General features: G+C 33.7%; 1 protein-coding gene across 1 annotated transcript; it reads right to left on the minus strand.

The window, feature by feature from the left end:
* Positions 1-18,280: 18,280 nt before the first annotated feature.
* Positions 18,281-78,156, minus strand: KLHL1 (kelch like family member 1). The gene is made up of 5 exons (XM_072976629.1): positions 77,991-78,156; positions 49,241-49,403; positions 36,321-36,533; positions 26,976-27,147; positions 18,281-18,348 (listed from the first exon to the last, which is right to left on the minus strand). Exons 1-5 carry the CDS (start codon positions 78,154-78,156, stop codon positions 18,289-18,291), a joined length of 774 nt encoding a protein of 257 aa, XP_072832730.1. The 3' UTR covers positions 18,281-18,288.
* Between the last annotated feature and the right edge of the window lie 66,023 nt (positions 78,157-144,179).

Here is a 144,179-nt window from a genome sequence, read left to right on the forward strand (position 1 = left end):
TGAATTTAATTTGCTTGGTAATTAACAGTAATTAACAAGTGAATATTAGAGATGGACTTTCACTGATCAAATTCAATATTTTTCAATTTTTTGAATGTTTGAGGAGGTAATCAAGAGGACAGGACATGACATCTGGTCGTCCCTTGAGCTGGACACAAGCAATCATAGGCTCCTTAGCCACTCCCTATTGTTCGAATGTACAATCTGCAACTTTCCCACGGTGGGAGCTGTTCCAAAAACATAGTCTTGAGAGAGTAAGATGTTGAGACTATCTGGACTAATTACTTGACTGAACTCATTTAAAGCCTCTGTATAAACTTTTAAGATTTGGTGAGTGGGTGTGGAGACTTGCTCTTCTTGCAACTGCCCAAGACAAGCCTCAAAAGTAAGTTCCCTTGCTTACTAAAACTGATTTCTACCAATCTGGAATGGTCTGCCTCCTTCTTTGGTCTCTCCCTGCCTTCTGGACAAGGGAGCTAGTTTGCAAAACCACAGTGGATTAGCTAAAATATTTTAGAAAGAATGCCCATCCTTGCAGAAGAAACAGCTAAGAGCCTATGAAGACTATAGCTAAAGATACTAAACGAGGTTTGATTTTTATGATCCAGTGTTCATTCATTGGTATAGAGACAGTTCTGGTTTCTCAGTACAAACTATAAATGGACTGCATTTCTGCCTCTGGAAGCTTGTCTTTCATCTATTCCACTTAACCTTTTATTCAAGAGAGTGATCATACTCACTAAAAAGACAGATCATTTGAGCCTACTGTTAAAAACAAGACAGCAGGCCCCAGGTGGAGTCACTTATGATAAGCCCCCTATCATCAAGCTGAAGGCTTCACTTAATTCACTTTAAGTTTAATGACAATACATTCCTGGCTCTCCCAGGAATGGAATCTTAAGCCAGTCAATAGTTGCCAAAACCAACCCACTTTTTGCCAAGCATAACTTCCTGGCCCACTTCCTTCTGCCTATAAATGTCTTCCATTTTGTACAGCTCCTGGGAGCTCCTTTAAATTTGCTAGTTTGGAAACTGCCCAATTCAAATGGATTTTTGCTCAAGTAAACTCTTAAAAGTTTTAATGTGCCTCAGTTTATCTTTTAATACTACATAAAACATTGGATGCATTATTTTGTGTGTAAGTGCATGTAAATATTCACTTAAGAAAATTTTACTGTATGGCAGAATACATTTTTAAACTTACTTCTTTTATAATAAAATTATGTAAAATTATGTCTGACTAAGTAATAGTCACCTAAATCAGATTTTCATCATCTACCCCAAAAAACTCCTGAAGTATTATGCATCATCAAATTAACATAAGGTAGTTCCCAAAATTTTAATTTAAAAGTTTTACTTGGTTTTTGATTTATAGATTTAACTAGAACACTATGAGAACTTACTAAGTACAGGAACAGCATTGAAATGTTTAAGAGAACTCGCCTTATCATATTTTACCATTTTTATCCCAGCCCTTTACAATTCAGGACTAACTAGAGAAAGCAAAATATGCTCCCCAAACATAATGTGCCTCACTTCTAGTTAGCCCACTTCTAACTCCCTTACCCATACCCACAAACCCACAAACTTCAATCAGAGCACACCTGAAGTCACCCCTCCCTTTTTTTTTTTTTTTAAACTATAAAGATTTCCCACTCCCTGGCCTGGCTTTGAGTTCTCTAAACTCAAGTGTTGATGGCTGACTCCACTGTTCTAAGAAGCTCTGAATAAACAGCCTTTGCTCACCCTTGTCTGGTCTTCATTTATGACACGTACAATAAGAGTCCATTCGCTGTCTTGTCAGGACATGATTAGAAAGACTGGTATGTAATCATGGCCCAGAATATCATTTAAACTGAGCCCCCCTAAAACCGAGTCCCCCTGCTCAGTTTCTGATTAACTTCTCTATTCAAAGCTTTATTCCCTTTCTTGTCCCCTCTGACTTTAATCCTGTGCTAACTAAACACTAACCAACAAGAGTCAGGTGGCCCAAATTCCTGTTGCTGGTAACATCATTAACTAGACTCAGGTTGTTTCTCCAGGGTAAGATGAGCTAGCAGACCCCAGGGCCATGGACCACTAGATCAGAGTCTTCTTAAACTATAAGCATCCTGACTTCCAAGTCTATTCTGAAGAAATGTTACAAGATGATGATTAATGCCAGCATCTTTGTTCTTCTCCCTTTAAACCATCCTAACTCAAAGACCATGATGGAGAGGTTCTGAGGCTTGTCTCCCACTCCTTTGCAATAAACCTTTATTCTGCTGCAAATGCCTATGGTCAGAGTTTGGCTTTTTGCACCATCGGTGCACTAGCTCATTGCTTGGTTTCATCATATTTGAAGATAATGCTCAGAGTCAGGTATGACAAGACACTTTTAATAAATTAAGGCTGCCTTTATGGAACCAAAGCTTACACAGTTTTCTGGGAAAAACTGGACTGGTATCTGTGATACAGTGTCCCCACCCTTACGTGTGATTAAGGAAATAGGCCCAGGAACATTAAGATGTTTTGGGGACTTTGAAAAAACAGGAATTTACCCAAATTAATAGATACTACAAAATAAATCTGATGCCAAATGACTGGTTTGACTTTCACTTTCTAGCCTCAAGAAGATTTTAAAAATCCAAACTGATTCTGTGCAACCTGAGATTCCAGCAAATCACATTTTAAATGGCCCATATGGTAAATTATCATAGTTACAGTGCCTGTGAAAGTAATCAGGCCAAACTTAATGACACCAGCTTTATTTTATAATCAAGAATAACCTTTCTTTAAAATTACTTTTTATCAAAAGGTAGAGGGGAGACTAGGGAGAAAATTTTTATGTTTAAATGGAAAACAGTCTTTCCAGGTTGCCAGTCTCCATCAGTTCACTGTCTTCAGCTATTTTGCACCACTTTGTAAATTTCAGATAACTGACGGATTTTCAAAGAAGATCTTTTCACCTTGTGAAAACCCAGTCTGTACATCTACTTTAAAATCTGAGTGGATCTTGTTAACTTGCTTAAGATCTTAGTTCTTCAAGTTTCTTCAATATCTGGCTAAAACCATCCAACTTATTCACTAAGAATTAAAACCTGAGTTCCCATATCCTTATCAGAATTTTAGATTTTCTTGCTGCTGGCCCTTTGCCCCAGGATATGAAACCCTGTGAGCTAAACCCTGACAATGTGATAAAATCTATGTAAGACTTACCATTACAGCAGACTTTGAATGGACCAGATTTCTCCCTGGACAAGCCTCTGATGAACCACTAAGGAAGTCTGGCAAAATGTTTGGGTCATGTATGCATGTCCTTGTAGAAGAGGTAATAAAGATTGTGTAACATTACCAAGAAAGCACCAACATCCTAGCTCTAGAGCGTCAAGAAACTCAAAGAACTGTGCCGAACAACCAGCTGATTCTGACCTCCAGAGAGGGTCCGTCCATGTACAGTGGTCAGAAACGACTGCTGTAGATTTCCTTCCTAAAACTTGTCTGACATCACTGTGGTCAAAAATAACATTTGAAATGCCAGTGAAGAAATTCTGATTGTCTACAGTTTAAGATGTTCCTACAGCAACATCTTAGAATCCACTGGATTGGTGACCCTTGGGGTTCAATTGCTGATTCTTTAGTACAAGTTGAACTGCATATGTGTGCACGTGCACACACACATATTCTTTTCAGACGTTTCTCTTTTAAGATGCCTGATATATAGTGCCTAAAACAACTGACCTATGCCACCACCTCTGAACAGAGGGTTCAATGTCAACAAGAATCTTCAAAAAGCTTTTCTTAGATCCCAATCCACTCTACTCAGCAGGTTTTAGATCATTCAGCATCAGATGATAATTTTGAGCAAACACAGGACTAACCATGTTGAATTTTTCTGAGCCTGTTCTTCCTGGAAAGCAGGTTGAAAAACACTCTCCTCCTCTCTTGTGTTCTAAAAAATGGCTAACTACAAAGGATCATCCTTCCCTGGCATATTTCAAGAGCTAAGCACCTCTGTCCTTCAGGTAAGACCCCTTGTCACCCTTCACGACTCCCTTGTTTGCCTGAATCTGTGAACCTTACTTTTCCTCCCTAGTCTTACAACATCTTTAAGGAAGGTTTCTCCTATTACAATAGACTGCATAAAATCATCTTGGTAATTGTTTGGTGAATTTTGTCTTTTACAAGTGAATGGAATTTGGTAAATTGTTGGATATTAGGTAGGATTTGAGTAGGACAGGAATAGATCATTTTTATGTATTTATAACTGTATTTTAACTTTTGACAGTTCACTTTTACTCTTTTTCATTAGAAAGTTTTCCTTTTCTCAATCATCAAACATTAACTTTTCCCTGACTCTGCCATAAACAAGATTGCTTTCACAAGTTATATTACTTCATGATCTAGTTATTTGCTTAGCTTATATCACAGTTTTTTTTCTTTTTTCATGATTCAGACCTAGTACTAATTCTAATCTTGGCTCTGTTAATAGGCATATGTTTCTCAGAAAAAAAAAGAAAGAAATTTATGAAAAATGTATTTGTATAGTTGTCTCTTAAAATGATGGTCTAGTAATAAATAATCTCTTAAATTGTGACATTTTTTGCAATTCTCTGTGAAAAATTACCATGCATAGCTGTTATCACAGTTCAAGGAGATTTTTATTTGTTTTGTTTTCTTTATTAACTTTTAACAAGGAGTTGCTCAAGGCTAGGCTCTGCTCTAAGTGGTTTAAATAATTTTGACATTTAATCCCCTGCAATATACTTATAGTGAGGAAATTCAGGAATAAGAGGTTAAGTAATTTACCTTAGTCACATATCTGGAAAAAGGTAGAGCCTGGATACAAGACTGTGTTATCTGAACTCAAATTATAGCCACTTAACAACTAAAAATACTTCCCAAATGTATAAAACATTGTTTTGTATGTTGCAACCTATACTAGCTCCTGGGGGCTAAAGGATTCTTGGCTTGATTCATCTCTGTATTTGTTTCCAAAGCAGTTGGTATTTGATGGAGGTGTTTCGCAACTGTGCTTTAAGAGATAGGCAGTGGTCAGTCTTCCTGAACCGGCTCTGAACTGATCACAGGAATTTGCCTGTGCAGATTAAGAACTGAAGGTGTCTGAATGTTACCTTTGCTTCATTACCATGCTAAGATCTCTGCCCAAGGAGACACAATTCATACCCTGTGCAAAGAGTGGAAGACTGCCAGTGCCTCTGCTGACTCTGGAATTCTCCACTCCTTTCCTAGAGCCCTGATCACTTGCCTGCCTCCTACTACTTACAATTCCTTTACTCCTTCCCCTCAGGAGGTGGTGTTTTTAGAGAAAAAGCTCTTCCTTTTCCATTACTTGATCAATGAATAAAATTTCCACTCTGCTATACTGAATCTGGTTTCCTTTGATTGGCATTTGCAACTCTGGGCAAAGGAAATATTGAGGGATCACCCACCCATTGGGAATTGGTAAAACATATTTTCAATTGCTACAAATGTCAGATAAAGAAATACATACCTGAAGTAAACTAGTAAATGGAAGTTCATTTAGTACTTCTTGCCACTTGGATTTTCATGTATAATTTATATTTAAAGAAAAGTAGATTGATAAATACATATCATCTTATTTTTGAGATCTTATAAAAGAGAGGTATCCTATAATTTTTGAAATCAGAGCTACTTAGCACTGTTAACATAAGAATTCAAGGACATTCATTTGTCTACATTTCCTAAGGATTTATCAGAACTTCATTTGAGATTTATTTCTGGGCATCTAAAGAAAGAACCTAACAGAAATACCTCCCTCTTACAAGGATTTAGCAGTGGTAGTGTCACTGGAGAGTAGGTTCTTGTTTCATCACAGGAAGAATTCAGAGATGAGACATGGAGATCAAGAAGGGAAAGTGAGGATTTATTAAGAAAGAGTACACTTTCAGGGGCGAGTGGGCAGACTCAGGTAAGAAGCTGCAGTGTCTACTGCAAGTGGGATCTATGGGCTGTAAAAATAAATGGGTGAAATATTCATTGGGAAGGAAGGGCTCTGAGGTTGTATTTCCTGATTTTCATTCCAGCTCCACCTTCCTGAGGGAAAGAGGTATTTTTTTCTTCATTTAATATTGCCTTTTTTTTTTTTAATGGAGTTACTGGGGATTGAACCTAGGACTTCCTACATATTAAGCATGTACTCTACCACTGAGCTATAACTTCCTCCCTCATTATTTAGTCTTGATTGGAAGTGTCATGAAGTCAATGCACAATGGGTACTTCTTATCTGCAAGGCTAATTTTATTATAATGAGGGCATAATGAGCAAAAGGTTACATTCTGACTCCAGAGATGCTCCCCTTTTCCCACCTTTCTTTGTCTGCCTCAAGGACCATTTTTGCCCCAAAATGTGTGGTTTTCTGTCATTTGGGAGATTCCTGCTTTTCTTTGTCCCTAGGACCTCTGTTGTTCACAAGATGTATAGTTTCCTGCCACCTGGCCCATCCCATCTCCCCCTTTCTCTGTTCATATCTAGCTATTGATCTGCTCTAACACTAGCTATGTGGGAGAATTAGGAGGTGGTTAGAGAAAGAAGAACATAATTTCTTTCTACATCTTACTTCAAATATACTTCAAATCCCTTCTCCAGAATTTTCTATCCTCATAAATAAGAATTTGATTGTAAAATCCGTCTTTTACCTCTGGCACTTAAATCTACCCAAACACTTATTTAGGGTACAGGAGTTATTTGCTTATAAGTAAGATTCTTCTCACTGTTCTGGATATAAAGAATCACTTGTTTAAAATTATGCCTCCAATGTAGGTTTCAAGCATTAAAAAAGTATTCAGTAAATATTTGACAGATGAATATGTTGCCTTATAAATATACTGAATTTATCTTTGTCCTAAAAATTATAGATAATTATTTATTGTTTTATTATGAATCTATAATTTCCATATGCTTACATAATGTGAAGCCAATTGAAAAAGATTTTTATGCAAATTTCTGAATTGTTATGATAGGTGTTCTCTTCAAATTAATAGCATTAGTAAAAAAAAATTAAAATAATATTTTATGGTCATAGATCTGATTTATTCTAGTGAATATATATCTAAGAATGTGATGTGTTTATTAAAGAAATGTTCTTACATGTGTTAAACTACTTGAAAAGAAAAAACACATAGCAAACTGGAGACTAGCCATCAAAACATAAACATTTTGTTCACTGGTTAATTTACTTTTCTGTTCCTACTCCTCCTAATTGAGGTAGATGCTGTTGATTTCCTAGGATCTAGAAAACTTAATGTAGCATATTTACATGTCAAAATAAGACACCTCTTTGACTCTGAAATCACCTTAGCTTCCCTTTTATTATATTCTTTGGTATTACTTTGCTAGTTCAATTCCTCTAGCCAAGCTTTTAGTCTCCATGGTTACTTTTGCAAATGTTATTTGGTGAGATCAGAGTAAAAATCAATCAAGGCAGTGGTTGGACATGCAATTTAGCTATTCTCCTTAATGTGTACACTTTATGGTCTATTTTCTTGAGTCCTGTAGGAATTCTTTTATTTATTTATTTATTTATTTTACTAACATCAAACTAGCTTTAATCTATTTCCCCTTTTCAAAAGATTTAAAGTAAAAATAAATTCTCTGTAAGCATTTTCTCTATTAGTTAATATCTAAATGTGTTAATTGTATTAGCGAATTATTGCATATCATTTATATCTGATAATAGAAGTGATGGAAAGGAAGAGGATATTCAAAACTACATAAAAAAAAAAACTACATAGACATTCAAATATATATTATTTTAAAAAGGATTTCAACATTTTTGGGCATGAGGAGGGCAAGGGATATAACAATTGTGGATTTCCAAATAGTCATAATCTCAAAGTATCTCAACTTTTTCTGAATTATTACTTTGTAGAAATAGGCTTATTTGAAATTACCTTCAAATATCTTAACAGAAATGATCTGTCCTACGGTGGGGGAAAATGAGGTAGAACAAAAATACATTTATATTAAGTAAAGATGTCAAGGTATAATGACTATAACATTATCTAAATACAATAAAACACTTTATATTATCTACTGGAAGTAATCTAGATCCATAACTTAGTTTAATTTTTGAGCCAATATAAAGCATTTTCTCACAATTTTATATTTAATTTAGCATATTTAATAAAATGGATTGTTAGATCTAGATCATGAAGTTTTATTTTTAGTTCATGATAGAGTATAACTGAAGAAATTTATTTTGAATATGGAGGTAATGATGAATTAATAATAGATGTGAAAGTACTTAATAAATGTTAATATTTTTCATTTTTGCATGAGTGCATTTTATGTTGAAGACTATTATCAGTTATTTTCTTCATACAATAAAAATCAACTTTTCAAACTAGTTAAATTGACAAACATATTTCCCTTAAGTTTCAAAATTGAACTTTCAAAGTATTGTTATTTTAGTTATAAATCTATGAAATATTAATCATCCTTTTTAACAGGCCCCTTGATTAATATGTACTCATATAAATTAAAGCACATTAAATTTCCTTAAACAATCAATCTCATTTATAGCTTATTTATACTCCCTCCAACATTTTAATCTACATTCATAAATATAACATGCCTGTGTTTTAAGCTTGTGAAGCACTTATCCTAAGACATAAAACCTTTCAAAACTTTAGTTAACTCTAATAAACATAAAATTAAATTTATAAAGCCAATGGTTCAGTTTTTTTATATTCAAATGTTGTTTATAATCCTTGTCACATTTCTCTTACCCTTCCAAATAATTTTTTAATCTAAAACCTAAAATTAATATTACTCAGTAAATTAGAATCTTCAGTCAATTACAGTTGAGCTTCTAATACATCAAAATTTGTTAATATTGTTAAATTAATTAAACAAGGAGGCCATTAGATGGAGGTGGCTTTAATGAGGGCAGACTATGAAAGCAAACCAAAATCTAACCTGTAAATGCCACAAGGTTACAAAATCAAAGCACTAGGAACAGCCAATCACAGCTAATTCAGCTTTAAGTGACAGCCAATCAAGTAATCTCCTTTCTTCGCTTTGCACCTTCTCTTTGTGTCCTTCTCCTAGCTCCTATTAGCACAGAGCTCTTAACGACTTCTAGTCTGGGGCTGCTTGATTGGAATCAATTTTTGTTCAAATAATCTCTTAAAAATTTTAATATGCCTCAGTTTATCTTTTAACAATACAGCCATCTTAATTGTATCCTTCAGTTTAATACAAAAGGCATTGCTGCTATGACTTTGATTTTCTCCATCATTTATATACCAGTTCTAACTGGTTTTGAAAATACGAATTTCTCAGTAAGCAGGGAAAGAGGTTTGCCCTTCCAAGTGTTGAAAAGAAAATCATGGGCCTCAAATGGTGTCACTTGTGCCAAAACCCATGGTACCAAAGCTAGATTTAATACTTAACCTAATTGGCATTTTGACCTTCTTCAGAGACATAATCTTAATCAACCAGTTTGAAATTTTCTGATCATTGCCAATGAGGTAATTTGTCAAATGGGTCTTCTCCATTATTCCCCAGGAGAGGAAGAGGCAATCTGCCTATTAAAATTCATGTGCAAAAAGATGCCCTGACCTAAAAATAATCCTTTCCTTTCTTTTTCTCATACTTCCCTGGACCCACCTTCATCCCATAAGTACTTTCCATTTTGTATAGCCTCTTCTGAGCTCCCATCTGGTTGCTAGAAGTTTGCTGCTAAATTCATGAGTCATTAAACAAAGACAATTAGATGTTCAGATTTACTTGGTTGAATTTTGTTTTTTAATATAAGCAAGCAGGGTGTTACTTCCCAAGCAAACTTAAACTTAGCATTCATCTCAAGAGAATCGAGATTAGTAAGAATCACTGATGGATTGTAAGCCAGAAATTTGGCTACTTGAGACCAGGGATTAATTTCTGTCCTCTCCAGTCTCAGTAATACTGAAATAGATTATAAGACAATGGGCAGAGTATGAGTGTATGATCTACTTTCTCTTGCATCTTCCTTTTTAAAACTTATAGCTTTTTGTGATTGAAACTCTGCTTATTACATACCCATTTCACCCAGCTATTTCTCTGCTGGGGCTACAGGGAAATCCAATAAATAGCACTCTTCTCCCCTTCTAGTTTCTGAACTGATTAAAAAAAATTAGACAAAGTGAAAGCAGATGAGAACTAAAACACTCCTTTTATTCCTATTAAACTTTATTCTGTAGACTCGGGTTAAATATGAGAAGTAGACAGGATTGCTAACTCCCTACTTGATATCCTCATTGAAAAAACAGAGAGGGAAATCGAGTTTGCAGAGACATAATGACTGATATTGGTATTTCTCAAAGTTTAACAAGTCACATTTGGTATTTTGTTAAAAGAAGGAAAAAAAAAAAACAGGAGCTCATAAAAAAGCAGCACTAAATTTAGTTTTTCTAAGAAGCTCCTAAGTGATAATAAAGTTGCATATCCAGGGACTATATTAAATCTTTTCCAATTAGATATAAAAACAACTAGGGGAAAATACACTAATATCAATCCTAAGGACAAATATAATGAAAACTAAGAGGCTTAATTCTTCTTGTTGAAGTGAGACAGGAAGGAAGCAATAACTAAGTGTGTAACTAATGAGGGAATGACACTGCCATTGAGGACAAACTGGTTAGAACCAAGATGGTGGAAGATTAGACTTCCAGTGGACCTTGACCCTCATGGCACACACACAGGTGCCATGACAGTTCCTAGGCTGACCATAAAAGGTCAAAAGGTGAACGGGGGCCCGATTTCTGGAAATCTCTGTCCCTTCCCCAAAGTAGTTGGAATAATCCTTCTACTCATTAGCATATGAAATTACTAAGCCCATAAAAACTAATAACTCTGTACCTCACACTCACTCTCTCTCTTGCCTTCTGAGAAAGCCTGCTTCTGTCTTTGGAGTGTGTACCTACTTTTACCTTAGGCTAAATGCCCCACATCTCTTGAATTCTCTCCCTCTTGTCTTTTGAGATGTCCACATTCTGCGTATGGAGTGTATATCTCCTAAACTGCTTTCTCTTCTGAGTGAGATGGACCAAACTCTGACTGTGGAGTGTGTATATCTCTAAATAACCTTGCTTTCACTTTACTATGCCTTGCTCTTGAATTTTTTCCTCTGTGAGGCAAGAACCTATTCTCTGGCAACAGAAGTAAGGGAAGAGATTGTCCTCCCTTCCTCTTTCTCAGAGCATTTACTTTAGAAAACTTTTAATTCTGAGTATTTTCTCCTCTCTTTGTAATGTTTATATATACTTTTAAAAACTAGATAGGACTTTTTTCATCTTTATGACCTAGGAATGTCTTTCTCAAGGACTTGGAAGCCTCCTCATTGAAATGTAATCCTCAAGGAAGACAGCAACTCCCAACTCTCATGTCATAGAGTTTTAAGGAATGTGTGTGTGTGTGTGTGTGTGTGTGTGTTTCCTCTAGATAAAGCTAATCAGCTAACACAGATGGTCATTCCAACTACTGGGCAAAGTTAGAATGAACTATGTATGACAAGTGGTTCTTTCCAGTCCACTTACTTAAGAACTAGATATTACGTATCTTGAAAATATGTGTATGCTGGGTTGTATCTGCTTGGCCACGTAAAAGGGTGAGATTTCTTTTTATCTTTGCAGTCTATTAGCAGGTTGCCTGTGATGTGCATTACATTCTAGTGTCAGGCTTATTCAGTAATAAGTTTTTTCTACTACTTTTGTAGAGAGGCTTTCTGCATTGGAGAATCTGGTTCATTTTACTTGTTTTTAATTTGTTTTCCCAACACTGTCACACATCTACCCCCATACTTTTTGTTCACTACCATTTAGAGGCATAATGGATGGTGAAAAAGACTAGGAATGTCTAAGGAAAAAAAGTATTTCTTCATGTACCAATGACATAAGAAATAAGCATTATTTTAACATCGTCCTTAAGGATTCACATATCATACCTACAAAATAAAGTCAGATGGTCATCAAATGTTTCCCATAGCATCCCAGGAAATATTTTCCAATATGATTAGAGTGTGTTCAGTGTTTTAGTAGTTTGTCTTCTTTCACATCTATGAGCTACTTGGGGGCAGATAATGTAGGCTGAGCCTAATGTCTGATACATGTAGGGTTTTAATACCAAAAAAAAAAAAAGGAACACAAGAGTATGGCTGTGTCCCAGGTCTCAGTTGAGTCCCTGGGATGTGCACTGCCAAGCAAGGGCCCTTCACTTCATGCTAGAAAGAATTCAAAACCAAGTCATAGTTGAGTAAAAGTAGATTTATTCAGAGAGATGCATGCTTTGTAGACTTAGTGTTGGCCATCTCAGAAGACCGTATATGCCATGAAGCAGGAGAGGGTGGGTGTTAAAGTAAAAGTAAATACACACTCCATAGACAGAGTGCAAGCCATCTCAGAAGGCAAGAGAGAGAGCAGCTACAAGGTGTGGGATTGTTAGTTTTTGTGGGCTTGAAAATTTTATATGATAATGAGTAGGACGATTACTCTAACTACTTTGGGGAAGGGAGCAGGTGAATACCTCCTCTTATTTGACCTTTTATGGCCAGCCTTGGAAATTTGGTACCTGCGGGAGTGTCATTTCCCATGCCAAAATATTATGATGTATATAATGAAGCTCAAGGTCTACTGGAGATCAAATCTCCTGCCTTGGAACTCAAGGTCTATTGGGAGTTGACTTTTCTGCCATCTTGGTGCTAATTACTGTGTCATTCCTTTAATGACTGTGTCCTGTCCCCTTCCTGTCTCAGTTTGATACCTGATCATGGAAATAATAAGCAAATAAAATAAAATAAGTGATTTTATTTTCGTGATGTGTTTTTTATATATTCTGAATATTTTTGTGTGTAATAGCTTGTGTTAATTTTCATTTATTTTCAAGCATAAGAAACTTAAATGTCAATAAATTTTAAATTACCAGAAGCAACAAATTAATCTAAAAATGATAAGTTAAAAATGTTCCAATTATATCCAGATGTATGATATATACATATGCACATAAAATGCTGAATTAGGATCTGTGTATATATGAAGGATCTATTTACTCTTAGTATCTAATTATAGAAACTTAAAGCAAATACAGTATACAACATTTATATAGTAAAAAATATTAATTTTGCAGATGAGGCAACTACAGTTCATGAGATGATACAATGTTAGGCCATTGGAAATTATCTAGCTTTGAAACTGAGCAGGACCCTGTGGGATTCCTGGATACAAACTCTTTCAGTGTATCCCATTCCTTGTTTGTTGGAAATAGGCTTCATTCAGCCTCCCAGACCTTCCTGAACACCAAAAAAGAGATTCAAATAGTTGTTAATCAGGGAACTAAGGGAATGCAGAATCAAAGGAGGAGAAATCAAGAAACAATAGTTGCAGAGATTAAAGTAGAATCCTGGTTTCTGCTCAAAGGATAAGCATAACAATATTCTTGAGTTCTTCTGCAGGAACTAAGGCCCCACTCAGGTGGAAAATGGCAACTTCAGGCTGAGCACAAGATTCCTGGAACATCACCCTGTTACCTTACCACCAACTAATCAGAAGAAAGTCATACACTCTCCAGTCCTCACCCAAAGTTTTGCCTGTAAAAACTTCTCCCCCAAAACCATCAGGGAGTTCGGGTTTTTTATTTTTTCTTTTTAGCATAAGCTACCTGTTTTCCTTGTTTGGTCCTGCAGTAAACCTTTCTCTGCTCCAAACTTCAATGTTTTGTTTTGCTTGGCCTCACTGAGCCTTGAGCATGTAAACTTGCATTAGATAACAGTAAGGTAATAGTGGAATATTTATAAGAAAAAGTATTGTTAAACTTTTGTAGGAAACAGATGAACAAAGTAGCCTGTGTGAAAGGAAAAGTAATTGTCCCTTTACCATTTCAGATTCTCAGCTGAGGCCCCCCTTTAATAAAATACAGGTTAACAGGAGAAAAACAAACAGAAGTTTAGTAATGTGTGTACCTCCTATATACATGGGGGATACCCAGGAAAACTGAGTAACTCTCTGAAATGGCCCAAGTCACCACCTTAACTAACATCTTAAGCTAAAGATAAAAGAAAATATTGGGATGTGAAGGAGCCAGTTATGGGAAAGTATCAGTGAAAGGACAGTAAACAATGGTTAAGTGGTTATGCAGATTTAGGTCTTTGTCTTCTCCATTGTCAAGAGTCTCTAGAGATTTAGTCCTACTTCTCTTCCTGTTGCAGAGAAGGGACACTTTTACAAATGGAGATTTCCCATATAAATGGAAATGTCCCTAACAAAATATCTACTCAGTTTTCTGAGCTTTTCCTGTGTCTGCTCATTCTTAAAAAATAATCAGCTCAAGATAATCCTTATGTCAAAGAGGCATATTTTGGGGTTGCAAATTCTGTTCCCTTTCATGCCTAAAAGATTCATTTAAGTTCTTATTTCTCTTATTATTTGTATTGCAATTTTTATCTCTTTTAAAACACTAAAACCAAATGCACAGTTTTAACAAGTAACATGGATATGTTTAAAAGAATTCTCAAAAGCTAAAAACCCTTAAATTTTTATAGTAACTTTCCAATCTAAAAATATAAGACTATAGATATTTCAATATTATGTTTTAGCCTATATTTAAATATTAATTTTTTAGTTAATATTTTATCCCAGTTTCTAGTGGATTAGTCTATTTCTAAATAGACCTTATGATTTCTTCAAATTATACATGATGTAATTAATAATCTAAACTCCTTAGACTTCTCTCAAGAGATTTCATTAATGTTTTTATCCTTATTCAGTCTATTGTTCCAGTATCTATCCTGGAGAAGCTTATAAATATTATTTTTTAAATTTTATTCAAATTGTAAGATTGATTGTGTTTTATTGGCTTTTAATATGAAACCAAAAAAAAAAGAAATCCAGTACTACTGTTATAGGAGGGTGAGGGGAAAATGTGATACCTTGGTTCTTTGTCACCTGAAAAAAATGAATTTTTAACAAGAGACAGAAAGTGTGATATGAACAGAAGATTTTATTAGTAAAGTAAAAAGATAATAAAATATAGTTACCCCTGAGAAATGGGGGTGGGCCAACCCAAGAGAGGAAAATAATGGCTCTGCTCTTTTGTTTCTCTTATTTTATATCCTGGCTTAGGGGGCACTTTCATGATCAATTGATTGATTGATGGCTCATGTTCTTTAGGTGTTCAGGCTGATAGATTGATTGATTGATTTACTGCTCATGTTCCTTGTGCCCAGGCATGCCCATCTCATTTGCACATGATCTTACTCATGATGCACACAGAGAAACCTATGGGGGGGGGCTCAAATTGCAATGTTAATTACATTATAATGAGAACAGGGTCAAGTTAAGCCAGGTCTTTCTCTCTACTGCGCAGCCGCAGCATTAAATTCTAACCAGCTTCTTTGCTGGCCTTCATTTAGAGAAAGTAAAATTTTTGGAGCCCCTTATCCTGAGCACAGGGGTACTATTATTTTCTGATTTGCTCCCTTCCGCTTCCTCTCCCCTTGCCTGGTGCTCATTTCATCTAACTGCCTAACACTACTGTGTATGGAGATTTGGACATGATTGCATACTTTATAAATAATTTTGAACTGCAGTTGATCCTTGAACAACATAGGTTTGGAGTGCATGAGTCCACTTATATATAGTTTTTTTTGATAAATACAGTACTATACAATCTCAGGTTGGTGGAACCCACTGATGTGGAGGACTGACTCTGGGACTTCAGCATCCTCAGATTTTAGTATCCAGGGAAAGTTCTGGAACCAATCCCCTGTGGGCATGGATATTCCTATTATAATTAATAGTCATCATTAATATTTAATATTTACAAAATATTCCAAGATTACACAGTGCTATTTATAAAATTGTTACAGTCCATTGATATAACTGTAATAAAAAATTGAACAGTATCTTTAAAAAAGCCTAGTCTCAGTGATACTTTCTATACTTCCTTTATTTAGATATGCCTTATTAATTAAACAGCCAAATAGTGAGTCCTGTCTTTAGTAGAAATTTCACCCTGGAGGGATATCCTTACCAGTGCTGAATTACCAGTTCACAGAGTAAGTTTCAAGAATCCTGGGTTGGAATCATGGCAGGGTAGATGGTAAATCCTGGATTTCATTTAGCATGTGACACTGGTGGAAAATATAATTTTCAGTAAATGGCACAATGATATCCATTCTCCCTATCTCACATGGGCTTAGAATTCATTATCCAAACTGCTCTTCAAGGTCTGCATATGGCAAATTGGGTATACATGCTCATGGTAGGAAATACAAGCAGTAATAGGCTAATATGATCTACATATGGAAAATAGCTGGTTGTCTGCAGCAAATTTGTTTGGGTAAAATTCCCCCTCAGGAAAAAAAAAATTGTTTATTTGCAAAAATGTTGATAGATTTCTTAACCAAGTTTTAAAATATGACCACTACAAGGCTTTACTGGTTAAAAAATAGTCGTACATCACTTTATCTTCCCCTCTATTCTTTACATTTTAAAAATAAGTTGTCCACTCTGGTCAGCTAATATTATCTGTATGTTCTATGTATTGGAGAAAGTATGTGGGAAAAGAAATTGAATCTACTTAACAATATTACACTGTCTGTATAGTTCAAAATGTTTAAGATGATAAATCTCGTGCTCTGCATCTTTTAACTACAATTAAAAATAATTGATACTTACTTAACATTTTATATTTATAATTACATCATTTTTTCTGAAATACAATGGGACTACTGAATTTGATCACGTGTACATATTGGGAAACCAGATTTCCTAATATTTCCTTGACACAAACTATCAATATTTTCCTTGGTTATTAGATTTCATTCATGCTTCCACCACCTAACAATAAAACTCAATTCCATGCTTTACAATGACTCAGAAAGAAGAACTTTCTTGTGTTTTCTAGTTCCTGCACAGTTATCAGCATTCACTATGGGACTGGGATTTGCATTTTCTAAGTACTATTGCTAACTGTCTCAAGTGAGTGAATACAAAAGGAAACAACAATTAAAGATTGCATTTGGTTGTCACCATATTATTTAGGAAGAAATAAGCAAATTTTTTGATGGAAATATACACTTTTTGATTTTTGAAAAGTCAAGCAATAAAACTTGCTTATTTCTCCAGTATATCTTGTTAATTTTTTACTCAGATTTGAACTAAAATTTATTGAAAAAAGATACACTGATAAAAGCAAATGTTCTATTATTTATTCACTGTATTTAAAATTTACATGAATCTATTAAGGGCACTGTGTAATGTTTCCACTTTATGCTTTAAACAGTTACAAACATTTGGCATAAAATAATGTGCATATCAATGTAACAAGTTTGAAATGTGGGGAATGAGTACCTGAAGCCTACCTTCCTTCTAACAATGATCATTAACACTCCACATGAATGGGTCATAGATTTCTCTCTCAGAATTCTAAGATTTTTTTCAAGAACAAAATTCTAAAGGACTTCAACATGCAATGGATATATATTTAACATTCAGAATAGCTAGCTCCCATGCTTACACTGAACTCATATGGCAAAAGCCTGTAATTGTACTGATTCTTTGGTTCAGTGTGTTCAAAAGCAAAGCAATGTGGCAAACCTAATGAAAACCATCCTTTGTGTTTGCTAGCTTCAAATTGCTAATACAGTTGCATTAAAATTCAACCATCCTCTCGGAAGATATATGCAGCTTTGATAAGCAGGACAGTTTGTTTTCTGAATGCAAGAGACAAGCATGAATCTGTTTCTCTAATTGTCCTGGTAGTTAAGGAAAATGAGGAGGAAGCATGTTTATTTTAATAAAATGTCATTCTGCCTCCTGGTATGACCACATCTGATTAGGAAAATAGTAAATCAGTCAGATTCTGTCAGGTGAAACATCATGTCTTCTATTCTTGGCAACCTCTTGGCTATTGCCACAGACTGTTAAACAATTGAATGTGTTGTAGTCATGAAATTATCCATGTCACAAATCTCGGGCTCTCCTTTTAATTACTCAAGACAAACTAAGACTTTGGTAACTCTAGTCACTGTATGCTACAATACCAAACAAATTACCAATAATCAACCATCCCTGAACTAACTAATGCATGGCCAGATAATGTTCCCACAGCAGTTTGATGTTTTCTTGTTTTCCATAATTCCATTTAACCTTCTACCTCTTTTGACATCAGTGGGTAAATCTGCCAAAATCCTTGTTCTTCAAGAGTTTTCATCTCAGGAAGCTCTCATTCTTGCCCTCTGATATAAAAATAACCACTCCAGCAATTAAAATCTCTTCAAATAAAAATAAGTCAAGGTTGCTTGATGACTACCACACAGGCACCTGCCCTTCCGATATTCAAGGATGCCATCTGTCGAAAAGATGAAACACAGTTTGAGAAAAATTTTATTATCATAGAAAAATACACAAATTAGAGTATATTTGAAACACTCATATGCACAAAACTCATCTATAAAAGTGCTTATCTTTTCCCAATTTAGGTGCAAGTAGTACAATAAAAATGGAAACCATGAAAACGGCATTTACAAAAACAACAATAATTTGTACATATACTAAAAATTTTAAAACCCGCAATCATTTATGGAATTTTTAATAAAAGTAATAAATTCTTTAATGATTTTTAGTGAAATGAAGGCTACTATAGAAAAGTTTCCAGCAAAGATTTATTCTGGAGCTTAAATGGGTGCATTGGTGGCATTTCACAGTGAGAGCCTGGAATGTGTTTTAGATGAAATAGCTATCACACTCACTGAAGTCACTGTGAAGTTATTTCCCCAGACATTATACTGAATTAAACGTGTCATTCATTCACTGTAAACAGAGACATACAATGATGCAACTTCAATATTTTGTCATTAATAGGCTATAATTATAATTGCTACAGGGCCTATTTTAAAAAATTCCACATTATGACTGTCATTGAAATGAGAACAGAGATATTTTTAATAATCCTGAATATGAAATTGGCTAGAAATATATTAAAAACAATAATTTTACAGAGTTTGTAATGAAAATTTATTCCACGGAGGTAAGCCAAGATTTTAATAATTTGAGCTTTTTGATATCAATGATTTTTATTACAGTTTTCTAAGACTAATTTATGCACAGAAAAATATCAGGGTAGACTAGAAATTATGAGATATTATTTCAAACTGTAAAGAAAGTGAATAAAATGTAAGAAACAAAATAGCTAAAAGCAAAATAACTTCAGATCACATGCATTATCTTACTGATTGAGAAAAGACATGGCCTCACTCTCCAAATATGAAAATTACCACCATTATCTCATTATCTGTTAGTTCTTTTAAGTGTGCTTATTGTTACCTGCCATCCCTTTGCAAGTTAAAAAAACCCATATGATTTTGTTTTTATTCCTTTCATTTAATATATTATTTTTTTAAATAGCTGATTTACTGTAACATCTCCTGTCTTTCTCATAGAAAACTGCTTAAAATGACAGGTGGAAAGGGGCATGTGATATACTGGTAGCATATAGTGTTTAAGAATAATTTTCATAGATCACCACAGTCACTTTCATAATCCCATATATATGACAGGTGTGTGAATGGAGTGTCAAGAGACAATATGTCAATCTGATAACATCAATGTCTACAAACTGAAATATTTCTGACTCCAAAATGCACATACTTTCCATTGTCTCTATTTTAGTTTCCAATGATTTTGAAGCATTGTTTCACATCAGAGTTATCTAAGGAACTTTTACAAAGTATATGTGTTCAAGCCTGACCATTCAATAGAAATTGGATGAATCTTGGGTAGTTGCATTTTTGAAATACTTCCCCAAAACACTGATGTTCATTCAATACTGAAAAATACTACGCATTGTTTCTAGATGAAATATAGTGTGAATACTTTCACTTTATATCTCCATCTGCATCTATATCTCTATAAATGCTTATATGTGTGTTTAAAAAAGAATCTCTGCTCTTTTTTCCAAAAATATACTATTCCTTTCGTATTTCTGGGTTTTTTTTCAGTTGAAATATAGTTGATTTATGATACTGTGTTAGTTTCAGGTGTATAACAAAGCAATTCAGTTATATAGATGTATATATACTTCTTTTTTCAATTATTTTTCGTTACAGGTTATTACAAGATATTGAATATAGTTTCCTGGGATCCACAGTAAATCCTTGTTGTTTATCTATTTTATGCATGGTGATGTGTATCTGTTAATCTCATACTCTTAATTTATCTCTCCACTTCCTCCTTCTTGGTAATTATACATTTGTTTTCTGTGTCTGTGAGTCTTAATCTGTTTTGTAAATAAGTATATTTATATTATTTTTTAGATTCCACACATTAAGTTACATCATATAATATTTGTCTTTCTTTTTTTGACTTGCTTCACATTGTATGGTAATCTCCAGGTCCATCCATGTTGCTGCAATTAGTATTATTTCATTCTTTTTATGGCTTAGTAATATTCCGTAGTGCATGTGTGTGTGTGTGTGTGTGTGTGTGTGTGTGTATTTTTTTCAGTGAATGACACCACTTCCTACCCAGTTACTCAAGACAGAAAACTACAGCACATCCATGATCCTTAGCTCTACTTCCCTCAACTGGGCATCTGAATGATTATCAAGTCCTATAAGTATCTCTCCAACTAACTTAATTACACCCATTCCTACTGTCTTCAATCTTGTTCAGGCTAGAGTTCTACCTTGAGTGTGAAGAGGAGCAGAATATGCCACTCTAAGACATGCTATTTTGGCATATTGATTATTTTGAATTAAAGGTACTCAGGAGACACGGGATGCAGGAGAGACACACTGACCCTCCTTTGACCACTTAGAGCAGGAGATAAATCTCCCATGTGAAATGATGCCCTCCTCTCTCCACCAGAGGGTGGAAAGCATCCTGACCACAAGAGACAGGGAATTTAAGGCCAAGAAGGCTGTGCAAACTTTGTTACTTTTTCACCAATTTACTACCTCAAGTCCAAACCACTGTGTCTTGTCTATTCTTCCTGGATTTCTTGTTTGTTTATTTATTTATTTGTTTATTTATTTACAGTTTACTCTCTCTTTTTTTTTAAACTTTTTTTTTATTGAGTTATAGTCATTTTACAATGTTGTGTCAAATTCCAGTGTAGAGCACAATTTTTCAGTTATACATGAACATACATATATTCATTGTCACATTTTTTTTCACTGTGAGCTACAAGATCTTGTATATATTTCCCTGTGCTATACAGTATAATCTTGTTTATTCTGCATATGCCTGTAATTATCTACAAATTTTGAAATCCCAGTCTGTCCCTTCCCACCCCCATCCTCCTTGGCAACCACAAATTTGTATTCTATATCTATGAGTCTATTTCTGTTTTGTATTTATGTTCTTTTATTTCTTTTTTTAGATTCCACATATGAGCGATCTCATATGGTACTTTTTGTCTTTCTGGCTTACTTCACTTAGAATGACATTCTCCAGGGACATCCATGTTGCTGCAAATGGTGTTATGTTGTCATTTTTTTAATGGCTGAATAGAATTCCATTGAATAAATATACCACTTCTTTATCCAGTCATCTGTTGATGGACGTTTAGGCTATTTCCATGTCTTGGCTATTGTAAATAGTGCTGCTATGAACACTGGGGTGCAGATGTCTTTTTGAAGTAGGGTTCCTTCTGGATATATGCTCAGAAGTGGGATTCCTGGGTCATATGGTAAGTCTATTCCTAGTCTTTTGAGGAATCTCCATACTGTTTTCCACAGTGGCTGCACCAAACTGCATTCCCACCAAAAGTGAAGGAGGGTTCCCTTTTCTCCACAGCCTCTCCAGCATTTGTCATTTGTGGATTTTTGAATGATGGCCATTCTGGCTGGTGTGAGGTCATACCTCATTGTAGTTTTGATTTGCATTTCTCTGATAATTAGCATTTTTATTGTGAGCCTATTGATCATTTGTATTTCTTCCTTGGAGAATTGCTTGTTTAGGTCTTCTGCCCATTTTTGGATTGCTTTTTTTTTTCTTATTATGTTGTATGAGCTGTATATACATTCTGGAGATCAAGCCTTTGTCAGTTTCATCATTTGCAAAAATTTTCTCCCATTCTGTAGGTTGTCATTCTGTTTTACTTATGGTTTCCTTTGCTATGCAGAAGCTTGTAAGTTTAATTAGGTCTCATTTGTTTATTCTTGCTTTTATTTCTATTGCTTGGGTAGACTGCCCTAGGAGAACATTTTTGAGATGTATGTCAGATAATGTTTTACTTATGTTTTCTTCTAGGAGGTTTATTGTATCTTGTCTTATGTTTAAGTCTTTGATCTATTTTCAGTTTATTTTTGTGTATGGTGTAAGGGAGTGTTCTAGCTTCATTTATTTACATGCTCCTGTCCAGTTTTCCCAATAACATTTGCTGAAGAGACTGTCTTGATTCCATTGTATATTCTTGCCCCCTACACTTGATCTTAGCCAAAAGGCAGAGAAGTAATATATTCTTGCCTCCTTTGTCAAAGATTAGTTGACCAAAAGTTTGTGGGTTCATTTCTGGGCTCTCTATACTGTTCCATTGGTCTATATGTCTATTTTTGTACCAATACCATGCTGTCTTGATTATGGTAGCTCTATTGTCTGAAGGCTGGGAGAATTATTCCTCCAGCTTCTTTCTTTTTCTTCAGTAATGCTTTGGCAATTCTAGGTCCTTTGTGGTTCCATATACATTTTATTATGATTTGTTCTAGTTCTGTGAAATATGTCCTGGGTAATTTGACAGGGATTGCATTCAATCCATAGATTGCCTTAGGCAGTATGACCTTTTTAACAATATTGATTCTTCCAATCCAGGAGCACGGGATATCTTTCCATTTTTTTAAGACTTTTTTAATTTCCTTCATCAGTGGTTTATAGTTTTCCATGTATAAGTCTTTCACACCCTTGATTAGATTTATTCCTACATATTTTATTTTTTTGGATGCTATTTTAAAGGGGATTGTTTCTTTATTTTCTTTTTCTGTTGATTCCTCATTAGTGTAAAGTAATGTAAATGATTTTTGGACGTTAATCTTGTAAAATGCTACCTTGCTGAATTCTTTGATTAGTTCTAGTAGTTTTGTGTGGACCTTTTAGGGTTTTCTATATACAGTATCATGTCATCTGCATATAGTAACATTTTTACTCTTCTTTTCCAGTTTGGATCCCTTTTATTTCTTTTTATAGCCTGATTGCTGTGGCTAGGACTTCCAAGACTATATTGAATAGGAGTGGTGATAGTGGGCATCCTTGTCTTGTCCCATATTTTAGTGGGAAGCTTTTGAGTTTTTCACCATTGAGTATTATGCTGGCTGTAGGTTCGCCTTTCTTTAAAAATATAAATGCTTTCTGCTTTGGTCACTTCTTCGAGTCTCACATATTTATGAGATTTCCATACATACAAAATTAAATTTGTTTTTCTCCTGTGAATCTGTTTTATGTCAATTTAATTATTAGATCAGCTAAAGAAGCTAGAAGGGAAAAAGGAAAAATTTTCCACCCCTAAACTGGATTAGTAAAATATGTTCTAATAAACTTCCGACTCTGATCTTGTTTTCTCCTAATCTTTTTTCACATCCCATCAAGTGCAACCATTTTAAAACACAATTCTGGTTATTTACTTACCCAGCTTAAAATCCTTCATTAATTCTCCTGTAGGTTTATAGTAAAGCCAAGATTTTATAACATGGTTTCTGGCTCTGTATTATATAGACCTGATTTATCTCTTCAAGCTCATTGCTCACCACTTTATTTCTTGCCCAATGAAACATCACATCTGTTATCCTTTCTACAGCTCTTTAAAACTTCTTTTCCTTAAACCAAACCGCTCCACACATTTTTGTCTGTTTAACTCCTACCCATTTGCCATGTCTTATTCTACACATCAGTTCCTGATGGAAGATTTCTCAACCCAACGTAAGTTCTATCACGTGTTAAGTATTTCTCTCCCCAGAATTTATCATTCTATTTTAAGCATTTGATATAGTCTACATTTTAAATATTTTAGAAGGCTTTTCCCCTTTGGTCTTACTTTACCTTATTTAATATATATATTTTAATAATCTGCCCTATTCTCTCTCCAGGGTTATACCTTTCAGCCTGAGTATGACAACCTAGAAAAGTTGGCCATGAAATCAATTAGAAAAAAGCAACTGAGGATGTAGCTATCTTGCCAGGCTTCCCTGGAACTCATGCTAAGTATTTTATGTATATCTATTATGTGCAAATACATTAAACCCATGCACAACAGAGTAAACTGAGTTGCAACAGTAATTCAAAGTTTATCTAGGAAGCATTCCTATATCTCCCACCCCAGGCCAGCAACTATGTCAGTCTTTGGAGATGTGACAGTCAATGACACACTATCTTTGTTTCTTCGCTACTGCAGGTGGACACAGCGTGGCGGCACCCTGACAACGTGCAAAGAAGGACACATGAAAAGGGGATTTTGCCCAGGCTAGGGGAAAGGAAATAAAACTTTCCTTTTTATGTCCTGAAGCACACATATTATTTTTTCAAATAAAATTCAAGAAGTAAACCCTATGTAAAATGACAGTCAAATTTATTTAAAACACAAATACACACACACACACACACACTACAAACATGCTTGCACACAAGCAGGTGTGTGTTATCCATAAAATCATGTAAAACGTGAATCTGGCAAATGCTCCCTAATCTATTTCCAGGATTTCCAATTCTAGCTAGCTTGGGGTGTTCTCCAAATATACATCATTGGATATTTTAGCATAGTTTGCTTGTTTATTATAATGCTTGGCCCTTTGGGCATGCCAATGATAAATGGAATAACCAGCTGATTTTGCCCATTTATGTGGTAAATGGAGGGAAAGGGCAGGCGTTATCTAGCAAATACAGGAATTTTCTCTAGGGCCTGGAATCCTGAAAATCTTCAAAGGGATTCTGCGTGGGTTTGCTGATGGTCCCTTGAGAGTCTTAATAATATAAATAATGAAAAGATATGGATGTAAAATATTAAAGTAATTTAAGAGCTTTAAAATTAACGTTTATTGTACTAAAATAAAGTTGTTATAAAACATTTTAAATACCACTTTGCTGTTTGTAAAATACTACGTGACCCAAAAGAGTGTAATGAAATACAGAGGAGGGAAAATGGTTTTTAGGAGGCTTTTACCTGTAATTACTACATACATTATTTTGATTTCAATTTTAAAGGAATGATAAGTATAATGGCTCATTACTATAAATATGTAATGAATATATTATATATCATTTATGTGCCCATAAACTTCTTTTATTTAATGTTCATTTGTAAAAGTAGTACATTTAATATATATATATCATTGAACTCATACATTTCTTTAGCAAATCGATAATCATTAATTCGTGCTGTGTTTCCTTTGTAAACACTAGAGACTCAGAAAGGTAAGAAGTTAAACTATATCCTCTAAAATTTCAATGCAATAATTATAGCTTATTTTATATTTGCTGCTCTTTGGATAAGGAATGATTCTCTCACAGTTAAAGTAAAACATGGAAAATCACAAGACTTAGTTCTGAACATACTTCTTGTTTTTTCCTCCATTCTACCTTTTTTCTTCCTCCTTAGCCAAATTCATTTATCTTCATTGGAATCAAAGAACTTTCCCTTAGGGAAGAGTAAGATTTGTAAGGCAGGTACCTTAGCCTGGACATTAGGAATTTGGTTTCATACTTTAAAGTCAATCTATTTAATATAGTGGCTGAACACATTTCATCAAACCCATCACAATCAAAGAAGTTATGTCTATTTAAAAGTAAGAAATGAGGGAGAGTATAGCTCAGTGGTAGAGTGCCTGCCTGTCAACAAAATTTTAAAAATAAATGAATAAAAATAAATTTTAAAAATAGTAGTAAAATAAAATAAAAGTAAGAATCTTTAAAAGGAATTTGCTTCAATCAATGTTCATGTGCCTCAGATAAATTTTAGTCAATTTCTATGACTAAAACTAGAGCCCTCTCCACACAAAGGAGTATGTGGAAGTGGGGGTATTATTCTGCTTCAACCAAATTAGACTTGGAAATTTAACTACATCTGTTGATGGAAAGGGTTTGTTTGTTTGTTTAAACAATATCTTTCTTTTAAGTTTCTGATAAAATAGAGAAATAAGGAATATTGAGAGATTTGGAAAAAAAAGAAGGAAACCAGGGAGAAATTGACTATAAGGACACAAATCTGAAAATATATTCATTCCCTTCATTAAGAGCAAGGTATAGTAGCTAAACAGCGTATGATGTTTTCCACCATAATTAAGCTGCCCCACCCGCGTCTTTCCCCAGCACTCACACACATCCCAACACAAATCCTCTGGTTTTGTGACCAGATTGGGAGCTGCTCTACTCCGGCAGGATGTGAGTCTCTAACTGCACTATATATTCTAGGAATAATTTAAGATCAGCCAATTATTTCACTCTATCTTCATGGCCAGAGTGTTTGTACAGGAGTGAACGCTTTATACAAGGGACCAGTCATAGCCCTTTTTTTTTTTTTTTGGACTCAAAGTACCAATAGACCTAACAAAGATAGTCAAGCAAAAATGGAAGGCAGAAAGTGGATTTCTTCAGTCTTCTATCCTCTTATTTCTGCTATCTTTAAAGCCAAATATTTTTAAGTCAGGGTTTTGTGAATGAACATATGCTACTTTTATTTTTTATTTCAGCTAATTAAAATTTGGTTCTTGTCCCTTGTTATTACTTATGATAAAGTGGAAATCCCACTAAAGCAAAAATGCTACTTTTTAATACAAATTTTATTAAAATATAGGATACATAAGAGAAAAGTACACAAAAACATGGGATTTAATGAACTTTTTACAAAATGAACATGAAAATGGACAAAATCAATCAGCTTGAGTTCAGAGTAATTTGACTAGATAGATAGCTATATATACCCCTCTCTTCTAAAAAAAAATAAATGAAATAAATTCTTATATGTAAAGGAAGTTCTGCTGGCATCAGTCTTACCTGTGTCCATTCATTAGTCTGTGGATCATAGGATTCCATAGTGTTGAGGTATGTCTGTCCATCGTACCCACCAACGGCATATAATCTGTCACCAAGAAGACAGACTCCAACAGCATCTCTGGGCATACTCAAAGGAGCCACCATGGTCCATGTGTCTGTTTTGGGATCATATCTAAAATGTAAGGATAAGAGGACATAATATATTCTAATCACATTCAACTTTTACTGTATGAATGATGCTCTTTCAAAGCAAGCCATGAAAAAGAAAACAAGCTTTTTTTCCAAAAATTCAATCACTTGAGGGGGTGAGTATAGCTCAGTGGTAGAGCACATACTTATCAATCAAGAGGTCCTGGGTTCAATCCCCAGCACCTCCGCTAAAAACAAAGAAACAAACTTCAATTTTTCAAGCAGGTGTTCAAGAGGCAATATCCAAATGTCTGGCTTTCTATAGATTAAGGTACTTAAAAAATATACCTAGACTCTTAATAAGATGGAGGCAGAGTCATTTGACAAAAATGAATACCATGGTTTCTTTCCACAAGAAAGTCAAATATGTAAATAACTATTTTCCACAGTAGAATGGGGTTCTTTAAAACAGATACAAGCAAAGTGCTATAGTAATACAGCAGAAGTAATGGTTAAAAACCTGGGAGAATTGTGGAATACTTCAGTCTCCTTTAGATCAGGTTTGAAAGTCTGTCTTAAATTTGTTAGAGAGAAATGAGAAATTTCTACAAAAGGACACAAGTATTAATGAAAATACACTGCCAGCTTTTAGGAAAGCAGGTGAGCAGTGTGGTTGATTTCAAGAGTATAAGAAGGAATAGTGCCTAAAATGGTGGATTTTGATCAAATTACAGATTGCTTGATGCCCAGAGTAAGAAGGTATTTTGTGCTTATTCAATATGAAAATAGGGAGCCTTTGAAACTTGGGGAAATAACTACAACATGAACAGAACTGTATTTCAGTGACAGTTACTCAGGACTCACAGCAAGGGAGAGATTGGTAAATCAAGACATGGAAGGGGTTGGGGGAAGGGATAAATTAGGAGTTCAGGATTAACAGATACATACCACTATACATAAAATAGATAAACAATAAGGACGTACTTTATAGCACAGGGAACTAGATTCAATTTCTTGTAGTGACATATAATGGAAAAGAATCTGAAAACATCTATATAATACACATATGCACACACACATATAAAACTGAATCACTTTGCTGTACACCTGAAACAAACATTGTAAATCAAATACACTTCATTGAAAAAATAGATTGAAGCAGAATTATTATTATTGAATTTTAACTAAAATAATTAAATTTTCAGAAAGTCTGATTACCATACATTATATACAGATATTTTACATGTTGCATGGCAAAAATTCAAAGAATTCCTTGGTGAATGTGCTTTACTTCAGCTAAGAATGAATGATTAAACAACCCCTTTGCTTTTAATTTGCAACTGCAGGTTTGGATACAAAAACGAGACATCTAGTAAGAACCCAGTCAAGTAAATATAAAAGAAGACTGGATAAAACTTTTTATTTTTTTCACAAGCACAGCAAATATATTCTGAGTTTTTTTACTCTATGTTTATTTCTCACCAAGTGAAACGTTTAACCCACAGACTCCTAAAACCAAGAAAGAAACAAACATAAACAAGCCAAAGAACCCATCTATACTTTATCGAAAATGAAGATTGTTACAAAATAAATGACTAGAGGGACCCCAGAGATCTGGAATTTATATTTCACACATAATATTTTACCCAAGACGTTACATGCATTTATAGATCATGACTGAAGGAGTTTTGACAGCCCAGATGATATATGTGAAATGAGAGATTGGTTGAATGCCTGCAAAACCAGGACCACCTTAAAGCATAGGCTGCCAAGCAAATAAAAAAGTAACTTTACATGGTGTAATTAACAAATGTGAAACGTCACAATAGACACAGGTGTACATAGACACAAACACAAACACACAAAATATGCCACCCAAGTCTTCTTTAAAATATTTAAATTTCCACCATGAACATTTTGAAATATGTAAACATATAAAAAAAAAGGACAAAAAAGGAAAGAGGAGAAAAGAATGACACCACAAGGAATCAAATAGCAACATAAAAACAAAAATAAAACCAGGAATAACAAATGAATAGCTAAGAAGAAGTAGCTGTTCTAAATTAAATGTGACTTAAAAATATAACAAAATAAAGAGAGCAGAACTTACTTGGACCCCAATTCATAAACCACTATTGAAAGATGTTTAAGACATTTTGGAAATTTTGATTCTGGGGATCAGATTTTAATAAGAAACTACTGAAATTTTTATTAGTTGTAAGAATGACATTCTGATTACCTTGAAAAAGTAAAATCTTGTTCATTTTTCATTTTTTGTTTCTGGGGTGAATTCAGAAATATTTTGACCTAAAATGACGTGTTTAAGAATTTCTTTAAAGTATTTCAGAGGAAAAAAAGGCGGAGAAGGAGAATGAATGTAGCAAAGAATACAATCTGATGTTGGCTGCTGGATAACATGTACAGGGGAGTTTTTGAATTTGTTTACTTTTTCCTCAGGAAACTTTAAAAGGAATAATATGTAAGACACCTTAATTTCAGTGAAAAGTGAATATTCCTAATTCGCTCTTCAGTAGAAACCAGTCTGCCTTTTGTCACAATCACTTCACTTAAATAGCTTTTGCTGAAGTCATTTTTCAGTCCCCATTTAATTGTTCAGCTCTATACAATTTTTTCAACTACTGTCTACAAAGCAGACTTTGTTTATCATTGCAAAAAAGGCAAAGGAACTGAGAAAACAGCCAACACTAGTGCACTAGGCAAAATAAATGCATTTCTGAAACCTGAAATTTTAAGTGAAATTCAGATAATGAAGAAATTCTCATACATTCATATTCTAGGGGAAAATAAGAAAATGCTACTATGTCCTGTATTTAGGCACACCTTTAGAAATAATATCCTACATTTAGAAACAGAGATCATTCTCTTCATATTTTACAAAATTCCTGAAGAGAATTTTAAAAAATCTAGTGCATTCTCCTAGAAAATCCAAATCTTTGAAATAGGCATACCTGTTTTCAGCAGCAGGGAACATATTTCATGTGCTTAATAACAATCTTTCAATTCATACCTGGCAATGGTGATAATATATAAATGTATATACTATGAGAAAAGAAAACCCAAACAAAACAAAATAAACCAAAACTGAGTCCAAATCCCACCCCATTCCCCAACACACACACTCTCCCAGATATTCAGGAAGTATCCAGAGAAATTAAAAATTATCCAGTAATATTTATCTTTGTTTGGACATTAATGAATGAATGTAAGTTGGTTTTTCTGTATTTAGAACTCCATGGATTCACATCTCGGCCTGGGGATACACATAATTGTTACCCCCTCCAATGAAATAAACAGCCTTTGTTCGGCTGACGAGAGGAGCCACAGATGTATAAGCATTTTCCAAACAATTACTACCAGGGAACTCTATCACTGTCAGTTCACATTTTGAGAAAATTTTGTTCTAAGCATTATTTTTTGCCTCAGGTTGCCAGTTTATTAAAAAAAGAAGAAGAAGAAGACGAAGAAAAAGCAGATGGGGAGGTGTTGTCTTTTCGTATTTAGGCTGTCTGCCTTTCCTACACCTCACCTTGGCCTTCATGGTCAGAATGTGAGCTCTGTATCAGGGACTCTATTAAAGTTTATAGCTTTCAGGCAAGAGACACGCCAAGATATAGTGGCTAAAATTGGCTGTAAAATGAAAACTTGCTAAAGGCATACGATAGTCACAGAAAAGTTAGTTTCTGACTGAAAATCCTCATTGAAGTTTTGGAGGTACCATTCATTTTTCAAGCATTGTTATTTCTGTAATTTGCAGATCAAAATGTATCTTAAAATATTTAAAGGGAAATATAACTAGATTTCTGCTCCCCTTTTCAATATTCTTTGCTTTTTTAATACAGGAATGTTTTAAAAAGTTAATTTGTTTTCCACTTTTTGACGAAGGTGGATGGAAAATTCCATTTTGACTTAGGTTGTGCTCTCTTCTACCTACTCTTCAAGGTTGAAGGGAGGAGAAAAGAGTTGTTAACAGAACCAGAGAAAGTTAGGAACAGCTAAGCAAGTCTGTGACTCCTCTCAAATGTAATTTCCTCATCAGAGCTTTGAAAACTATTTAAGCCATTGTCAACCAACAGAACATGGAGCATACCCAGAAGATCTGAATGCTAAATTCAGATCTAAATTCACTTTTAAAATAAATACCTCTAAACAGTTCAAAACTAAGGAGAAATAGATTCTTTATGTCATCACTTTCTCTATAACACTTTTTCTATAACAGAAACTACTCCTAGTGCTGTGAGCCCAGATTGTGTCTCAGTGAATTAAAGAGAAAGAAAAATGCCATATGGTATCACTTATATATGGAACCAAAAAAAAGGGGACACAAATTATCTTACTACAAAACAGAAACAGACTCACAGACATAAAGAACAAACCTATGGTTACCAGGAGATAAAGGGGGTGGGAAAGGATAAATTGAGAGTTTGAAAATTGCACCTCTTGGGGAGTGATGGAAATGTTAGCTATCATGATTGTGGTGGTGGTTTCATGGGTGCATATATCTATCAAAATTCATCAAATTGGATACCTGTAATATGTGTAGTTTATTGTACTGGATTCATACTACAATAAAGGTGTTAAAAAAACTGTGTCTTTTCAAATAGCTCTCTCATCATGAAAATGAATTTTAACAGGGTTGATATTCTTCCACCTACATAAGACATCATAGGTTTCATCTTTTCATCTACATCTACCTTCCACAGAATTGGTTTCCTTTGTTCAAAGCATGCAGATGAATTACCATGATGCCAGCCTTCCAGACAGAATATCCGAGAACAATAGATTATTCTCTCATTCTGTGTGTCCAGCTGACCACCTCAAAGACAACACTTGACTCATTAGCCATTGAGGAAGATACCGAATGGCAAATATAGGCTATTATGACTATCATATCAGTCAGCAGTCATTGCATCTACGTATAAAACATGGCCCCTATCTACATAGGCTGCCATAGAATCTCTGTCTTTTGTATATATGTCTACCAGAAACTTGAACACAATGTATTATCAAGTACATAACAGATTATGCATGCACAAAAATAGAAAAACAGTGACAACAAGCTGGTTAGTCTTTTCCTGCTACATTTGTTTGGTTGGTTCTAACAATGAGATCTTTAAAAGAAGAAAAATATGATATCTTACTAGAAAATGCAAAAGCTCCTTATCTAACATTTTAATTTTAAACAATTCAAGCAATTATATTTTTGTAGAAAATTTAGGATCTCACATATATCAAAAACATGAATTAATGTAGGGATAGACTACATAAAGCCAAAGAGAAGCATCCATAGTTTAAATAAAAAGTCAGTCTCTCCCTTATCATCTCCTTCAGTGTTTAGAAATTCTTGGATTATGTCTAAACCACAGGGGTGAAATGAGAAATTAAGAGAAATGAAAGAATCTAAAATTCCATTTTTGCCTTATATATTAATCTTTATGATAATTTAAAAATATTTAAGTGAAAAATGTATTTATCCCTGTGTCTGACAGCAAATCTTCACTTAAATGATTTCATTTTTAACAAAGATCTAAAGATGATAAAAATAGAGTCATATCTTGATAGTAGTAGGTTAAACACTATTATTAGTATTTAACTAACTATTATTTTAGATGATTTTTTCTGTTATGAATGGGGTAGATTTTGGTAGACTTTGAATAAAAGTTGCCTATTGTTCTATTATAAGTAGTATATGAAAAATTATGATAGTTGTTAATAGAGTTTGGGTAATGAGATATAGTAAAAGAATTTTTAACTAATATATGAATAGTTGCTTAATACTTAAGGCTTCACCAAAAATTTTCTGTCTTGAAAATTAAATATATGCCTACAATCTACATAAATCAGTAATACTCAGTCTATGATGCAAATAGAGAAATAACAAATCAAAATTTATCTATCTTTCCATTAGTCCATCCAAATATTCACCCATCCTTTTTAAAAATCTGTCTATCTATCTATCTATCTATCTATCATCATCAATCCATCTATCTCGCTCCATATATATCTGACTACCTATTCACAGTATACGTCACGATGTTTTTTGTTGTGAGAAAGTTGAGGCCTGTTTTCCTTAGTGTCTGGCTGATTCAATTAATGCTTGTTGAGCACTTACTCGGTGCCAGGAATTGTGCCAAATGGAGGAATACAGGCATATGCAAGATAATTTTGGCAAGCACATTGAACCTAGTTTAGTGGAAAAATTGATGTAAGACAAATAATTTTTTATTATAATGTTAATGATTAGTACAAAGGAAAACTCCATTGTTCAAATCTGCATTATGAAAAGAATCCTCTGGGTACTACAGAGGGAAAGCAAGAGCGGATATCACAAAAGCAGACTTAGGGGATTCTTATTATCTTGACACCCCTTTCCTATCAGATCTCATTACTGGGTTGCAGATTCAAGGACAAAGATAGTCCTGATCTCTTATGAGCTACCAGTGGTACTGATGCCTTTGAGCATATTTGCTGATTCATTGCCTAGTTTCCAGCTATGTTTATAATCTTAAATTCTAATTATGTATTTATCTCTTTTTTTCTAATACATTTTAAACTATATTTAATATCATGAAAAATACACACAATATAATGTTTATTGAATGAGTAAATAGATGGATGAAAGTGATTTTTCAAATTGTACCTTCTGGACCTAAATTTTGCTAGAATTTACTGCATTTTTGGACACTGATTTTTGTCCACTAAAGACACTGTCACTAGAGTGAGACTTGGCTACCAAATTAGTTTTCACTGTTCCATCAACTCTTCTAAACTTCCTATTCTTACTCAGTCCCTGCTTTCTTATCTGCTCTGAGTTGAGGTACTAATGTTCCTTGCATTTAAGGAAGCCTAACTCTACAATTCTGGATAGATGTTATATAACTGTACTTAACACTACCATTTACAATATCTTTATACTTCCTTAGGAAGTCATCGTCCTATAATAGCATTTGCCTATCAACTTGTTTATCTATCTATCTAGAAAACATAGCATTGCACACTATTTGCTATTCCTAATGATTTGTTTGCCTATATACTAGAAACACTCCTTGCATTATATGTGCAAAGTAACTCTACAAGGGTACCATTATGTACCTTGATTCATTGATGATTTACATGTGAAATCATCAATATAGAATTTATCTTATAGAAAGCACAGAAATGCTTTTAATCTGACACTTGGTATGAGCTCGGATAAGAATCATGAAGATGCTGTGTGAGTCTGCATTACTTAAGCTGTTCATACCCACTGCACTCCCATAACTTTAAATAGCTATGCTTCTTTAAATATAACTTTCTATCCTAAATGTATTCCTAGACTGAATTATGTATGCCTCTGTTCACAAACAATATTTGAATACATTAGACAACAAGAAAATATGTGCATGAAATGTCATTTTATTAGTGGTGGTTATATACGATATTTGCTGTGAAAGTAGCAGCCTCATCATATTCATCTTGTCATTTTTCCCAAGAATTTAGGAGAGGAAGATGTGAATAACCTGCCAGTCTATTAGCAGTATTTATTAAATAAACGGTTGCACATTTGTGTATATAACAGTATACATCTATGAATTTGGACTCTGACCTCTGTCTTCACTGTGACACCTGTAGTTCTTAATTTCACTGGACAAGAGAATGTTGAAGTGAAATTGGGGTGAACTTAATGCCAAGCTCTCTGTATACACAACCATTAAGTCCACAGCCCATTACATGGAGTAGCAATGTCACTAAATATGTATTTTACCCAAGAAGTGGCTCAGAGTTCAAACAGGCCCTGTTCACCAAAAGCTATTTCTTTCCAGTGGCCTTATTCTCACTAAAAATACTCAGATAACCAAAGAAAAATATCTTAAATGAGAGAGCACTTTTCACCCACTAACTATTCCACTAACAATCATGAATATAAAGGATTTAGTTTTCTTAATTAAAAGGAAGGTTGTCATTGTCCTCAGTGTGATCCACCAAATACTTCTTGTCCTTCTCCCAGGTCCATGTTCAGACACGGTCATCTCACCCTTAAGAAGTCTTGTGTGGTCATGTGACTGAGCTGTCATCAAAGCTCAGGCAAAGGATAATTGAATAACTTGAAAGTTGAATCTTCAATAATGCATGAACAGTATAGTGTACTGCTCTCTGGCTTTTCCCTCCTGACATGGAGACCATCAGTGCTCATATTTTAGCTTAAATGTCATTCTGGGCACCATAATAACAGTATCATGGAGCTGGCATGGACATGTAGCATGAATGAAAAAAAGAGCATTATGGTGTTAAACCACTGAACATTCTGAAATTATTCATTACAGTAGAATTAGTTATCCTATCCTAGCTGATAAAAAAATTAACCTCAATATTCCTTAATTTCACTTCCTTACATATCAGCATGTATCTTTATGTAATAGGCAATATCACCCTAAGTTTCTCTAACTTTCTAATCCTTCCTGCACCTAATACAGTGATGTACAGCCATTAAAGAGAACTCAGCTATAACCATGCCAGGAAGTGTCTGGGATTTTGGACAGAGTCTGAATCCAAGGTGCCCTTTCACTCCAACCTCTGTGCACCTGCCATTTTTAGGAAAAGCTAAAAGAGGATCTATATTTCTTTTATACACCAGGATTACAGGCAATATAGTTCAAATAAGTCACTTACATTAAGAAAGGTACGATGTAAAACAAAGTTGATAATTCACCTTTAAGAATTTGAAGAGAGTGGCAGAACCAACAAGACGGGATGAATAGAACAGATAAATAAAATATTCAATTTTTTTTAAATTAATGAACATTCATCAATTTTAAAAATTAATTAAAGCTATTCTAATAGATCTTTTGAAGCATATTAATGAAGAATTTAAATATTATTTTAGGATCATTGGAAAAATTGTAGAACTTTATTTTTTTAATATATAAAATTACTTATTTAGAACTTTAAATAAATATTAGTTGAAAAGAAAGGAAGGGATGGAGGATGGAAGGAAGGAGAGAGGGAGAGGGAGGGAGAAAAAAATAAGAGAAGAAAGAAAATAGTTTGTATGTGTGTGTGTGTGCATGTGTGAGCAAGTGAGAGAGTGAGAGAGACTACAAAAGCAGCTCTAGAAGCTGGATTTACTTTCCTATATTATGCAGATTTTATAAGTACTTGCATTAGGTATCCATGTTATCACATTGTCTCTTTCACTATAACTGTGCCTTGAAGTCTTACCTTTCTACGTAATCCAGTAGCCGAGAACAGTGGTTTGAAGCAGGGGCATCGTGACCTCCTACTGCATAAAGAAAACCGTCACACGTGGCCACTCCAACACCCCCTCTCCTCTTACACATGGGAGCACACATGTTCCACTTATTTGTATGAGGATCGTAGTATTCCATTGAACTCAAACAGGAACTTCCATCACGACCGCCAACTGAATACAACCTGAAAACACAATTGGAAAAACATGATTTCACACCAGCGTCATGACAATGTTAAAAAGGAAAAGTCCTTGGAAAATAAATTTTCAATCACAGCATGAGCCTCAAATGTGTCAAAAACACAGTGCGTCACATGAAAATTTCTGTTAGAGGTTCTCTGTAAGTAATTTTATATGACTGGAATTCCCATAATTCTAGTATGACCTATATTCGATGAAATTAAAACAACTGTAATTTTCTAATAGCTATTATTTCTAGAATGTTAGATAGACAAAATGCTTTTTGCATTAAAAATTAAGTCATTTAAGTATATTAATAAACATTGAGGAATATCTATTTTTAAAAAGAATAAAATACATTTGTCTTCAATTTTTTTAAAAAATGTCCATAATCAGAAGAAAACTGATTATCATACTTGTTGATCAGTAATTGATTAGCCAGTATGTAAATCATGCCTACTTCTTGTGTTCTGTACTCACAGCTTGGAACACTAAATAGATGGAATAATCTAAACACGTATTGTGAAAACCCCAGCTTTCTTATTGGATGCTTATGCTATAGCTAGTGAGTTACCTGGATGGACAAGACTTAAAGGAAAAAAGGGCACAATGATATTAGCCGACTGAATGTTGCTGAAACCTATTTGATACACTTATTTTGCTATTTCATTAAGAAGTCTGGCAAGAATTCAGGAAAATAAATACTGCAACATGAATTGTACTTAAAAAAGAAATACATTATCTATTCCTAATAAAATAGTTCTTGCCTGTTTGATCAGTCATGAAGATTGCATCACAATAAGGTATAGAGTTGAATTTACTCACTTATTCAACACATATATTTGAATGCTTTGTATATGTCACACACTATGTAAAGTTTTGTGAATATATCCATGAACAAAGCAGGAAAAAAAATTCCCTACCCTCAGTTCTACCAGGGAAAGCTACAGACATAATTTATGCAGTAAACACATGCATTATATACTATTAAGGGCCGTAGACATAGACAGAGCTGGGAAGTGGGGTCAGGAATGCAGCTGGTGGGAGTGGGAATTGTGTTTACAATTTAAAATACACCATCAGGAAAAGTCTAGCTGAGAAGATGATGTTTGCTGAAAACCTTGAAGAAGGTAGTAGTGGTTGGAAGTGAGTTCAGAAATATCTGGGGGAAGAAAATTCAAGGTAAAGTGAACAGGTGAGTACAATGTTCCAGGGGCAGCAAGGATGCCAAAGCGGCAGGAACAGAACAGTGGTGGGTGGGGTCGGGGGCAGATGAGGTGATGTGTGGGGACCGCCCCAGGATGGACCTCATGAAGGTGTTTACACATTCATCTAATATCTAAAGCAAATATAGACACTTACCTTAAGTGGAACAGGAAGCCATGAGAAGAGTGTAAGGAGAGGAGTGGTAAGATTTGCCTATGTTTTAATAAGATCAGATGTTGTGAAATTTTTATTAGTGGACATAATAGATCGGTAAACAGACTTAATCTTATAATTTTCAGCTTCTAAGTAAATGCACAGAGAGACATTATTACTTAGCATGTAAAATAGTTTAGGTCCCAGATTTTAAAATTCATCCTCTAATAGCCTTTAATAAGTCTTAATTATGATGTTTAAGTTGATTTCAAATCCCGGAGATTTTTTTTTAGACTGTTTATGTTTTTCTTAATGCCTGCCATGATAAAATGTTTCTGATTGTCCAAGTGTTCCCTTTTTGGATGCGATGCCTCTTTGCTTGATTACTCATGAGTTTGTCTGCTGGCTCTCAATCTTGCAAGATGTTGAAATTAACCAATAGGAGTGATTAAAAGTATTGGACAATTTAGCTTGGAAAAGCACCCAGAAGTGAAATGATTATTCACTCAGAAGTTTTTATCATCCTAAATAATTCATGAAATTTGAAATTTATTTATTTCTGTTTCATTTAAATTGGAGATTTAATTCAAAAGAAGTATGTTATAATATTGGGGTATTATTAATTAAAACCTAACTAAATTTATTTTTTGTAGAGATTTTACTTATTGGGTAAATATCTTCATGCAGGGCACCTAATACAGTCTCTGGTATGTAATTTGTATATAAGAGAAGTACCACCCTCATTTTTTCTATTGTTTTAAATGATTGACTTCAAGCTGCTCTATTTATAGGGACAAATTACACTATTGATTTATCTGAATCCAGCATTGCTGATACTAAAATATTTCTGTGCAATAATTGGTCACATTTTTTTGAAAGTATTAAAGAATGTTAACATATACAAATATATAGCTAAATGTGTTTTAAAAGTAATGATAATTAAGGAAACATATCACCCACATTATAGAAATCAAATATTGAGCTTATTACTATAGCTTTTTATTTGGAAATAAACTGTTCCTGTAAAGTTCACAAGTTACAACATCATTGACTTCTTAATATAATTATATATACTATAAACCACAATCCATTCAGTCTCTTTTGTGTGAACCCTCCCTTAATAAAACTCAGTAACACAAGAGTTTATACAAAAGAAACGTATTTAATAAGTTGATTACAATGACAAAGTACCCAACAGTTTCTTTTGTAAAATAAACGCTTGATATATGGTAGCTATTATTTTATTTTAAATTAGGTTATCAGTGTTTTATTTCATTTGATAGATATCCCTTTTAATGTTCTTCATAGGATTATATAATCAATAGATTAACAATAAAATTACTACATTTTCGATAGCATAATATACATTATTAACACTTGGGCAAAATTAGTTGGAAAGAGTAAATACATTACATTTTTCCTCAAAAAAAAAAAAAGCTTTGAAAAAGAAATGAGAAAGTTGTATCTGTGTAAAGGAGATAATAGTGTCCTTTTGAACTTTTTTATGGAGCCATTATTCTAACCAACAAATATATTTCGATACTTGCAAAGATTTTGCAGTTAGAATAAATGCTACCACATACACACAAAACACCATGGACAATTATCCGAGGACAGTTATTCAGATGTCCCCTCACAATCTATCTACTCATAGCTTAGACTGGCTTCCTGCTTTGCTTTGCTGCAAAGACAGATTAGATGTTGAGATTCTGAAGAGCAGAGGAGAATCTAATGTTAGAAGTAAATGCACTGATAACATAAGAAGTGACAGCTGACAGTTTCATTGAGAGAAAGGAAACATGACATTTTCACTTAGAGTTGAAAGATGAGTAGGAATTTGTAAGATAAAGAAATAGGGGAAAGCATTACATACAGGGAAAGTGTTATGTGTGAAGACAAGGGGCGTGAAAGGTCACAACAGGTGACAAATAGAGAGTGGCAGGTATGTCAATGTGATGGAATGGGTGGTGGTGAAGGAGGGAAAAGAAGATAAATAGCTCGTAGGATGAAAAGGTTGGACTGAAAATGAAAGGGATTGTATGCCACGCTATGAAGTTGGGATTTCATTCAGAGGCAATGAGAAGAGGACAGAAAAATACAATTCTTAGGAGACATCAGTGTCAAAGGTCAGTTTCCTGTGAACATTGACCAGTATATATATTCCAGACATGCGAAAAACTGGCAAGAGATCAGAGATGCCCCTGACTTAAGTAAACTCTTCTAAAATTTTGCTGAGAATGAATTTGAGTCTTCCCTCCCACTTTCTCTAACTTACATGTTTATTCAGCTTATAGACAAATTTTACTTAAAAAGTTCAGCAACCAGGTCTTCGTGTTTTGAGATGGAGATGCCAGGTGCCCAGCTAAGTTAGCATCACATAGTTTATATTCTAGTGCAGGTCCCATACCTCATTTAATTTATGCATGAATTTATGCATTTATTGCATTTTAGTGTGCTTCACCTTATTGCATTTTGCAGATATTGCTTTTTTTTTTAACAGATTGAAGGTTGTGGTAAACCTGCATTGCCAGAGGATGGTTAGCATTTTTTAGCAATAAAGTATTTTTTAATTAAGGTATGTAGATTGTTTCTTTAGACATAATGCTATTGCACACAATAAACTGCAGTATAGTGTAAAAATTACTTTTATATGGACTGGGAAATCAAAAAAATGTGTGTGTGTGATTTCCTTTATTGCAATATACGCTTTATTGTGCAACATACACTTTATTGTGGTGGTCTGGAATCAAACCTGCAATGTCTTTGAGGTATGCCTGTAGATACAATATAGGAATTGGAGGAAACAAATTCTGTATTAGTTAAGGTATGGCTGAAGTAAAGTAGCTTTGTGGGTAGACCCAGGCTGCTTCCCACTTTTGACCTATCATCTGTTGGGCAAGACCCTTTATCAAGAACTGCGAAGAGCCTGAAATTGTACCTTAACTGAAAGCTAACAAACAAGCCTGTCACAGTCTCATAGACGCTGGTAGAAGACACAAGACTCCTGAATTAGAGAGAAATGACTTTCTTATGGCACACTCGGCGCAATGAGCGCCACATTCACGTTGGTTCTCCTTGTTCCCCAAGTCCCGGAGTTTAGGAACTGCTAACCCTTAAAGGGACTGCCAGCAAATCTGCCCAATCATTGCTCTGAAGGAAGATACTATGTCTACTATTCCAATCAACGTATAGAGCTGCTCTCTGCCCCAAAGAAACACACTATCTCTATCTTCCAAAGCTGTTCGATTTACAAATATCCTTGAAAAGATAGTGTGGAAAAAAAAAGTGGCCAATACTTTTCACTTGGAAAATGTGTGGTAATGTGAAACCCCATGGAGAATTATCTACAAACTCTCCTGTCCTGATGGTGAAACCCCAGCTATGACAACCACAGCTCAAACAGAAGGAGGGAGGAAAAGTGGAAGAAGGAGCACATCCTTTCCCTTTAAGAATCCATCTTTTAACTCACATCTCATGTCCCACTGGCCAGAACTTAATTACATGGTGATACCTAGGTGATAAGATGCTGGAAATTGTTGTCTTTATTCCACTTGCCTAGCTAACAACTAGTGTTTATATTGTCATTAAAAAAGGAGTGAATGAGTATTAAGAGGGAATTAGACATTTCTGCCACAAGACTAGGTCTTTTCCGGCCCTGTGTACCATTTTGCATTCTGTTCTAGCCACCCTGTTATGACGTAGGCTGGGTTACTTCTCATTGATCTCCCATTAAGTCAGGTGTGTCTCTACTAGAAAATCTTTTATGATCCCAAGTTGTCCTTCCCCCAGAAATGTAATGTTATTTATCATCTTTATCCTAGTTAAATGTGTGGCATGCTTTATCAGTAGTCTATAACTTAAGGAGAGCTAAAGAAAGTGCAGTATGACATCCTTGAAGCAACTCTCTAGACCCAGAATGCTGATCCTTTGTTTCCCAATTGATGGAGAATTCTTTAATCTGATCCGATGATGAGTCTTGTTGATCCTACTGTCTGAATACTCCTGCATGTGCCTCTCAGTGAGTCTTTCCATGAGAGGTACTTGTTGAATTCCTGACAGCACAATGAGCTGGGTTTCAGTAAGCCCACCCAACAGGCTCCTGCTTACTAAGAAATGTTGGCACATGTGGTAAACGCAGTCTGAGACTTTGTACTGAATTGTTTTGATGTGATTTCAAATTTGCTTGTTAATGACAAAAAAATGTTGTTTCTAGAAGTAAAGCTGCTTTGACACAAAAATAGAGTGAGTTTGTCAGGATGTTATCATCTCATCTGCTGTACACTGTTAAGCACTTGGTAGCCCAGCTGCTGAGGGGCCCCAGGTGGGGGCTTATCAATAAAAACATGCTGAGAAGCAACTATGGCTAAGGGGACTTTTAGGCTATAAGTACAGCGTTTGTGAGGGCTACCCCAGAATTTCATCTGTACAAACCTACCCTTTGCTGATCTATCTCTCCAAAGACTGTGGGACATCAGTTTCTGCCATGGTAAAGATGACTCCTTTTTCAGTAGCTGTGACAAACTGTGTCATTGAGCCCGTGAAGATTATTAGCCTGCCTGTCGACACCAGCACCATCACTCCCTAGCAACGTGCTTTAGCAACAGGGACTTTTATTTTTGCCCTGGCAGCTGAGCATCAGTTCTTGGTTGGCAAAACCACCTCGTCCAGAAAACAAAACTTGTAGGAAAGGTACACTTCAATTAAATTTGTACTTTATTTCTATCTTCTCTCCTTTCCTGGAACAATAGTATATTTAATCTATCATGGGTTTGGAGCATGTAATTTCCTTATTGACTTATTAAAGAGACATGACCCTATATGTTATTGGTTTGTGAAATTCCTACAGTGAATCTATGTTTAAACTATTGGCAAAGACAACCTCAGTCTCAGAATATTTTGCTCCCCCGAACAAAACATACTTTGCTGTCATTATAACATATGGCTGATAGACCCTACTTGCCTTTATTTATTAGAAAGTTCCTATATTTCCTAAATAAAAAAATCCCTGACAATTATAATTTAAATAACACAGGTTAACATAGGTCAACGAACCACATACCAAAACTTGGTAGAATTCACTAATTCACAAAATCAGGTAGAAATGGTCACTTTAATCTTAATCCTTCCATTTTTCCTTGCCAATTCCCATCCTATACCTATTACAATTCTGCATTTCTATCTTTGCTATGTCTTATTTATCTATTAACATCATATAAGCTCTCTGAAGGCAGAATGTATACATATATATACGTATATACATAATTGAATCACTATGCTATACACCAGAAATTAACACAGCATTGTAAATCGACTATACCCCAAATGATATCATGAGTAATCTAAACTCAAGAGGGCTTTTCACTGGCTTTTATCAGTCTTAATTGGGAACATGATTCAAAATAATATTCAGAGAAGCAACAGTCAGGTTAGAATGACAAGTTAGTGAGATGTGAAAATAAAACAAGAGGAAAAAGAGTCATGTCAGTTAAGGTGAGGAGAAAAATAAATAACTGTCAAAGGGTGATGTTGGAACAATTTTCTGATATGAGTTTGAAGTGAAAGGTCACTTTCTAGTGATGATGTTTCTCTGAGTAAAACAGGAAAAGCAATCAGACATTAATAGACAGTCATTAAAGCACAGAATTTTGAGGAGATTAAATCACACTCAGTGGAATTAAGAAACAGCCCAAATGAGACCTGTACTATTTTGATTTAAAGGAGAAAGATTATTTGAAGTAAAAACAGTATCAGTTGAAACATTTTCATAAAATGCAATTAAAAATTTAGGAACATGTACTTAATTAAAATGTAAAAATTTTCAAGAATAAAATCTTTAAATAATCTCACTCTGATATTTGATATGAAGAATGGTATTAGAGTAAAACAGAATTTTTTTAGATAGTAAATATCCTAGCTGACCAGAAAATACAAGGACAACAAAAAAACACAAATAATGAATTCCATGTATAGCCAATTTAAGAAGGAAGAAATTGAGATTGTTAGAATTCAGTTATAACAACATGAAAATTTGCTACAACATTGTGTAGTGTTTTATTTATTAAGTTTTTATTCCATTTTTTATTAAGTTTGGAGATTTATAACAAAATACACACATATAAAGATATTTCACAGTAAAGTATTAAGGAAGGATCACAAAGCTATAATCAAAACTACAGAAAAAACCTAGAGTAAGTAACATATTGAAACTTTAAAATAACATGTGTGTGTTTTGCATGTGTGTTCACATTACAGAAAAATGTAACAATTGAACACGATAATGAAGGGGTAAGGATATTTCTCATCCCTGCTGAGCAAATTTGCTATACCAATGAGATACCCATTTTCTAAAGGGTACAAGAGGTGAATCTATTAGCATCAGTGTAAGCAGTAAGAAAAAGTCACTAAACAAATAGATGGACTGTTACATGTATAAATATTAGAAAAAGTAAAGAGGCAAAAATGGCTATGCTTCTGTGTATAGGAAATATGAATATTAACATTCAAGAGAAATAGTAATTGTATTATTGTAATTTTACTATCCACAAATAAATATGCCTGCAGACAGATTTTTTTTAATATTCAATGTAGAAGAATGTGAAATTTTACTATTAGTTTCCAGATTAAGTGATTGCTCAGAAAAATATTGTAATACCTAAGGAAAATGGCCCCTCTTTCAAGAGAAAAGATAAATATGGGTAGAAAAATTATATTAATAATCATATATTCTCTAGTGAGTAAAGTGGCAATATTAACACAAATGAACATTTTTTTCTATGATCGCTATTAAAAAGTGCAATGGAATAAAGATTTGTATTAAGAGAGAAATGGGGAATGGAATATACCTAATTCAGATAGAAACAATTCTAAGAGGTTTTCTTTTAGATAACTTGCAGATAAGATCAAAATGAAAATTAGTAATAAGCTTCAATTCTCTCTTCTGATAATTCTCAGTATAACTAGGAAATTACTGGAAGAACACCCTTAACCATTTTTTATGTAGCACCTCATCACTATGGGACCTATAGGGTTATATAACTGTAACTCCTTTTCACACTTACACATTGATTTTTCAAAGTAGCCATGATAGTAGGATTCTGATTTTTCTCAACAGCTATAGCCAAAAGGAGTCTAGCAGGAATGTCAACAAATATTATTTGATACGGAAATTGGTGCTAGTGGAAAGGTTAACAATGAATAAAGTATGCTGGCAGAAAAGCAGCTTTCCCAAACACAAACAGGAAACTGAATTAAGAGGGAGCAATTTGCTTTGGCTTTCCATACTTTGGCTCCAACTTTCTCATCTAGCAGATTTTTGAAACAATGATAGATACTGACATTAATTAAACTTTTAGCAGATAATTTCAGAGTAGCATCTTGAAAAAAGTGAAGAGACATAAATGCTCTGTGACAGGACAAATCACAAGATGTACACAGGGAAACAAAACAAAGCACAGTAAAGCGTGGATAAGAGTCTTTCATAATATAAGAAAAACTTACTGTTCAAGCAAAGAAAGCATCTACTTTATAGCTTGTATTTTATGGAGAAAAATAAATTGTGCTCTCAGAAGCAATTTAAGAAAATATACATTTAGTGACACAAAGAATTTTTAAAATAAGACAATAAGACATAATTGACATAAAATAAATACAAGACAAATAAGAAAAAGAGGTAGGTGTCCAATAAAGATATCATGTAAGGAAAATTAAAATTAAAAGCATTATGTCTGCACTGGAAGCAGTAAAATGCATAAACAAAATGATAATGATTAAATATAAAATATAGAAGAAAAACTTTCCCAAGTGGAAAAGAAATAAAATTATTGAGGAGAAAGAGAGTTTATGGAAAAGAAATCAGTGCTCAAATATACAGAGAATCATTAACATAAACACATACTAAAATGTATATCACCAAACCAAAGGACTAAAATAATGGAAAAGAAATCAAACAAGTAAATAAAAACAAATTCTCAGTAGATAAAAACTTTCCTAAGTAAAAGAAAGACATGATTGAGGTTTTTAAAATGCATCTCCAAATATTAAGTTAAAAGAATGAAAAGTAGCTATCAGATGATACCCTGGGAAACATTCTGAAATTGGAGAAGAACTTGCCAGTTACTAAGCTATTTTCCAAGCCCCACAGTCTCTGTTCTGTGTTCTGCTTCTTGATGCAGGACCTGTAACTCTGCAAATCACTTTTCTACTTTGCCGCCTGATTCCCTGTTGTGAGATGTGATGTTAATGGGTGCTAGCGGGAGACTGAAAGACTGGTGGAGGAAGTATCTTGCTCCTTTTGGTTCATTTCCTGTTCCTGTGAGTTTCACCCCATCTTTACTTCTTGAATCAGGTTACATCCAATTGGTGTTTTGCAAAACTCTCAAAATCGGCCTTATTGAGGTCACTCAGAGCCATCAGCAAGTAGAATGGCACCATCTCCTCACAACTCTGGGTCTCAGGCCAAGGGACCCCTCTTTCTTGTCAGAGACACCAGCTTCAGCTAAGCAGGGATCCAATCCCAAATGTCTGGATTTCAACTAGCTTCTAAATCTTAGTAATTATAATATCTTCTTTTGTTCACCAACACTGCAGGTGGTAGCTGCTGCCTTTAGCTGAAACATTTATGATATACTGCTCTCTGGTTGACTTTTTGGTTAACTAATTTTATATATATGTAACAAATCTTCGTATTAGATTATTGTTTTTGAGAATAACTGATAAATGGCTGGTGTGATTTCTGTCTCTTGACTGTACCCTAACTGATAGAAATATAGTCAAAATATCTATAAGAATTAAGGTTTGAGTTTGGAAAACATTAAAGATGAAAACTTACTGAATTTACACACCTTCTTGAAAAATATGATAGAAGATAAAAACTAAGAAATATGTGCTTAGCTTTAACAATACAAGACTGTGACATTAAACTGCTCAAACCAATTTAAAACAAATGTGTGAAGACACAGGAATGTTCCTTTTAGACATAAAGTCAATAAATTATGTAATCAATATACCCTTCCTGGAAAATAATAGTAGTAGTAATAGCAATATAATACTAATAAAGAAAGATATATTTATCTAGAAATAATTTCTAGAGCATATAAAGAACTCCAAGAAGCAAAATGAAAAAGGCAGAAAATTCAATAGAGAATGGAAAAAGACTTGAACATATACTTCAACAAAAGGATATACAAATGGTTAATAAATATATAAAAACATGGTCAATCTCATTAGTCATTCACTGAATGTGATAGCACTAGTCACCAGAATAAATAAAAACCATGAAAGATGACATTATCAAGTCAGTAGGAAGTGGAGTATCTAGAATTCTAATACACTGTTAATGTGTACATAAAGTAGGAAAATCCCTTTCAGAATCTTCTGGGCAGTACCTACTAAAGCTGAACACAAGAATACTGTATAACCTAGCAATTTCAGTTCCAGGTCTACATCCAGCTAAAATGTGTACACATGTTTACAATGGACATATGTAAAGATGTTCACAGCAACACTGTTCTTAATAACTAAGAAGTGGAAAATATTAAAATGCACATTTATAAGAGAATGACTAAATAAAATTTTGATATGTTAAAGAAGAATAAACTAGAAAGACAATTATTAATACTATCTTTTGTTAAATTCTGAATTTCAAGACATAATAAATACAGCTAAGTCAAGCACAAATTAATGAGGGAAACCAAGCATGACTCCACTATATGCACACATCTGATTAAAAACAGAAACAAAACCAAATGGCATTCACAAAATGTAAGAAGAGACAAAATTAGTAATAATGCTAACACATAAAAATACCAAATTTTGAGGATAATAATAGTAACAAAGGAAGATGTAATAATACAAAATGAATTATTAATAGTCATAGAATTAGAAGTAGTGTACAACTGCCTTCTACTAAATTTTACAAGCTCAGTAAAATATAACTTTTAAAGATAATATATATGGTACCATATATATAATTTCTTCTATCATTTCTCATGAAATAAGTGTCTAGAAACATAAGAAGTATATATTTAAGTGAGAAAGACAGTTTATATTTTAAATAATAACTTTATAAATTCACACATATATTTAGAAAAAATTTAGATTGTTAAAGGTTATTAAGAGTAACTAAATTGGATACAGTGTTTCTTTCAAAGTTTACTCAGGAGAAATAATGAATGCATATTATGCCCAGGGATATAATAATGAATGTTGCAGATAAAATCTCAACGTTTATTGAACATGTATGTTAGTGAAAAGAGATAGAAAATACTAACAGTTTGGGAGAGTGTGCAGGGTGGTCTATTTTAAATAGGATGAATAGTAAATAACTCTCTGTGTGGACACATTTTTAAGATGAAAATCTGAACAATGAGAAAGACCCAGGCACATGAGGATTAGTAGGAAGAGCATCTCAGACTAAGAAAAGAGCACATTGGAAGGAACTGAGTTGGGTTAGAGCTTGCCACATCTAAAGCATAAAGAAAAGGCATTTGGCTGATGTATAGAGAAAAAATGTAGAATAAGGAGAAACAAGATCCAGTGGGTCCCTGTAAGTAAAGATATGCCTTGTATTCTAAGCACAAAGGGAACTGATATATTACTTGCGTTTATAGGGCAATGCTGACTGGTTAAGCAAGTGGACTGTAGTGGAAAGAGAAGTAAAGAGACTGGAAGCTTTTGCAGCTGTCCCAGCCAGAGGCGTTATTAGTTTTGTTCAGGGCAGAACCTCTCACGGGAGTACGAGGGAGTGTATTTTGACCCTAGAGAGGATATTAAGCAATGTCTGGAGACCTTTTTGCTTATCACATTGGGCAGGGGGATATAGCTGGCATCTAGGGGATGGAAGCCTGTATGCTGCTAAACACCGTACAAGGCACAGGACAGAGTCCCACCTGTAATAAAGAATTACCTGATTCAAAATATCAACAGTGTTGAGTTGGAAAATTCCTGATTTAGGGTGATAGAAATGGAAAAGGGAGAAAGTGGAGAGACTGATACAATCATGCAAAATATATATATTAAGTACCAAACTTTTAGTAGCCCTTTGAAGGCAACTCAAGACTATTTTACAAGAAAGGATATAAATATGCAGAAATTCAGTTCATATAGTCCTCATGAAATATACTGGATACTTTTTAACAAGCAATTAATGTGAAGAAGCTTTGATTTCTATTTTATAAGAAGAGACAACCAGAATAATATGCAGGCTCGATCTGTCAAGTCTCCATAACGCCTAAATTTCAAGAAACCTCAAAAACAAAAAATTTAAAAAGACTTTTGTATCAAAGCAGTTTACTAAAAATTATATTACAAAGAATATTCACTGAAAAACTTAGAGAAAAAGAAAAAGTCTACTCACTTGCCGTTCAATGCTGCCACACCAACTGTGCTGCGGGCAATCGACATACTGGCTACAAACGTCCACTGCTGACTCTGAGGGTCCCACCTCTCCACTGTGTTCAGGTAGCTCCAGCCGTCGTGACCTCCCACGGCATAAATAGGGCCTTCCAGTACTGTCACACCTAAAGCATGGGGGCAGTGACAACTGAATGGATGTATTCCACACTGAGGTTTAAAATCAAATTAACAGTAAGAACTATGACACCATTCAGAATAAGCTCTAGTGGTGAAGAAACAATTCCAATGAGGTAGACACTGTTCACTACTAACTGAATCATTTCATTCAAATGAAAAAAATGAAAAGAGAACCAAAGCTAAATATTACTGTTAGGTAGTTAGATAAGTGGAGGCACCAGGCAGACAAGGCAGGGGAGAGATTGTCCAGAAGATGGTGGATGCCCACCTCCAGCATAAAGAGGCTTTGCTTCCTCTCAATGAGTGCCAGCAAGAAACTGGTTAGAACTCGACATCCATGACTGCTTGATAGTGGACCTAACTGGACATGACCCGATGCTCAATGTAGGACCTAACTGGACATGACCCGATGCTCACTGTAATATAATTAGCATTGCGATTTAGGTCCTACCATGGGTTTTTCTGTGTGCATCATGGGCAAGGATATGCACAAAAGGGGACAGGTATGACTAAGCACTCCAGGGGCAAGAGCCGTCAATCAGTCGAGAAACCACCTCTAAGTGAGGGTGTAAGAGAAGGGACGAAGACCAGGGCTGCCGTCCTCTTCTGGATCTGCCCACCTCCCGTTCTTAGAGGTATTGTTTCCCTTTGCTAAATACAACTTTTAAAATCTTTCGCTGTTACACAATTCTTCTGTCTCCCATTTGAATTCTTATCTTTTGGTTAAGGAAAGAATTGGGGTCTCTTCCCTTTCCCTTTTTGGGGTAACATCATGACCTAGATGCTGTATGAAAGAAAAGAAATTTCCTTTGTCTATGTCCATATGAAGAGGCAAAATCTCAAAATCAGAGATGATGCATCTTGTGTCTCCACTTTTGAAGAATAGTCCTACACTGCAGTTTAAAGTACTTTATTACTTTAAGCAATGATGCATTAAGCAATGTAATATCAGTTTGAATTTCAAGTTAGGGTCCTCTATGTTTTGACCTCCCAATCACTTCATAATAAACTTATCTAGAGCTTAGAAAATATGATGACTTTTATTTCATAAACAGAAATCGTTAAACAAACAATTAAAATAAATTAATAGTGAATCATCGATGGGAAGATATATACAACTTTTATACAGTGTTTTTCTAGTAAATTAATTTCTTCATTCGATGGATTTTCTAACACGTTAAAAACTGCTAAATATTTCAATATTATGTTGATATTCACTGAAGTTACTTCATTATCATAGAGAAATTCCAGTGAATTTTCCCTCAAAGTTCAAAATTCAATGTCTGATTGTTAAGAACTCTGAAGCATCTGTGATTTTACCATACTTGCCAGCTGACAAGTTAAACTGCCACCTATGCATACATACTGAGAGAAGACACAAGACTCCTGGGGCAAAGAGGAAAGGTAGTTATTACTCCTAGCAACAGCAATAGTCAGAGTATTCCTATTTTTTTTGACAGGGTCTCCAAGCCCCAGTTCCTACAGGATGATGCAAAGAGGGCTTCAGCACATCCCTCAGCCTCTGGGAAACTCAAACTTTGGACAGGATTTTCCTGCCTGTAAGGTTCTGACCTCATTTTCCTTAGAGCATTTACACCAAAAAACTTGTAATTGCAAATTACAAATTCTCTGACCTTTTGAGATGTAAGTCTTTTAAAAAGCCTCTTGCCAGTGTTAAAACCCAGGGCTCTCTTTCTCAAGGACCTGGGAGCCACCTACTTGAAATCTAATATCCAAGAAAGACAGCATCTTTATCTCCCAGTCTCTGTGGTAAAATAGGAGCTTAGCTTTCTCACCTGGCTTCAAGTTGTAAGTCTACCTGGTCTGGAAGATAGAAAGTTTACTTCACCTTTAGGGAAGGCAATTTAGAAACAGATTGTCTATGATTTCCCTTCACTCACTCCTGCTCTTAAAAGCGCTCCCACCCTTGTTTCAGTGGAGTTGAGTTCAGCCTCAGTTCTGGCCTCTCTTCCTTTTGCAATAGCCTTGAATAAAGTATTCCTTGTCTGTTTGTCTGATACAATTTTTACTTTGGCAAAAGCCAGGTGGAATTTGCACATGCAGTGGCTTGTACTACAAGAAAGTAAGTGAATTTATGATGTGCAATGAACTCGCATGCCCATTACTCCTGAAGGAGACACTGTCTTCATACTTTTATCTATGCCTTCTTTTCACTTGGGAGATAGGAATTATCTATCTTCCTAGTCTTTCTGTTATAATAATTTGGGGGAGGGGCTGCTCAAAAGTTGTGCAAAAATGCAAGAGGCCTATGGAAAACTGTCTTTCAACACTGATGTGAAAGTAAAATGACACTTTTTTATTCACTCATTCATTTATTCATTCAACTACTATTCACTGAATATCCATGTGTGAACACAGGTGAACAAGGTGAAGTCCCTGCCCTCATTGAGTTTATACATATCAGACAATGAATATTTAGCAAAACGGAAATAAGGATTTTATTCACAGTAAGCAAGGTCTTACTTGGAGTGACTCTAATCTCAATTACAAGATAAAAGAACAAATGAGACAAAGAAGAAATGACCAGATGGGTGAGAGGGTTTTCCAGAGGCTTCTGGTATTTGGAAACTAAAAATGAAGAGTGTTTCTAGGAGGATGTGTCAAACATTTACCTGCATATCTCTGACCAAGTACAAATTTCTATTGGATTTGGGAAGACAGAGCATTTTATTGACTTTGAAAATTAGTTCTTGAGCATCACTGCACAAGTTTTAATCAATTTTGGTAATTATTTATTGAGTTATATACTCCACAAAAAGTTTTAACTCATGATATTTAAAAAAAACATTTAGGTTACTTGATTTTATGAAAATGTTTTACTCACAAAGGACAGCTTATATAAAATACAAAATTCATAAGATTTTTCACATGAATAATACTATGTGCCCATCACCTACATTCTTTCCACTCTGGATTACCCAGTGTGCAACTTCCCGGTCACTAACCTAGATAGTCCTATAAGCATATAAAAACGCTTGAGATAAGTGGTAATCAGAATAATCAGGATATAAAAATTAAACATCTTTGAGAGAAAATTTTTGACAACCATACTTAAATTTTTTTTTTTACTTTAAAAGTTTTTTTTTTTTTATATCAGATGTTGTTAAGAACACGGGGAACTGCCATCATTCAAAAGTCCGTGAACAGTAAATGCTGGAGAGGGTGTAGAGAAAAGGGAACCTCCTTATACTACTGGTGGGAATGTAGTTTGGTGCAGCAATTATGGAAAACAGTATGGAGATTCCTCAAAAAACTAAAAATAGACTTACCATATGATCCAACATTTCCACTCCTGGGCATATATCCAGAGGGAACTCTAATGCAAAAAGATACGTGCACCCTAATGTTCATAGCAGCACTATTTACATGGAAACAACCTAAATGTCCAACAACAGATGACTGGACAAAGATGTGGTATATTTACACAATGGAATATTATTTAGCCATAAAAACAACAATGTAACACCATTTGCAGCAACATGCATACTCCTGGAGAATGTCATTCTAAGTGAAGTAAGCTAGAAAGAGAAAGAAAAACACCGTATGAGATCGCTCATGTGTGGAATGTAAAAAAAACAAAAACAAAAAAAAACATAAATACAAAACAGAGACAGACTCATAGACATAGAATACAAATTTGTGGTTGCCAAGGGTGTAGGGGGTGGGAAGGAACAGATGGGATTTCAAAATGTAGAACAGATAAACAAGATTATACTGTATGGCACAGGGAAATATATACAAGATCTTGTGATAACTCACAGAGAAAAAAATGTGACAATGAATATATGTATGTTCATGTATAACTGAAAAATTGTGCTCTACACTGGAATTTGACACAACACTGTAACATGACTACAACTCAATAAAAAATGTTAAAAACAAAGAAGTTGTGGTATATTTATATAATGGAATATCACTCATCCTTCTCTATCCTTGTTAAAGTTATCCATTAAGTGATGCTAAATTTATTCCAAACTCTAAATCCATCCAAGTTAAAGAGATTAGGTGTTTTTATTGTGAAAAATAATGAAAATTTAAAGCTGATTTTTAATACTGTGTTACTGTTTACATATTTACCATTAATTGCATAATTTAAAAATCATAAGCTGTGGAAAAGAGATTCCTTTTTGCCTAGGTAGAGAATGTTTATTTTTAAATGAATAATAATGCATTTAAATTTCTTTTGACTTAATTGTTATGTTAAATAAATTACTACAATATTGATGATTACTTTATGGAAGTCACAAAATATATCTAAATCACCAATGGCTTCATAATATGCATATGACTTTCTAGGCATTACTTGTTTTTGATTTTCTTTTCTAAACCATTTTTAAAAATTATCATCAAGGTTATAGTAGCAGCTAGTAAATATTTATAACTAATGATTAGGATGTCTTAATTCCACTGCCATCATATAGTTTTACTTCAGAAGCAATTAATCACTAAATAATATTTCATAAAAATGAACATTTTTACAGTTGTTCTGTGCAAAGAATTTAACAAAAATAACTTGCATAATAGGGAATGGGGAAATAGATAAGTAAAATTATATATATTCTGTAGACATTGCTTTATAAAATGTTCCCAATGACTGTATAGCACAGGGAAATATACACAAAATGTTATGATAAATCACAGAGAAAAAAATGTGACAATGAGTGTGTATATGTCCATGAATGACTGAAAAATTGTGCTGAACACTGGAATTTTACACAACATTGTAAAATGATTATAAATCAATAAAAAATGTTAAAAAAATGTTCCCAATGATATTAAATACATACATTATGTGTATACATTTATATATATGTGTGTGTTTGTGTATATATACATTACACAGACATATAATGTGTGTATGTATAGGTGGAGAGAGAGAGAGAGAAAGACTTTGTGAAAATTTCCCCAATATTATAAAGGCATATAATATGTAATATATGCAATCCCTCTATATAAATCTCTCCCTATAGAATTATGATGTAAAATACAAGTAGATTAATACAAATATAATTTTAAAATGTTGATCACAGGTAGAACAAAATGGGCTATGTTACTGGGGATATTTTTCATGCAGTCCTATAAAATCATCTAGGCTTAAAATATATATATTTTTGTTTGCTCCACAAACAAAGAGTAAAAGCATAATTTGTATGTGTGTATTTCCCTCTTTCCTTGACTGAGATAGTGATTGCCAATTTGACTACCCAATAAAGTAATTTAGGAACCTCTGAAAAAATACTGTTGTCTGAATTACCAAAAATTCTGATTGAATTAGACTGGGCTAAGGCCTAATATAGAAATGTTTAAAAATTCCCTTGGGTGATTCTTATGTGCAGTTAAGATTAAGAATAACTGCCACAGTGGAAAATGGCAATTGTGCTAGAACCATGGTGGATGTCTCCTACCAATAATGTGTCTACCTTGCAAGTCTCTAAGATCTTCCATTCATGTTCTCTGTGTGTATGTGTGTGTGTTATGTGTGGTGTATGAAACTGAGGCTGTCATAGAAGTTTAGCAGTCAGCTAACATCAGTTTTATTATTATCCAATTTCCATTGCATAGATTCATTCATTATCCATCCAGCTTTCCAATAATTACAGTGTACCTTCTATGATCTCATATCCTCACAAAGTGTACAGTGGGTGGGGAAGGAAGAAATGTACATCAGATAGATGCTACCTTAGTACCTTCTACATGACAAAAGGAATGTTTTTTGTCTAAAGTGAACAAGTGATGGCTGAGCTAAGATCTAGGGGAAGAACAGAATTTAATGAGGGGGAGGAATTCTTGGCAGAAGGAACATGGTGTAAAGTCCTGTGGCAGGAAGAATAGAGTGTGTCTGAAGAGCTGCAAGAAGGCTAATGAGACAAGAAAACTGGGAAGTTGAGGAACAGGCAGTACAGTGTACAATAAGGCTGAAAGTTATGTATCACACAATGTGGGGCCTTTTTATGTGCCAGCACAGTGTTTTTATTTAATCCTAAGAGAAATGTGAGATGTTTTAAGCAGGGACATAATACAACTGTATTTATTTTTAAAAACAATATATCACACTGGATGTGGTGTGGAGAAATGAAAATGGATGTGTCTCTGCCAATAGTGTGTGTGAGAGATGACAGTGTCTTGTAATGATGTGGTGGAAGTTGATATAAGAAAAAAGGAAGGACTCAGGAAAAACTTTCAAATATAGAAGATGTATTTATAAATTCCTTTCCTTATATGCCTCCTTCAATCATTCCATCAATACATTCTGTCTATTAAAAAATATATGCCAGCTACACGAATTTGGAAGTGTTACTTAACCTCTTGTGCCTCAGTTTCCTGATCTGTACAATTGAGTTAGTCGTGGTACCTAACATACAGGGCAGTATCAGGGATTGAATGAAATAATACATGCAAAACACTTCAAAAAGTGCCTGGCACATCTATAACATTATATAAGTGTTCAACATGATGAGGATTGAGAGCCAAATAACAGGGCCCTAGGTCTTCTAATCAAACTTCAGTCTGTAGTATTGCAGGCAATATGGGGAGAGTCTTCTGAAGGGACCAGCTAAAGGTTTAAATACACTCCAGGATGCCGCGTTGCCTCTATTTCTGAGGGCTCCAACTATGTGTGGTTCATTTAGACAACTTAAAATACCGATACAGAACCTTCCACAAAAAGTGTCCTCTCTAAATATTTTGCTAAATCAACACATGGTTGTCTTGTCTTATGAAAAGCCCACGAATGATTTCATGTAATACTGAGTCATTGTTTTAAAGTAAGAATGTTGTACAGTAGTCCCCCCCTTATCTATGGTTTCCCTTTCCATGGTTTTAGTTAAATATTAAATATTAAATGGAGATTTCCAGAAATAAACCATTCATAAGTTTTAAAGTGTGTGCCATTTTGAAAAGCATGATGAAATCCCATGCTGTCCCACTCTGTCCTTCCTGGGGTCCCCGATTCTCAACACTGCCTGAACCTGAGATCCAACTGTCAACATCCTCATGACTCAATGATCCAGGATGACTCAAAGCAGAGGATCTGCCATCTTCTGATGTATTGTCAGAAGGTCAGTAGTAGCCTAACAGTACAGTACAATGCATACATCATTCACCCCTCTTCATCTCAGCACATAGGCATTTTATCAACTTATATCATCACAAGAAGAAGGATGAGTACAGTACAATAAGACAGTTTGCGAGCAAGAAATAGAGACAGCATATTCACATGTTACAATATGTTATTAAGATTATTCTATTTTATTCTTAGTTATTGTTGTTAATCTCTTGTGCTTAATTTTAAAAGTAAACTTTATCATAGGTATTAACATATAGGAATAAATACAGTATCAATAGAGTTTGGTACCATTCACAGTTTCAGGCATCCACTAGGGGTCTTGGAATATCTCCCCTGTGGATAAGTGAGGACTACTCTACACATGTGAAAATTAAAAAACAAATTGCAATTGTAATGGATTTTGAAGTGCTGCTCTTCTAAATGCCAGCTTTCCTGTAGCCACTCATTGGTTTAAGAAAGCAAAAATTACAACTGAGAAAAATTTTTTAAAGTCAATGTCTTTAATAGCCTATAGTGAAAAACAATATGAAAGGAATATATACACATATATTCACATCTTTATACATATTCATATATATTATATATACATATATATAATATATACATATATATATAGAAAACTGAATCACCATGCTGTATACCAGAAATTAATACAGCATTGTAAACTGATTATACTTCAATAAACTTTTTTTTTTAAATTACAATTGAGGTAAAACAGAAAAGTATTGGCAGAGGCCATGGGTTGTAATTGAGTGATCAAGAGAATATACCACAGAAGATGAGGCAAGTGAGCTGGGGTGTAAACGTTGACTAGAATATTGACAAACACAGATGCAAGACATTGTAAGTGAAGGGAACCACTTGAGAAAAACAGGAACAGAACAGGCTAATTATGGCAAAGAGTGAATACTCACTTTTAGTGGTTAAGCAACCATAAAAATGTTCCACTCATAACTGACTACTGCCTGTCTGTATCCACCATGGAATTTGCACCAAGACCACACTTCTCACCGACCACTCTCAGGCAGTGATTGCACAGGGTGGAGGTGACAGTGCAGCCCATTCCTGCAGCACATGGGGCTCCTTAAACTGGAGATTTGCCTCTAGGATTCCCTATGGGCCCGGCTAGAATTTTAAAATTATATCTACCACCAATACATACAGAAATTATTCAAATCAGTAAAAAGCAATAATTACTGTTCATATATATTCCATGTATCCTATCTTTCATGACAATTCTTATGTTGTACTTTATACTATAATAGATTGTCCCTGTGGTAGCAAATCAAAATTTTACCCATCATTTAAATCTCCACCCAAGACTCCAGAGACAAAATGTTCTCTTCCTTACCAAGCTGCAAAGAATGCAACTAAAGCCTGAAAGTTTTTAAATAAAACTTGTATTTATTTCTAGGTTATATTAAGTTAATATAGGATGGGTATCTAACAAACTAAAATCTCTGTGAAAGAAAAACTTATTTTCTGATTATTACATTTCACAAAGCATCTACAACTGTGATTTGGACCTAATGGACACTCAATAAATGAGTAAATGAGCCATGGAGAAATAAAGAAAGAAGGGAAGAATGGATTAATTAGGCAACCTAAGGCACAGACTAACAAATTAATCTTCTTCAGTGGCTTGAAGTGCAGTATATGACATGAAATGCCCAAAGATGTAAAAAGGGTTATATAGTAGTTTGAAAGAGAATTAAAAGATAAAGCTTTAAGAAAATTTCCTTTATGAGAATATATACTGGTTCTGTATCAAATTTAAATTTTAAGCTAGTTTTTAGCATATTGTTGAATTAGTATTCATTACTTAATAAATGCTTATAGAATAAACTTCCAAAATATTCTGTCAAATCACAATAAATAAGAAATTCAATGTTTTATTTAAGATACCATTGTGAATAGTAAAAGGAAACAATTTTGGTTTTAAAATTTAAAATATTTCTATTTTCTCAGTATTTCCTATAGGGCAATATGAATTTTTAATTATGAAAGAAATAATTGTCCACATCATAAGCCAAAAAGTAGTTAGAATATCAATTTTTCTGAGTCAACATATTTTGGATTATACTTGAATTATAGGACTTTTTCTGGGTCATTTTTTTGAATCTTTTTTTAACTAAAGAATTAAACAGTTTTCATTTCCTAAGAAAACTTTCTAACAGAACAGCAGATGAAAAGGAAATTGTGCTGTTATCTCAAATAAAGCAAGTGTCAAAGGTTTAAAGGAATTATTTTATCAAAGTCAAAGGTCAAAACTATCATATCCAGTGATTTACAGCCATCAGACACATTTCAGAGTTAATATTGTTTTCTATTTGCTCTCTCAGAGATTAATTTCCCCCACATTGGAGCACAGTTTATGTTTCTGTTACATACTGACCTTAAAGTGCTATGAGTAAAGATCTAGTAATTATTAATACCTTCATTAGTTAAGACCCTGTTTATATTTTGATAATTATTAATTATTTGTTGATTGAACTGAGATTTTTGAGTTTCTTCTAGGTTCTATTGACTAAAAGAAAAAAAGTATATTGGAACTTCAAGTATATATAGAAATTAGACGTGTGTGTGTTATCTTAACAGGGAGCTTTTTTGTTTAAATGGGTTTATTAATGATTTTCTGCAGTCGACGACAGTGTCTTCCATTCATTTAACCACATTCTAATATGAACTAGCAACATTTTAGGCACTTGTAGGCAGTTGAATAAAAATGAGTATGACATAATTTTATCCTAGAAGCCAATGGACTATGTATGATAATTAAATGAATATGATCCACAAGCATAGGTGATATGATACACTCACTATGTACCCAGAATGCAGAGGAGAGGACAGCTAGTTTTGCAGAGGGTGATAAAGGAAGAAGTTACATAGGAAATGACATTAGACCCAAATATTATGAGATGAATAAGAATTGACTGGAAGGGAAATAGAAGGGTCAGTCTGGGTGGGGGCAACAGCTTGTGCAAAGTCGGCTATAAAACAGCTTTGTGGGTTTCCAGCTTGGTAAGACTGCAGTGTGGTAGATCTTAGAGTGTAGAGCAGAGGGAAGTAGCATAGTTTAAGACAGCATCAGGCAAAGGCTAAATACTGATGAGCTGTGAATGTCATGTTAAAGAATTTGTTCTTTCTAGCCAGGTAAATAGCCAATCATAATTGTGTTTCAGAAAGTTAATTTTGGTATTAGGGGAAATTCATTGAAGAAGAGAGACTAAGGTAATAAAATATCTCTCTTATTCAATAAAACAACAATGGGACAGACTTATTTTATTTATTACTAATGGATCCTAGACCAAGTTTTTGTATATGTATTGCAAGTATAATGGCATAGGCAAATGGAAAACAAATATATGATCTTCAGGGTGTTCTTTGGGAAGCTGTGAATTGGCTTATCTCACTTCTGTAAATCTGGTCATCAAAACAATGTCGATCAGGTGTCTTACGTGCTTCCTGGCTTTGCCAGCCTGTTCTTCTCTGCCCCTTAACCCTCTGCATCAAGACTCCTCTGTTAATCCACACAGTCTGCAAATTAATCTCCTCTAAATCCTTGTCCTATTCCATGCCCTGCAGTCTCTTGTTTTGTGTTGCATGTTTCATTATTCCAGCCTTTTCTCTCTGTCTAAGCTGTTATCTAATGTTGTGTGACAGTAGCAGCATTCAAAGATAAGAGAAAGCAAACAAAAAGGATCCTTATGCTTCAGTATCTTGTAAGATTGGCAACATTTTTATTCGTTGTCTTCAAGATTGTCTTAAGCAATGAGAATCAACTCTTCCAGTTCAATTTTAATGAACTATTTATATTTGCTTCTCCATGTTGAATCTTTTAGGGGAATACAGATAGATTAATTACCTTCTGTAAAATTCTAGGTGTAATGGCCAAGGTTAGAGATCCTACTATAAACTTTTTCACTAATGGTCCTTGTCTGTCATTTCATCCTTACTTATATTCTAGCAGCAATTGACTTTTGTTAACACAGACTCACATTAGCTACTTGTAGTCAAAAGCAGGTATCAATGTCTAAAATGAGGATCAAGTACACTTTCTTTGCCAAGAGGGACTACCAGTGAAGGTATTTGGGTACACAGCTTTAGATCTCAGGGCTTCCTAAATGCTAGAATTAAGGGATCATATATTATGAAATAATTTTGAGTGAATTTTATTTAAAAATGATAATGCTGTAACATGTTTCTTTCACTCCTCAATAAAATGATCACACTAGGGAAGCATGTGAATCAAAATGTGGAGATGCAATTTAAATAGGAAATTTTACTAAGCTTTTTTTCTTACTTATATTATTTTCAGTATTGCAAAATTTATAAATGAATGTGTAAAGGAGACAAAATAATTGCATTAAGACTAGCTTTCCAGGAATCCATCATTTTATTGTGGTAGACTTGTATAGATTTTAGCTGATTCTAGAAAATGGTATTTGAGGAGGCAGCAAAAAAAGCATGTTGATTTCCTCCTAACCCCAGTTCTGCTATACCTATGCAGCTGTATTTAATTTAATGGAAACAAATAAAAATAAATGTAAATAAAAGAAGCAACTGCAGAAGTTGAAAATGACTGCTCACAAGTCCCTAAATGTCTTATCTCATTGATACCTATTTTCATTCCAGCAGGATACACATCAGTCCATTAGAAAGTCTTAGGAATTGACCCATTCCCTGGGATTACAGTCGGCCCTCTATATTTGCAGGGGATTGGTTCCAGGACTATCCCCTCCCATACCAAAATCAGAGGATGCTCAAGTCCCTTGTATAACATGACATACTATTTTCGTATAATGTATGCACATCATCCCATATACTTTAAATCGTCTCTAGATTACTTGTAATACCTAACACAATGTAAATGACATGTAAATAGCTGTAAATACCATGTAAATAGCCATCTGCTCATGGCAAATTCAACTTTGCATTTTGGAACTTTCTGGAATTTTTTTCCCAAATGTTTTCAGTCTGTGGTTGGTTGAATTTGTTGCTGCAGAACCTGTGGGTACCAAGGGCCTAGTGTAGTTGGTTGACATGAAGGTGTTTTCCAATCTAGAACCTGAGCAGAATATTAATAAAAAGTAACTGGACCATGGAATTAGATGCAAAAACTTGAGTATCTTTGTAACTGAAAGTCAATTGCTCCAACTTTTTGAATTTCAGTTTTCTAATCTATAAAGTAATGATAATAATAATATTCATCTCCAGGAGCTGTTGTGGGAATTAAGTGAAAAAATGTACTTAAAAGATCTTGGGAGAGATTTTAGAACTTAGCCTTTTTTATTAAAAAGTAACTCTTAGTTTAATGTGATTTCATATACTGAAGGTCAAAAACATGGTCAAGGTCAAAGTGCTGTCTACTAAGAAACAGAGAAATGGTCTTTATTTACACCAGTCCAATTGTTTTTTGCACCCTTTTTCTTATAATTCTCTTCTTATTCTTTTTAGTTATAAATTCTACCTATAATACTAACATTTTACATTATTTCTGATGTTCAGTAATTATTGAAATTCAGCATCAAGTTACTGCTTGAAGATGTTGAATAATCAGTCTGGGTTTATTCATACTGATTTATGGAATATGCAACTATTTATATTTGTCATGATCAAAAAGGTAAAATTGATCTCAGTATTTATTTTGATGGCACTTTATATAACTAACATAGTCTTAACAAAATATAATACTTTATACTATAGATAAAACAAAATGATAGGCAAAGGGAGGGTATAGCTCAGTGGTAGAGTGCGTACTTAGTATGCATGAAGTCTTGGGTTCAATCCTCAGTCCTTCCATCAAAAATAAACAAACAAACAAACAAACTTAATTACCCCCCCATGATAGGCTGTATTTTAGGAAAAAATGATGGGATTATTGTTTAAAAAAAGCTAAAAACCCTAAAGAAAAAAAACAAAAATTATAGACAGAGCATTTGTCTTTTTATTAACAAATAGTGTGAGAATCTATACATTTGACATGAGATGATGTACTAGGAACAATTTAAAGTTGTTTTACTCATAAAAATCTTAAAGTTCTAATTCCTCTATTGTCTCTATGGTAGAATACATCAACATATTGAGTACAATGTATTTTTTTTTGCTTCAATCTTTATTGAGACCCATTAATTAATATTTGAATTATCCTTATCTGAAATGAGTCAGGGAAGGGGTGGCAAAGAAGACTGATCAGTTAGCATTTAAACAACTCTAATCAGAAATTCAGATTCGTGTGTGGATTATTACAAATATATCATTTATTTTAATCCTATACTGTTTTTTTGTATAATTAATAATAGAAATTTTCTATCCCTTAGTAAAATGAATGGTCTTTAAGATATATGGACTAAGGAGAAATATTTTACAAACACCTCTGCCCTTATATCAACATTTACATGAATATAGAAAAAGATTATAAAATTATAATTACATTAGGTTGTTCAATATCCTGTTCAAAGTCAAAGGCATTTTTGGGTCTGGTCAAATATGGTATTCAATTGCTTAATTTAAACAGTAATTTTCACTGTGTTTCACTACAAAGAGCAGCACTTTGTTTAGCTTACAAATCAAGTGTGTCGAGTTTTGCTTCCGCCTGATTTACAAATAAATATTTTACATGTGCATCAGAATTTGATCCAATGCTTTATTCTCCATTGACACAGTAAGTCTGTGGTGACAAAAATTACATTCCACAGCTACTTACAGCTCCTGAAGCCTACAGATATTAACCAAAGGCCCTCCAATATTTATATTCCTAAGTTAGGATATTTATAGAAACCCATTTATACTTTATATATATAATATATACTTTTTATCTTATATATTAATATATTATATTACCATAACTGATTTGTATCCCCCAGAAGACATCCATTACTTTGTGTCATTAGCTTGCACACATACTATTTAACACAGTTTTAATATTGTCAGCGTATTACTTCTTTTTAAATTTGATAGTATAAAAAATAAATGTCTCTCATAGGAAAGTTTTAAAAACATCAATAATGTGGCATGTCTATTATAAATAATGTACACATTTTATTTATAAGTACAGTATTTCCCTTATTTGAGTAAACCCAAAGAGATATTGTCCTCGGATCTAAGGTCAACAGCTACTAGATAAATGGTTACCTTGCTAAACCCACTGGTGCCTAAAGATTGATATGTTCAGCCCTATGGCACTGCCCTGTTACCTCACCATCAACCAGTCAGAGAACTGTGCACAGGCTGATCATATACCTCAAGACCTACCTCCCTTACCTTGCCTTTAAAAATGCTTTGCTGAAACCCTTTGGGAAGTTTGGGGTGTTTTAGCACTAGCTGTCCCAGACTACTTGCCTGATGTCTTGTAATAAATGCTGCACTTTCCTTCACTACAACCCAGTGCCAATAGACTTGGCTCTACTTTTTGCAGGCGAGCAGACCCAAGTTTGGTTTGGTAACAACAGTACATTAAACTATCAATTATTCTGCATTTTGGCATCCTCTAAGAATGTAAAAATAGTACAGTCTGGCAAAATAATGAAAATAATTTTTGGCTTATTTGCTTCCTCCTCCCAAGCATAGAATGTAATTTGAGTTAATTTTTGCATTGCTCTTTCTTTTTATCCCAAAGTTTAAAGTGCAATATGAATCTAACTGATTAAATATATATATATCAATAGCCTATTTCATTCTGTTCAATTGTAACCTATGAATGCTATAATATTTTCTCATATGTTAACTTTTCAGAACCCTATTCTCTCAGGAATCATTTAACTGAGGGCCGGTGAATTATCTTTCATTGTAAAAGCCATCTTATCATTAAAGCCACTTCTAAATTCTATTTGAATTTCTACATTTAAAACTACCTTTTAACTGAAACAATCAGAGGAGGAAAAGTTGCTAGGAAATCATTTTTCACTTTTATTGTTTCTTGAGCAGAGGTTTCATGTCTTGAGAAAAGGTAAAATGTTTTTGGAAAGAACTTTTGTCTGTATTAAATCTGACAATCTAATCTCTTTCATAAGTAAAGGAAAAAAATGAACAATGTATTTTTGTTCAGATCTTTTCCTGGTAGTGCTGAATTATGAAATAATCTCTTGAAACTAATAGATGTCACTACTAAAGGCACAGCTAGCTCCCTATACTTGGCCTGGCTAATACACTCAAGCTTTAGTATTTGGTGTCTTAAAATGTTTGCTGTGTTACACAGATGACATCAGAAGAGGCAGAGTGAGTCTACACTATTGGTCCACTGCCAAAAAAAGGTACTAGTGATTCAAAAGTCTAAACATTTGGAAAAAAGATACATATGTCTTGTGAAATAAACATCTATTATAATAAGAGTCACAGAAATAATTGGTATCAATAGCAATATCTTCAATGTTACAGGGTATACCTTTTGAATTAAAATATTATTTTATTCAAAAATACTTGGTTTTCTTTATGTGCTGGGTGCTTAAGACATCAGCCTGCAAAAAGCAACTATGTCCTCTTGGGGCTTACATTCTAAAAAAGGTGATTGAGTAAAGACATAAGGTTGATTTGAGTTCACCTAAAAATAAAATAGCTTGTCTTTTCTTTTACTTTCATAAAGAGATTGGAGGGAGGGTGGTAATTTAAAAGGAAATGTCTTTTTCTGGGTGCTTAAAGGATTAGAGGACAAAAATTCAAACATTCCCTTTATACAATAGTAAATTAGATCATTTTCTTAGTATCAGAACATGGGCCATGATAAAGAGTTTTATAAATATCTGATCTCATGGTAGCTACAAGTAATTTATAAATCTCTAGACTTATATGAATAGGGGTTCTAATGATTTAGAAATATTTTGTCCAATCGGACACTCTGACAAACATCATATGTGTGCATATTGGCAGAATTTAAATTGGATATGTATGTATTAATTTAAAATATTTTAAGCCTTAATAAATCTATGGCTGAAATGTATAGATCACTATGCTTGTAGCTTGTCTATATTACATGCAAAAAGAAAATAATTTTTATAAAATTAGAAACTGAGATACTCTTGAATATGATATGAATTTATACATAATATAATAATTCCATTAGTAATCTTAATAAAATTTGCATTTCTTTCTTTTCTTTAATGGAAGTATAGCCAGTTACAATGTGTCAATTTCTGGTGTACAACACAATGTCCAAGTCATGCATATACATACATTTATTTTCATATTCTTTTTAATTAAAGGTTATTATAGTATATTGATTATAGTTCCCCGTGCTATACAGAAGAATATGTTTTAATCTTTTTTGGTATGTAGTGGCTAACATTTGCAAATATCTCAAACTCCCAAGTTTATCCATTCCCAATCACTTCCCCCTAGTAACCATAAGATTGTTTACTATGTCTGCAAGTCTGTTTCTGTTTTGTAGATGAGTTCATTAGTGTTCTTTTTTATTTTTTTAATTCCACAAATGAGTGATATCATATGGCTTTTTTCTTTCTCTTTCTAGCTTATTTCACTTAGAATGACAATCTCTAGATTCATCCATGTTGCTGGAAATTTATGGACTTACCCTATAACCCAGCAATCCCACTCCAGAGTATATATCCAGAGGGAACTCTAATTCAAAACGATACATGCAATAGTCATAGTAGCTGTGTTTACAGTAGGAAACCACCTAAACGTCCATTGACAGATGACTGGATAAAGAAGTTGTGGTATGTTTATACAATGGAATACTATTTGGCCATAAAAAAGAATAAAATAATGCCATATGCATTTGTCTTAAGGAAAGTCTTCTCTTTAAGCCACACAAAACCTGGCTCACCCCTAGACTCCTTATATATACTATGAAAAATAAACTTTTATTCTAGAGATAGTGATACAAAAATAATCAGAATGAGGGAGAAAATAGACGCAGAAAGCAAAGCAAAACAAAACAAAACAAACTTCAAGTCTGTAGAGAATTCCAAATCAATCTTTGCCAGTAATAAGCTGAATGAACTTCAGCAAACTCCTTAATCTTTCTGGTCTTCAATTTTCTCACTTGTAAAATTAATATTATTCTGGAGTAAGATTTCTCTTAGCTACTCTGTGGTGTCTGTTAGTCTACATAATCTTTTGTTTTGTTTCCTTTAGCATTGCATTACCACCTGCACATTGAGATGGAAATTATTGCAACTGAAGAAAATTTTTTTATTATTAAATGTAATTTTAACATGCATCTTAAATTGGAATATGGAAGATTCACCTGATCATTCCAGTTAAAGACATCTATGAAAAAAGTTAAAATATAAGGTAAAATCATCTCTATAGATAAACTTACAAAAGCAAGTAATAAATTAGCAGTCATAACCAGAATAACAGAAACTGAAGTAGTAAGCATTCTGTAGTTGATTTAATATTTTTCTTCTTTGTTCATAGTTCTTTCTGTGTGATTCACCTGAGTGACCAAGTTGCCCTCACATTTTCTAAAATTACAATTTCATTTACTTTCCATTCAAGAAAGGGATATCATGTGAATTCATTCCTTTATTATTTGAAATTTGTGCTAAATTCAAATATGCAAAGCCAATTATGGGCAAGAACTTATCTCAAAATAAATATTTCATTATTAAACTAAAAATTCCAATTAATTATCATTGTAGGGTGGAATTATAAGAAGTCATATTATGTGTTATACACCTCTTGTACTGCATATTAAACATGAAAAAAGATATTTGTTATGTTTGAAAATATATTGAAGAGATAAGCCAACATCATTGAAACTAATTTGTCTTTAAATAACCTTGTGGTTTGCTACTCAAATATTCTAGGATTCCTTTTCTTATCTGTGTTTTTATACATTTTGCTTTGTTGATGGAAACATTTTTTCTTCTTTTTCAATTTGCCTGTTAATACTTATGGTACAATTTCAGCATCACTTCTCTTTAGAATCCTTTCCTAACTATCCATTCTGACTTAAAAGAATATGATCATAACACTGTTGCTTATTGTACTTAGAACATTTCATTTTAATTGTCTTTTAACCTTTTTAGTCTTCCTATTCAGGCATAAGATCCTTGAGTACAATATTTTATTAATCTTTTAATTCTAACATGAATATTGTAGTATGTAGTAGTACAATTTTAATGCTTCTTGAATAATGAAATAATTTAACAAATAAACATTCTTACAAAAATCTTCCTTGTATTTAACCTGACTAATTCTGCTAGCCTTATCTTTAACTTAATACCTCATTTTATTATTGAAAAATTAAGGTGCTTCCAAAATATATAAAATAGAGATGGATATATTTTATTAAACTAGGTGCTAAAGAAGATAGCAAAGCAATCAAAGAAAGATAAGGTAGAGCCAAATGCGAGGTTGCTACAAAGAAATGTATGCATGTTTGTTACTATTAGACAGCATATTTAAGTGTATAAATTCTACAATATTTAATTCACAGAAGAAAACCCAGGTAGTTACATTATCTGCAACATTCAAACTGATCAATTGCTCAAGAAGAGAAAATTAATACTGTGACTCCTAGATCAAACAGATGTATTCTCAAGGTTTCTCATAAACAGGAAACTTACTATTCAGGTTCAAGTTTGAAGGGTCAGTGTTCTAGAAGATCTATTAGCCTTCAGCGTTTTATCAAAGTACAGTATAGTAAAGAGAATTCTTTCCACTCACTACACAAATTCTTGACACTACTGCCAAATAAAATACTATATAGAAGGATAATATGCAATTCTTGACTACTTAAGAGACAGGGTATCCATAGATCACAGAGAAATCATGTTGTGAATGAGTCACACACTTTGTGATATGGAATTTTACTTCTGGAAATGTGTAATAGATTAAATGAAAGATTATTACATAACAAAGCACAGAATCTCTGTGCCTGGATAAATAGTTTTTATTTGTGAAGGATCATTTGCAACCAGTATGGATAACTACTGTGTATAATATTGAAGGTGGGTCTTCTTTGTTATTCTTCTCTTTTTCCTCAACACCAATGGGACTCTTAGTACCGAAAAGGTCTCCAATAAATGTTTATTTGAACAAATACATAATTCATTGGAAATACCTGGGAATATCTATGCTTAGACAGAAGACTAAATATATAATAAGGATTTCACTGATCTTTAGAGTTTAGAAGTCACAGTATATTAGATCACATTCTAATGAGAAGGGTCTTAGAGTTGTTTCTTTTTTCTTCCTTCATCCTTCCTTCTTTCTCCCCTTCCTTCTTCTATTTTTGGCTGGCATTACCAATGTTATATATATGATATTTCCAAGAGGAACTAATAAAACGAAAGTAAGAGAATAAAAGTTCTAAAATATTCTTTAAAACTGTATACACGTCTGTGTCTATATCACATCTGCCTAGGTAATAAGAAAGGTGACCTGATGATTTTCTGTTCACTCAAATATTAAAGTTTTGAATTAAAATGGTTATCTGCTCTAAAAACTTCTTTTTGTGTCTCATATCCTCCTCAGAATTTTCCCTATCTTATCAATCAGACATGCATATATATTGAAAATGGTGAGTCTGTGTATGTATTTGTGTATGTGTATATGAGTATTACTATCAAAAGAGTTAAATGTTTTACTTGTGTTCCCAACTTACTCCATTTTCTTTTTTCTTTTCATGATTTTTTTAAAATCTGATACAGAAAACTGAGTAGGTAGACTTGAATTTTGTTTACTTGTGAAAATTGCAAAATTTTTAAAGAAACCCAGGCCCTCTTGGTCTTGTGAGAAATGTTTGTTTGTTTGTTTTTTCTTAATAAAGGAGGTATGATGAGAGCAAACGTATCCTGATATAGTTAAAGAAATAGGCTAAGCTGAAGCAAGTGTTCCTCTTAAGACAATGGACACTGACAGTTTAAAATGAGATTTTTCTAGTCTAATGGGTTATATGACAAACAAATGCAAGATTTTATTAGCTTGATATTTTCTTCAGGCTATTCATTACTTGTTGCTATAAGTATAGTTTCAAAAAGCCAGAGAAAAGACTGATAATAAATGTTACTTTGGGTTTTCTTTCTTCATATACACATTCAGGAATTTTATTCATTTAAATACTTGATATCATTTAGAAAATGTTCCTTAATATTTTCATTTGAGCATCACATTTCCCCCAGTTGCTTCATGAAACCTCATTTGCTTTGTTCCCCCCACATGTGAGCATTTCTGGATGCAGATAATCAGATCCCCACCTTCTCACTCTATCCTCAGTTCTGAGAGCAGCATACTCAGATTGCTTTAGTAATTTTCCTTTAGTCAAGGATAACAGCCCAGACGTGGAATCAGGTTTCTTTTAAGCAACCAGAAGGAAGACAATTCAGTGCTCGAAACTTTGCAAGTGGGAAAAAGTCCTGTGTTTGCTTTTCGCAGAGACCATCTAATAACCTATTACTCCCAGAGGCCAAGAACTCTGTGAATGTACAACTGCTTATCCTCTGTCTTTCCTGACAGTGAAGGAGATCTTCAAAGCCTAACAATAGAATATTAATTCTCTTAAGATGCTCCTTTCTTTTTTCAATCTCAAGTTTGTGTGACCGGACTTTGAGGTTCAGATACTTGCTGAAATCAGTACAATCAAAATGTCTGAAGGTGCCTGTTATTTCTCCCTTTACATTTGAGTAATAGTTTGACTTGATGTAAATACGTTGAAAACCTTTGCCCATCAGAAGCTCGAAGAATGCTTCTATTATTTGCTATCATAGGATTGATACTAAAAAACCTGACACCAATCTGATTACCCTTCCTTTGTTGTGGGTTTGGGTATTTCATTGCAGGTATTTTAGTGTTGTTTATTCATAGTTACTCTTCTCACTAGCTTGTTTTTTCCCGCTTTGGGAGGCATGTAATCATCTCTTTATCTCTGATACTGTGAAATTTCATACAGACAGACTGAATTTGCTCTTCACTCATTTTTCTGGTTGCTTTCTGGACTACTCATTTTAGAAATGTAGAAAAAAATAATAATAACAAACAAAAACCTCAATTTGATGGAGTTGAGAGACCAGCAAGGGGCGCACTCACGCCTGATGACAAGAGCTGAGCCCAACAGGAAGAAGAAAGATTTCTTTTCTTTCCTGACGACAAGTTGCCAATGAAAAGCCATGACTCCCTTGCTGTGTGGGAACTTGTACGTGGATTGTCATTGCAATTCTGTGCCGATCTGGGATAAACCCATATTTGCCAGAGAAATATCTGGCAGTCTATTTATTTCAGGTCAACAGAGGCCATGTGTTACACTTCAGAGAAATTCTCTCAGATTCTTCCTTGTTTTTCTTTCTCACTTTCTCAGTACTCTTTCTAAAACTACCACGGATAGAATATCCTACTTTCTGATAATTGGTTTTTGTCTCATATGTTTTTACCATAATTTTAATGTATTTCCTCACATTAATTTTTTAAGAAATGATGCCAGTTTTATTTTTTCCAAAAGTTTCACTTAATATTTAATTTCAGCAAACATCTTAAATTTTAAAAATATCTCTTATACTTTTCTCTATTTTTTTAGATAACTGATTTCAAGGAAGAATATTTTATGGCATGTATTAAAAGATAACAAAGATATGCTCTTTTTATGTTATAAGGTTTTTTATTGGAAGCTGAACTATGTCTGGGTTTTCAGAGAATGTTGCATATAAACATATCTTTTTCTTTCCCTTTTAATCTTTAAACTATTCTGGGAATGTTGATGGCTTGTACATCTATAATAGAAGGCTTTCCTATTAGGAAGACTGGATGGAAGATAACTTATAAGATAGGTAATCCTTAAGTGACAGATTATAGAGACCTTTTTGTCCTGATTTATTAGTTCAAAATGTATCATTTTAATGGTATCAAAATTACTGATATGAAAATAACAAACATAATTCTATCATTATTTCCCCCTTTTTCACTCTCAGTGGAATTGAGGAATATATACGAGCAATGAATTAGCACAGACCTTTATCTATCTATCTACCTGTCTATCTATCGACCTACCTATCTACTTAATCACCTTTCTATATCTAAATCTACATTTATCCTTCAAATCTTAAATACTTTGGTTGAATCATTTCTCAAAATCACTCTCCAGGAATTTTTGCAATCAATCATTCAGACACTCAGGTATTGAACTGATATTTTTGTGTGTATGTCTTTTATTTTGGATAGCTAAAATGATAGAATGAGTCTCAATTGATAAATTAAAATTTAAAAAAGCATAAGAAATATATTTATAAGAAATGGAATGCATTTAGTATTAATAACAGTAGTAGTATTAACTTATTGGCAACAGTATGTTATATCAAAAAGAATATGACTTTGGAGTCAAAGAAGCTTAGTTTAAAATTTCAAGTCTTTCTTGTAAGATGATGTGGCATTGAGAAAGTGAAATGATTGACTAGTTCATGATTTTTTAAATCTTAAAATTTAAAAATAAAAATATTTATATTATGAGGTGGTTGTACTTAATCAGTTAGCAAATGTACAGTAGATACTGGCCATTTTTTCTACTTTGACTCAGCATCTGAATGCCCTTCTTATTTTGTGAATATTCACACAGGGTTGCTTTCCACTATAGATGCCAATAATCTGATTAACTTGTTTTTCCTAACTCTGAAGAACTAAGGTCTGTACTTACAAACTAAGCTTGGCTGGTAAGGTGCTCCCAACAGGAACTTTAAAACTGGAATGCGCAAAACAAAGAAGGCAAGCAAGATCTTGTTTTGTTTTTGTGTTTGACTGGCAAAGGTTGCAGCAATATCTAGCTTGCAGGGCAATGTGGCTCAGAGCTATCGCACAGATCTAGAGTAGATGGAAGCAGAGATGCCAGCAGAGGCATCCAGCATCTTAAATACAATAAACTATTGAGCAACACATTTAGCAAAGAAAGTTCAAGAAAGTAGACCTAAATAAATAGAATGTAATACTCATTGATTGGAAGAAGACTTAATGTTGTTAAAGTGGCAAAACTCACAAATTCATCTATAGATTCAATGCAAAGCAATATTTGAATCCCAGATATTTTTTTGCAGAAATTGAGAAGCTGATTCTAAAATTTGTGTGGAAATGCAAGAGACTCAGAATTGCCTACAATTCTTGAAAAAGAAGAATAAAATCAGAGAGCTACTCTATCCAATTATAAAACTTAAGACAAGCTACAGTAATCAAGGCAGTGTGGTACTGCCATAGGATAGCATGTTTCTTAATGGACGAGAACTGAGTATAAATAAACCCTTGTATTTATGGCCAATTGATTTTTGATGATGGTGCCAATATAATTCAATGAATATTTTCAATAAAGAAAGATTTTTTCAACAAATAACTCCGGAACAACATGCAAAAGAATGATGTGCTTCCTCACACCATATTAAAAAATACAAAATTGATCATGTTTTTGAAATAAGACCTGATAAATGTAAAATTTCTGAAACATAACTTAAAGATCATTGATTAGACAATTTTTTTTGTTATATTGCACCAAAAGCACAAGCAACAAAAGAAAAAAAAATAAATTGGTCTTTATCAAGTTAATAGATTTGTGCTTCAAAATACACTATCAAGAAAGTTAAATTAGAACCCACAAAATGGGAGAAGATATTTGCAAATGTTGTATCTGACAGAGGACTCATATGTAGAAAATACAATGAATTCAGAAATAAAAAGAAAAATAACCCAAGGAAAAACCAGCCAAAATATTTGAATATAAATTCATCCAAAGGAGATACATAAATGGCCAATAAGCATGTGAAAGTTGCTCATAATGATTTGTTAGAGAAATGCCTATAAAACCATGAGCTACCACTTCATATACTCTAAGATCATTATAATAAAACAAGAACAGATAGTAACAAGTGTTGTCAAGAATATGGAGAAATTGGCAACTTTATATATTGCTGAAAGAGATAGAAAATGGAGCAAGCATTCTGGAAAAGAGCTTGGCAGTTCCTCCAAAATTTAAAGATGAAGTTACCATATGATTCAACAATTTTACTCCTACGTATATGTCTAACAGAATTAAAAATGTATGTTCGCACAAAAATGCACACCTAAATGTTCATAGCAGTTTTATTTATAACCAAAAAGTGGAAAAAGTCCAAACACCCATCTACTGATGATGTATAAAGAAAATGTGGTACACTCTAACAGTGGAATAGTATTTAACCATAAAAGGAATGAAGTACTGATACATGCTAGGAAATGGATGAACCTTGAAAACATTAGTTGTGTGAGAGAAGCCATACATGAAAAGCTGCAAATTATAAGATTCTGTTTATATGAAATGTCCAAAACTGGCAATTCCATAGGGACAGAAAGTAGATTAATTGTTGCAAAAAGCCAGGGAGATGGGGCAATGACAAGTGACTGCTATTGGGTACAGGGATTATTTTTAGAATGATGAAAGTATTTTGGAGTTTTATAGTGATGGTGGCTACTCGACTCTGTGAATACATCCAAAAGCATTCAGTTTTACAGTTAAATATTTAATTTTATCTCAACTGAAAACTAAACAGACAAAACCAAAAACAACCCCTACCATATATTTAACATACAACATGGTGAATGGCATGCAGAAAATCCCTAATAAACAGTAGCTATATTACTCAGAAGATAAAAATCATTTTTTTCTAAAATGACTTAATTGCAAACAGTGTATGGTAGTAATGTCTTAATCAGTGTTATGCAATATAAAATGTGGCGAGAAAGAAGACCTGATATCTGGAATTATGTGTTTCAAAGACATAAATGCTAAAATAAAAACTCAGCATATTGAGAGAACTGTGCTCTTAATTAGTTTAATTCTCTAGACAGATGCATGAATCCCTTGATGTCATGGACTTAATGTGAACACAACTTCATATGCTGTATTATCCAGCAGAAGGGAAATTCTCTCTTTATTGATAGCTTTGAAACATTCTTGACCACATATTCATCTTTAGTAACCAAAGAACTCATGTGACTTTCTCATATTATCATGTAAGGATTATTTTTTTCAAACAAATCAAGGTAGGGGAAAGACATATAGGTCAGGGAAAACACATTAAATTTTTATTTTATATTTTAAAATTTAAGCTAGCTCCTTGTCACTTGAGTGTATAATACGGGATACATAGTCAATTTTGTAATCTCACTGCATACCACAGGGTAGGTACTGATTAACTACAGCAAATAAAATGAGACATTCTAGTTTCAAACTAGTGCAGATGGCTATTAGTTTACACTCAGACTCTATATTGGTGATTACACTAAAGGGAGAGTCATGATTTGTGTTTAAAAAATTAACATTAAGACTGTAAAGTTGATTTGAGAAACAGTCAGTTTTGACCTCCTGAGTGAAACAAAAATTCATGGCATTGCCTTGAGGGAAGATCTTGGAGGGAAATCTGATTTGTGCTCTTTTTCCTATGCCATATTGTTCTCTTCAAAAGGGCTGCTGCATCTTCCATACTGCCAGGCAGTGAAACAGCAGTGCCCAGGCAGAGCTTGCCATCATTCGTTGGATAACATCAGAATGTCATCAAAGCCCAGCTTGCACAAGAAACTGCTAATAGCCAAAGCAAACAGATTTGCTGGTTCAGAACAACCCCTTCCCATCCAGGCTCCCAGCCCTATAGTTAAGGCATCACTGATAATGAAGAAAGGCTCAAGGATATGTGCAAATGAAGGTAAGTAGAGGTATCCTTGAAGTCTACATGTTAGGAGTAAATGAAAACAGGTTGTATGAAGTCAGCTTTCAAGGGCAGGACCTCATGCCTGGTGCAATTTCCCCACCCACTCCTAAATGTTTTGGGAGGACACAAAGAATGGCATAGCCTTTATAACATTAGCCAAAGTATCTGATATGCCCCATGAGCGCACAAAACACACGTATTTCAGTGGTTACAACTCCTGTTAAACAGGATTAAAAGAGAAGGAGAAAGAAGAAATGGAAAGAGACAGGGAAGAGGAAGAAGAAGAGAAAAAAAGAAAATGAAGAGAACAGGAGGGAGAGAAGGAGGGAAAGGATGACTAATAGGAGAAAGAGAAAAGTAAGGGGAGAGAGCTAAAAGAAGAGGTAGAGGAAGATGATTACTTGTAACAAATAAAAAAGAATTAATTGAAGAGACAGATAGTATTTGGAAATAGGCATAATAAGTAAACTCTCAGAAATAAGGAGGGATATTAATACCATTAAGAAAAAGAAAGCAATTATAATGAATTACCAAGTAGGAAAACTGAGAATGTAAAAAATAAATTCATTAAGATTCAGACACTAATACATGGGATAAATATCATGATGCACACAGGTCAAGAACAATTTGGAGGGCTGCATAATGAAATTATCCATCAAAAAGGGACCAAGGGAAACTATAAAATTAAAATTTAAAAGATGTGAAGGATTAAATAAGAAATATCAACATCTGTGTAATAGAAGTCCCTGGAAGAAAGGAGAAGGTAAATCACAGATTGATACATTATATTGAAAGAACAGGATCTTAGGCCAAGAATATTTATTGCATTTGTATATGATAAGTAATGCTGAACTTCCTGAGATTCAATTGATCATTAGAAATGTGATTGATCATAAAGGAAGCACTCTACCTTATCAGAGAACACACATGTTTTGTGTTGCTGTCAATCTGGCTTCAACTAGTTGGATCTGGAATTGGATCCAAGTCAAAGGCAGTTTTCTATGTACTGGGCTTTGCTAGCAATCTATGAGGCACACTGAGATGAGAACTGACCCCAGAATTGATGCCCTGTGCCATGATTTTCCCTACTAACTCAATCAGGTCTGATCTTGGGGAGGACTGTGGTGGAGAATAATCAAAAAACTGGCAGCAAGCAATAACCCCTAGGAAGTAAATCACAGAGGAAGCCATTGGCATGAGAAATGGAGGAGAGGTGATCGACTTGATAATGGAAGTGAAGCAGAACAAAAACCACAAACAAGGAGAGGCTTAGGCTTGAAAACAGGGGACTACTAGAGTTGGTCCTGGGTGAACACGACTTGTGAGAAATGCTGTATTACATATCAGATATCTTTGATACTTGGCTTATTTAATTTTCTATGCAGCCTTCTTTCCCCAGTGGATCCTTTAACGGATAAAACAAGCTAAAAGACAGTATCTAAGATTACCATCCAGATTAGCACTGGTGCCTAAAAGGTCAGCAGTCTATGTGGTAGGATTTGAGGCAAACCGTTACCTTGTACACTTTAAATGTCTAAAATTGTACCACTTATGGTGTGTTCTTGGTAAAGATTTTTCACGTATGTTCTCTTGATATGCCAATATCATAACTAACTGAATTTCAGCATACTTTAATAGAAAGTAACTGAATTGTCTAAAAAAGGAAGAAAGACATTAAATTGAAAAAATTCCAATCCAGAGTGTTTATTCTCTGTATTTATCCCAAATAGGAACATAGGTAGGTAGCTAACTAGCTAATAGAAACAATACACAGAGATCTTAAAGGGATACCTCCTAAGCTGCTCTCCCTTCTGAGCGAGACAGACCACATACTGTCTATGAAATGTGTATCTCTCTAAGTGAACTTGCTTTCACTGTACTATGCCTCACTCTTGAAATTTTTCCTGTGCAAGACAAGAGCCTATTCTCTGGTAACAAATCAATGGATTTGCAATTAAACCCCAATATCTCTCTAAGTGGACTTCTAAATACAGGAAAGGTAGTCGACTATCTGATTTACTTCAGGTCTTCAAAAAAAAAGTAATTTGCATTTCTTATAATCCACATGATAAAAAAATGCCAATTCAGGAACTTTTTAAATTAAATTCCTTTTTCAAATATTTGTGTAGGACTTTACAATTTACAAGTGATTTCATATTCATTACCATCATCTGATTTTTACCTAATCAACAACCTTGAATTGGTGGCAAATCAGGAAACTGAGGCTCATAGTTAAGTGCCAAATCATGCCAATATCAAATGGTAGATTCAAAACTCACACCCAGATCTTCTGAATCCAAATAGAGTTCTCCCCATTTCTAGGTCACTCCATAATAAAGATCATTTGAATCCTATCATGTTGACCCCTGGTGCCAGTTGATGTGTCACTTTTTTTCTAAACCTGTGTTGCCCTCTCCCCGTGGACTTTTCAAGATGGAATCAATTAAGTACAAAACTATAGCTAGACTTGTCTATTTGGTAATGTGGGTGTGAGCCAACTTAATTTTTTCCTCAATTCACTTAACTTTTCCTTCTCTAGGCTGTGTTACTCTGGCCTCTCCATGATAGCTCTGCATTTTTTTTCCTTCACATTGAATTTTACATGTTGTATAAATGTCAGATTGTAAATCTTTGAGAGCAGCTTGAGGTCTACTCATTTTGGTATCTGTAACATCACTATCAACAATTTAATTCACATTGATTAACACAGAAAAATATCAAGAGCTTAAAAAAATGTGTTCCAAAGCAGCCCACAATTTACCTAAAGTTAATGGTAACTAGTGGAAGGGATGATATATTTTAGTATACATTTCCATTATCAATAAAAAAATTTGTTCTAAAAGTAATATCAATAAAGTAAGAGATCTTACCTAGACCATGTCTATGTGTTGACATTGGTGGTAAGACAGTCCATGTCTTGGTTTTGGGGTTGTAACATTCAACAGTGTTCAATGTCTTTAAGCCATCTCGACCTCCAATTACAAAGAGTTTGTCATCAATGACAGCCACACCAAACTGCAATCTCCTGCCATTCATTATCCCTGCTTGGATCCACAAATTTGTTCTGAGGTCATATTTCTCTATGGTTGTAGCCCCTGATAAAACATAAAATCAAATAGTCACTATTTACTACTAATCCAACAATCTGCCCAAGGCACTGTATAAATTAAGACATGAAAATATTCTTGTCACATTCATTTTTCTTAAAGAAAACAAATGGTGGAGAAACAAAAGGAGTAGTAATTTAAGTATTTTATTTTCTCTTCTTGGCAGACACTAATGATTAGACACAAATGTTCAGCTTGCTTGAATTACATAATGGTCTCATGACAAACTATTGAGTCAATAAACTCAGTTTGGGGCATGACACAGTTATGTGAGTAGATTTTACAACTTCCTTCTATCACTGTTTGTCATAACAAAGTGTAACATAATCCTAGCCTGGAAAGAAATTAGTTAAAGCCCTTTGAAAAACTAAGTTGAGTATGTTATCTGTTTAATTTCTGAAAGTTAAAAGAAGTTAATTTAATAAATTCTTTACCAAGTTCCTCTTTAAATTTGTTTTATGCTTTAAACAACAGAAGGTTTTAAAAGTCAACTTTAAGATATGTAAACAAATGCCAGTTATAGACATAAAATGATCTTCTATCCTTATCAATTATGTTATAATCTCTAAATAAAATAGCTTATCATTCCTAAAAGCTTTTTATATACAAATTTGAGAAATGCAATAAATCTAATAAGATAGAAATTGAAAGAATACATTTAATTGCTGATGGGGTGTGTTTTAATGGATTCAGTTAAACATTCCACAGTAAAAACACCTACCTTGAACAAATATGTATATGATAAATATACACTGACAAACACTGATCTTGTTCAGTGTTTAATCTTAACGTTTAGACTCACATTCACCAATGTTTCATCTTCACTGATTAAATATCTCTACAAAGAGAGTCAGCATTCTTGTGTACTTTTACTTATGCATTAAAGATCCTTTTACTTGTAATGTATTACAAGGTTGCAAACTAGGGAAAACATTCCTCAGGGGACTCATTTACTCTTTAGAACATAACCAACAATGAACTAAACAAATGTAAACAACTTGGCAGGAAAAGTTTTACTAATTGAAATAAAAATGATAGAATTTATGCTCAATTTTTATTCAGAAGTAAAGCAGTAATAATATAAATATTGTGTTGGATGAATTAAGTCTGCTTTTTGATGTTATTAAATGCATGAGCTAATTTTCATACAACTAAATATAAAGTACTATAAGACTACTATTATTTTTAGAATAAAAATAAACTGTAATATTCATAAAAGTCATTTGATATTGTTTAGTTATATGAAATATTATTTAAACAAATGTGCTTCTTTTATGCTTAAATGTATTTATAATGTTTTATATTGAATATTTTATTCAAATATGTACAAATTGAAATTCCAAGGTGAACTAAATTGTTAAATCACTTCAAGGTGATCTGAGTTTTCAAAGCTTGATAACATTGAGATTTCATGGATGCCTAACTAAAAATTAAGAACTGTATGCAAATACCCCTCTCTTAAGACTAAGTCTTGACAAATCATTGCAGAAGAAATAGTGTAACCTAAGCCCAATTAACGAAATTCTATGAGACCCATATTTTGCAAGTATGGATATACAAGAAAGTATCTAAACAACTATTTTCCTTAATCTCTAAAACTTTGGTCAAAATTTTTGCAGGGAATTTAAGATACGGTCAACCTTCTAAGAGAAAATCATTGAGAATATGTGAAGTTAATGGCTTCTGAGCAACCAAAGGTATCATTCAAAGCGGAAAGTGAGGACTTAGATTTAAGTTTCAAAGTCTCATTCAAACAAGCTAGTTATATCTTAAATCTCAACATATGGCAGGATTTTTTTTTAATTTTTACAGTATTTTTCCTCTAACTGCAGTCTTCACAGGTGACCGATACGTTTCATCCTAAAGTGGCTACATCAGAAATAGGAGTGTATTTTTATATATTTTTTATTTTAGAGGTTACGTTAATTTACTCGGCTGCTGTGAAAAGTTATCTCAAATTTAGCAGCTTAAAAAATCACATTTATTATCCTATAGTTCTGAAGGTCAGAAGATCAAAACAGGGCTTATTGTGCTAAAATCAGGGTGTTGGCAAAGCTTTCTTCCATTTAGGGGGCTCCAAGGGAGAAGTGGTTTTCTTGGCCACTTGCATTCTTTATAACCCTTTCTTCCATCTTCAAAGCCAGCAACATTGTATCTCTCTGACATTGAGTCTTGTGATTACATTGGGCTTGCTCCAATTTAACCTGAGTTAATGTAGAATAATCTGATTTAATGTAGAATAATATGATTAAGATCAGCTAATTAGCAGCCTTAATTGCCTTCACAATGACCCCCTCCCCTCATTTGGTATGTAAACTAACATATTCATTGATCATTGGGATTAGAAGGCAGACATTTTTGGAGAGCATTCTTCTGCCTACCCCAAAAGCCAAGCTCTATTTTCACTCCACTCTTCAATTTTGCTTAGTTACAAGTTGAGTAATACAAAACAAAGATTTCTTGATTTGTAGAGCTTACTTATAGTAGTCAAAAAATTGGTCATTCTCCTATTCAGTCAGCATATAATATAAATATTTTATCTAGTTTTTAATGATCATGAAGTTAAAAATATACCTCATCTTTTTCCAATGAAAGTTATTAATAAGAATATTCCTTAAAAAATTTTCTCACCAGTATACTTTGCTAGTTGTCTATATAACTGGTCAATTCTGTTATATTTTATGTTTATCAATTTATATACAATTTATGTTTATCAATGTATATAACTCTACTGACTACTAAGGGCAAAATAGTGCTATTATTAGACTAAATTTTGAAGAATTTAACTTATAATTTTAACCCAGATCCATCTTCAGAAGAGACACCAGGAATAGATAACAACCAACATAGCCGCTAAGTTTTGTGTCTTTCTAGTGACGGTGAGGCTACGAAAGGAAACTTCACAGACAGGTGATGCACTTTTCACCAGAAAGAGCCTTCCCTCACTCTTCAGTACTGAACATAGCTTCTAGGAACTGAAAGTGGTCTGTTTGCAGACTCATTGGGAAAGATGTAAACAGCCAGAATTTAACATGGGAGCCTCTTTCTTAATTCTAAGGATGGTTAAAGAAACAGATACTGCAACTTTATTTAGTGAATCTTCCCCTGAGACCCTTGGGGAAGTATGGTTCTCCCCTTAAATATCTCTTAGCAGCCCAGTAAATTGACACCTATTCCAGAAGACAATTTTTTGTGTCTGAAAAACAAACTGAGCTTAGGCTGACGTGATGTTATTCATGATTTTGAGTTGTTTCTACAGCTCGGTGCAAACTGATGACCTTGAACTGGAAAGTGCCAATGATATACTTCAAGTTCAAAGAAAATGTACTGAAGTGGAACCAAAGTGACTGAATGGAGTTACTGAGGCAGACATCAAGAAGGGCAGTCCTCAAAAGGGCAGAGATGAAAGAATAAGCCTTCTTTTGTTATATTGCTTTTCTTCAGAATAAGTCATATGGTATTTCAAAGTTATTTCCCCCACCTAGTTGCAAATGCTCGGTTTCCTCTGATAGAGAATTGTGAGTGAATCACTTTCTTGAAGCCGTATGAAGACTATTGAGTTAAATGCTTCGGAAATTATCCAGTTATAGAATGGTAGCATGAAAAGCTGTTCTTTAAAAGTTCTTGATAATGCAGTCAGTCCAGTTCAAGCCCAGGAAGTAAAAATCAGGTCAAGATGGTTAATTCCACCCACCTATCTATTTCAATTTCCATTTTCACTTTTCAACAATGCTAACAATGATGTAAAATGAGAAGAGACAAATTCAGAATAAAATGATCTGCCCAAGTCTGGTCAACAGAAAGAAAAAAAAAAAACCTGTTTCTCCCTACAGTTAGATAACTTTAAAATTTTGTATATATGAAAATCCAAGGTACCCATTAAATATTCAAATACTATAATATATCCTCCATCATAAAATTATTCAATAAAAAAACCTCAAGGAAATTAAGTTTTTATTTCATAGTTAAGAATTAATGCGATTTCTCCTTTTATGTCTTTTTTTCTCCACCAAGACTCTTATTATTATTGGCTATATTAAGAAAATTTGCTCTGAGTTCACATAAAAGATATCAGGCTGTCTGATCAGACGTCTGGTTGTTAATGAAAATAAGAAACTGACCTGTGGCCGCAACGAGGCCGTCAACAAGGAGGCAATGCAAATATGTAGAATAAAGGATGGTTTTAATTCTTTCTCCTGTGCATTCAGTCAATCGACTTCTAAGGGAAGAGTCATCACTACTGTGGTCTTGACGTGTCATCAGTATACCTGATCTGTCTCTAACTAGGCTCCATTTAGTGTTCACAGCTATCATGCATAAGATGATCAACAGAACAATGTAATAACACAATTTTCCTCTTATTTTCTCTCTTTTATTTTCAAAATATATCAATTTGAAAGATTCTCAGCTTTTATCTCTGTGCTTACTCTTTTTTAGGAACTAAATGGTCTCATAAATGGCTTATTCTGAGCCAAAAGACCCTCTGCTTGCCCATTAGTACAATGTGGCTTCCTTGTGTGAAGGACAGAAAAGGCCTCTCAAAATCTTGATTCCTATCAACCAAAGCAAAGGAGGGCTGCATCTTCATAAGCCTCTGCCTGTCAGTCTCATATCCTAACAATCTGTCCTTTTATCTCTGCAGGATGATTCTGCAAAGTCTCCTCAAATACAGACAGTCCTTGCTTTGCTTGGTTCTGATATGAATGAATTTCAGTTACCATGGTTGAGTTAAATAAAACCAGTCCACACCTCCAGATTTTAATTACCACAGGGTATCAACTGTGAATAATTGAGTAAAATACAAACTTTGCTCCTAGCTCTTCAGTCCACAAATCACTACTTAAATAATAGATGTGCATCATGATCAGTAACCAATTACCTCACTTCTATCAAAGTCTGCAGGTGATTTGTCATTGCACTTCTGTTACTGAGTTCATGCACAGCACCTAGTGCTAATATTTTTTGTCTCCTATGATAAACCCACTGCCTTTCTATAAAGGAAGGAAGGAAGAAAGAAAAATAAAAAAGAAAGGATAACTCAAGAGAGAATTTGCCAACAAAGATGTAAGTGGAGCATATAAAGAAACAAGTGACAACACTGGAAGGGAAATTACGATAGAATCACATCCTTCCATACCCAGTTGGCTGAAGACTGTTCCTAGAGCTTTACTGGCACATCTGGGCTTCCTGTGTAAGGGTCATGCAGTCTGAGCTTGCTCTCAGTAGCTCAATGCTCTTACACGGATAAGCAGGTAGACCAGGAGGCTGCTTGTGGTAGGACGTTGTAAACACACACAGAAACTGCCCACTCCAACTACCAATAAATTAGAGTTGGGTCAAAGGAATGTGATATTTGGCACCACAAGTTTCCTAGAAATACGATACAGAGGTTTATTTTCTTCTAAAGCAGAGTTTGGAAACCTTTCTTCCATGAGGGGCCAGATGATAAACAGCGTAGTCTTTGTGGGTCATCTTATGGGTCTCTGTTGCAATGACGTAGGCATTACAGAGTGAAAGCAGCCATAAACAATAAGTAAACAAATGAGCGAGTCTCAATTAAACTTTATGGACATTGAAATCTGAATTTCACAAAATACAAATATTCACTAAATTCACCTTGAAATATTACTCTTTGGTTATTTTCAATGATTCTAATGTAAAAATCTAAGCCATACAAAACAATTGGTGGGTTAGTTTTGGTCTAGTATCCACAGTTTGCTTGCCCTTGCTCTTAAAATACCAATAAAATATAAATACTCAGAGAAAATGGTGCCAAATAAATTTTTATTGATCATAATAAATCAAAGAAGTCTTCCTTTTCGAAAGAAAAATTTGGTTGAACTTCCAGATAGCAGTTCATATATCAGATTTAAGTTTTCAGGGTAGCTTTCCTCAGCCAACCCTCACAGAACAGCAGCACTGTCCCCTCATTCTGTGCTCCCCACTCCCCTTTCTTTACTTTATATTTTTCTGTAACTAGTCATCACATAAGCTTAACTAATTTGTATGTTTGTTTTTAGCTTCCTGAATATAATTTAAACAGCAGGTCAGGAGCTCCTGCTGTTTGGTTTACCAGCAAAGAGAAAAGTGACTGGAAATTAGTAGATACTCAATGAATATTTATAGCGAATTAAATAATCCACAAAGGGTGAATTGATAATCTGGAGCCTAAGAAATGCTGAGGAACTGGCAGTAGAAGGGATAGAATTGTAACTCAATTTCATAATTAATTCTTTCCAATTATTGGGACACAGATTTAAAAAAAAATCTATTTTTCCTAATTTGGGGGAAAAACCAATATTAAAGAATTATCAGAAAGTCACGTTTTCTACTCAACATGTGAGCACCTACAAAAAATGATTTTTATATAATTATTATGAGACTTCCAAGCATATGAAATTGTTATTATTCATGCCTGTGCTTCAAAGTTGGGCATTGACAGTGATCACCCTTATAGGTTCCTGTAAAGAAGCCACTTAAAAGGAAATTGTAATTATGTATAACAGAAATGTCTCCAGCTAGAATCTTATGACAATAGACCAAACAAAGATTAAGTGAACATAATTTATTGCATGATTGCTATAAAACATACTTATTTTATTATAGTAAAGAATAATCACTGTTATAAAATCCTATCTGATAAAGATTAAGTTGATACTGACCTTGCAATTTTGATACATATAAAATTTAGGAAACAATGGCTAAAATACAGATTTAAAAAATATCTACGTACAAATCAGATGTGCAGAAGGACACCTATATATTTCTATAAGTGCACTTTTGTCGTTCATAAACTTCCTTTCAAAAAGAATTTTGTCTACAAGTCAAAAGCTTACTAAGGAGACTCTTCTTGGTTAGGTTTGTTCCATGAACTGTAAAGGCTTTAATCCTAAAGACTAGCGGTTTAAGTGTGACTGAAAAAGTGCCAACAATGAAGGAGGAGAGTATAGCTCAGTGGCAGAGTGCATCCCTAGCATGTACAAGGTCCTGGGTTCAACCCCCAGTACTGCCATCAAAAATAAATAAAAACCTAAATAATACCCTCCCCCCCCAAAAAAACTGCCAGCAATTAATAGTATTAAACATTTCAAGTAATTACTTCCACTGTCATTTATTAAATCAGCATTCAGCTCAGTTTTTTACATGTGTCTTTGTCTTGATATTTCTCACAGTGTTTCAAAGAAATATGCAATATTATTTCCATCACGTATATGAGGAACACCAACATTTGGAATAATTATCATGCTAAAGAATACACAGCTCGCACAACTCTAATTGTTTTGATTTTACTAAAATAAGTAAATGTCATGCACCAAGAGGTTCTTTGGGTTGTTGATGAGGAATAAGGCTTTAAAGTCTGTAAGTCAGCCAAAAGGTGTAAAATAACTGAAATTGTTTTCTTAAAATTCCCTTACATTTTTACTAAATGCAATTTAATATGGACTAGGATAAATATACAGACAAATATATAGCTATATTTTTAAAAGTTTAGATTAAATATGGAAACCTACTTTTTGTTGGATATTTCATTGTTGTTGATACAAAATAAAATACTTTTTTTTTTTTGGTATAACTTGCTCTTATATAAAATGGAAAGTAAGTAATTAGATGTACAACTCTACTCCCTGCACAACACAGATACTGGAACTTTCTGAGGCATCAGCATTTTCACTTCTCCCAGAAGTGCTTACTCCAGAGAAATTGAGGTTGACATCACCCTCACCATTGAAACCATCATCTTCCTCTCAGCAGATATGGTTGGTTTCCTTGGGTAATATGTATAGCTAATATGACTCAAGTGTAATATAGTAAATTAAACATACTTATTCCCCTTGGTATTTAGTCATGAATTTTGTTCCTGGCATTAAACCATCTTTTGATGGGTATATCATTATATGTATAGTTCATTATCTACAAGTTTACATTAGTATTTCTGAACCACATTACTGCTGCATGATCTTAAAAGTATTCTTTTAAGTCAGGCATCAAAACTATCTGAGTGTGAAACAGAAATAATATACAATTCTTCAAAAGCTTTGACATAAAATAAAAATACATCCTATAATTCTGGTATATCAAAGACTATTTCACATGCATAAAAAAAATCCTCAAAGCCCAGGTTGTTTTCTAACACATGGAATATTATTATCAGTAGAACAAGAACTATGAAAATGTAAATAGGTTTAGTAATGTCTAAGCACAGCGAAAACAACACTCTTTTGTGATTTAATTAGTCATACATTTATATGGTTTTCAAGAAGCAAGGAGATATTTTTGTGATGTTTTCCACACATATTTCATTTGTAAGTCATGTGTCTTATAACATCGGTTTATGCATCTCATACATGAAAGTGTAGTTATCACAAAAAATATATGTGCATGGCACTCACAGCAGTTTTATTTATAATAGTTAAAACTGGAAGTCCCCCAGGTGTTCATCAGGAGGAAACTGGATAAACAGATGACTATTAAGCAATTCAAAGAAAACATGAACTATTGATATACACAATACCATGGATGAATCACCAAAATATGCTAAATAACAGAAAGTTTAGATAAAGAAATAGGGAATGTGTGATTGCATTCATATGAAGTTTAAGAATAAAGAAATTTACAAAAGTGGTTGTCTTGGAGGTGTGGAAGCTGGGGAGTGACTAGGAAGGAATCTGAGGGAAATTTCTGGAGTAATGGTAATGTTTTCTATCTTATTGGGACTTTGAATTACATATGTATATGTCTTTGTCAAAATTCATGTAAAGGTGCACTTAAGATTTGTGCATTTCACTGTATGTTAATATTGCACAAAAACTCTAAAAATTTTTGACATCTAGTTAATAGTAATCTTGGTGGTATGTCCAGTCTGAAGTGTATTTATGTCTACAGTTTTGAAATACACTAAAAAATATATGAGGGATGAGTAGAGGAATAATAATTGGATAAATATATGATAAAGTAAGTGTAACATAATTTTAACTGTAAAATTTAGCTGAGTATATGGAAGTTCACTGTATGATTCGTCTAACTTTTTAATGTATCCAAAATTTTTGTGTTATTTTGGAAAAGTGAAAATGATTAAAAACAGATATATTCAATATAACTGGACTGGTGTAATAAAAGTGGCAAGCACATAATATTAAGATATTACAGAATAGAGACAAGTAAGGCTAGCAGAGAAGCCATGGGTGGGAGAATTTTACAGTGAGGTTAGACAACAAAGAAAATGGGGTAAAAGGAAAAAGTGTGGGTGGTGCACTGACCGGTGTGGTGCTTCAAATTTGAGGTGAAGTGAGTGGTGAAATTTGATAAAGATTAAAAGTATCATTTCAAGATATCTGTGATGGAGAGAGAGTGGGAAGAAACTACTGGGTAAATTTGGAATGATAATGGTGAAGGATAAATGTTTCACTGGTTAAGAAAATTGGGCTTGATCTGGGGCATGGAGAACTAATAAAAGTTTTTCTTTTATGATTTTACTTATATTTTTGTGTTTTAAAGAGTATGTTAAAAGTTATGATAAATCAATTGGCAGTGATGAGCTGGATGAGTGGAACTAGAGAGAGACTGGAGGTAGGGAGAGCTTTATTGCTTATTAATGTGTTGTCAGAAAAAAAGTAAGTCCACTTGATAAATCCATACATTATCCGAGGTCTGTGGGCAGAAGATGATAAAGCTTCAACCAAAGTAGTAGAACTCCTGGTGTAAATCAGACCATCCCTGAGAACTGATTAACTATGTGGGGCATAGCAATTTTAATGACTCTAGTTGGAAGCCAAGACAGATGCAAGCATCGCTAATAGGACATATTCTAGATAGGATATCAATAGTGGTTTTTAATAGTAGGAAATGTAATGACCTGGTGTTGAATTATAGAACTTTTATTTAATAGTTATACCATGTATTTCATCATAGAAATATTTAATCCCAGAAAAACAGGATTTTTTTTATATTTCATATCTTAAAGTCTTTTAATATGGATAATTTGTAATTTGAGGAAATAATATGCACAGGAAAGTTAAATCTAAAAATGAGTGTTTTAGTGGGAGGGTATAGCTCTGTGGTAGAAGCTTGTCATGCACAAGGTCCTGGGTTCAATCCCCAGTACCTCCACTGAAAAATAAATAAATAGACCTAATTACCCTTCCCCCAAAAACAACAAAAATAATATTAAAAAATGAGTGTTTTAGAATATTTGTAATAAGACTTATTTTAAAAAAGAATATGCTGAATGTGAGTTTTATGTGTATTTATCTGCATAAATTTTCTGGATATTTAAGTATAGACATTTCTTAGACACTTGAGAATATGAATTTAATAGTTCTTCATACCTATCCTAAGAATAAACTTTTAAAATGCATGCTGAATTTTAAAGTAATGTCTACTACACTGAGTTTTGAAGATACGTTATAAAAAGGTAAAGCTCATGAGACATTGATCAAATAGAAACTTTCAAATTAGGAGAAATTGTTAAAATATTTATAATTTTACACGCATAAAACTAATTTACAAAACATGAAAGAGAAATAAATATAATAGAGCATATTTAATTTTTTCAGTTGCCTACTTTCTTATATTCCTAATGTGTCTCTTTAAATCATAAAATAAGTTTTAATCTTATGGCCTGGGATTTTTTTGTTCACCCACTATACTGGATAACTAGTTCCAAACTGCTGTTAAGTTGTAAATAAAAATCACATATTAAGAATTAAAAATATGTCAGGATATTATGCTGATATTTTAAAAAGTCACTCTGAACATAGCTCATCACTAATAGATTAGGTTAAAAGTGGAGGGGGGAGAGTAGAAGAAAGAATATCAATTTTGAAATTACACAGATCCCTAGATTTAAAATCTACCTTAACTACTTAACTAAACGGTAGAAATTAAGAACATTTCTTAGCCTCTGTCAAAGTCAAAATGATCAAGGATATACTCTCAGGATAGTTTTTTTGTACAAAGTAAATGAAATTTTGTGTGTGATAGTGCTTGGAAGTTGCTACTTAAAATATATGTCATGTTGGGGCAGGGGGCAAGATGGAAGAATAGAAAGATCCAGGGCTCCCCTCCTCTTATACACACACCAAAATTACAACTACATATAGAACAATAGTCTCTGAGAATAACCTAAAGGCTAGCAGAAAAGACTTTCACAACTAAGGATAAAAACAAAAAGTCACCACTGAGACAGGGAGGTGGGGTTCAGATGCATCCACAGCCCCCACACTGCGAATCAGGGCTGGGGTGGGTATCACAGCTGTGGTGGTCCTCCCGCAGGAGCAAAGGCTCCGACCCCCACATGACTCTCCTCAGTCTGGGTATTTATGTCAATTCCAGACTCACAGATACAGGGAGTAGATGGCTGGCTGCCAAAGGGGAGAGAGGTGGAGAGTTGGACAAAATAGGTGAAGGGAATTAAAAGGAACAAACTTCCAGTTATAACACACGTAAGTCCCAGGGATATAATACACAGCATATGGAATTTAGCCAACAGCACTGTAATAATTTTATATGGTTATACACGGTGACCAGACTTAAAGGGGTCAACAATTCAAAATGTTTTTAAACAAAAAAATCACTGTTGTACACTTGAAACTAACATAATATTGTACATAAACTATACTTTAATAAAAAAAGTCATTGATGAGATAATTTTATCATTCTCAAATGATTGCTTACTGGGAACAAATAACACAGATTCGCAATAATTTTCTTCTTCTTGAAAGATCCTATTGAGAAAATTATTCTGGTAATGGCAATCTTTGGTTTACAGTTTGTCTTTTGAATCTTACAAAAGCTATAAAGAAGAATTTCATAGTAATATAAAGTTTATATTGATAAATAGTATATTATGCATATATATATACATACATGTATACGTATGACTTGCTCATTCTTTTATATCTACTAATATTAGTTAAATAGGTTGCAATTTAAATATGGCAGATATTTACTGGGTGTCTACTCTATGTGACAATTGTTTCTGATGTTAGAAATGTAAAGTTCCCATCTCCAAGTTGCTTACTATTTAAAAGAGAGTCTATTACATTAGCACAAATACACTCATGAATTTATACTCATAGTTCTGAATATTTGCTAATGTTCCCTCAGATTTAAGATATGTGTTGATCTCTTTCCTTGTGTGTTAATATTGCATTTCTTGTTATCACATCAGTTTCTATTTAAGCTCAGGCGTGAGTCTGAATTGCACTGGCTGTGAAAAGAATATGTAAGGATCTGATCAAATTGTTCATGAGTCCTCATCTACACTGTGATCAGAACTGTTCTGATTTATTACATGATATAATTTAATACTCTGAGGTAGAATTAGTATCTTCATTTCAGAGATATAAAGTTACATGTGAATATAGTGTTACCAAATTTACAAATACTCAAAAATTATTTAATCATGGAAATGCCAACAATCTACTTTATAAATATGTAAGAAGTGAGAAAATGTCAGCTTTGCTAATCGTTTAGTTTTAAACAAAATACCTACTCTCCAAAAAAGTGTAGTGTATAAAACAAGTAAAAAAAAAAATCAATGCAGGAAAATTTAGAATGCAAAATAAAAAGAAGGTTTCTGCTTACAAGAGAATGAGAATAATAGCCAATCTGGAAAAATTGCAACAATAACACTATTTTTTTGCATTGCTGGACTTAAACGAAAGAAAAAACTTCAAGGGTACAGCCAAATAGCTGAAAGAACAGTGAGGGAAAAGCCGGGTAGAGTTTGCCAAGTAAGTATGAAAGCCAGTATTCCTTTGAGGCAAATGTCTACACCTAAGATAGGATCTGGAGCATTTGCCTTGGGCCCCTAACACAAAGTGGGAGAATGATCCAGAGACTTTGCAGTAAGCCTGGAGCATTGAGGAGGCCTGAGGTAGCTATGTTACTGGTGGTTCTTCGTTGAAGCTGACTCATGTTTGCTGGAGAAAAGTGTGAAAGAATTTCAAACTACAGTGGAACCAGAAAATATGAAATGGAGAATCTCAAGCATGTGTCCTCAGGAAGATGAAACTTAAGACTGATTTCTTACAAATGCCTGATTTAGAGAAGACTGAAGCTTGTCCCCTGACCAATGAACACCTGCCAAGAATCTCTTCCCATCCTCAAGCCAATAAACTAACTTCTTGGACTCTAGCTGGAGTCTTCCTTCTTTGCACCCCTTACCCATAAATACAGCCTACCCTAAACCCTTAATACACCAACTTGCAGCTTGCTAGGGATCAAATTTCCAGAATTGCAAATCTGTCTGCTATTCCAGAATAAACGCAATTTCTGGTAATTCCAGTTACTTTTGTATTTTGGTTGACAAAAATCATCACCAATTTAGGACCCCAAAATCTTCACAGAGTATGAAATAAACTATAACTTCAAAATAATCTTACCCAACAAAAAAGAATCAAACTAAGATGAATGAGACTTGCCAGAAACAATAAACAATGATCAACAGACAGACTTTCAAGCTTTTAGATGTTGGAATTATAAGCTACAGAATATAAAAATAAATACTTGCAATATTTTAAGAAAAAGTAGATCATTGTTTTTAAAAAGCAAGTAAAATAAAAATATCCACAGTTATCATATAGCTCAAGAAAGTCAAAGAGAAGTTTCAGAAATGGACAATGTTGAAATTTCAAATTCACAGGGATCTCTTCTGCTGACAGATTAGCTCGTATCAGAGGAAGTATCTCCACAAGAGGAACAATAAAGTGACAGTTTTAAAATACAAAACTTAGCTGTTTAAAGACATGAGAGACTTAAAAAGACAGCTAACGCTTAGGAGGAAGAAGTCCCAGATAGAAGGGATGTGAATTAAAAGGAGCTTAACATTCTTTGCCATTTTCCCCTCAAGGAACAGCTCATGCAGAGGCAGGACTAGGCTGAGAGTCCTGGTCCAGGCTTCTCGGCAGCCTTGTGGGGTTGGAGAGACGCTAATTGTAGTTCAAGGCGACCAACGTGATCAGGACTTTAGACTCAGGGAAGAGAATGAGGGCATCAGTGTTTCTCTTCTCTGAGCACTTGCTAGTTTCTAAGACATATATGATGATGAGAGGCAGAAATCCAGGCAGAAAATAGAAGCTAAGACACTAAAATTCAGATAGGCTTGGTTCTATTGTGGTGAAAATAAAATGGCATTCAGGGCCCACCAAGGACGAATAGCCCTGCTATAAATACTGACAGCAAACCAGGAAGAGGGCAGTGCTCACAGATTCTCTGTCTTAGTCTCGAATCATCCAATGCTTGTTTGGGAGAAGGTGTTTTGCTCCTACTCAAGTGTCTTTCAAAATGAAAGTAAATTATCTCTGAGAGAACATAAGTGTGACCAGTGTCTTTATGTTCTCATATACACTATTCATCATTTTTTTTTCAGAAATTGCTTGGTATGCTATGCTACCTACTAGATATTTGCAGCAAACTTGTAAAATATTTGAACTATTCCTTTTAAAATAGAGAAACTGAGAAGAGCACCTTGTAAGCTGTTTCTACTGAACTTTGCAAAATACAGTGTAGGCAGTTAGTTCAAGAAACTGAAATAAAATATGCAGTAATTGGGGGGAAAAGGAATTAATATGTCATTCTTCACCAGTATATACATGATTAAACACATAAAAAATTCAAAATACCAAAAAAGTTCAATCTCACGCTAAGAGAAATGCAAATGGAATGACAAGAACGTGGAGGTTCATTATACAATTTTTCTACTTTTGTTATGCGAAAATTTTTCACAATAGAAAGATTTTTGAAGATAGAAAATTTGTTGACAAGGCGATGAAAATGGCACTATTTGTCTAATTTGGTGGTACTATAAATTCTTAAAAACTATCTAGGAAGAAATTGGCTCATATGTCAAAAAGACTTAACCTTCCCACCCAGTAATTTTTCTTCTAGTTATCTGTACAAATGGTCAAGGGTTAGGAAAAACTCTTAAGGCATGCAGATACTAATGATGGCATTATTTATAGAAAATAAAACGGATTCCACCAAAGTGTTTGATACTAAGATTAAGCTCATGTAAACTGTGGCATTTCCACATGAATAAGAATTAGTAAGCTCCTGGAAGTGATGTATTTTTAAAAATATAATGAAATATAAATTTATAAATGTAAGATAAGTAATAAATAAAAGCAACAAAATAACTAAGTATGTAAATAAATCCAAATATAACTGTATTTAGATTCTTATCTAGATAATGCCATAGTGAAAGAGATGAAGGCAAATATAAATAGATAATCTCTATATAAATGTAGGTATAGAGTTGTGGTTCTACACAAACATATATATACATACATTTACACAGAAATTTGAGAAAGGAAATAATACCGTGTTCCGTTAACAGTGGTAACAATGATTGTTTTTAGGTTATAAGCTCATGATTGGCTTTTCTTTTACGTACATTCTTGTATATTTACCAGGTTTTCAATATATGTTGATAATTAGAATGAAACAAAATGTATCTCCAAAAAATACTGTTTTTATGAGAACAAAACCAAATTATTTTTATTGCCATGGGACTGTCCAATCAACCAACCTCAAAAAATAAATCCAGTAGAGATTTTTTGACACAAATATTTTCCATTAACCAATAGCACTAAATTTTATTTCATAGCTTACATGAATTACACATAAGTATAAGATAGTCCAAGCACTTGAGAGTAAGCAAGTCATGTTTTACTTTTAAACCAACCTTCCAAAGGATTTATGATGATTCCTGTGTAATTTGTAATAAAATTCTTACCAAAACAAGAGCAAATTTATTGGCACAACTTATTGTGTTGGTTTAAATCTGCATTTGATTTCAGTTGACAGCATTTATAAAATTTGTTCTTATAAAAATAGTTTTTTAATGTATTACCTTTAAAAAAACATATTTAATTTTATATGTCCCCCCATTTCTCATTCATACTAGAACAAATGTGAGTAAACATATGAATGATTTTAATTGGCCTTAAATATGCTATAAATTACTACATTGTTACAGATTTATTTTTCAGTATTTTCCAGTTACAGCAGTGAATTAAATAAACCATACTTTTCAAAACATACTGCTACTTCATTTTATGACTTGGTTCTTTTCTCGCATATGATTCATGCGATTTTTAATTCTTGAGTTTTTTGTATTGGCATAAAAGGCATTTATTTTATACATAATGCTGTTCATGTAAGTGCCATTTATATGCATATCTTTTGTCCTTGTCTCCTTCCCTATCACATCACTATTATTTCATAGAACCCCTGTTGTCTCATGCCTCCAAAGTTCCTGTTGCCTTGACCTTATTCCACAACATGATTACAAAAGTCAGCCCAGGTTGCTGCCGAGTTCTCTGACAGTCTTTCTGACACTAAGCAAACATTTTGGAAGGCCTTGTATTAGTGTAGCCTCTTTATACATGCCATCTCATTTAATCATTGCAATTGTTGCAGAAACAGAATATGACATTGAGAAAGGGTGAAGCAGACTAGGGATTTTAAATGACACTCCTGGATTTGAGTAGGCATCTCTCTGATTTCAAAGAGACTTTCTCCACTAGGAGCGTCACCTGCTTTCAAGGATGTCTACATTTCACCTCAGGATCTATTCAGCTAAGCCTTTCACTGAAGTCAGCTTGTATCTTTCCTCCACCACCATGCTGCTTTCATTTCTCCAAGGGCTCTATTCCAGCCATGAGGGATTTCTCTCCATTTCTGAAGACATCACACTTCTTCAACTGTAAACCCTTACATCTCAGGTAGAATTTACCACCACCCTACTCTGCCACTCTGATGATGTGCTAAACTAATGCCTAATAGTTCTTCAGATTTCAGCTAGGTAAAACAAACAAACAAAAAAAGACAACAAACACATTCTCTGTTCTTGTCTACTTTTCTAGACTAAATGAGAATGGTCCTGATCTCACTTGCAAATCCCATCTTGTGATGCTCATTTTATTCACAATTTTTTTTAATTTAATTTTTTTTAATTTTTCCATTAAAAACAAAATAAGGTTTAATGATAAGGTTAACTCATTTACTTTAAGGAGAGATGCACATTAGAATTAATCTGATATAAATGATCAGTCACCAATCCTTCATACTGCCTCTAATTAAAAAATGTTAAATGTTCTCGAAAAGATATCAGGTACTACACACTAAAAATAAATCTTCAACATCACCCTAAGACCAAAATCATTAAGCCTTATGGTAATGGAAGGGGCAATGATATGCATTTATACAAGTATTAATGCAAAGTTTATGCACCAGTGAATTTATAAGGTCAGTTTTAAAAAATATGACTTTCAAGGATGGCCAATATCTTTTTTATATTTTCAAAAGTACTTACATTCCAAAGTAAAACAATCCAAACTTATTTTTAAATGTAAGCAAATTTGTTTAAAATTCATAATTGTAGAGACTTACTAATACTGTATTTGGCAAACTTCAAGAGGGAACCTCAAAAGATTAAAAAGCATCTTTAAAAAGATTCCCATATGATTATGGTAAGGGTGTGCAGAAGTTTAGAAATTAGAAATTTGTTCTGTTAAGCAAAATGACAAGTTAATTGTTTGTTCTTAATAATATATCATGGGGAACCACTAACTGTATCTGTGAAGTTTAATAAGCAAGGCTTAAAGAGATGAATATAAAATACCTATTTAGACAGGCACCCATTAGCAAAGTCAGTCCATGAACTATTGCAGGTGAGCACAGAAAACTCAAGGAAGGTAAGCCATCATATTTGTAAATTTACTCATGACATACATATTGGAAACTAATGCTGTGTTTGGTAGAGATTATGCATAGCCCTTGAAGAGATCTTTTTCTTAAAACAAGTATTGTATTTTAAAATCACCATAGTAGAAGGTACAATTCAATATACAGATTTTGAAAATGAATGTGGACAAGGACTGGGGGTGGCATAAATGAAAAAAGTCAAGGATGGCTGGTGAGATTGTGGAAGATTATTTTTCTTATGCAGAGTTTTCTACTGTGCTATATCGTGAATTAACAAGCCAAACCCTGAGACCGCAGCTTTTAAAATACACAAGTACTTTATGCAAGCTTATGCCCTGCTGGCCACCATGGCCAATTGATTTCGAGGTGTCCCTTGGACAGCAGTCCCCAAAACTGGGGCTTCAGATGAGGGTATCAGCTCCTGTCTGGGAGACACGGGTGAGCTGCAGGCAGACAGACAGCACAAGGAGGATGTGCACGAGCCTAGTTCCCCGGGAGCACATTCTAGTCCACAGGGCCCTAGAGCTGTACCTGCCTGTCAGGCCAAAGCTCCCGGACCAGCAAAGTCTTCTCCTTCCCAGAAAGCCTGGGGGGCGGGCGGGGAGGGGTTGTGTCTGTGCAGTGCAGCTGGCGTAGCACAATCTCTCCCACTGCCACACTCCTCTGGGATCCAGAACGCAAGCCCCGCGGCCACCAGAGCCTGGTGACCAAGGAGTGGCCCCAAGGTGGCAGCCGCAAAAAGGGGCTTCCAGACTCGCCCCGGGGACCCCGGACCCTGGAGGCGGCTGCAGAGGGAGCACGCGAGGATGGGGCCCGCCAGTCTCCACCCCGGGAGCCACCTCAGGCCCCCAAATGCCTGTAGATCAGACACCTGCCCCCACGCCAACCCCAAGACTAGCAAACGGGCCTCTCCCACACCAAGTCTGGGCACCCCTGTTGGTGCTTTGCCCCTGGCCTTGGGGCTTGGGGGTCCCAGCACCACAGCCCAGAACGATATAGCCTTCTGTGAGGCTGGAGGCCCCGCAGCCGGTTGGTTTTCAAAGCTAGATCTTTTGGGGTCCGGTATCTCAGGGGCAGGTCTTAAAAGTGAGGCATGCCAGATGTAGGGTTCACACCCCTTGCTCCTCAGTGAGAAGCTGTGGGCCTCCACACAGCGGGAGGGGAGGTGCGGGTGGGTGCGGGGCTTTATGCCAGATTGTGTCCCGCCTTTTCCTACCTGCTTGGATGTGGAGCATCTCTCGCTTGGGAATGCTAGGAGTGGCTCAGCCAGCCTTTAGGTATTTTCCAGAAAAAGCTGCACCGTGTGTAGCTGTAGATTTGGTGTGCTTGTGGGAGGAGGTGCGTTCAGGCTCCTCTTCCACTGCCTATTCATAAATAATTTTGTTTGCTATTTGTTTTCCCAGGTTAACCTGGCAACTCTGTGAGGTATGGGTAATATTCATACTGTTCACTGTGGCACACAAGTTAACACAGAGCCTGGCACAAAACAGATGTGTGATATGTCTATCATTGTAGAACGTGTGGATGTGTGAATACAGAAGAAAGCAGAGGGAAGGAAATGACAGTGCTCTGAATTTTCATAGCATCTCCAGAAAATATACAAGGGTTGTACCTGTAGTTTATCAGTCCCATAAGATATCATCTGCATCCCAGTAATTATGGAGCTGAAGAGAAATTTAATGAAATTTTTATATAGCCTTATAAAGCACAATATACCTATGTAAATAATTAAAAACACACCAAGTATTGTATATCATTATAGTGGATTGTAACACTGTACTCTATTGTATTGCGTTGCATTATTTTTCAATTAGTCATGCCAAGTAAATTCCAATTTTTTGCTATTATGCATTTTTTCTTCTGATTTCTGTTTCTTTTTACATTTTAATTCCCTTCGCCTTATTACCTTTCAAGAAAAGAAAACACAATTTTAAGATAAGATCTTAACACCTATTTAGAGATAACACAAGTTAATAAAGGTACAGAAAACACTCTTTAAGCAATAAAAGCAGGATGCAATACTAAGGATTACTTTGAAAATGTCCTGTTTGTTCTTTAAATCTCTTGAAATACTGGACTTCTCTAAGTTTCTGCTGCAGGAAAAGTAGGTTCTCTGAGATTTGTATTAAGTGTCAGATTTTTGTCTAAGTTTGTGGAATGTGTTTAATGTCCGGTTCCTAGAGGCTGAGAATATAGTAAGAATTCCTGAAGTTTTCTTCAAATTTTTTTTTCTATTTTAATACGTATTTAAGCAGGGGTATCTTTTTATACCCCCTGTATTATCATACTCTTTTAACCTCTGGATTACTGGATACGTGTAACAATAACAAAATGGTATTATTCAATTCTAAAATGAGAGATTCAGAATCCCTAAGAAAATTCAATTACTAAAGAATTTCTTCAATCTCAACAGACTACTGTGTAAGATTATAGAAATTAAAATGCTGGCAAACAGCTTAACTCAATAGGCTCTTTATTCTCATATTCTTTTATGTGATGGCGATTGTATTTAAAGTCACCAGGTTTAAAAAATTTTAATTTGTCATTTAAATTTTTGGCTGTTTAATAAATAGCACAAAGATTTTTGTATTAATATTAATTTACTGTTATTGTTCAATCCTAGTCATAGGCTGGACTGATTCAATCAACATTCTTTTATTTATTTATTTTTTTAAATGATATGAGCAGATTTACAAATGGAAGTGATCTGATATGGGCATTCTTTCTGTAGAATGCAGTGTTCTTTAAAAACAAATGCCACTCATTTGACCTTAAAATATGATAAACATGTATAAAATCACTATCCATTTATGAAATCTGAGACTTGGATGAATGTATTTATTGAAAGTCACTGGAAATCAGGATATTTACTTTTACAGGTAACCTATTACAATGTTCCAATAAAATTTGCATGCTTTTGCTTCAAAAGATGCAATTTATGTCATGTGGTGTAAGCTATTTGGTATTTATTACTTTCATAAGGACTGTATGGATACAGGTTAATTGATTTGTTTTCTTAGCTTGAAAAAATGTTTTTGATATTTTAGTATAATTTCTGGCTATTTTTGAGTCAGATTTGTATTTAAGATATTTTCTGCTTTACCATTTTATAAAGGAGGGTTTTAAGGCACATCTGTTTTGGGGAGAACTTCTGACATGTTCTCTTAAGTAGTAACATTAAAGAAGGAATGAGGAGTGGAGGGAATGTGAGAGATTAATGCCATTTCACTCGTTCTTAAAGCACCAAATTATTTACCCTTTTTAGCTGATAGTGATGTCTTTTAAAATATATATTAATATTCTAGTGCTTATTTAACGTGATAGCTACTAGAAATCAACAGCCCAGTAAATAGGAGTAAAACTCTTCAAAAAATTAAACTAATGAAAACCATCTAATAGCCCCAAGATCTTTTCTTGACAAATAAAAAGGGGAATGGGTCTGGTTCTCTACTGATTACACAAACTGTTTCCCTTCAGCTGCTGTTTTGGGATCTCACTTCACAGTGGTTAAAGTCAGCCTTGTTGCTTCCTCATGATTCTTTAGCAACAGAGTACCCTTAATAGAGGTTAAATATGCAATCACAATCTATTGTTGTCAACCATATTTTTTACATGTATATTACATACATTATGGATAATTATATCACTTATTAGACACAAACATACAATTATATTCTTTGTCTTGTGTACTTGATGAAGAAAATTAAGACAAGCGTAAAAAAGTATGAAGAGGACAAACATTCATGGAGATTTTTCCACTAACTACAGAAGAGTAAATTCAAATGTATGCATTTGGCTTTAAATGAAGTATTCACTTCCTTTTAAAGGCAACATCGGTAAGTACAAGTAAATTTGTAAATGAGAGCCGTCACAATCTTTACACTCGTTTATAGTCTATTTATTGGTCGATTTTCTTTCAGATTCTAAACTCCTCAAAAGTAAAGTCTCTCTTCGTGCTATTACTCTCAGCAAGCATGTGTCTGGCATATTATTTTCCCTTTACTCAGAAATGAAATATATTTTTCAGTCTATCCAACAGACTACTTAGCCTGGGTTTTCTAAGCAAGTGCTTTCAATCCTCCCCCAACGCATTTCATATGAAGACTTATAGATGATGCAGAAGAGCTATAAGATTTAAAGATGAGTAAGAAGCAAAAGCAGCAACTCCAGACTGAAAAAAAAAAGAAAAACAGGAGGTGTCCTAATTTTGCCCTAACTCTTAAATCTTAATGAACTAAGTAAGCTAAGTTTATGTGAAATTTGTTACTATTATACAGATGACAATAGTAAAATCACGCCATGGTATGGTACAGATCTAGAAGATGTACCTTTGTTGTTATCCATGCCTCCCACTGCATACAGAGTTCCAACTGTAGATTTTCTAGGTTTAGTTCTTGGACTTTGCATTAAAGTTCTTCTTTCTGGCAGTAGATGGTATTTCATTGCTTCCAGAATCAGCTTTTGACATTCCAGGTCATTCTTAAATAACGCATGGTTTTCTAGGTCAGCCAATATCTGTGAATAATAGACAATCACTGTTAATAATGCTTTTTATAAGGATGAGCATAAGGCATCAAATTAAACTTAGAAGCTTAGTGCCTATGATATTACCTCTCTACTGAGAGGGATGCAAAATGTAGTAAGAATGAATTATATTGACAAATATGAATGAAATGCACAGCTTCCAAGAGAAACAGAATGGACATTATTTTTGATTCCATGTTATTATTCATTTTGTCACACAGAATATAAAGGAACTTCTAAAGATCGCTTTTTCCATTTCCTTCCCGTTTATGAAAGCTCTTCATAAATCACATATAGTTACTCATTTGGCCATAAACATGTCTGGTGAAGTAAATTAAAAAATAATCTTCAACAAATTAGATGCTAACAAGCCTATCATAATATTCATGTATTTACTTTAAGATGTTTACTTTAAGATATAGTTTAAATCCTTTTCAAATTTAAAAGAACTCGACAAAAATGAAAAAAAAATGTTCATTACATCTTTTTAATTACGTGAGCAGTTGAAAAGCTGTATATCAGGCAGGGTAATAGTTTCCAATGGTGAAACTAAAAAAAATCATATGAAAAATCCAGCACCTGAGGGAGCAGCAAGGAGAGATCAGAGTTTTAAGCTCTGTTATGCCTCTTTAACTACAGCAAGTTGTTTTCTCTGCAAATTCTTCTCTGTACGTTTCTTTGAACATATTCACCATATCTTTTATTTTTCCACTTTCTCTATCCTTCTTTAAACTTTATTTTCCCTTGATTCTTTCAGTATCACATTCTCTCTTTTTGTCATGAATCCTGTTTCATTTCAAAGTGAGTTAAATCTGTCACACAGATTTAGAAAATAAGAAGTAGAAAATTTAACATTGATTGACTCACTCACCTTTTCTTCTACATTGACAAGAAACTGTATCACATCAGTACCCAAATGTTTATTGAGTGAATGCATTAATATGTGACAGGAGCATATAATTAAGCAATTGATTGTAACACTATAACTTAAGCCTTAATTAAATAAATTTATTTAGCCATTGTGATACATAAGTTACTTTTGGAAGGGTCGGGAAGAATATAAAAACACATAAGATACTCATATATATGAGATGTGGAAAAGATAACGGAATAGCTCTGAGGCTGAATGAGGAGTGTAATATATTAGCATTACCAGATGCTTTGGAGTATTGAAGGGAAGATGTTTAAAATCTTGCTTATACTTCTCTTCTTATATAATGAAACTTTAGTTGCCTTCATACCATTTCATTCTTTTTTTAAAAGACTACTATTTTACTTGTCAAATGTTAATAAGTAGAAACCTTAATTCAATAGAGTTGGGAGACTAGAAGGGAGAGCTCTCATATTCTGTGACAATGACAGAGCCCAACAAGAAGAAGAGACCTCTTCTTTCCTGGTAAGGACTCAGTCAACAAAAAGCCAAGAACTCTGTTTCCTAGGGCCTTCCCAACTTCCTTTTCCCCCTATAGGTGAGCTCTCCTTTCCTTGCCATGCAGGGACTTGCATGTGACTCTCCAGCATTGCGACCCAGAATTGCTATTCTTTACTGCTCCCAAATAAACCCAACTTTGCTGGAGAAACATCTGGCAATCTATTTGGTCCAGGCCAATATACTTTTTAAGTAATTTTTAACTACCAAAGAAAATAACACTTTCTAACAAGGCCCCAGTGGTCTTTATATAATAGACCTTTAAGAGAAAGGAGGATAGAGAGAGAGAGAGAGAGAGATTTATTTTAATGTGACTCTGTCATCTGTGTATCAGAATATATTTTTCCTATGTTTAAGTTTTTTCTTTTCTTTAAAAGAAAAAATAAACTTATGTCTGTCTAAATGTGACTCTCAATTTTTTTTTCTTTTATTCTCTCTCTGTTTACCTTTTTTGGGGGAAGATTTTGGATTAGTTGATCATAAAAAACTGTTCTTGCAGTAGGATTACACTTTAGGTATATTTTATCCAAATAAACAATTAACTGATTCCAAATAAAGGAGGGAAAAAAAAGAGAAAACAATGTTAAAGTTATGTGCTTCTTTTCTATGTTTTTCCTTGGAAAATTATAACTCAGAATCAAAAAATTACTGGGTAGATCGTGTAATGGCTTAGGTTTTCAGATAAGTAGATTCATAATGTAGATCTTTAAAATGTGACATGAACGTGTAGGGTTATTTATATTGAAAAGAGTTCATATAGTATTTCTGATATTTTAACTAACTAGAGTTGATTAGCTTTGGCTTAAAATTAACTCATGCCCTCTTTATTTTATCACCATGTAAAAATAACGTTAGCATAATATTTTAATAAATAAAAGACGAGTTTAAAGTTTATTTTAAACTTTAAAACATGTCTATATTAGTGGCATGGGGCCTGTAAGCAATAATTAATATAATAAATAGCTTAAGATTACCAAAATACCAAAATTGTTTAAATGAAATTTCAGTTGCTTAACATCTTATATACAGGTTTAATCTTGTGAGTTTTGTTTTCAATGGAGGTACTAGGGATTGAACCCAGGACCTCATGCATGCTAAGCATGTGCTCTACCACTGAGCTATTTCCCTCCCTATTAATCTTACAAATTCTTATGGTTACTTACTGTGTTGGCTTAACATTAAAATTTTTATTTAATTTGGACAATTTTTAAAAATAGACAAATATTAAGTTGATTAATTAATAACTCTTCAATAACTTTGATTTTTAAGTGATAAAAAGTTACAAACTTTGATCACTAAATTATTTCTAAATTTCCCTAATCCCTTATTTTATATATAAAATGGACTTAGATGAACAGAATGCACAACATGTCTTAAATGTTAGTTTATCTTATAACATTTGTTAAAATGAAATAAAATATGTGTTCTTGGAAAAAAATGAAGTAGACAGGTCTTTTTTTGTTTGTTTCTAGTCTTCCTTGTGGTTGAAAAACAAAAGTTATTGATTCAGATAAAATTATATAATTAATACAAAAGACTACAGAGAAATAGGATGTAAGGCAAATACTGTGTATTTTAAAAATAAAATAAGATGATACATGCACTGATGACAAAGCTGAAGCTAAAAACATCAAGTTTATCATCTATTTGAATAGCTAAATATTTATATATTTCTAAACACACACACAAAACTGTATAAGGATTACTACAAATTTATAAGTAATAGATAATTATAAAATAAAATGTAAGAAATCCTGTAAAAATAAAGTAGCAGAAGATAGTCAACTCTAAGTGCCTAGGTTTAAAATGCTTTCAAGTAAAAATTTTTAAAGAGAAATACATTTATCAATATTCATAGATGTATACATTTAAAAAAAGATGTTATAAATTATTTAAAATATGACCTGGAAAATAAACAAAATAAAGTTAAAATTTGTACTTTAGTTCTATAAAATTGGTAAGGTATTCTGTACTTAAATGATGTTTTCCATTTTATTAACAAAATATTCTGTAAAATTTCTTAAATTTCATATACTCTAAATCATTTGACAAGATCCTTTTTTTTAAACATTTTTATTGAGTTATAGTCATTTTACAATGTTCTGTCAAATTCCAGTGTAGAGCACAATTTTTCAGTTACACATGAACATACATATATTCATTGTCACATTTTTTCTCTGCTGTGAGCTACCACAAGATCTTGCACATATTTCCCTGTGCTATACAGTATACTCTTATTTATCTATCCTGCATATGCCTATCAGTATATACAGATTTTGAAATCCCAGTCTGTCCCTTCCCACCCCCATCCCCCTTGGTAACCACAAGTTTGTATTCTATGTCTATGAGTCTGTTTCTGTTTTGTATTTATGGTTTTGTTTTGTTTTGTTTTTAGATTCCACATATGAGCGATCTCATATGGTATTTTTCTTTCTCTTCCTGGCTTACTTCACTTAGAATGACATTCTCCAGGGACATCCATGTTGCTGCAAATGGCGTTATGTTGTCATTTTTAGGGCTGAATAGTATTCCATTGTATAAATATACCACTTCTTTATCCACTCATCTGTTGATGGACATTTAGGCTGTTTCCATGACTTGGCCTTTATAAGTAGTTCTTCTATGAACACTGGGGTGCAGGTGTCTTTTTTAAAGTAAGGTTCCTTCTGGATATATGCCCAGGAGTGGGATTCCTGGGTCACATGGTAAGTCTATTTCTAGTCTTTTGAGGAATTTCCATACTGTTTTCCACCATGGCTGCGCCAAACTGCATTCCCACCAGCAGTGTATGAGGGTTCCCTTTTCTCCACAGCCATTTCAGTATTTGTCATTTGTGAACTTTTGAATGATGGCCATTCTGACTGGTGTGAGGTGATACCTCATCATAGTTTTGGTTTTCATTTCTCTGATAATTAGTGATATCGAGAATTTTTTCATATGCTTATTGATCATTTGTATTTCTTCCTTGGAGAATTGGTTGTTTAGGTCTTCTGCCCAATTTTTGATTGGGTTGTTTGTTTTTTTCTTATTGAGTCGTATGAGCTGCTTATACATTCTGGAGATCAAGCCTTTGTTGGTTTCAGTGTTTGCAAAAATTTTCTCCCATCCTGTAGGTTTTCTTTTTGTTTTACTTATGATTTCCTTTTCTATGCAGAAGCTTGTAAGTTTAATTAGGTCCCATTTGTTTATTCTTGCTTTTATTTCTATTGCTTGGGTAGACTGCCCTAGGAGAACATTTTTGAGATGTATGTCAGGTAACGTTTTACCTATATTTTCTTCTAAGAGGTTTATTGTATCTTGTCTTATGTTTAAGTCTTTGATCTATTTTCAGTTTATTTTTGTGTATGGTGTAAGGGAGTGTTCAAGCTTCACTGATTTACATGCTGCTGTCCAGTTTTCCCATCACCATTTTCTGGAGAGACTGTCTTGATTCCATTGTGTATTCTTGCCTCCTTTGTCGAAGATTAGTTGACCAAAAGTTTGTGGGTTCATTTCTGGGCTCTCTATTCTGTTCCATTGGTCCATATGTCTGTTTTTGTACCAATACCATGCTGTGTATTGTCTGAAGTCTGGGAAAGTTATTCCTCCAGCTTCTTTCTCTCTCTTCAGTAATGCTTTGGCAATTCTAGGTCTTTTGTGGTTCCAGATAAATTTTACTGTGATTTGTTTTAGTTCTGTGAAATCTGTCCGGGGTAATCTGATAGAGATTGCATTGAATCTGTAGATTGCCTGGGGCAGTATGACCATTTTAACAATATTGATTCTTCCAATCCAGAAGCATGGAATATCTTTCCACTTTTTAAAGTCTTCTTTAATTTCCTTCATCAGTGTTTTATAGTTTTCTGTGTGTAAGTCTTTCACCTCTGTGGTTAAATTTATTCCTAGGTATTTTATTACTTTGAGTCTACTTTAAAGGGGATTGTTTCTTTACTTTCTTTTCATTGTTGATTCATTGTTAGTGTAAAGAAATGCAACTGATTTTTGTACATTAATCTTGTAACCTGATACCTTGCTGAATTCTTGGATTAGTTCTAGTATTTTTTGTGTTGACCTTTTAGGGTCTTATATAGATAGTATCATGTCATTGGCATATAGTGACACTTTTACCTCTTCTTTTCCAATTTGGATCCCTTTTATTTCTTTTTATTGCCTGATTGCTGTGACTAGGACTTCCAAGACTATTTGAATAGGAGTGGTGATAGTAGGCATCCTTGTCTTGTCCCAGATTTTAGTGGGGAGATTTTGAGTTTTTCACTATTGAGTACTATGCTGGCTGTAGGTTTGTCTAATAGAGCTTTTACTATGTTGAGATATGTTCCCTCTACACCCACTTTGGTGAGAGTTTTTAATCATAAATGGGTGTTGAATTTTATCAAATGCTTTTTCTGCATCTATTAAGATGATCATGTGGTTTTTGTCCTTTCTCTTGTTGATGTGATGTATTACATTGATTAACTGGTGTATGTTGAACCATCCTTGTGTCCCTGGGAACAAGATTCTTTATTTTGAAAGAAATTGACTTTTTCATAATAGCTGTTACTTATTACTGTGTTTTCAGATTATTACTTGTAACTATGTCTTGCTTATGAACACTGTATGACTTGTGTCAGTATTATATCTCCTCTGAAAGCACTTTCTAAAGTTATTTCATCCCAAATTCAGGCACAAAGGCAGAATAATAAAATGGTTAAGTTGCTTTTTAATCTTGAACTATCTTTAGATTTTCTGCAACAATCCAAGATTAATACAAATATTGCTCCTCACTATACAATGAAAGTTAGTTTTGTGTTTTACATTCTTAAACTTTTCATGAATCTTTAACTATAATGACAATTTTTTTCTTGCCCCACCTAGAAAAAATCAATAGACTTCAATAATTGTATACTACTTTGAGACATGTTAATATTTATGTACAAGACTTTATACAATAATTGTCTATAAATCACATTTTATTCTTAGGATGCCACATACTAATACCCCTTCCAATCACAGATAATCCAAGTACAATTTAGCTTACAAAAAATGCCCTTAAAAATTTCTTAATATCTTCACCGTTAGTATGTTCTTTCACTTTTAAGGATAATCATTGGCTATATCCTTATAAATTAATTGTGTATTAAACCTCAAGGAAATATCTCGCTGTCTACAAAGCAATAATGTTTCAGAATATTTTATCATCTAGAAAATATGTCTGAAATAAAAATATCCTGAGACTTAATATGAAGGATAGCATAGGGTATATTATAAATTATCATTGTGTAAAATTCTAAGAGGTTGATCCTAGGATCAATGTCAGTTAGGCAATCATGTTACATGTATGCTTTATTTCCCTATAACCTCAATAGGTTTTCTTTCTGAGTAAACAATGACCAGTAAGTTATAGAGTAAACCTCTAGCTGCAGAGGGGAACTGGGTCAAGAAACATCTATGAGAACTCAGTGTATGATATTCAGAATTGACTGGTAAGAAATCAGAATAATGTACCCATTAATCGCTAGAATTCTCATTAGTAAGTTTGTTAGAAATGTTATAAACTTTTAATTAGAATAAATATGTTCTTTGCAATTGTTTATATTAAAACATTATTTAATTTTATATACTCCTCTTAAAGTTTCATTGACTTTATTATTAACTTCAATTTAATTAGGAAAACAATGAATAAGATACAATGAGTAAAACAATATTTCTTTCAAATGACCATTACATTTGTTATTGAAATACAATGTGTTGGTTTGAAAAGCGGAACCACATACTTAGCAACATGAAAATACTAGTGTGTTTCAATTCTATGTGTGCTTACACATAGACACTCCTCTTCAAACTGAATTTTCCAAGAATATTTATATGAATTTATTTCAAATGCTTGCTATAAATTGGAAATTATGACTCTGAAACTATTGCTTCACTAAAATGAAATGCATTATTCAGCTACCTAGATTTTTGCATTATTTTTCCCAACCTCCAAGTAAGAAAGTATCATTCAAAAATATTGGCTCCTTTTCTCTATAATTGACCTAATGTGTCAAAGAAAATACACTCTTGGCTAGAATCTTTGTCATGAGTCTCTGCAGTAACTTGCATGTATAAATGCTACCTTAGAATTGTAATATGGCAACATTTCTCTTATCATGAGCAAATAAAATCAAAAGAACAAATTTGTGCTACATGACCTACTCTTACAACATAGAGGGCATACAACTCTAATTTTGCAGGAAGAGTCAAAAAATACTTACATTGTAAAAATGTGCATTTTTAGATAGCTTCCTTAAAATATAAAGTCATAATCTTAAGGAAATATAAATAACAGCAACGGTTTTCTATGATGTTAATGGCTGGAAATTTTAAACAATCTATATTGGAAGGTACTCCTTAAGTAAGAGTAAACCTGCATAAATGTAGACATAATTTGAAAGGCAGGGTAACTACCAGCATCTGTACAAAGCACTGCAAATACATCTCTCTATATCTTTTATCTGATTAAAGAGTCCAGTGGAAAATTAAATGCAACATTGAATGTAGACTTAAAGAAAGTTAAACTTAAACTTACTATGGGCCAAAGAAAGTAATAACTGCTCTAACCCTGTATCTGTGGGCCATCAAAGTTACGAAAACCTTCTCACATTTACAAAAGAGTGACAAAATCTCATACACCTCATATTATTTCATAGCATTTGAAACTTTTGTTTTGCTACTGGGTGTTGTGCTAAAATAATCAGCTCCCAGAATTTGAATCTATCAGGTCAAATTGATTCCTATTAGAAGTGACAGTGCTTAGGGAACAAGGGGCAGATTCATAGTCTTTCAAGCTTTCCACTTGACAAAATAAATAAGATGAATGATAAAATATTATCATACACTGTAAGCTGCAGGAAAAAGTGATTTTCTACTTCAATGTCTTATAAACAGGGGAGAAAAATGAAATATTTTCAATATTCATATTAAGCAGTTTCTAGGACATTCCACTGAGAAACAGCGATGTTAACAGTCACACTCAGTGTGACCTTGAACCTGGAACCTATTTTGCAGTCGGTGGAAGGTACTGGTGAAAGGAGAGAGCTCAGTTATTACAGAACATTGTGGCCATATGATAAAAGGTATGCACATAGCTAGGGCTGCCCCACTTCTCAAGGGAGATACATACGTTGCCTTATGCCTATAGAGGTTTCATATTTCCTCCCTGTTCAGTAGGTTTTCAAAGACACAGGGAGAGGAAAATGGACAATTATGCTGAAAGTTTGACAATATTGGTTGATTCACTGATGCTTGCAGCCCTTCGGCAGTTATTATTTCAAGATCTGCTTGTGACTGGAACAGCCTAAGCCTGTACAAGAGAAACTAGCTCAACCGTAGCCAGAGTATCCGTCTACCACCTGAGAGAAACTCACTGATGAGTAGATAGATCCTCATGTTACACCCAAAATCCCAGGAACATCAGTTGAAAAGAATCTTGGCAAAGAATAGAGTCATGAAATTTTAAGAGACTGAAATAAAGCCTCGTTCTTTCTGCAGGCATACTGACGTTTCTGGCTAAACTGTGTAAGGATATTACTTTTATTTTTAAATAAATGAAAAAAGTAGACATAAGAGAGCTTCCTATGTTATCTTTCAGTTCTATCATTTCAAAATGAAAACACACATTACTGATGTGCTAAGACCTACATCTAATATATCAGAAAGTTTCCGGAAGAATCCATCTACGAAATGAGGAACAGCTTCATTAATTTTATTCTGAGTACAGAAATATTTGATTGCCTTATGATGAAAAATAATTGACTAAGCTGACAGTACAAATAGTGAAGAATAACGACATCATCAAAACAAGTAGCGCTCATGAAAGTAATTCAAATGGCGGTTCTTATTAGCGGTAAGCGAAATGGGTTTCATGCATTTAGAATTTATGATTAACTTATGCTTATTTAACATGAGTTTGCAGTTCTATAAGTAGTTTGAAAGGTCAGAATTTCTAAGACTAGATTTTTGATCCTGTGCCCTGTATCACCTCCAGCCTGAAAAATTTCATTGCCACCCAAGTAGGCTGTGGACCTGGCATGCGTGCATGTGTTTATTCATTCATTCAGCAGATATTTAGCTAGCACCTATTTTGTGCCAGGTGCTAGAATAGATCCTGGATAACCACTATCTCTCTTACCACTAACCTATTCTACTCAAACCCACTCTTCTCCCCACCCCTTAGACCACCTTTGTTAATAGACTCATGTCTAGGCTATATTCAAAACCATGCATTATCTTCTTATTGTTTGCAAGACATTATGCAACAGCCTCAGACTAGCATGCCATAAATTCTATGATGTAACTCCATCTCAGCTATTGAATCGCTTTCCCCTATACTCTAGCACATATTATTCTGTATTTCATAATTTAGCTTGTCTGATCTCTTTCCTCTCATCTGAATAGATTGTGCCTTTTTAAAAAAAATTGTTATTCATGCCTTTCTCTCTGGGCTTCCATTAAATTGTGACCCAATCTTCAGAGTCTTGTGTAAGTCCTATTACTTCCATGAGGACTTACCTAATTCTTAGGCCACAGTTGACACAATTTTTTTTTATTAGTCCTATCAGACTGTGATCAATTGATGTGTAGTCACTGAAGGGCTTTATAGTCTTACTAAGTCATAAACTTACAGGAAACCAGGAAAAATGTCTGGCACCTCTTCTTGGGTCACTAACAGGGGTATGAGCTCCTAGGAATTGTTCAATAGCTATTTAAGTGACTAATTATTTTCATGACTATAGTATCTATTAATTTTTAATTTAATTTTTTATTGAAGTGTAGTTGATTCACTATGTTAGTTTCAGGTGTACAGCAAAACAATTCAATAATATGTATACATGTATGCACTTTCTTTTCAGATTCTTTTCCATTATATATTATTACAAAAAATTGAATATAGTTCCCTGTGCTGTACAGTAGGTCCTTGTTGTTTATCTGTTTTACATATAGTAATGTGTATCTGTTAATCCCAAGCTTCTAATTTGTCCCTTCCCTGCCCTTTCCTCTTTGGTAATTATAGTTGTTTTCTTTTTTTTTTTTTCCTATGTCCATGAGTCTGTTTTTGGTTTGGAAATAGAATTTGTAACACTTTTTTTTTTAGATTCTACATTTAAGTGATACCATATGATATTTATCTTTATTGGTCTGACTTACTATACTTAATATGATAATCTCTAGGTCCATCCATGTTGCTACAAATGGCATTATTTCATTCTTTTTTATGGCTGAGTAATATTCCATTATTTATATTATATACACCACATTTTTATCCAGTCATCAATTGATGGACATTTAGGTTGTTTCTACATCTTGGCTATTGTATATAGTGCTGCTATGAACATTAGGATGTAGAATACTTAATAATTTATTTTATACAATATATTCAGTGTTGAAATTTGAACATATACAATGTATAGGCAGAAATATATTTAACATCACATCTTAAATTACTTGCATAAGTTAATCATCTTCATAAACATTAATAGCCTTTCAGAAATATCTTTGCTTAATAATCAGCCAAATATCTTTTTCTAAATGATTTATCTCAGACCCAGTTGATGGCAGGCTTATTTTCAGTTGTGGTCAATAGCAAAATTCCATTACACAAATAATTTGGGATCTTGGACATTATGGTGAGGTGATCTTGACTGTTAATTAAGAAACATAAAACTTGAATGTTCCACTGAAAATTCAAATTTACACATTTAAATCTGAACCTACTCTTTGTTTGAGTTGAGAGATAACACAACACCCATAGACTACCCATGGTTAACAAGTGCAATGCACGAAGTGTAAATGTCATGCTCAAGTACATCTTCCTCGAGAAGGCTATGTCTGCAAGCAGCCGGCATACTAGATCCTGAAGAGGTGTACAGAGCATGTGGTACTCAAAGAAAGATGGAGAATTCTTCCTCTGCTTCTCCTATATTTTATCTCAAATAAGTTAATTCTGATGTTAAGAAGTAAATGGTGCTCCTGGAAATTCTTAGACACAAATCTGCAGGAAAACACCTAAGAGACTGCATTCATGTATTATTTAGAAAACTGGGTTTCCTAATTTCAATAATAATGTGGACCTAGTATTAAATTTTTGTTTTGCTTTAGCTCCATCTCAATTATCTTTAAATAAAAATATTTTTATTTCTCTCACATTAATTAAAAGGTATCAGTCAGTATTTTACTTTCCTCATTTCACTAAGGGAAGATGGAGAAAGAATTTTAATCACCACATATTTGCAGATTTCCAGCTTTCCTTAGATTTACTCTGATCAAAGCCCGACATACCTCTTTTGATCATCATCAGTGAAATAAGTTCCTGTGAAAACATCAAGGTGAATGCATCTTGCAAGTCAATAAGGGATTAAAATAATTCTCCCAAGTAAAGCTAATTCCACTGGGCATACAATCTGTCTGTAGAGTTTCTAAAGTTTGGATATGAAATGAGTTGTTCAAACATCCTGACTGAACAAACTTCGAGGATAAAGGAAAATATAAGCTCATTAACTTTAATACTAAAGGCATTAAAATAATTGGAATGCATCAAACCTTATGCCAGATATTTTGGGGTATGCAGAAAGTAATGCATCAGTTCTTAACTTAAATAATTTATAATATAATTTGTATTATAATGGAGTAACCTATAATGTAATCTGTAGTATAATGTATAATAGAATGGAGCATGTGGTCGTTATTTTCTAGTATTTACAGTTAAGCAGGAGTATATTAAGCTGGGTTGAGAAACCTGGTAGATTTTTATCCAACAACCCAGGTTTCAGATGGTTGACTTTTTCAAAACAGAAATCATTAAACTATTTACTTTCCTTCTGTTCTTTGCAGATAACCCTCCTGAACTTGCATAACAGTTGAAAGTCACTGCAAGAAACTACATTAATCAATTTAATGTGTAGGTTTATCCTGGAAGAGAACTGTTTACAGGGGTATTCACCAAATTCAGCAATCCCACTGGAAGGTATTTGGCCAAAGGAAATGAAAGTCTAACTCAAAAAGATATCTGCACCCCTATGTTCATTGCAGCAATATTTATGATGGTCAAACATCCTAAGTGCCATGGATGGATGAATGGATATGTACAAAATTCAGCCTTAAAAAGAGAAGGAAGCTCTGCCATTTGTGACAATATAGATGGACCTTGAGGGCAATTATGCTGCAAGAAATAAGTTGGACATAGAAGAAAGACAGATACCATATGATCTCACTTACATATGGAATCTAAAAAACAAACAAATAATTGTAAATTCCCAGAGGCAAGGGAGGTTGGTTGGGAGAAATGGGTGAATGTGGTCAAAGGGTACAACTTCCAGTTATAAAATGAGTACGTCCAGGGGATTTAGTATACAGCATGGTGACCGTAGTTAATAATGCTGTGTTGTATATTTGAAAGTTGAGAGTCCATCAGGGCCCAGATGACAGTTTCTGGAAGAGAAGCATCTCTAACATTTTAAAGACACGTGAGCTCCTCCTTCAACAGGTACCATCTTAGAGAGGAGAAATATTGAGGTGAGACCACTTGAAAGAGAAGAGACAGCCTAATAAGGACTTTGAACTTCCAGTTTACTGAATGGTTACCTTAAAGTCATAGTTGTGAACCATATAACTTTTTTCTAATTGTCTAATTTTTCTAGCTATTAAGTATAAATTATTCTACCATCAGTAGGAATAAAAGCTTAAAACCAAGATTACATCAACTATAAAAATTAAATGACTTTTCTCTTTGTAGAAATATGTTAAAGTGATCACTTCTGACATCTAGGAGAATACATTTAATTAACTGATACAATAGACACTCATCATGTTCATACTGTTTTAGAGGCACTGTAAGTACACTAGGAATGTAATCATAAAGTTCTTTTCTGAGCTGCAAGGTGGCATAATTTACAAAGACAAAGAGATGTAGCTGTAAGAATATAACTAAAAGTCTTTCACTATTAGTGATGGATTACTAATAGATAAGTAAACAAAGTGTACTAAAAAACAGAAAGATGTGCTTAACCAGTTGTTATATGGTAAAGAAGTATGTACAACAGGAAGTCTTCCTTAAACTGAATCAGTAAGGATACATACCTTGTTGCTAGGCATGGAAAAGAGTAAAGGATCTCTCAAGAAGACAGATCGTAGTTCCAGAGGAATGAAAGAAAATCAAGTAGAATTTAAAGCAATATTTTTTTCAAAATACACTTTGTTTAGTGAGATGTTATTCGTAATAAAACCTCTTTCTCCTCTCTCTCTCGTATCTTTTTCTAGTTCTATTTCACTCATCTGTCCATTCATCCACCATCCCATCTTCCATCTTTATATGTGAAGTCATTTAACCAAATAACTCTAGTGTCCTTATTGAATCCTCTTTTTCTCTCATTCAACACACAAATTCCCCGGAAAATACTTACAGTTTGACCTTTAAGATATATCCAGAATATATTTACTACTACCATCCTGGGACAAGCTAGCACCACCATCACCTGGAGCATTATAACACCTCCTTACTAGTAAATCTGCATCTAGTCTTTCTTCTTAGCCTTGGTTATGTCTCACTTTCTTTCCCACTAGTCATTTTACATTATTCTGTCCTGTTCAGTTCCTTGTGAGACTGAACCTTCTGGCCCTGTACCTCCTGGCTCCCTTGGTGTCTTGCTTTTGTCTGGCTCCAATCAGTAGGATTTATAAATGGACAGTCAGAAGCTAAAAGCAAAGATAAAAATACATCTTCCCTACTCCCTGCATAATGTGGCTGAAGTGGTGTCTCTTTATGATGAAATCTTGAGTAGGGCAGCCCTCTGCCATTGTCCCAGTCTTTCTGGACTATGTAATGAGGTTTCCTCCATCATCCCCGTAGTTCAGTCTTCAACATCCCTTGTTCATTTCCTTAACACTGATCACATCTTTGTTACTAGTGCCTTCATTAATATCTCTTCTTATCAACCACTGTCAATGAATTTTATCTCCTGCTGAGATCTTAGCTATTGCTCTACCATACAGTTTATTTTTCACATATTAGCTATTAACAGTCCTTTTAAGATATACTCTCTGCTTTTGAATACATTTGAAATTTTTCATAATAAAAAATAAAGGAAAAACCCATAAGCTATGTGTCTTCTTTGCTCAAAATCCTTCAGAGACTTTCTATATTAATAGGAATAAAAGATGAGGCACCTAGACTGTCTGCAAGCTCTGTATCAGCTACTTCCCGATCCCTTCCGACCTCATCTTCTATAGTGCTGGTGCCTTGTCCAAAGAAACCTAGCTACCTTGGCCTCTTTGATGTTCCTCAAAAATGTCACAAATATTTGCACCTCAGAGTTTTGGCATTTGATGTCGCCTCCTCCTGGAACACTCTTTGTCTGGTAGCCATTGAGTTTTTCCTTCATTTCCTTTATGTCTCTGCTGAAAGACACTTCTTTATAGAGGACTTTCCTGGCCAACCTGCCCAATTTAGCAACTTCAATCATTCTCTTACCTTGTCCCATTTACTTTAATTCATAACTCTTTTACCAACTGAACTGTAATAAATATATGGCTTGTTGGATGTCTGTTGCCGCCTCTCCACTCTGGCTTCCCCTTCCTGCTAAAACGTAAGCTACATTAGAGTAGGGACCAGTCTGTCTGATTTCAGTGCTAAACACACAGGACACACTCCTTCTACATAGGTGGCACTCAGAAAGTCTTTGTGAAATGAGTGAGTGAAGAAATGAATAAAGAGATTTCTAGAATAATTTTCACAAAACAATTGATTCTGGCATTTTACTAATGGTAGTGTTTTGGATTTTTATTGTTTTCCCCATTGTATGTGTATGGTTGATTTGCATTTTAACCAATATAACATACCTATAAAATGAATTCAGATTTCAAGTTGAAAGTATATATGTGAAAATATTTACACAAAGCTTAACATATAGGCTTGTAATAAAAACAGGTATTTGAAGAATCAGTTGACTGTGGATTTTTACACCTGGACATCATATTTATAGTCATTGGAAGAGATGAAAAGACTGCAAGAATATGGGTAGAGGAAAACAATGAGCCACAGTCTTAACCTTAGTGAGCGCCCATGGGTATAAGAAGGTCAATAAAGGATGAAAAAAAAGGGAGATCGAGGCTTAGAGAGAATATGTAACATCTCATACACAGCTCAAGGAGAAGGAAGAAAAGTGTTAGAGGGGATGTCTACAAAACCCAAATGTAGCAGGAAGATTAAAGAAAGAAATAATTTGAGCAATTCAATTTGAATACTAGAAAATCCCCGTGGGATTTAAGAACACTGGGTGGTTTTAAAGAATGCTTGATGAATAAATGGAGACAACTAGCATTGTCTGCTTACATGAGAAATTTGGAAACAGCCTTATGAAGCTTATACCCTTTTCTGACATGCTTGATAGTCATAAATAATTATAAAAATTCTATTGTATGTCAATAATTAATGTAAAAACTGTATGTATGTATGTATGTACCTATCTATCTATCTATATTTAATCATCTGTCTTTTGATCTAGCTACCTTCCAAGATGCTATACTGTTGAATTATTATATAAAAGGAATAATGTCTAGGAAAGAAGATGCCCAGCAAATCTAAGAATGATGCCTTTACATTTAGCACCCACAGAAAAAAATTTTTAAAGTAATATGAACAGCAAGCAATTAGATACACCACAGAGATTACTTTGCTAAATTTAAGCAAATAAAAGAAAGAGGTAAATTGCTAACTATTAGCAGGTAAATGTCAATAAGCCATCGACATATCAGAAGAATGTATTTTGTGTCAGAAAATAAGCTCATGCTAAATGACTTTTAGCACATCATAAGTATATAAAAGCAAAGATTAGTCTTGGAGATACAGCAGAAATAACAACAGAGAAACTCAGTCTAATCTGAAGGCTCAAAGGGTACCTACCCAGTGTGCTACTAATCCTGATTCATTCACTAAATGCATTATTCATTCACTCGTTTATTTTGTCAAGATCAGAAATAATCCAGTCACTGGTTTGAAGTTATTTAGTGCATTTATATGCAAGAGATAAATTTTGACTTAAATAAATGAGAGGTTCAGCCACAAATTTGTGGGTAACCACAAACAACCCAAAGTGTTTAGTAATAAGTATATTAGCTATTAATATTTAGTTCTATACTAGGAATCACTGAGGACATGCAGTGATAGAATATACAGTTTCTATCCACAAAATGTACAAAATCTAACTGAACAAAAAATGCATTTTTAGCACAAATAGAAAACAAACATCTAAGAACATATTGAGTTTCCTTTTATCTAACATAGGCTACTGATTCAATTTCTAAAGGCAGGATTCTCAGAGAAAGGGAGTAACTGTGCAGCAATATTTTGGCTTCTTTTAAAAACAAATGAACAAATTTATCTGCATATCTATGGATAATACAACATAAAATTTTAACACAGAGTTAAAAGTGAAAAAATGTAATGGGATGTTTATAGATTCAGAAATCCAAAGTTATAGATATAAATCTTGGCTGTAACTCTTTCAAGCTTTATGAACATGAACAAAATTTTATGAATTTTAATCCTTCATGTATAAAATGTGGATAATGCCTTTTTTACATTTCTCAAATCATTATATGAGATAAGTATGTGAAAGTATTTCATATCTATTTAAATCATATAACTATTTAAAATTACTCAACTTTTGTTAATTTTAAAATTTAAGAAAGATCTAGGACAAGATATATAATGTAAAAAAAGATTCATTTTCATCAGATTTTTGAAATATATTAATTCCTATGTGATTCTAGTTGGATTTTCAGAATTACATTGTTGGAAAGAAACTTACTAATAGGATACCTAATTAAAAACACATTAATGAAATATGGCAAAGTGTGAGATAGCTTTTCTTCTATGATATTCATGGAGATGTAGTTTACACATTCTAGTCAGTTTCTAATACCTTGTGAGTAATCTCATCCTTATGGAGAATTCTGACTACAATACATAGAGAATACTAAAATTCTACTCACCAGAGGACAGAAAGATGTTTCTTAGTAGCAGCTCTAAACTATTTCAGAAATGCCCCAAGTGATATAAGCCATTAAACAATATTCTATGAGATGCTCTTTAAATTTTTTATAGTACCTCACCAAGAGGGAATAAACTCTTTTTAAGTTTTATTGCCCAAGAAAGTTTAAGTTTCCCTGCCTTAATCTCTCTATCTTCTTATGATTTTTGCTTATAAATCCTTATAGATGAATGATTTTTACATCTGTCCACATTTTGCTAATATTTCAGTTTATTTGCTGACATAATTTTTATCAGTTTGAAAAATAACTTTTGTGGTTTTCTACTAATAACATATCTATACAGCATTTTACAAACAAGTTTATGATTTTATATTTAATCAGTATAGCCTCTCATCCTGCCCTGAAAGAGGAGAGCAAATAATTAAAAAATAATTAGCAATTAATATTATAATTTTATTTTACAAACTACCATATATTTGATTCAGAGGAAGGAGCTATTGGAGAAGAAGAAACCTCTACTCTACTAGGTTCTTCTGGCTGGTCTAAGGATTAAATTGACATGAGACAGAATAACAGGAGAAAATCAAACAAAAGTTTAATAACATTTATACATGGAGGGACCCAGGAAAACAGTAACTTGCCAAAAAGGTTAAAGCTCTTACCTGAAATACCACCTTCAACTTAAGACAAAAGGGGATGTTGAGGGCAGTGGTTTGGGATTTCAAAGGGGAAGAAGGCAATTTACATGAAGATGGAAAAGCAAACGTTTGGTAAATAAATGTTTTGGGGGCCATCCAGAGTCAGTGGTACACAGAAAGGAATTTTAACAAACAGACTTTGTTAGGTCCCTCCCTGTCTACCACACCCAGTTCATACAATAGATACCTAAGGTGATAGCTCACTTCCTGGAACAGGTTCTCTGTCTACACTCTTTTAGGCTGTTAGCAGGAAGGTCAAAAGTTCTTCCTTAGTCTTTCGGGCCTTAAAAATAAAAAGTCTACATTAATCCAAAGAGACACATGTTGGGGTGGCAAGTGATGCTCTTCTACAGGGTCTTACATAATCTTTGCACATATATCACACAATAAGATAATAAATATTTTCAGGAAACTTAATTAAAAAATCATATACAAGATGTAATTAGAAGGAAAAACATTGAGGTGGTCAGAGGGAATTTGGTATTCATATATATTAATTATATAATGTATACACAAATAGGTACTATTACACTGTTTTCATAAAGCAAGGAAACTAAATATTAGAAAGAAGGCAGACTCATGTATGAATTCTTGAACTTGAGGTTCCAAGTTCCCATTTTACCAAAATACTCAGGGCAATGTTAGGTGCTAGAGTGTATCCTTTAATATCTACACATAAACTATATGACATGCTATGAAGTCCTTTCATTCAAATATAGATTTTCATAAATGAGATTTTTTTTAACAGTTACTATTTTGACAGTTGCATTGACATGTGTTAGAGTGAATTTCGTTGTCATTAAATGCTCCTTATGACCATCTGATTATCACAACTCACTCAGGTAAGTATAAAAGTAAACTCAGTACAGAGTGAATTTTGTGTCTTCCGCAAATTCATATGTTGAAGCTCTAAACCCCAAAGCGACTACAGTGGAAGACAGGACCTTTATGAAGATAATTAGGGTTAAATGAAATCATAAGGATGGGGCCCTAACCAGGTAGGACTGGATCCATATATTCATATAAAAAGAGAAATATATACCTTCTCTTTTTCTTTCTTTCTGTCTTACTGTAAAGGAAAGGCCATATGGCAACACAGTACAAAGGTGACTATCTGGAAGCCAGGAAGAGAATTCATGAGGAACTACATTTTCTGGTACCTTGATCTTGGACTTAGAGCCTCCAGAACTGTGAGAAAATAAATTTCTCTTATTTAAGCCACGTAGTCTGCAGTTTTTTGTTATGGCAAACCAAGGCAACTGATACACTTGAGTTACAAAAATCTAAGCAAATGATTGTCATATTTCACTCTATGTGTATTGTTTTACTGTATGTGTATTGACAGCTACCTTTAAAGATTATCTCCAGATTTGCAATTTAATTGATAAAACGTTTTATTCTGTTCTCATGAAATGTCTTAAGGTCCTACAATCAGGAACATTGTATTTTTTATTTATTTGTCTTACACAGTCATGTTACAATTTTCTTCATACTGTAATTACTCTTTTTATGTGTATTTTCTTCTTCTCTTATAAATTCCAACCAATCCTCAGAAAAACTGAAAGAATGAGGCATTTAGTAATTATATTTTAACTAGGGAAAACAAAACTTTAGAAAAAGTCCTAACCCAAGGCTCAGAGTAGGAAGCAAATGGAAGAATAGAAAACTATAAATATGAAGGATGTTGGGTACCGAGAATTAAGGAAGTGAAAGGGAACAGGACCCTGTGGGCCCCCACCCACAAAATCCCCTTGCCTCTTGTTTATAGAAAAGCTGAGTCTCCCAGGCCTCTCTAAGTCATAGAATAGTAGACTCAAGCAGACTTGATTAGGACAAGCCTGCAGACACTGGGGGATGACAATGACTCTGACCACCTATCTCAATGATTGACTGAGATTATTCCTTCATTTCCTTTAAAAATTTCATGGCTGAACAGAATCTTTGGGGATTTTTTTGGGGGGTGGGGAGGATGCTGGATCCCCCAGATTGACGGCATTCCTTTTTTTACCAAAGCTGTTTCCCCCAGGACCATACCCTTGCCCTTTCCTCATATAGAAAGCAATTACTCTTATTTAAGTATCAGGAGGCAGCTGCTGAGAAGAAACAAGAACTGATTAGAACTCAGTCCAAGATGGTGGAGGATCTGACTTCCAGCTGACCTTGAGCCTCATCATGTGCTTGCTCATTGTAACATCTCAGCATGCTAAGCGACACATCCACCAGCGCCATGACAGTTGATGGTTGCCGTATAACAAGTGAAAAAGTCCACACAAGGACTGAGAAACTCTCAAGGACTGATTGGCTCCATCACACTTGGATGGAGGACATGATGGTGGAAGCCTCTCATAAAAGCCCACGTGGCTTGACCAGGGCCCGAGCTGTCACTACCCCTCATCTTGGCTGGCGGCTCCCCCGACTAGAGTGCAGTTTCCCTCCTCAGGTGCTTTTTCTTCCCGTCTCCCTCCTTGTGCACTTTCTTTCCCTTTCCCCTTCTGAGCAATTAAGCAGCAGTTCACTTCATCCTGCCTCTGCTGTGTGAATTCTTTCACAGTCGGTGGTAAGAACTCACATTTTGGTGGGCCTCCTAATTTAGGGGTCCCTCCATCCACTAACAGAAGTGAGACAGTTCTTGAAGAAGGATAGATAGATGCAAGCAAAATGTTAAGTACTGAAACATATTTCATTTACTGCTCATTTTTCCCTGCTGGGAGAATTTGGAATTGAATGACTTCTGAAAATGAAGCTGATGACAAATTTTGCATTTTTCATTTTGGTAAAAAAACTATGTAAGACTTCTTTTATATTTGAAGTTATGAAGTTTATCACATTCCATGACTCCTAAATAAAATAGTCTTAATATTGTGGAAAGACTGAATGAATGAGTTGTCTGATTTTGCTCAAGTTGCCATTTGACAATGCAAATAAATACCCACATTCAGTATCTATTGAATGATGCAAACAAACACCCACATCCATTTTTTCTTGTAACATTGGAATTGCCCTTCTATGCCGATTCTTCTCAGTATACCTTTAATCACATATTTTTGCTTTCACCTCAACCTGATAGTCAAAACAACTCAATGAACAATATGATTATTTTTAATTAGATTTGTCTCAAAGGACAGAGTATGAAACCTGACCATCTTATGTAAATGTTATTTGTTTAGAAAATATCTTTTCTGAAACAATAGCATTATTTTTATGATAATTTTTTCTGTTATTCCTGGGACTTAACACATGCAAAGAACATGGGCTGTTGACTATGTGAAAATTGTCACGGTCACAGCAAGGAGATAATGACTTCACTTCTATTCTTCTGTAAAGAATCATAGACCTGATATTCTGTGCTATTAAAGTACTCAACTAAACTAAAATGTTAGCTGATAAGAAAAAACTTTAAATATATGTATTATTTTCACATATTATATATACATATATTTTTATATGCATTGGTTTATATGCATTTGTACATAAATGTATACATATACACACACACAAAAGAAAAATAAAGTCTTTGAAATTCTTATAAAATGTATTAAAGTAATATAATTTCAAAATTTTGATTGTGTTCAGTATTCATCATGGTAAATAAGTCATACTTCATTTGTGTTTTGTATGTTTTCCAATTTCTTCATAGCTGTACATAAAAATTTGAGTTTAATTTTTCAGGTAAATTTACTGGCTCAAGTAAAATGCCATATTCAGAAGATAAAAGACTAGTAAAGTTCAGTGCAATCTGCTTAAAATTTAGTTACAAAAGACATTGATTGACATCTATTTAAAATTTTTTTTATATTATAAGACACAGTAATTAGGTGCCCAATGTATGTCACATATTGAAGATAAGGTCATGAGGAACTTACAATAGATTAGGACATGTAAACACATACCTCTGAATAACCTAAATAAAATATTACCAGTGCTAGACAAGGAGTTAAAACAGGGTATGTGAGAACACTGAGAGGAGAGCTCATCTCCAAAAACAGGTAGAAAGTGCCTCATCAGAAAGTCAACCCCAGGTTGAGTTTTTCATGGTGAAGTAGGTTGCTAATGAAACATGTGCATGTCTGAATATTAGGTTCACAGTATGGATGTACAGGTAGGAAGACTTGTCCTGTAATAAACCAGAAAAAATTTTAAAAAGACTGTTGCTTTCTTCAAGTTGATTAATAACCATAGGAAAGAAGACTGTAGCAAAGAACAACGTATATAATGCTAGGGCTATGGTATGCTATCTATGTATCGGATGTGTGTGTTCCAAAGCTGTTGAACATTCTAATTAAAACTGTGTTAAAAAAATTCATTCTGAAAGCATTGTGAAGAATGGATACAGGTGGGGAAGGATGTCACTGGAAATAAGCAATTAACGTGGAGTCCACTACAAAAAGTGATAAGGCCTAATCTAGAGGCAGTGATAATACACAGGGGAAGAGGAGATTGAAAACTTTTTAAAGAAAAACTATATTTACAAAAAAAAATGCTTGTGGACATGTGGAGTAAAAAGTCAGTATTTGTTGAGAAGGATTTTATTTAAAATGAAAACAATTTCTAGGCTTCATTTCTGGACACGGGGTCAGGACAAAATGTCATTCCACTGTTCTAAACAAATGGGCCGATCGGATGAAATGGACATTTGTCATTTAAATAGATCTTTATATTTCAGACATAGCCTATTTGTCTGCTCAATTTTATATGTATTTAGGATAGACCGAGAATGACGAACATTAACATGAATGTGTATTAGCATGAGGTGAAATCTAATGGTCAGGATCAAGTTACATCTTGTATTTTTATAATAGATGAATATTATGAGTGACTACTCCCTGAAACCAAATTTCAGGTGTTCCTGTGATTAAATATTCATCACTCCCTAAATTCTTACCATATATTTGCCATCTCTTACTCCTAGCCTACTTTTGAAAGGAGTACAGCACTTATGCTGAATTTGTAGCAAATTGGGAAGTTGTTTAATGGTTTGGAAAAACCCCCACAGCTGACTGAGTCGAGAATAACACACTCATTATTATTTATGACTCTATTTCCAGGTCTTTATAGGTCAGCTTATTGAATTCACTGAATATGCTGCTTTTCCAGTTCAGCAAAGTCAATTTTGCAGGCTACTTTGTTGTAGACAGACTCATATTAACGGAAGACAGCCAATTTCTTTAAATATAAACACACCTTAGAACACCTTTAATTTAGAATAATTTACTCTAAATGAAAATCCAGTGTTTATAAACCTTTACTTTTAAGAATTCCAAAACTTTAAAAAAAAATAAATAAAACCACCCAGAACAATGCCTCCTTGCCATGTTCTGTAGCTCATTCTTTGTGGGAGACTTTAATAGCTTTACTTGAAATAAGTGTTCTTTAGAAAAGCTAGGGTTTCTGTGGGTTAGAATTAAGTGAGTTTCTTTACTAAGAGGTTGCTGTGATGGTCTGCACTGTGAAATTTTAAAGGGGGGATATGGAAAGATGGGTTTATAAACTTTTTTAGCATGAAACACTTTTGTGAAAAATACCTTTGAATATTAGTCCAGGGACAAAGTACTGGGAAAAGCTAGTGTAGAGCAAATCATTGAAAATATTTCAGAAACCAAATGTAGAAGTAATAAGAAGGCTTAACAATAGAAAACACACTGTGTTTTTTATTGTTATTTTAGTAGTTTTATGATTTCAGCATCAACATTTGCCATTTAATCCTGTGGGAGATATGGGATATTTTGGCTTTAAAGATCACATATTTCACCCTTAAACATATGTTTAAAGTGTATTTAATCTCCCCAAGTATTGAATAATATCTAACTCTAGGCTGCCTGAAGTACTAAAAGGTAAACAAAGATGTTAACCATGGAATTGTGAAGGATTTGAATTTTGCAGAAGTACCATAATAGGATAATATCAGTTTTATTAAAAGTTACATAGCAATAAAAACCAAACATTAAATATCCTTAATATAGTCTATCAAATAACTTTTAGGTGAAATAATAGATTAAATATTTTGAGAAAGTAAATATACTTTTAAGTAGAGATGTACTGGTCATGAATTCTTTAGTACAATACATGACAATTTAAAAATAAATAATGAAAATATTAACTGTTAATCTATCTTCTCTTTAATTTTCACTTTTTATTTGTCATTGAATGACTCCCCCCACCACACACACACACACACACACTTTATTTAAGTTATTTCAGCTCCTAATCATATCAGGAAAATGAGAGATATATATGTAGTCGTGTCCTTTAAATCAGAAAACTTTAATGATAGAATATGCTTTATATAATATTTATTTTTAAAAGCTATTTTTCAGTCAATTGACATGATACTTATATTTTAAAAGTTCTTTGGAAGAAAAATAAATATTATGCTTTAAAGTTAATAGTTAAATTTGATTTTTACACATTTATTTATGAAATCATTGCTCCATGCCAAATAAAGATTAAACTTTAGTGAAAAACAACTCCACAGAAGTATACATGAAACATTTTAAATATAACAATAACACTTTTAGATTATTGTTTTATAATTCATTTGTGAACAAAGAAATAATGATAAAAAGACTCAATTTTGATGATCAACATTTAAATGCATTTTGAAAGAAAATATTTTGCATGTAGTATTGTTTATTTCCTTCTCCACTTTATTTGATTTTGAGTATGAGTGGATAACGTGATAAATGCTAAGATATGAGTCAAAATATAATTTTTTTGTTTGAAAACTTGTTCTCATTGGTGGACAAAAATTCTCATTTGAATGTTAGGATTCCTAAATTCCATGTTACATGTATTCATGAGTTATTAAAATAAAAATATTACTTAAAACTGTGTGCTTTAATTCTCAGAGCCTCAGTTTCTGTTTGCAAAATATTAAGGGGCTAATTTTGAAAGTATTTTTTGTGATAAAAATCTATGAAAGTAAAGTACATACACATTTTAGCATGGCATCATGTGATCATTCACAAATTTTCCCTGGAAATTGTGGAACAATTAATTCTTTCTTTGTTTTTAAGGGTGGAGGGAGGTAATAAGGTATGTATGTATGTATGTATGTATTTATTTAATGGAGGTACTGGGGATTGAGCCCAGGACCTCACACACGCTAAGCACACACTCTACCACTGAGCTAAACCTTCCCCTGGAACAATTAATTCTAAGCTGATCTGAATTGGTCTGATAAGGAAATCAACAGTAGGTAGAAAATATTGGAGTAAAACATAACTTCAAATTAACAAAGGTAAAAAGACACACACTACTGTTACACAAATTATTGTGTAAACCAAAAAATAACAAGAAAAGAAAAAGAGAAGTTATGTGTCCTTTTAATGAATTCTGCCTGTTGAAGTGAAGTAACAGAGGACTATCAAAAATTGTGATATCACTTATATGTGGAATCTAAAAAAAAAAAGACAAACAAACTTATTTACGAAACAGAAACAGACTCACAGACATAGAAAACAAATTTACGGTTACCAGGGGTGAGGGAAGTGGGTGGGAAGGGATACATTGGGAGTTCAAGATTTGCAGATACTAATATATATAAAATGGATAAGCAAGTTTATACTGTATAGCACAGGGACCTATATTTAATATCTTGTAGTAACTTATGGTGAAAAAGAATATGAAAACGAATACATGAATGTTTTATATGACTGAACTATTGTGCTGTACACCAGGAGTACACATTGTAAACTGACTATACTTCAATAAAAATATATTTCAAAAAAATTCCTGATAATTATCAGCTCTGATTATTTTCATTAAGTCAAATTAATCATATGGAATCTAAATTTAAAAAAGAAAATTTATCAAGATTTGAACTGGAAAAGTTGATGTATACATGAGAACTATTAAATTAACATGTGCACCATTTTTAATAGAATATGAAATTTCATGATATTCAGCACCAATATAAGATATTTTTCCTTTATATTTTATTAAAAGATACTGCTTCAATACATTTTTGACAGCTTATGCAACATAATATAGTATTTATCATTTTTTACCATTAGCAGTGTAGTGTTATTTTTTGAATATTACTGAAGTAAAAACTTTTATTTTGAGTAACCTATAAGCATTTTCCATTTAATTAGAATGGAAAAGAGTACGTGTGCTTAATTCTCTGGAGAGTCATCAATGTTAAGTTGCTCTTCTCGAGGGGGTATTTTTTTTCATTTTCAAAGTCATTAAAATAATAAACTTTTATTTGTCTGATATTCTTGGAAATTAAAATCACAGTAGTAGTTATTTCAACACATGTGTGATAAAATTCAATTCACTTGTGATTCCTTCATATAGCTTACAGTCTGCATCCTTTCCTCTTAAAAATACTTGAAATTATAGAAGTTTGCAAAGTAATTTTACACAGTTAACTGTTTTTTTTTTTCTTGTCATTTAAAAGTTGTGAATAGTGCCTGTTAGGAAAAATGACTACAATGGAAGGAATATATTTCACTAAAGACCATTTATTTGGTGAGCAAAAAGCATTCTTCAAGTTGCTTTTTGCTTTACTCTAGTATGTTTTGAATAAATGAAAATTCATGGCAGGTTTGAAACATGAATTTTTTTCATATGAGAAGGCATTCGTATATTAATTCTCTATAAAACTATCTATGTCACATACTTTTGAGCAGGCATCAATTCTTAGGAAAGTAAAACTTATTTTCACTCATACAATGTTACTATCAGAAGGAATATTTCCATCTCCTTCCCCTGGGGTGGAAAGTGAGGTCTAATGAAATTGAACTTTCCACGATCAAACACTGAATTCATGTCAGACTCAAAGTTAGGATTCAAATAAACACCATCATTCCATATGCTCACCTACCAACATCTGCACACACTTATTTTAGCTTTTCACTTGTTGACATAGATAATTTTGCAATTCACTTTTCTAAAGCCAATCTTTCTACTTGTGCAAGAAATCCCACCTACTCTAGTACATCCAAAGAAAATATTCCAACAATTCTTCCCTCTCTGATACATCAAATTTTCCCTCTCCTCTGGATCACCCCGGGAGTATATACACATGTCTGATGCCAGTCCCCCGGCATGACGCTTATCAATTTAACTCTCAGAAACAAAATTGTTCTTTTACACTGTTCTGTGAAAGTAGACCTCGGCCCTTTCAATCATTTTTCCTTACCCACCAGCACAACGGTGGGCTTTGTCAGTACAGGGCTGGAGAGACACTGCAGTAGGAAAGATCTGCTTCCGAGTTTAGGGGGGGTGAGGGGTGGTGGTAGGGGTGGATGTGGGGGTAGGGGTGGGTGTAGGGGTAGGGGGGTCACTTTTCAGGTTCCTGCAGTGAATGCAGTTTCTCCAGTGCCGGCCTCCTATAGTGCATACTGGCCAGAAGAACCTGGGTGAAGAAGCTTCTAAAAGAGCCCTCAGGTGATAGTAAGATGTCCAGGGAAGATTTCTAGTAAGTTCTAGAGAACAGGTTTCTAGTAAGTTCTGCCACTGCTGTATCACAGTGACTTCTCTGCCCTCCAGGCAGCCCTGGCTGCTCCCTCTTCGAGGAGGTCAGGGTCTCAGCCCTGGGGTGAGTATTTGCCTTCTAAGTAGTAGCTGCCCCTTACAGCTGCTGTTTCTGTGTTTCTTGGAGTCCCCTTCTCACTTTTCAATACTTCCTTCCTCGAAATATTTGCTATATTAATAATTATTTAATTTTTCCATGTAGAAACTTTAATATGTTTTTGTTTCTCCTCAATGGACCCAGGCTGACAAACCCAGCTGCCTCTAGACACATTTTTCTGTTCAGTTTTGCAGTTTTAACGATTCTATGTACCGACTCTTTTACAGTCCAATTTACCCATGTTTGCTTAGCTCTGTTCCACAGAAACTAATGTTGTCAAAGTCACCAATGACCTTCATTTTGTTAAATTCAAAAATCAGTTTTTTGGCATCGATCTATTGACTTCTCAGCAGCATCCTCACTCATTTGTGATGGTTTATTAGCTGAAATCCCAGGACATTAGGCTCTCTTAGTTTTTATTCTATTTGGCTAGTTTCTCCATTTCAGCCATTAGGTTCTTCCTTCTTTTTATCTCTAGTTTTGTAATGCTCTGATGCCCGAGACCACCTTTCTTAGTCCTCTCCTGTCATTTATACTTACATGTTTGGTGAGACCACCGCTTATCATGTCTTTAAATTATATCTATATGCCAACAGTTTCCTGGTTCATATCCCCTGGCCCTTTCTCCACGGATGCAGTCAATGCCCACTCAACATCTCTACTTAGAGGCCTCATAGAACCTTAAAAGCGCATCCTTCTTCATTGGTGATTAAGCCCAAAAAACCTAGAATCTCTCTGATTCCTCTCTTTCTCATCCCCGCATCTGACTAGCTCTACTTTAAAATATATCTATCTTGAAGACACTTCCCACTGTCTTCATTGTTACTACCTCACTATCCTCCTCTGACTTCTCAAAGATCTCTCACTTCTAAATTGCTATCACCTACTAACTGATTTCCATTATCTACTCTTGTTTTCCTCTAGAATACTCTCAACATGGCAACAAGACAGAGTCCGTTGAGTTGCGTACATTAGATCAGACTTTCCTCCACTCAGAATGCTGCAGTGGTTTCCCTTGCATGCCAAGGAAATGCCAAAGTTCTTAAAATGGTTTCTTAGACCTTTAATGATTTGCTTCCTCACCTTCTCTGAATTCCAGCAAGTCATCCTTTGCATCTGCTCCACCCTAAAAGCTGCCTTATTAACCCTCAAAGAGTAACTAGCAAAAATGTCTTATAAAAATAACAATGTGGACAAGAAGATGCAGGAACATATGTGTTTTATCTATCTCTCAAATAAATCACTTGTCAAAATAAAATAATTCTATAATGTAGATTTCCTCTACTAAGACCTTAGCTTTGAAATTTGCCCAGAGATTAAGTGTGCTTCAGTCTGATGATCCTTTTAATCTCCAGATTTCATCTCTATAAACTCCACTTACTAAAATATTAAAGCACCTTTAGCAGTTCATTCAAATTTACTTAAATCCTAAATTAAAATCACTGGAAAAGGTTTAATGATTTGAACAGTCTTTGCTTTATTACAAATGCTGCACAATTTTTCTTAGTTCTCTTACAAATTAATATATTATAATTTAATTTTATCATTCTTTTTTTATAAATTTATATCATATATAAAATAGACACAAACAAAAAATGAAATTCCTTTTAATGCTTGAGAAAGAGAATTGTTCTTGTACTGTGTGGTCTCCTGGTAAATTTTAGGTATATTATTTAAAATGTACAAAAATGCTAATGAGCTAGTTTAAGTTCAGTTTTCCTTTCTTCATGAAATGAACTTTATTTTCTGATTTATTATGCTAGCAGTGAAAATGAAACCAATTTTTCTTATAGCCATTTTGTTTTAAAATATACCATTGACTTATGTATTAGTGTAATTTTGATAAATTAATTTGATTAATGTACCTAATAGAATAAAGAGATGAGAGGTTATATACTATTCAAGATTGGCCTCCCATTGTCCATTCAATAATGGGTTATTAGTAAAATCAGAATCAATGTTCTCTGATCTCTCTTTATAACAGTGTTTAGTACCCATTGTTAGCTCCATAGTAACACATCAATGCAGAACTTTCTTTCACATTTCAGACAAATCTTTTATCAACAGATAATTAAAATAAATGAAACCAAAGTACATAAGACCTAGCACAAACTCTCCATCTGTTGATTTAGCAAATACTTACTATCAACTATGCCAGGAACTTTGTGAGCAAGAATACCAAGTCTGATTTTCTGAAAACTATACTTATAAGAAAAGAGATAAAAACAAACTAGAACTAAGTAAGAAAACAGTAGGTGAAAGTGCTAAGAAGAGAACACGTTTAAGGTGAGATGTATTTAGGAAGAAAAGGTTGATCACACTATGGTGGGGTGAACACCTTCTAGGTAGTAGAGGACCAGAAAAGGGGTGTGGTGGGCACTTCTACCCAGCAGGTAAGGAGGTGTTCTCACTAGCATTGCTTACAATTGCAAAAGTATAGTAATAATAAAAGTAGACTGATGTTTAGTCAATTTTACTGTTGTCTTTAATTATCTATAGACTATGCCTCCTCTTTCATTACTTACCCTCAAGAAAACTGTTTATATCACTACCATCCACTTCTCTTGGCTACCATGGTTTCCCATCCCTAGAATCAGCTGGTACAAGTGTACTAGAGAAGAAATAACCCTGACTTGCTCAAGAAACAGAAATGTCAGTGTGCCTGCAGGGCCTGGAGAGCTGGTAAGAGATGAGGCCAGAGGAGTAGTCATAGGACAGTTGATGTAGGGCCTTGCTGGACAGGGATATTAGAATGTTGTTCTAAGTGTCTAAATCTTAAGTTTGAGATGAATTGATTCATACTGTAAAATTTCTTTCTGGTTGCTAAATGGAAATTATTGCAGTGGTTAAGCATAAAAGTTAGAAAAATAAATAGCAGGCTATTTCAGTAATGCAGGGAAAAGATGCTGGTAGCTTATTTGAGGATGTGGTTGTGGAGATACTAAAAAAAAAAACAGATTCAGGATATGGTTTGGAATACAGTCAAAAGAATTTCCTAAAGAAATGAATGTTAAATGTGATACAAAGTGGAGAATCAAAAACTATCCTAGGATTTAGGTCTGAATAACTAAATAGTTGGGAGTAACATTTACTGAGAATGGTAGAGGAGAAAGTCTTGGGACTTTGAAATTTTTCCAATTTGGACATGTGAAGGTTTGAATAACTACTGGATATCCAACTAGAGATGTCAAGTAGTTAACTGGGTATTTGAGTCTATCTTTCAGGAAGAGTTTAGAACTAAAGATAACAAAATCAGAATTTATCATTGACTCCCAGATAGTATTTAAAAGTATGGAAGTAAACACCATTCTCAAGGCAGAAAATGTGATGTCTTGGGTCATTGTAACATCAGAGAGTAGGAAGAATTAACAATTACCATTGAGTATGAGTGGCCAAACTGATTGTGTCACAGGTTGCTGAGAAGTCAAGTAAGATGAAAACAAGTGAGATGGAGGAGGGGAGGGGGAAATGACAGAATGGAAGTTTTGAGTGACCGTGATTAGTTCAAAGAACTGATTATAGGAACGATGAGTATGAATAAGTAGGTTTAATAACTGTAAGTGACAGCTCCATATTTTGCTGGAAGAGGGAACAGAGAATTGGATAGTTGATATGAAAGAATATGAGATATAGTATTTTGTTATAATAAGTCTTAAACACATCTTTGTAAGTTACTTGGAATGATCCAACATAGAGTAAAATTTATAATGAAAAATACAGAAGAATTGCAGATACTGACTGGTATATATAAAGTAGATGAACAAGTTCATGCTATATAGCCCAGGGAACTATACTCAATATCTTGTAGTAGCTTATGCTGAAAAAGAATATGAAAATAAATATATATATATTCATGTATGCTGAAGCATTGTGCTGTACACCATAAATTGACACAAAATTTTAAACTGACTATACTTCAATAAAAAAGTAAAAAATAAATAAATAAAGATAAATAAATAAATAATATAAAAATTTAAAAATAAAAATAAATATTAAAAAAATAAAATAAAAAAAGAAAGGAAAATATAGATGGAGTCACTGCAGTAGAGATATTTCGGTGTCAAAAAACATGATCTAAAACCACAAGCAGTTGGATCAGCCCTTGGTAAAGGCAGAGATATTTGATATATTGTAGCAAAAATAAAGGCTTTCATACTAGTTCCAACTTCTCCACTCTCTTCACTTGCAAAGAGTAACGTATACGTGTGAGTTGGTGCATATGCATATTCTTTTTTTTTTACACTAATAGCCTGTTGACTTAAAACTTGTTGAAATAAAAAGGTCTTGTATTTTCTTAATGTGATAACTTGAACTGTGACTGCCATAGTGGATTAAATGATCATGAATCTAAATAGTACTTAAGATAAATCTATAAGATTTTAGAAGTCTATACTGTCTGTGCATTTCAGTTTTTAAGATATGTTTTCAAGGTTTCTTCCAAAGAATAACATTATTCTATAATTTTTTAAAACTCTTATAATCTAACTTTGTGGAGAAGACTCTCTCTTTGATGGTGGCTTGGTATAATCATTCATTAATCAGACAGGAAGCAAATCAGAGAAGAAAAAACAAAAAAAAATGAAAAAGGAACAAAGATTGATAATGGATTGTGTTAATTGTTTGATTAATACATTTTGCCTTAGTCATTTGTAAGAGTTAAGACTTTCTTTTGTAAAGATAAGATATATACTACCCTAAACAATGAATGTTATACTGACAAACTTGGAGAACTGTTGGATTTATCAAGGAGTAGTTTAGATATGCTTACTTTGGGGAAGTAAAATCAAATAAAACATATAAATTACTCAGGAGTGTAATCTACTCTGTATGTCTTATGCTGTGATTTATGACTGCTCTTTTTCTATTGATTTGTTCTCTGTCACCTTGCTTGCCTTTCATTAGGTTTTTTAGTTGTGGCTACAATTTTTTATAGACGACCGAGTTTTTATGTCACTGGTATCGGATCAATTGTCACACATCCAGTGGGGTAAATGGTTAAAGACCTACCTCCCGTCATATTGCTATAACTACCATACAGAATCTTTCGGAATAAATCTGTTACAGCTTTATGTAGAAAGAATTAATTACCATAAGATAGAGGTATAATCTGTTTCCTTAAGTTAAAACTCTTGAGTCTCCTTGTTATTTTGTTATTTCTATTATTAGATTAAACTATATTCCTCTAAACCTAAGCAATATTTTATCATCCATTGCAACCTTTTTTTCTCTTCACATTTTGCTACAGAAAATAAAAGTATATGTTTATACACATAAGCACACACTATTATTTATTTGTCTTAAGAGTCAGTAGCTATTCTTGTTGGAAAGTTGTAAGAAATTGTTTTCCTTGTTGTCTCAAAAGAGATAAACAATATCAGTTCCAAGACATGAAGCACAAGTTATTTGTGTATCTCTAACCTTTTAAATAATTTCTGACTGTGATAAAACTGAATTTTCCTAAAGACTTTTGCCTTGATTATATATAGAACTGCATTTCTTTGATTTTTTGAGAGCAGCATGCTTCTACTTTTTCAATGATTCATTAGGAAAGAACACACCAAAACTGATACTTATGTATTCTTTTAAAATACATATTTAACAAATAAATACATATGTACTTACTACAAAGATACATCATATGAAATGACTTAAGACCAGTGGAAACGATAGTTGCAAAATGTTAAACATGGTGTTTATTGCATAGCAACATGTTCTTTTGTTGCATCTTTGAAAAAGGATATATAGAAAAATGAGTAAATCAAATTGAGTAGACTCTTTCTAATATATATATTTATGTAAATAATCACATCTCTAAAATGAAATTTCCAACTCTGTTGAAATTTTAAAATTTCTGAGTATTCATGAAAAACCTGAAAACTATTATTCAAAATTCTGTCCCTTATTTAAAAAGATAATACAAGTCATTCAACATTTCTTGTACTATATCTCAGTTAAGTATTTCCTTGAAAGGAGAATAGAATAGGCATTGTTGCTTCTGTGGTCTTTTAATGTCTTTTCTTATTTTTTCTGAAGTTCATTTTGTCTACCACTGTTCTCAATTAAAATTCATATTCTCTACCAAAATTTCATCTTCATTTTTTTCTATATCAAATCAACATAATTTATACTTCATAATAACATGTTAAGTTTGAATAATAAAGAATATCAGAACTTAAGAAATAATTGAACAGCTATACACATAATGGGCATAGTTAAAAGAAACAAACAAAAAAATGAGAATGCAGAATGTGAGAAATGAAGGAAGTGAAATCTTCTGAAGTGAAGTTGGTCAGTTGCCTCATGATTACAAAAGCAGAATTTTACTGTAATCTACATTTATTCTTTGGCCTTATTCAATCATTTAACATGTTTTCTTTGTTGATCAAGGCTTTGTCATTGTTACTCTCTCTTTTTTAAATCTAGATATGTTTTTGTGCACTCACTAAGTAGAAATAGAAACTATTAGTTGTGTAAAAAGTTATAGATTATTCTGTCTAACTTTACCCCAGAAGCATGTATTTTCTCTCTCTCTCTTTTTTTTTTTTTTTTTTTTGTCTTGAACATCTCTAAATCGTCTTCACCTTTCCACTCTCACTTTGGTTATGAATTTGTTACATTTTGCTTTAAAATATTATAAGCAGCCCACATCTTGTCTTCCAAATACTGTTCTGTCAATCACTTGAAACCTATCATTTACATCTATAGGAATTATCTTACAAAAACAAAAGCCAAATTCTTCTCCCAAGTCTTCTTCAAAAATCAGCCCAAGTACTATTTCCTTTTGAAAATAAACCCCTACCTCACTAGAAAGATATAGACTCCTCTTCATTTAAATATTGCTAGTATTTTAAAATGTAATGTTTTGTTTTGTCATATAACAATTAAATAGTATGTAATCATATCTTATAATATATGTACATATGTATATACATCTGCAGTTATATATTATAATATATGTAATATATAGTATGATTGCATATGTAATATAAGGACACACAGTATATACACATAAATCAGTTGCAGTTTAAAAAAAAAATATATATATATATACACACATTAAGTACTGTCAAAATTAAGAACAAAACTGTATCAGTGTTTCCAGAATCAAGGAAGAAGTGTTTTCTGATCATCATATGACTTTTTTGAAGACAAGATGCTTAGTAGCTTGGAAGATTTATGAAAGAAGGTGAAAAATCCTAGATTCAATTCAACTTTTTTAAACTCTGGTTGGACACTGAGGAATTTACATATGCCCTTATTACAAAGATGCATCTTATGAAGTAGAAGGAAAGGAACCCAACTGCAGATATAAATATTGCACTTGCCTTCTCTCAGTGGGATGAAACACTTTAGTATCATGTCAGCTAGAGTAGTCTGAGCTCTACAACAAACTAGAAAGACGATTGTCATTCTGATTCTCAATTTACTCATTTGTCAACTGGTAATAATAATATTTACCATGTAGATATATTATAGAAATTAAATGAGATAAAATACATTATGTTTGGTGACTAAAGAAAGAAAGAAATGCATGTTCTGATTTTCTTACTCTTTTTCCTTTCTCAGCATTTTTATAGGAAATCTTCAAAATTGCTGTATTCAGGACATTTTAATGGTCTTCCAGTTTAAACAGCAAATAAGGAAACAACATACATTCATCATAGAAATATCTCTGTGTATGTTCATATCTGGTCAGTCTAGATTTGCAGGAAAACTGGATTTTTCACTAGTTCGGTGACCTTTGAAAAGTCACTTAACCTCTTTGAAACTGTTAATCCCTCTGTATAATATAATTGATAATCCCTACTTTTCAGCTGTGTTTTTTAAGATTAGAAATATTGTATGAACAGTGCTTACAATGACATATAATTCATTAATATTAGTTACAGAAGTGATAGTCCCTCCTATATCCAAAGACACTTTTATGAAAAGAAAACATGTTTTATTCTTTCCTCCTACACATCTATTGCTTGAAAATATATATAAAATTATGCTTGTAATGTCCCCAGTTTGAGAGATGAGGAATGGAAAGTAGATAATATATGTTATGTTTATGTGTATTGGACACTGGAATACGAGTTAATGTAAAAGCCCTTTACTAGTTATTTTCACAAAACAAAATAATATTTCTATTTTCTAATGTTAGTAAATATTGTTTCACTCATCAAGATAAAGCAGATGAACTAATCAGAATTAAAACTCCCTGTGTAATGTGTAGCCTAAGGAACAAATGAGCCAATATGATGTATATCTCTATCCTCAAGTAATAGTTTAGATAACATATACATGTGGGAACAGCTCTCATTTTTGATAACAAAAGAGTAGGGAAAGACGGTAAGAAGAAAAGGCATATTAGGAAAAGATGGAGTTCTAGTCAAATTCTTGGCCTCTTCTAATGGGTATCCCACTGTGTATGATGATTTTTGAGCACCAGTTTAACTCCAAGATCCCCACATTTCAACAGTTGAAATGGTTGGGTAGGATCAGAGGGACTAACTGTCAAATCATCTATCACTGGTTAATTGTTATCTACCTATTATTGGCTAAGAGAGATCATGGCCATTTCTATCCTGAGAGAGGATCCCCCAGGTCTGAGAATACCTGATATCAGAACCTAGGATGGAAGATTCAGAAAAATCTGGTGTGTGACTTTCCAATTCAAATACACTAAGGATGATCACAGAATATATATTTTATCAAAGAATGATCATATTATTGCATCTTCGGTCAGATAGATGATAGATAGATAGATAGATAGATAGATAGATAGATAGATAGATAGACAGACAGACAGACAGGCAGACAGGCAGACAGATAGATAGATGACAATCAAAACAGGGAAGCAGAGAATTAATAATTACAATGTTCTAAAAATCTTTTAAATATCCTATTGAGATCAGGTACTTTACATATATCATCTAACTTGATCTTCATTTTTATCTGATAGATGAAGAAACTGAATCTCAGAGAAATGATGTGACATTCTTATAGTGATATAACTATGAGTCAATAAGTAGCAAGGATGGGATTCAGACCCAGGACCCACAACCACACATCATTTTCCACCATCAAATTTACCTTAAAAAGAGCATTTGATCAAAACTAAAAACATAAAGTGAATAAGTAATAAAAAATGGCTCATAATGTTTACTTTTAATACAGAACTTTTCAGTAAGTCACAGTTCTGGGAGCAGCATCACATGTAATTAATTACCTGTGGCGGGAGGAGCGGTAGTCTGATAAAGGCAAGAAGCATGCTCAGGTCATTGCATCTCCTCTGCATGTCATATTTGACCCACATCATCAATGCATGGAAAATGGTTTCTTCATCAGGGACGTTTACATCATCGCTGGCCAGGAGTTTATGGAGTTCCTCAGCTGGAAGCAGTAAAAACTCTTGATTTCTCATAACTTCCATTATGTTTTCCTACAGGGAGAAAACAGCTTGGCATAAATTCAGCTTCAATTTTACTTAGCTAGCAAAGCATCTCAGAAAGAAATGAAAAAAGAAGTCAATAACCTTTGTTCTCATTCTAACATAATCCTTCAGACTTAATCCTTCAGAAACTAGAAGCTGTTAAGATGAAAGCATTGTAATTGTAATTGAAGTGTAAATGTATCCGAGACGGCGCAGATCTTGTAATAACTGGAGGATTATAATGTTGAGCTTTGTATTGCCGGCAGAATGTACTAAGTGGTTAAATGTTCAGGTTTCAAGTGGACTGCTATGTAAGATTTGGCAAATACGAAAAGAATAACATTTCAACGTTTTTAAAGCTTGACTGCATATACATCAATCAGAAAGTGGGAATAAAATTACACACAGAAGTAACACTGTAAGATGTATCACTGTTTATTCAGAAGGGGAAAAAAGCAGGATGGATAGGCCATAGAAGTAAAAAAATCCCATATGCTCCATCATTTTATTATCTCTCAAACCTCCCTTCTTTTATGACAGTTTCTCTGGCTTAATTCAGATTCCCATTTATTTTCTTCCAGATTGCCTCCAGAACCTCCTAATTACTCTGCCTGACTGAATCCTTCGCTCTCTAGTGGACCCTCTATACTGATGCTAGAAGGCTATTTTTAAAACATAAATGTTTGTGGTACTACTCTGAACTTCTTGTTTCATTTACTTTCCTTTCTTCCTTCTTTTCTTCCTTCCTTCCTCCCTCCCTCCCTCCCTCACTCGCTTTCTTTCTTTCTTTCTTTCTTTCTTTCTTTCTTTCTTTCTTTCTTTCTTTCTTTCTTTCTTTCTTTCATTTCAAACTCTTGGTTAAGCACACTGGTTCTTCATGATCTGACTGCTTCCTGATGCTGATACTTCATCTCCTGCCTTCCTGGCACTACAGTCACAAAAATGACTCTTCTCTCAATATGCATTACCCACATTCCATTGCTTAAAATTACTCAACCACCTTGTTTTCTTAATTTCTGTCATTTTTCAGGACTCAATTCCAAACCTACCTGTTACATATGGGCTTCTGGCACTCTCTCTTCACTCCCCTTTGATCTGGCTGCCCTATTCTCTATACTTGCACAATGCATGGTGTTAATAACTCTGACACAGTGTTTATCAAACTGCTGCCTAGTCCTTGGTATATTTAGGGGTTTTATCACAAATGTAAAGCTCATTGAGACCAAGACCTTGACATTTAACCTTGTATATCTAGATCCTGGAACACAGCAGATGAACAGTACATATTTATTGAATAGATGCATTGATCATATTTGCAGAAAAAAATACATTTTAGAAATTGTACAGAGCAGTGCAGTATTTTTCAAACACATTTTAAAAACTACATATGTAGAAAACAAACTTAGGTTACCAAAGGGGAAAGGGTGGGGAGGGATAAATTGGGGGTTGGGGATTAACAGACACACATTACTAAACATAAAATAGGCAAACAACAAGGACCTACTTTATAGCACAGGGAACTATATTCAATTTCTTCTAATAACGTTTAATGGAAAAGTATCTGAAAACATATGATGGAAAAGGATATAGATCTATATATCTATATCTATATCTATCTATATCTATATCTATATCTATATCTATATCTATCTATATCTCTGAATCCCTTTGCTGTATACCTGAAACTAACATTGTAAATCAACTACACTCCAATAAAAAACTAAAAAAAAAAATCTACTTGTCAAAAACCTTGTTACACTTTATCAGAATCTTCTCTGGCTGATAAATGGTTAGAGGAGACAGAGATTGAACTGCTGACCTTTTCTTTAGTCCCCCTTCCTCCATGTCTTCTGAGACAACTTCAAGGAAGTTGGATAACTAAGTCTTCTTAGATCATAGTTTTAAAGCCATAGTTTTAAAGTTGTGGCAGGAATCTCAATAGGATGGTTATTTTAGGGTAAAACCTGAAGTAGGAAGTAGCATGGGACTAGATCTCTTCCCAAAGAGGCATTGTGTGTATTACAACATGGCAGAAGATTTGGAAAGTTCCCATTAGTCTGTACATCAGATTCAAACCTATGTCCTGAAGAGAGAATGGACCTAGGTTATAAGCGAATCCCTAGAATTATATCCAAGGCATGAAGTGCCTTTAGCGTTCACAAAAGCAGGTCAAGTTTTGCTTTTCCAACGTTGATTATTCTTATTTACATTTAATTGACATCACAGAATAGCTGATTTCATGAAGATTGCTTTGTCCTCTATGTTTCCTCTGTGCCTAATACAGTGTTATGTAAACAATAGATGTTCAATACCTACTCACTGAATGAACCAACTGAGTGTTCTGAGATTTACTGCCACCAAATTTCTCTGAAGAAGTCTAGGAAGATAAAGAAATTTTTGGAAGAATCATTGAAAGACATTTGGTCCATCTATTTTTCCAGTTACTCAAAAATCTATGCCTCTATTAAACTTCACACAGCTGTATAGCTAGACCATCAGTATATAGCAAGAGGTGCCATAAAAAAGCAGCTCTGTGAAACTCTAAGCAGTGTCTATTATAAAGATATTGTTTGAGGCATATTTCATTATAGTTTACAATGTCCTCTTTATGTTGACCCTTGGGAGAAATTTCTTTCAGGTTTTAGGAGCAGGAATAATTGCACTTCTCCTGAGTAAATTGGTTTGCTTTTATCACGGATGTTATAAATTATAAAATTGATCAGATTTATGTTTTTATTTGGTCTCTAGAAAACTTATGAGTCAAACTGAAATCTATCTGAAAGGAAGGTTATAGCCTTTATCAGTTTGATTTCTTTTTCAGACAGCTCTGATAATAGCTTCATTTAATATCACTACAGCAGATTTTTTTCTTCTTTTATTCTTGCATCTAATTTGAATTGTATTCTTATAAATTTGTATCCTTATGAGTCATACTACATCTTTGGGAAACAAGCAATGTTGTTTATAAATACTGCTGTAAATAAACTGGACATCAGGAGATGGTATCAGACATTGAATCCATCACACTGACACATATACTGTATTGTTTTGTTTTCTTTATATATGTTGGAGTTCTAAAGTTCTCTTACCTCTTTTTTTTACCTCATCAAATCTCCTTCCAATGATAGCCTACCTAATATTTTTATGTATAATTTGCAGTCTAACCTTTAGAAATTAATCATTTTAGTTTCATTATCTCTTATTCACTAAAGAAGAAAAAAAATATTGATTTGCACTAGTTTCATTACACCATAGCTAACTCCTTGTTGTCTGAGAAAATCGTTATGAGAAACATCAATACTCTCCAGCCTATTTATTTTTTGTATAATACTTTCCTTTTAAGTTTATTCAAGCATTAATTCTATACATATTTATTGAACATCTAACATTTGTTTCTGAATTATTGTGGTGAGAATGAAATGGATTTGTGCCAAAAACTTTACCATACATGGAGCACCTATACAATGTGCAGAGCCTGGAAAAATGACTGCCTAGAAAACTCTGTTAAAGCTTGTTTTTCAAATGGACTTAGAATATTAGGTAGGAGTATACATTAGAAAATAGGAAACGGTAAGAAGTGTATTCTGACCAAGGGAAACCATACAAACAAAGACATTATAGCACATAGGATGGTATAAAGTGCCATGTTCCGTATGTCAACTTGATTGAGATGGCCACAGAAAAAACTGTGGAAAATAACACTGAAAGTGTCATTTAGACCATAAAATGGAACAAATCTTTCACATATAGATTGAAATATTTATTGTAAAGAAAGCCTTTAGAAATTTTACCAAATTGAAGTTGCCACTCCACAAGACAAAATAATCCTTACTAATTACATGAAGATTAAATTCTACTATTTTTGGTACTTTATAATATTTTAAAATAATTTTGCTAGCTATAAAAATGTATAGTTTTGTTTTATTCTAAGACAGAATTTTCTTACTATTTTTTTAATTATTTCCTGAATTTGACATAAACATTTTCTAATATTTATTTCCTTTTGTCTCTTAATTTTATTATTGTTTTTCCTCCATCTTATTATGAGTAATATATCAATAAGTAGTAATTCATTTGAAATTCCTTTGGAAATTCATTTTTCTACAACATTTAAAAGTTAACTAATGGTAACATCAGATTGAGAAGAATGTAAGTAAATTCTTTCAATTATCACAGTTTAGTTATTGATTTAGTTTAAAATGAGAATATTACATAGTAGTAAAATATTTTATCAATGTTAAGGTAACTTTAACAAACTTTAATGTTGTTTACTTCATTATCAGCTACTACCAAAGCAACACATTTTCTACTTATTAAGGGTAACTCAAGGAAAACTCTTCTATGAAACTCTATATAGGTTGAAACCTGTGTCTCACCATCTTGTACTTTGTGACCAGGGTCCATTAGAGAAACTTCCCAATTGCTATTAAGTATTATGGTAGGAAGGTTAATCCTTTGCCAGACCAGTACCAACTCTCTGGCTTGATTCCAAATCACCAGAAGGTATGGAATTTATTTAACTGCCATTAAAAAAGTTATTGGTTAGAAAGACAAATGCTTAGGAAATGCTTAGGAAACTCATACTGTCAAATAAATAGAAACTGAAAGGCATGCCTGGGAATTGGCTACATCTTCTAGTTGTGGTTTATTATGTAAGTATAAAAAATGTGAATTTTTGGTCAAAGTCATAGATTTATAGTTATAATTCTTGAAGCCTCCTCTGCTAGTAAAGTTTTGAGAGTTTCTGGTATATGTATGATTCTACTGTCGTCAGGAGTAAGATGGAAACTTGCATTTCTTGACTTCTGAAACAGTGCCTTTTCTTTTACAACATATACTGGATTGAATAGTGCTTCCCAAAATTTCATGTTTATTTGGAACTTCAGAATGTAATCTTATTCAGATTACAGATGTAGTTAGTTAAGAAAAGGTCTTATTGGGTTGGACTGGACCCTAATCCAATGACTGGTGTGTTTATAAGAAAGAAATGTAGAGAGATACAGACATACCATGATGAGAACATCCTGTGAAGATAGAGGGAAGAAGGCCAGGTAAGACTGGAGGGACAGAAATAAGAGTCATGCTGCCACAAGCTAAGAAGGAATGCCAAGGATTGCCAGGAACCACCAGGAAGTGGAAAAGGTGAGAAAGATCCTTCCCTAACCTTCAGAGAGAGAGCATGGCCCTGCTGATATCTTGATTTTAGCATTTTAGCCTCTAAAACTATAAGAGAATAAATTTCTACTGTTTTAAGCTACACAGTTTTTAGTACTTTACTATGGCAGCTCTAGAAAAATAATATGTATCATAAGAGAAGTTTTAAAAATAGTTATGTTAAAGCTCTCACATAAACCTAAGAAAACATGATAATTATTTCCAATCTTTTAAATGATAAATTCCAGGCTCTTTATCTTATAGACTGATTCCTTTTAGGAAATACTAGGTTTCCACCCTATGATTCAGCAATCCCACTCCCGGGCATATATCCAGAAAAGATAAAACCTCTAATTTAAAAAGACACATACACTTCAGTGTTCACTGTAACACTATTTACAACAGCCAAGACATGAAATCAACTTGTGTCCATATACAGATGAATGGGTAAAGAAGATGTGATATATATATATATATATATGTATACACACACACACACACACACACACACACACACACACACACACACACACACACACACACACAATGGACTATTACTCAGCCATAAAAAAGAATAAAATAATTCCATTTGCAACAATATGGATGGACCTGGAGATTATCATACTCAGTGAAGTCAGAGAAAGACAAATGCCATATGATATCACTTGTATGTGAAATCTAAAAAAAAATAAAGATAGAGACAAATGAACTTATTTATAAAACAGAAACAGACTCAGACATAGAAAAAAACCTTATTATTACCAAAGGGGAAAGGAAGTAGGGGGAGGATAAATTAAGAGTTTGTGATTAACAGATATACAGATATATACAGACTACTGTTTATAAAATAGGTAAACAACAAGGACCTACTCTATAGTGTAAGGAACTATATTAAATATCTTGCAATAACATATAATGGAAAATAAGCTAATATATATAAATATATATATGTGTGTGTGTGTGTGTATATTCATATATATACATATATATATATGAATCACTTTGATGTACACCTGAAACTAACAGAACTTTCTATATCAACTATACTTCTACAAAAAAATAAATTAAAAAAAAAAGAAATATTAGATTTCCCATGACCCAAAGGAGTGTCAGTGATAGGAAAAGGTGGTTTACTCTCAGGATCAACTTCTCTTTGTGTATATACTTTTGTCTCTTGCCTCTAGAATTTAAACTTTCTAAAAATGCAGGGCAGGGAGAGGCACCTTTCCCAGTTATCAAGGGCCAATAAGGAACACTTACCTTAAAGTTGCTACACTAATTTTGCTGTCAAGACTATGGCCTTTTCAGGTTAAAACCAATTTGAACTGGCTTTTGATGATTTGGCTTGTGTAACTTTTTAATCCCTGTGTCTCCAAGTTGCTGCCTGACATCTTGAGCACTACTTTAGAGTTCAGAGGGCAAGGACTTATCAGGAGAT

The sequence above is a fragment of the Vicugna pacos genome, chromosome 14 (genome assembly GCF_048564905.1).
Source record: "Vicugna pacos chromosome 14, VicPac4, whole genome shotgun sequence".
Taxonomy (NCBI): Eukaryota; Metazoa; Chordata; class Mammalia; order Artiodactyla; family Camelidae; genus Vicugna; species Vicugna pacos.

Coding starts and splice junctions, on each gene's coding strand:
- KLHL1 (XM_072976629.1), bottom strand. CDS start 78,156: ATGAATGGCAGGAGATTGCAGTTTGGTGTGGCTGTCATTGATGACAAA. Junction 36,534..49,240: donor GTGGCAGCATTGAACGGCAA/GTGAGTAGACTT, acceptor TTGTGTTTTCAG/GTTGTATTCAGTTGGCGGTC. Junction 27,148..36,320: donor CTACTGGATTACGTAGAAAG/GTAAGACTTCAA, acceptor CTTACATTTTAG/ATATGATCCCAAAACAGACA.